This window comes from Tripterygium wilfordii, chromosome 1, assembly GCF_013401445.1.
Source record: "Tripterygium wilfordii isolate XIE 37 chromosome 1, ASM1340144v1, whole genome shotgun sequence".
Lineage (NCBI taxonomy): Eukaryota > Viridiplantae > Streptophyta > Magnoliopsida > Celastrales > Celastraceae > Tripterygium > Tripterygium wilfordii.
The window spans coordinates 8,341,560-8,443,109 of record NC_052232.1 but is presented as its reverse complement, the minus strand read 5'-3'; the positions used below and the strand labels follow the sequence as shown (position 1 = coordinate 8,443,109).

Sequence of the window (101,550 nt, the reverse complement as noted above, 5' to 3'; positions counted from 1 at the left end):
ATTTCTTCGCGAATGTTTGGGGGAGAGTGAGGAGCAATGCGGAGTCAGGGTCAGGCTGGAATGTTCATGCTAGAAACCCTATAAGGTCGTGCTTCGAGCCGATATGCCGATGTCTTGTTGACATGGTAATGACTGTGTTAGGCAGGGTTGTTCGGATTCGATGAGGTCTATCTATGTATGTTAGTGTTTATTTCTTTTTTTTTTCCTGTGTTTTAAGATCAAATGTACATGAGATTGTACGTTTTGTTCTTCGTGGATTAATATGTAAATTGTATGTTCCTTATTAGCGTAATATTGGCTAAGGTTCAAAGTAGGGATGGCAAAACTATGTCAGGTCCGAATGACCAAATATGTCCGACCCAGATTAAACCAAGTTTAGACATAAGTTATATGTCTAAATTCGGGTCCAAACACAAATTTTTTTATCCTGTTTAAACCCGGGTTCAGGTCCAAATACAGAAATACTACTGTTAGATTTACTTATCCAAACCCTAATCTAGATTATATTATTATCCGATTTACTTGTGCGGATTTAAACCAATTCGGGTTTGGTCAATTAAGTACGTCCAAAATCTAATCCGGATTAGGGTCCGGGCATGCAAATATTTCGTAAACTCGTGTTGTTGTTCGACCTAAAACCAATACAGAATCGATTTTTGGCTACCCCTAGACTTCTAAGCATAATTGCAACCAAAAAGGCTTCATTGTTTTTGCTTGATTGATCAGTGCAGTAGTGCAGAGCATGGTGGAGGTGATCAAATGCTGGGCCAGGAAAAGCCCATTAGTTCGGGCCAACCTCTTTTTCCCAACCCACCCCAGCCTCTAATAATTGAACCTATAATCCCGAATCAAATGCAAGGGTAAATGCGTACTTTTGTTCAGGAATACATAGAGGACAGGGATAAACACAGTAGTATCTTTGACTCGAAAAATCATGAAATGAGAGAGCATTTGCGGCGTGGCAGTCTCAATGACACTGTCACCCGACGGCGTTACAGGCGGTTCCTGTCGGAATACTCTATTCCACAACACACACACTCTCTCTCGCTTGGTTCTGATCACCATCTTAACCCAGAAAACAAACGGAAAACTTTCTGGTTTTAGGTTTTATATATATTATTCGCTTTTCAAAGGCTTTTGCCCGTTGAAAATTTCCGTACAATTAGATGTTTTAGGTCATCCCATATCCCATGCGATTCTTAATTTCCAATGAGCATGCGAATCCTTTTCTGTTATGCCATTTTTAGTGGTCCCTCCACCCCCCCCTTTCATTTCTTTTCTGCATGCCTCTCCTCCCTTATACATACATACATACATATATATATATATATATATACATACATATATATATATATATATACATATATATATATATATATATATATATATATGTCACTAGAAAGACTGAGAGAGTCTCATAGAGCTTAAAGCAGTCAGTGTTTGCCGGGGTAAGTCCCCATCTCACTTTTTCTGATTTGATTCCCTTTTGAGACTCGTTTGATTTTCTATTTATACAAAGAAAAACACACATACATACACTCTTAAGTCTTATCTTCTATGTTTCTTTCTTCTTGTCTGTGTTTGTTAGTCTAACCTTTCATTGAAAAATCTGTTTGAAGAGTCGGAAAAAGGATGCAGGTGGCGAAGAAATCGAGGATGATTCCGATAGGTGGAGGAGAGGCATCGGCATCAACGATGATGGACGTCGTCAACCCGTACGAGATAGTGCGGGAGCTAGCATCAACCAACGCTGTGGTGGTTTTCAGCATGAGCGGTTGCTGTATGTGCACCGTGGCTAAGCGGCTCCTCTTTGGGCTTGGAGTGGGACCAGCCATCGTCGAGGTGGACCGTCATGAGTTGGGCGATGATATCCAGGCCGTACTGTTCCAGGTGGCTGCGGATGGACAGCAGCCCACTCCGGCCATTTTTGTGGGAGGGAAGTTTCTGGGGAGTATTGAGACGCTCATGGCTTGCCACATCAACGGCACTCTCGTCCCTCTCCTCAAAGATGCCGGTGCTCTTTGGCTCTGATGATTAGGCTGTCCTTGTTTCCAAATGCTCTTCTGCTTTTTAGGTATAATTATATCTCCAAATCCAAACACTCGCATATATATATATATATAGACTCTTAATTATAGAATATTATGAGTTGTCAGAAATGAAAAGGGGAAAAAAAAACTTTACAATCATCGAGTTATTATCTTCTACTTTCAATTATCTGTTACTTATGAAGATGGATGTTGTAGCAGTGATCACGCGTGTATGTGTTAATTTGTGTTTGTATTGCATGTTTGCATGCATATACGTACACATTAATTATAATCAAGTAGTTTGTTTGGAGGTGTTGTATGAAAACCAAGCAAGAGAGGAGCCATGCAAAAGTTACTGTTGAGTGAGAGATGTACTCGATAATGGTGACCTGTCATGTTCTTTGTAACACACTAAGATAGGGCTCGGAATTGGTCGATTTTACCTCCCAACCAACCCATTTTTTGGTTCACAATTAATCGTCAACCGACCCACAAATTAAGGTGATAATTTCACCTGACCTATGTAGAAATGGATCGATTGATATTTATCAAAATACTTAAAAGTTGATTGGCTGATAATAACCCGAACAACTAACTATTACAAATTTGGACCAAAAATATTACAAACTCAAACTCACACCAAGCTAAATGGTTTTTATTCCTGTTTTAATTCACATAAGATGCATAGTCAAAAAAGATAATAGAGTGACATCAGTATACAGCTTTCCACCACATTTTTGTGAAGAGAAAAAAAAAGTTGTTATGGTGCATGATAAGTATAGGCCCTGACTACTTCCCTAGTACAATAATATTATACATCAAAGAGTAAAAAAAGAGAGAAACAAAAAAGTTAGGGTTTTGAGTAAAAAAACTCTAAACATCTTTCTGAGAGAATATCTTACAAATTTAATCTTTAAACATTTGATATGAGCAAATACACAAATTGGTCATCAAAAGATTGAGCTCGTTCCAACTCAATCACTGATTTTAAAATTTCTCAACTCGATCACTGATTGTTGAATTTCTTGTCACGACAGGTCACTCACTGATCGAAAAAATGACACTTGTGGACGTCGGAGTCTCACAGGAGCGCCGCATGACACTTTTAATAAAGTCCGTGCTGAGACACATAAGTTGTCCAAAATTGAGCGCGTAGCTATAAATGTATTACAATTACAAGGGTGTGATTCACCACTAAACTTTAAAGTATCACTTCATGTGCTTTTATAATTTCTGCTAAATAACTAATCTCCGTATTTTATCGTCTGAGTTTGTACAAAAGATATGGCAGAGAAATGCGATGACAAGGCGTGTTTTCAATTTCTTTTTCTTGCAGTGCTGCTCTGAAACACATAGGTAAGATATGAAAAATTTTGACCATGATTTTCTTATTTCCCCCTTTAACAGAATTACTGTGTCTTGTGATATCTTCATAGAATCAGTGCCTCTCGTCATCTTTGACCACTATTTGACTGGTTTATGCACAGCCGTTGATTTGTGGTGATTACACTACCAGGTCCTGTTGTCCTATATTAGGGAGGCACACACAGAAGGGCCTTCAATGGTACATGCAATGACCATATGGAGTACTATGTGACCAATAAATAGAGGATTATATAACCATCAAGGGTTGACCGAGTCGACTGGAATGAATCCTTTCGGTTGGTTGGGAGATTCGGGTTCAATTCTCTATATTAATACCCGGCTTATAAGATACTTGGTGAGAGATGCACCAAGTATCCGGAGTTTATATGAGCCAAAAATCTATGATTCCTCGTCCTGAAAGAGAATTATATATAACTAACTAATTAACAACTTATGCACATCAATTACAGTTTCAGCAAAAGCAGGATGCAAATACATTAAGAGGGGCTTCGCGCGGCTTCTTCACACGTTTTGAAGGCCTCGTCGTCTCTTTTCTGGAATCATCAGGAGTTTTGGCATCTACAAATGGCTGCAAGAATGTACCAAGTTGTTAGAAGTAAGAAACTGCAAGTAAAAAAAATTATCATTACCAGTGCAGTAACAAACTAACAATGCCATAGTTTTGCTTCGAATTGGTAAACTTTCAAATGACTTTATGTCATGACCACCAATTTCTAATCTCATTTTTTTTTTTTTCAAAAAAGAAAATCCTTAACTAGCTCATTCAAGGACATTCAAAACCAGAGTCGATTGCACACGAATTCTCCAAGATTATTCTTCTTTTAAAGCTCTTTCTTCATCCACCATATTGATCTTCCTTACAGCAGGCCGGAGTTGATGAATTCTAGTGATGGTGTGAAGCTCAGAATTCAGAAACAATCTTATTAAGAAATAAGAACCCAAGACCCTCCTCCTGAAGGTTATCTTAAATGGAACACGGATGGTTCAGCTCAAGGAAACAAAGCTAGCATTGGTGGAGTTTTGCGTGATAGCCATAATTTTGTTTGCATTTTCTCTGGCTCGATTGGCAACCTGGATTCTACCACAGATGAAATCAAGGCAATCAGGATGGCACTCCAAATCTGTGTTGATAGAGGCTCCAATGATATAGGCAGTCTCCTTGTGGAGTCGGATTCTTTAAAATACAAATTTTGGCCTTCACTGATCCCATCCTGCTACAATAAGCCTCACATATCAGGCAGGGATCAGCCAATATGAATCCTTGGTTTTGAAACTACTTTCTGTCAACTGTATGGATTCTTGTTTCACCACTCCATCTTACTCAAGGCTATACTCTCAGCTAATACCCCCTTGTCCATATCCTTACTATCATTACCAGCCTCTTTGGCTACTTAACTTTCCACATAAGTGTATATGGCCATACACTTGGGCAATTTTACTTCATCTTAACTTCACTTAAATCTACCATCTTCATTCTGGTGACACCAATGAAAATAATGTTGAAAATTATGTTCTAAACTATGTCGCATTTATGCCCCGACTGTGATACCGCTAAGAGGCAAGATTCGATAAAAGTTAGCCCACCCCTTATTTGGCGCACCCTATGGATGATAGTATGCGCAACTAAATATTGCATTTGTAATCCTCTGCGGCCCATGATTTTAGGTGTAGCAGACATAAGTTGGATGACAATACGAACACAACTTCAGTATATTGTTAGTTTCTGTCTTCATCTTAAACCTGTCATGAACCAAAATCCTATTTTGTTCCTCACTTTATTCTGTCCTATCATATCAAAGTTACGATCTGCCAAGCAAGGCCTCAAATTTGCCTAGGGGCTAAAAAACCAACTTCATGACAGAAATTTGTCCTAAAGTTACACGAAATTAGTGAAAATATGGGGAGTAATAAACAAATGCACATGCATTTTCCTTCATTCAAACAGCAAATGCCCAAGCAATATGAGTGTGCCAACTAACCTCTTCCCATTTCTTTTGAAGTTCCAAAAGTTCCCGACAATATGAGAGGCACTGTGCATGATAGACAGCAGCTAACTCTTTTAGCAATGCCTTCCTCTTGATGATACCGATCACTTCAGAGCAAAATATGGGAAGCGTGAGACACAGGACAAAGTTATTGTCTCAAATAAAAACTAATCCTCAAATATTCACAGCACGACCTCAACCAAACATCTCATTAACGCATAATATTAGTATAGTATTGAGATGAAAATATTTCGAAATTATTACGGTGTCTTCAACTAGACATTCACATCAGTCCCACAAGCCATATAAATTACTAATAGTTGAAAGTGCAAGGCATTATTACACATTTTGAATACAAAATATGCAAGTTACAGACCTCAAATGCACGTTCATTGGAGAAAACGAGAAAATAGTCTCATAAACAACCACCATTGCCAAGTTCCAGGATCCATTCAAAAAGAAAATGCATCTATTCACCTAAACCTTGAAAAGCAATCATGAATTCTTCTAACACAGACATTGAAAGCAACCATCACCTACGGTACAACAGTTGGGCTAAGCCAGTTTTAACGACGGAATTATACAACCAATCCAGAAAATCTAATCATATAGAATAGAAAGCCCCTCAAATGAAAGCAAACCCACATATCAGTTAGAAGCTCCACATGCTAGAAATTGATGGGTTAAGAACACAAAAGGCATAAAATTTAGTCATACATTCTCAAATTGCTAGACCTAACAAGTAACAAGGAAAGAAATTCTTTCAAAAGAAGAACAAAAGCAACACAATTCAGAGCGTTACTTCGACTGGGATCAAATGGAGGGGCATCGGCTTGTGTTGATGGTTGCTCAGATGGAGGAGCCTCGGCAGGAGGAGGAGAAGAAGAAAAAGAATTAGGTTCCTTCTCTTCTTCGTGTTCCTCCATCTTGGGGATTCTTGCTTTCAGGACTGGAGTCTTTGACTGGACGATCTCCTCAATCCGAGGTTTACTGTTTGTTATACGAACATCGAATCCATATCCATAATTAGCGAAAGAGAATCAAAATGCCATAAAAACATTCCGCATTGTTGATCACTAGAAACGACTGAATCCGAACGACAGGTTTTCTGGGTTGAGACGAAGAAGATTAGCAATGGATCCAGGCCTAGTAAAGAAATCAAGCCCAATTTATCCAGCCCTTTTCTTGGCCCAACTTACTTAAATCAGCCCAACTTAAGTCCGCCGACTATCTAAAGTTTCGATCGTTGAAATTGGAGTTTGATGAACATTCTTTAATGGAGTGCCTTGGCATGGATGTGTAGAAGAGAGGACAAGAATCTGTACAAAGATTATACTTTCCTTATCGGAAGCTATCTCTCTGTAGTTGTCGAAAACCCTAATCATTCCATTCTTTTGTGAGATCGCTCCTTTCTTCGATATCGAGGTAATTATATGCATGAATTATCCCTCGCGCTTCTTGTAATTTCGAATTTTCAATCTTCGATGGCTGCATTTGGGTTTCTTTATGATTTTGGTTGCGAATTCAGTGCTGTAGCTGGTAATTTTTATCATCTTGTCTTTTATTTTGAATTTTACATTGGTGCTTGAGGAAATGTCAGAAAAGATATTGAAAAAATGTGAACGTTAGCATTGTGTGTTTTGCTTCCGTTTGAAGCTATGTAATCTGCTTGGTTTGCAGAGAACTGGTGCTTCAAGAGAAATGTTGTAAATCGTGAATTTACAACAAGAAAGTCTTGAAATTATAATTCGGAGGAATGATAAAATTTGGCAGTTCAATTAACTCACTAGCTTTGGCTTTATGCTTTTGTCGAGATGATAGATTTTGCCCTCTCATTTCTGGGAAAAAAAAAAAGATGAATTTTTACTCAAGAAATATTTCCATAATAAGTTGTATTATATGATTGATTTAATTAGTTAGAGAACCTAGTTTAAGACATGAATCTACGGTCTTGTCCTGGACAAGAAATTCTCAGTCCATTGAATGATGATCGCTTAGAAATCCAGGAACTCAAAACAATTGAATTGTGAAGAAAGCATCTGATAAAATCCTTTTCCTCAGGATTGTGAATTTGAACATTTTGGAGCCGAGAAACCTTGTGGTATTTCTTATTCCAACTTTTGAGTATCATTCTCTGATGAAGCTTGTTGATAAATTACCAAGCTGGGTAATATTTTGATTTGAAAGTTTCTTGAGGTGGAGTTTGGATTTATATTGGCATGTGTAACTCTCTGTTGCTATCTTTGTGTCTTTTTTTCTTTTTTGGAGATAAGTCATATTTTTTCATTATTATTAGCATGAGGAGGTACTCGAACCTTGACCTTGTTCAAGACCTAAAGAGTAGGTCACCACTAGGCCAAGAGCTCTTTTTATCTTTGTGTGTGCTTGGTATATTTCCTTCTCATGTTATTGTCTTTGAACTAAGGAATTGCTTTTAAACACACAAGGAACCTTCCACTGGTATTGCTGAAATTCAGAATTCATGGATGTGGATGGAGGGAGTACCTCTGATGCTACCACAGAAGTGCGATCAATTCCCATTCATTCTGGACGTTCAAAAGGTCAATTTTCATTCTGCAACTTCAATTCCATAGTTAATGGCAAAATTACTGTCACATATATGTGTGGTTTTGTTTTAAATATTGTGAATAAGACACTGAAAATCATACTTATTTCAACTCTTAGACATATTTCAAGAACAAACAGATTACTCATTAAATTAAAGGTTGAGCTACAACAAGGATGTTTTAATTCTCTTGTTTATCCTTCTTATTCAGTGAAAGTGGTTAACGAGTTCAGATAAGCACAGAGTCAGCGAGGCATTAGAATATGATTTTTGGAATGTTCTGGGGAAAATTGATTGATCAGACTGCTCTTAGTTGGAAATCAGTTGAGTAAGTCAAATTAACTGATGAGTGATAAGATAACCATATATGTTCAAAGATTGTGAGGCTTATTAACTACTACGGAAATTCTTTATGAAACTTAGCTAGTATTCTGAATAACTGCCTTATTGAGTGATGTATTACTTAGATATTAACTCGCTTTTCTTTCTGTAGCTTAATGTTATTATACTAGAATTATAGTGCACAGGTCGTATTTTTCATACTGTTTTCTGTATGTGAATTGTGAAAATGTCAAGATTTATCAGATCATTACTACCAGTGTGGTTGGAATTTTTCGAGGTACTGGGGAAGGTGTGTTACCTGATGCATATTTATGGATCATTTTGGCTTTCACAAGTGGGCAGAAGAAGTAGGAAAAGATTCTCATATGTGATATTTAGATGTTCAAGTTGATTGCTCAGAAATTGGAAGCATGCTCTAATTTATTGAGGCTTTTGCAAGCTGGTAGACGAAGTAATAAATGAAATTATCATATCCTAACAAGGAAAAGATCCACAGAACTGATTTTTAGATGTTGAAGTTTATCCCTGGGGGGTAATGCTCACCTGAGTTTTAACCGGTCTTAGTTTCATGGTTTGTCTCTCCCGCATGAACGGTTGAACGGTTTTAACTGGACAATCATTTAAAGTTTGCTGGAAGCAGTATCTTTAGCGAGGAAACATTAGTTGCGAGTGACTATCTTAAGCTTGTTTTGAGAAATATTTGTAGCTTCTCTCTGAAAGTGAGCCTTTTGATGACATAATGTATACAATTCCAGGGCACTTAAGTGAATCCTAGGCATTTAGTTGAAGTACTATGTATGTTACAGTATAAAAAATAAATGTGATTCACATTCGAAGTTGGAAATAACTCGGGTTGTCAATCTATTGTGAGAAGCAATCTCACCTTGTATATTCTTCTCTGAAGACCAATACTAACCCCTCTGACCTAGTTTTTCCCATCTGTAAATATTGTTAACCTTTGTTTTCCCAAATAATATACTATATATGTTACGGGTTTTGCAGCTTATTATCAATTTACACAGCAAAGCCTCCCAGCTTGTAAACCTGTCTTGACACCAAAATGGGTTAGTTCTTGGTTATATTATTTACATAATTACATCTAAGTTATTCTTTAATCTTTTGTTTTCTGTTTATTCTTATAACTAGTGACGTAAGCACCTTCTGTTCTGCAGATTATTTCTACTTTTTTACTATTGGGTGTCATTTGCATTCCTATTGGGCTAGTTACTCTTCAAGCTTCCCGTAATGTAAATCTCTTCTCTAGTTGCTTCAGTGAATGCTCCTGTTGCTCTTTTGTGAAAAGCATTGTGCTGCTTGATGGAGCTTTATTTTATATGTTTCAGCATTGAACATTTGATCTCTGATTTTAGGTTGTTGAAATTGTGGACCGGTATGATACTGAATGTATACCTGAGGCATATAAGAGCAACAGGATGTCATATATCAAAGACAGCTCAATCCTCAAAAACTGTTCTCGTATATTGAAGGTGACGCTTTAATTAATTCTACCTTCAATATCAAAATTCTTACAGCATTTCTGAGCCTGTATAGACTATGTGGTTCACAAAAGCTTTATCTGTATATTTTTCACTCTTGTTCTATATTTTTTTTATTTTGTTTTTTGAGTGCTTACAGTGCTCTTTCGAGTTATTTTACAGTGCTTACAATTCCTGCCTCATTATGCATTGCTTATTCGATTTAATACTTTTACAGCTTTGTTTATGTCGGATAGGAAGAGCAGATTATATATTCAGTCTGTACCATCTTGATTCATTTAAAATTTCTAATTGGGTTCAAGTTTTTGTTATCATCCTTTTGCAAGGCTTCTTCACATGAATTCTTAGAGTTGTTCATATTTTGCGTTCTGAGTCTACATTTGTTAATGTGGGCTCTATTTAGCATTTAGTTTTAAAAAAATTTTAACCTGTTTTTGAGTTGAGCATGCTATAAGTTTCCCATTCAATTAAATACATTTTACATGTTGCAACTTTTTCTTGGCATCATGTTTGGTCCTATTTTTATTGAGTTGAATTTTTAACCTGCTTGCAGGTGCACAAATATATGAAAGCACCAATTTACGTTTATTATCAGCTTGATAACTTCTATCAAAACCATCGAAGGTAATATATTTTTATTAATCTCCTATTTATAGTCTTCTTCTTCTAGTTTTCCTTCCCCTAGGTTAACTTCTGATTTTTAAAAATCGATGTCCTTTTCTTTTTCCGGTATTCATGCGAATACCCTCTTGTATGGTTACCACAGTCCGCATGTGCATTTCATAGTTTTTATTTCTCCTTTTTTTTGGGTGTTGTATGATCTACTGTTAAATATGATTTATGAGATGGTGATGCAAAATTCATGGAAAACTGTGGGTAGTTCCTACAGGTAGGAAACTAAGACAAATCATAGAAATGTTACAAAATGGTAAGTTGGGTATTCTCTCTCCCAAACCAAAGAGGTTATGGGTTCTTACAGTGGGGGAGACGGGATATTATCCTGGTAAGTACGTGAGGGGAGGGTAGGAACGCTCGTAGAGTACCTCAGAGTAGACAATACCTGGATGCAAAAAAATACGCATCCACAAAACTGAAGGCAGATCTTTTTCATTTTCCTAAAGTCAGTAGGTAAGATAAACTTGCAGGATTCAAAAATATATTGCACATTCTGCTTGTTATTGTGCCAATATGAAAATTTGACTGCTGTTTTCCCCTTTGGAATGTCTGTTTGACTCAGTGTCCAGATTTCTTCATTGCATCACTACCCTAAATCCTTTCCAGGTACGTCAAGAGTAGAAGCGATAAGCAGCTTTTGTATGGATTGAAGTACAATGACACAAGTTCATGTGCACCTGAAGAATTAAACAACGGTCTACCAGTTGTCCCTTGTGGGTTGATAGCATGGAGTTTGTTCAATGATACATTTACATTTATTCATGGGAGAAAAGAATTGAAGGTAAACAGGAAGAACATTGCGTGGAAGAGTGACCGTGATCACAAATTTGGGAAGAAAATTTACCCTTTTAATTTCCAGAATGGGACCTTGATTGGCGGGGGAAATCTTGATCCCAACATTCCAGTAAGTATTAACAGAGTATAAATTTGGCCCTGCCATCATTCTAAGCTTGTTCTGTTGTTACCGTATTTCATGAATTCCCAAATATTAGCACAATCTCTGTACACTGTGAGGGTAAAGTTGCGTACTTTTGTCCTTTGTAGTCCCCAAAATAGTGGATGCTTTGTTGAAGATTAAATTATAAATTTATAATGGCTAATGAGAATTTCTGTCCTCGATTTGAACACAAAAACGTAGCTTACAGCTGCTGCAATTTGTGAATTTTTTTAATCTTGGCCAAGTGCAATCCCTTAATTGCTATTTGCAATTGCAATGTTTACTTTCTATATCTTGTTCAGCTCTACTTTGATTTCTACGACATCTTATGATCATCTCGTTTTTCATATTTTTCTTTTGGTTGGTCTATCACATCAACTAGCTTAGCAATCATGAGGATCTTATTGTATGGATGCGTACTGCTGCCCTTCCAAGCTTCCGCAAGTTGTATGGTAGAATTGAAGAGGATTTGGATGTAGACGATGTTTTAGATGTACACCTAATGAACAACTACAACACGTACAGCTTTGGAGGTAAAAAGAAGCTTGTCCTTTCAACATCAAACTGGTTGGGTGGAAAGAATGACTTCCTTGGAGTTGCCTACATCTTTGTTGGTTCTTCTTCTATAATCATGGCCATTATCTTCACGCTGCTTCATGTGAATAATCCAAGGTAATGGCTCAACTATATCCTGCAGGCACATTGAATTCTTGCATTGTTATCTGCTGCAATGTTTAAAATGAATTTGATTGATCTATTATAATTCATATTCATACCTTTTGCATTTGCTAGGGGTCCCCTCAGCCAACTGTGACACAGATATTTTCCAGGACTTTTTGCTAGCGTTTGTAACAATAAGATTCCTTTTCTTTTCTGGCTGAGTATGCACTTTGATTGCCTCATCTTGGCTGCCTTCTCATCTTCTTCCATCCAAGGCAGTCATATTTTCCTTTCCTTCAAACTTTCCACACCCCCCCCCCCCCCACCCCCAAAATAACGTATCCTATAGCTTTGCCATTCAAAACCCTAACCCTCCTGATAAATAAAAAGGAAGAGGGAAAAAGATGCAAAAAAGCCTCTTGCCGCTTGGGGGAAGTGAAGTACTCTCATCATAGTTTAAGTTTCTTCTATACACCAGTATTTGCTTAGAGTGGAGTATGCTTCATTTTTTCACTTACATTTTTTGTTTCTTAATCTTTCAATCAGATTCTGTTCTTGTCATCTCTAGGAAGCCAAGCTAGTGATTTGGCATATATGCGTAACATTTTTTGCAAATTCAGTGCACCATCTATTATCTGAGAATGTATGTGTAAGTCTGCATTTGATTTGGTCAAGGACATCGGTGTCTTCAGCCTCATGTTGTGCATGGCATAAAGTGTACAATTGATATGTTCCGCTTAGGTTGTTCATGAAAAAAATAAGCACGTTATCTTTCAAAGGATGTAACTCAATGTAATGGAGAATTTGATAAAAAGAAAAGGTAAACAATTCCCGTACACAAGGCTTCCATAGCAGGCGGGGTCGGGGACGGACATGATGTATGCAAACCTTACCCTTACATAGTATGTGGAGATAATATTTTCAGTAATTGAACTTGTAACCTCTATGTTGCACCTCTACAACTCTATGACTAGACCACATGTTCACACGAAAATGTAAACAACTCTCATGCACAAGGCTCTCGCAATGGGTAGGGTCAAGAACATACAGGATGTATGCAGATCTACCCTATATAATATGGGGAGTAATTGTTTCCAGGAATATTGAACTTGTGACCTCTAAGTTGCACCATGCAACTCTATCACTGAATGTAATGAGTTTTGCCATCCAAAATTGCTTTTTTCTCTTAGGCATTAACATATGACTCTGCATAATACTGCATTGCTGCTGCTGATAGAGAATGTTATAACAGCTACGTGCTCTCATTCTTAGTTATTGACCATAGCCGCTAAAGACTAGATCATATTTTAACTCTTGCCGTTCGTAGATATTAATAATACATACTGATCTTAGATAGTTATATATCCTAAGATGCACCTTCTCTGTTTGCAGGCCTTATGGGGACACAAGTTATTTGTCGTGGAACATGAAAAGCTTTCCTAGTTGAAAAGGTGATCTTAGTTTGTAAAATTTTCATGTGAAGTGAATTGAAGGTTCTGAAACATCTCATACGCGTTAAGTTGTTAAGTGTCCAGTATAGAGCTTGTTATGAAAGAGAGAAAGAGGTGCAATGTTGTGAGATGATACTGTCTTTTAATGCAGCTCCGCCAGGTAAAGTGTACTTTTGACGATCAAACTATTGAATCAGTAAATTAATTTGTTGTTCTTGTTACTTGTAAGTTAGAAAAACAAGCCATAGAAGCTTGGTATATGGTAAGACCCCCCCATGTAGTGGTTGACTGAGGGTCCTCAAGGAAAAAATGACTAGACTCCACTTGAGCTGGTATTTCTTTGCACTTTCTTTGAAGTCAATTGAAGGCAACCTACAAAGAAACCCATATTTCTGCCCCACTTTTGGTAGTGTGTCCCATATTTGAACTTATCCACAAGAGTTATAAACCCCAATCCCCAGTCCAATGTTATGGATAGACTACTGACCTTTGTGGCATAGAACCGCCTCTATTGCCTCTTACTTAGGCAACTTAGATGTTACATCAATACCTTGGTTCCATTTTGGTAGGCCAGACAAAAATCATTATTTTTTTATGGCAAATACATCATTGTTGAACCATATACCTCTTTACTCTTACGGATGGCAATGTTTTTTGTCTCTGCTATCCCAAATGTTGAGATGCGTGGACACGATTTCACATGGATTATGTGCGTCCATCTCAACATTTGTGATAGTTGGGCAAAAAAAAACTTTCAGAAATTTTATGTAGTATCTATTGAATTAAGCTCCTTTACTATATCAGAAGGTGAAACAGACTTGATCATGAGGTGTAATTTTGCTTTTCTTTTGCTGATATGCTCCTGAGGCCTGGCACAATGGATAGGATAAGAAATTTCAAAGAATAACAGGGAATGGTGGCTGTAGCCATCTAGATCCCAAGAATTTCTGTACTAAATTAAGTCTTTATAAAATCTTCTATCAATTGGACCAATCTAGGCCTTTAATTTGTGAGGGATTGCCAGCTAACTTAACTTCCAAGAATTTTCTTTTCCCTCTCTCCCATATTAAGCAGTCAAACCTATATCTCAAACCAACTATATATACACATCTTTTGTTTCTCTACAACCCATTAAGCCTCTCCCAATTCTCCAATCTTCTTTCATAGATATCTTCCTCTCTCCTAAAAACCCATTTGCAGGAGAGCTATATTATATATAGATATATATACAAAAAATGAAGAGGTCTGCAAGGCTAAGGCAAACACAAAGAGTAGTTTCATCATCAGGTCATCACATGATGAGTTCAATTGCACCAACCCTTCTCATATCTCACCAAAAATCTTCAAGATTTCCCAAGCTGGAGACCATTTTTGAGGAAGGATGTGAAAGCAATAATGAAGTTGTTGTGCCAAAGAGGGTGTTGTATCTTCTGCCTTTGGTCTTGTCTTTGGCATTGTATTTCTTGATATTCAAAGATTTGGCTTGAGACTTGAATATATTGGAATGTCAAGTGCTTTTGTTCATTTCAGAAGATTGGAATGGATCTGCTCAAGAGAACACCAAAATGGGTTGAACCCTTGTGTTTATGGGAGGTGGAATCCATTGTCCATGTCTACATGCAAGAGGAGTTTGATTATGTTTCATTTGAGATACATTGATCTTTGTACATTGTACTACAATCAATATTTCAATGGACTCTTCAAGTAGTCTCTCATTCTCTGCTACTTTCTCTTTTTGAATGTTGCATTTTGTGCAAGTTATAAGTAGCAGATCAACATTAAATTAATTCTTGCTCCTTAACAATCAAGTGTTTGGATTAAAGTAAAGTTTTTGGGTATTGCTCAAAGAAATTCAGAAAGAATTGATATGTAATTGAAGGTTAATTTTTACAAATCTGAAATATAATATTTCATGGGAGATGATACAAGATAATTGTTATAAAGGACAAAACCATGCAAGCCTTTGCCCAAAGAATTGGATCAAAACCTTCTCATCTCTTTCTCATCCTTTCAATTTCTACAAATTATAACAATTAAGTCAATATTTGAGTATTTGTAAAGAACAAATGTAGCAGAAGAGGAAGAATGTTGATTTGGTTTTTTCATAATGGAAATTAAGATTCACAAATGCATACATGTCCAAGAAGTCATGGTTACTTGGTTAGGAAATATGGCAACAAGTTGGGTTGTCACCCGAGCCACTAGTTAGAGTGGTAAAAATGGTGTATCACCCTGGTGATCAGGATTTGAATATCCCTCCCCGTTTAAATTTTTTTAAAAAAAAGAGACAAATTGTTCAACATGAGACATTTGAATTAGTCAAATCTAAAGATTAAAAAAAGAGAGTAAAAGCTCCTAACAATCTTGTTGTCTGAGTCCAACGGCATACAAATTAACACCCAAGACGCATGGCTCACTGAAAAAATGCGACGAACGGCATGAAATACGTTTCCCCTAATGGGCCCATCAGAAAAATGAATAAATGATACATTGTGTTGTGGCCCAATATAAGTTCTGACTCTACAGAACATGACAGCCCAATGGCCAATACCACTAACTAGTCTGGCCCATAAAAATGAGGTTCGCGCTTAATTCACCTACTCGATCTCCCAAACGTGTTACTAACTTTATGGGTAGTGTTAATAGGTGCCCTAATAACACGTGTTAAAAGGATTGACTACAACATATCACAATATACCATGTATATAATGAATACTCTCTCACCGATTTTTTTTTTAACTTAAAATACATGTCTTGTCCAGGTTTAAATACATTTTTTTTTTCATTTCTAACTTGTGCCCTAGATTAGGGCACTCATCCTTATCCAGTGCCCTTGAGGACACTCATTTTGCAAATGCTTGGATATAAGATTAGATAGCAGAGATGATTGAATATAGTTAACTTGAACCAACTCATCACTGTGGACCCTTAATTGCTTTAAGAGATTAGTGCGACTGTTCATGCCTTGGATAAGAGGCTAAAACTTTCCACACACATGCCATGTGGCATTTCCTTATATGTTGAAGCCTTGAAGCATCAACATCATCCTGTTTATATAGGGATGAACACATGCTGACATCATATTTAAATAATCTCTATACATAATATGTACATGCTTGTGAATCAAAGATTAAATTTCTTTTAATCTTGTTTGAGAATGTGTCATATTAATTAATTAACGCATTATTATGGAACAAGCATGCCCTCCACACTAGCAAAAAGTTTCGTCCACTTTGTAACGAAGTGGCATGATTTTATCCTCTCAAATCCATTACTGACCCATAATAATTTGGACCTTGAAAAACCAATTGTTATTAGTTAAGAAGTTTGGGCTATATTATATTCTGCACTAAATTCCGACGTATAAGCGACGGGATCAAACCATATCATTCATGATCAATTGTCTTTTAAGTCCACCCTATCATGGCACTTACTAGGTAATTTGGTAGTCTCTCACCATCAATCAACTCACATATTATAAGAAACAAATATAGTAAACCATATCAATTCCTAATTAGAGGAACAAAATGTAGTTATAATACTTGTTATCAATGTCAACGTTCTTCCTAATTCTAGATTGGCTTGCTAACAAATTAGACCAAATTAATCCAATAGTCCAGAATCAATGGTCAGAACTCTAAGATGAAACCCTAGCTTGGCTTACTTGTTAACCGAACCAAGCTTCTCCTAGCCTTAACTAGAGTAGTTCATAATTAATCAGAATATCATGGAAGCAACATTACGTCCTGCCACATGGACCCTTTCGTTACGGCTAGTCTGAAGAAATTTCCCATTAGTTGAGCATCACTGTTGCTCCAGGCCAAACACCTCATAATACCCTGCTAACCAGGTAACTAGCAAGTCACTACAACAGCATTTGCACCAAACATCTGGCGTGCAAACGGGCTTTTCCTGATTAGGTGGTCTAGGTCACGAAAAGTGCAAAAATGGCAGCTATTGAACAAGACAAGAACCATATCTAGATGGAGATCTTATTTTTCCACAGAAGCTATGACACATACCAGAAGATGGAACCACAAGGAAAGTTATCTACTGTGATGGTCTTGGACCCATCAAGCCTGCATAATTAATACCAAAAGCAAGTGGGCGGCACTAGCTGATAAACATAGTATTTGACTGATTACTACTAATCACTCCATCTAAACCAAACCGTCCCCTTATAAATATCGCTCATAGCTTGTGTTATCCACAACCCAGCAGTCTGTTTTTGAGTTTACAAGCACTTCTCTTCTTTCCTTCTCTTACAATTTCTCAAAAAGTAACAAGAAAAGAGTAATGGCGACTTCACGCATAGCAAAGTTTATTTCAGAGGTTGCTCCACCACAATATGTTAGTGTGATGAGGAGCAGGGCCTCTAAGATGTTAGATACAATCAATGAGGATAGAGTTGTTGGTACTTACGGAAATGATAGCCTGGCTTCGTCTCCTAAATCTCCTTCTTCCCTTTCTCCTTCCTCATCTGCCAGTGCTAGTACTACTACTCTTACTACTGCTGTTGCTGCTGCTTCAGCCAGTGCAAGCCACTCCAGGTATTTCTTCAAAGAGGTTCAAAGTTCCTGCTCCATCTTCGAAAGCTAGAAGCCCTGCCTGTGCGTTGCAAATTTCAATTCAGGAAATTGAGGAGACTCCTCCAGTTTACATATCCAAGATGCATCAGTTCTGTTTTCATTGTACTTTCTCCTCTCTTTTTTCTTCTTTCAAGTTTTTCAGTGTCCGTACAAAGTTTTTGCACGGGAAATTGAGAGATGGAAGGAAAGAGTACGATGTTATGTCAGTCATATGTACTAAACCAATAAAATAAAATATTGCACTTGCATTGCCACAGTTCCTTCTAAAATCTATCTTGTCAATGAAACAGCTGAAATGATAACCATGGAGGTTTGGGTGTTTCTTAACAATACAATGCACAATTCTGAGCAGTCAATAAAAAAGTTAATTTTTCCAGCAGCCAACAAGTTTTTATGCTCTAGATGTTTTCTTCTATAATAAATAACTACACAAAATAACATCTTCCGCATGTAATATTGAATGGTATATAGTAAACCTAGATTTCAAAGGGATAATGACCCATTCTGAAACAGAGAATTCATTCTTCAGAGTGAGTGTCAGTATTTTAATCACCCATGAAAATTCATTCTTGTGACCTTGCTATCAAAGGATAAGATTGGTATATATCTCACAGTTGTGGTTCAGTGGAGCTCTTGTTTGGGTTCTGGTCACCTTGGAGCAATGGTCAAGAAGGAAGGGCATACATTCGGCTTGTTCATATGGTAGGGTCATTAGTTTGTATTTTTGGGTTTTGTCCAGTAATGTTGTTTGCGGTTCATCTCGAACGTGTGCAGACCATCAGTCAATGATGGTGGAGGGGTTAAAGCCTTGTGAGAGGTATGGTTCATTGCCTTTCTGTTTTCAAAGAATTTGATGATCTCACGAATCTGACAAGGATGAGGTGACAATGCTACGGGTTGGCTTTGGTAAGGTTAACTTCCCAAGTTAAAACGTAAACCAGTTAGCTTGCCCAACAGGTTAATCGGACAAGCTGGGAAGAAAGGAAATAAATTCATACTGAGTATAGAGGAAATAAAATTCACCGTTCTGGGCTCATTTATATTTTTAATATTACATATTTTTATATTCATATATACAGTATATAATACTTTATTTAGATTTAAAATATACTATAAGTGAGTTGATACTTGATAGCTAATTTCAGAACAAGCAGTAACTCAAACCCAAGAAAAAATGACTTGAAATTAACAAAGTGGGTATGCTACAGACCTGGACATGTACACTAGCATATTTCCTTAAACTTTATATGCATATCTAATCATCCATTTTGAAGGACAAAAATAGCATACTGTAGTTGTTTGCTCTCTCTCTCTCCCCCTCTTTTTGGATACAACACATTGTAGATGTTATAAAAACTGGAAAACTGACTTTCAAACGCAACTTGGTCAGAGTGCTTACTTGAACAATACCAATTTATCACTTTGACTTGTGTTCTTCCTTCATGGTGGCTGGCCTTCTAGAAATCCGGAATCCAATTTTGCGCTTTCTGGATGTTTCCGATTCAACTGTCTCTTTCAGCTTCTGCAGCGCTGAAGGATTAAAAAGAACAAAACATGGTAAAACAACGTAGGTCAGTGTAGTAGACAAAGAGTTAAATCTAACCTAGTAGTATTGAATTTGAAAGTACAGGCAAGACGTAATCTACCCACATCAAGAGGGTCACAATATGAACTCCCAATTTATGTTTTCACAGTATGAAAGGTCTTCCAACTTCTTATTCCTAGGTTGTAAATGGGCAGAGTCAAGCTGGGATTAGGTGTGCCCAATGTCAGCCCATCAAATTTTTACAGGGCTCCAGTTGAGCTTGGGCTTGGTAGGACCTAGAAAAGTTGAGCTTGGCCTCGTCTCGTTAAAAGCTCGTTTATATATAATAAAAAAATCAAACAATTTATCTAATATTTTGAAACAATCTATATTGCCATAAATAACTAATATTCAAAATAAGTCGAATTTCAACTTTCAAGTACTTATATACATAAAATCTATTTACATTAATATATATTACTTTATATATGTCATTTCTATTAATATTTTATATTAGATAAGTAGGCCTCAAGCCTACAGACGGGCTTAAAAGAGACTCAAGCTTGGCTTGTTTAATAAAAGGGCCCAGCTTGAGCAGAGCCCTTAATGGGCCAGCTCGGTCCATTTACACCCCTTATTCCTGTATTTATCATTATGTCTCAGAAAAAGAACAGATACAGAGATAAGAAAGCTAAATGGGTAATACACATACAAACTCTGTGATATATTTTGTATGTAGCAGAAAAAGAGGAAAGAAGACAGAAATTACAATTCTAATGTAGAAATTAACAACTGATTGGGCTGATCTTTCAAGGGAGTCCAAATGCAAGTAGGTGATTAACAACCAGAATTATATATCACCACCTTCAGAGCACAGTTTGTAAAAAGTGAAAACTCGTTTCCAAATGATAAAGCATTTGTGACATTTCCAAAATCATACTTGATCTAACCCACATATAGCTGTACCGAATTTTTTCTTGCGGCTGTTGAGTTGTGGCCTAGTGGCAGAGTTGCAGGGGTTTAACCTAGAGGTACAGGTTCAATTTCTAAAAACAGTCTCTCCACATATTATGTGGGGGTAAGGTAATGCGTATATCATGTCTGTCTCTAACCCCGCTCACTGCGAGAGCCTTGTGCATGAGATTTTTTTACCTCTTTTATATATAGTTGTACCTCTAAATTAGCTTATCAATTGACAGAGAAACAAGAAATTACCAGATGCATAAACAGTACGAAGCGACTCGATCGAACCGGAAGGAATTGAGTGAAATGTAGAAGAATCATCATGAGCTTTCTGAAGCATTTTATCGAAACGTCTTACCTGAAATAAGTGACGGTAGATAATTTGCAATTTTTCATATAAGTTAATACTAGGTTTAGGATAAGAATGCAGTTTCCATGCTTCAAACTGTATATATGATTCACTTCCTATTTTCATGTCTCTACTGTTTGCAAATGTAAAGGCTCAAACTAGCCAACTTCTCACAATGATTAAGGGATACCAAACCCCAGGTGGGCTGCCGATTGAGCCATACCTGCCCAAACAGAATAATTCAGCAAAATTCTCATCCTCAAAAAAAGACGGCCTTCTAATGTGAAGTAGGTCGACGCCAAATGGCATGTGTACACAGGTTATGCTGCAAGCCAGCTTAGCTGCAGCCCCAAGGGCAATTTTGGACCAATTTTGCCTTATTGACATAAAATAAAATTGGGGAATAAAAAGTAATCAAAATGGCAATATACCTCATTTTTAGATAGCAGTGTGAAGCAGCACCCTGTCTGACCAGCTCTTGCTGTTCGTCCTGCCCGATGAATATATGTTTTGATATATGTAGCCATATCATAATTTATTACATTCCTCACCCCTTCAACATCCATTCCACGAGTCATCGCATCAGAGGAAATGAGCACTTGTATTTCCCCTTCTCGAAATGCCTTCAATGTTTTACTGCAGAAATGATCTCACCTTTGTTATATTCAATTCGACATATCACAATCAAATATCACCTATATCTGTATCAGTGTGATCAAAGGTAAATGGTGCACACGGGCACAAAGGCCTCCTATTGTCCTTGCAAGGCAGGCACATGTGAGCAAAATGAAGCACAAAAATAAATGAAAATTCACAAAATATCTGTACTAAGCAATGTCAACAGGAAACATGAATTAACCAAGGAATTACTTGTTATGATGAACAAGAACAACTGATCCAAAACCCAAGTGTATCAGAATGAAAACAACCTTTCATAGAAGGAGAGAACCAGAGAAGAAATAGAGAAGTAGAGAGGAAGAAAAGAGAAGCAAGTACAATAAAATAGAAGAAACATAGGAGAGAACATTGAGAAGAGGGAAGTTCCTCTGCTTCGATCTTCGTTTAACTTATGTCATCCTTCCTTGTCAGCTATTCGATCTGTCAAGAGACTGGAAAGGAGCTGATGTGAAGCTTTAGATGCAAAACTACCGGGTATTGCCACTGCAAATTAAGCCTATTGGAGAAACTTAAGCCCACTTGCGAGAAATAAACCCAATTTGCAAAAAATTACCCAGTCGCAAAAGGTTTTCACTGGGCCTGATGTGTATCGCACACCTAAGCTGCGCTAGAGTAAGGACACTGTGCCTGAGGGTTGGCAAGGTGATGCACTCTTGCCTCACCTTGCCTTATCACCTGAGGTGCGACTTTGACAACACTGGTCTGGATGCAACATGTTTCTGCAATTTGTACATATATGGTCCCATACATATTCCACCCATAAATGCAACTAAGATAGGAATTACCTTCTTACAGACTGGCGCTGTAGACCTGAATACTCTTTGATGTTGACTTCTAAATCATTGAAAAAATTCAACAAGGTGCAAAGCCGATGAGTTGCTTCCACAGATTTCGTGAAAACAATACACTTTTCTCTTCCTATATTTTGTAGAAGGGCAACTAAATAGAGAGGTTTTAGCTTAGACTGACAAACCTGTGCCAAGACATCCAAATTTAACACTATCAGATAAGCAAAGACATAAGCATGCGTGCGCGCACACACACACACATATAGATTCACAGAGAGAGAGAGAGAGAGAGAGAGAGAGAGAGTGTCTGTCATTTTTGACATTAATCTTAGATACTAACCAAAAAATGAATACTTGACATTCTACATTTAATTTGTTCGACTCACGCTATCTAGTTGAGTGTATAATAGAATTCAGCCACTGTATCAGTGAAAAAATTATTAGATTCCCTGGCTATTTTTACAATCATTGTATGAAATTTCAAATATACTTGAGATTTTTTCTCATACTGAACTTTTCTTAACAGCCAAATTGAAGTTTGCACCAGCCCGTTATAAAGTTCCCAGTGATTTACCCCTATGGTTCTAAAACCTATAATTTCTTCTCCACTCTCCACAGTAAATTCAAGCATGAAAAATGGCCACTATAAAGCATCTAAATTTGAAACGTAATGAATTGAGTTTCATAAAAATAGACTTTCAAATTTTGAAACAGACCAAGAATCATTCAAATGAAGCATTACAAGCCAGCAATCACAGTTAAGGTTGCATACCAGTTTGTAGGATTCTAATTTTTCTGGGAGCTGGTACCGTGTTTTCCCAGTTGTCAAGAATAGAGGGTGATGCAGCTCAAGTTGAGCAAGCTTGCTTGGATCTTGAGTCAACGTGGCAGACAAAACCATCTTCACAAGCCTAGGGTAGGGTTTACCCTTGAAGCCCCTTTCAACACCACTGCAACAAATTTGGAATAACACATTAAGGCAAGGCTACATACACCCTAGAACATGATTCACTCATCTATTAAGACATCACTAGAAAGCAAATAATGGGGGACCATCAATGAAGGATTTCAGACAATATGTTAGGCATAAAAATAGGATTTTTTTTAAATGGAAAAAAGTTCTACTAAAGCACAAAGGAGGTGCAGAAAGAAGAATTACAAGGAGAGTAAACTGAAAGCCTCGGAAGTATTGGTGCAATGATCAGAACACCAGGAATTAGAATCTTATTTTCCGTTAATAAAAATCACCTTACTTGGCAACTTCTTAATGTTCAAAAATTTGTAATTCTCAGTGATTAAGAGTAGGGAATCTTTTTTGGAATGAAAAATTAAACCCAATGTTGAGACCATTGAAATATGCTTGATGAAGAATTTTCCAGCCTTCTCTTATGGTCTCTAGTCTCTCAAAGAGCTTCCCCTTTGCCCTTAATTTTTCTCTATCATCTCAGGTTTTCATTCACAAATCCCAATCTCTCCATCAATCCTATGCCACAGAAAATGTTGAGAAAGCCTGAGTCTTGAACCCTCTAGAATTAAAGGATAAGAAGATTTTACCCACTAAATCAACAATGAAACCTCTAATCCACAAAATCAAGTATGAAAATTGACTATAACTTCCCTCTGTCCAAAAGATAATGGAAATCAACACAAGTCAATTACAACGCAACATCAGTATAAAAACCAGAATGAAGTAGATATAATAATTTTGACCAACTATGGCAACCAACATCCATCCTGTAAGGAGATGAATATTACATGGAAGGATGCATAGAATCAGACAAAGATCAAGCATGTGAATGATATTTAGCAATTACTTATTACACATCATGAAGATCTGAATCACTCTTCTACTGATAAGTTCAGAACTAAAAAGAACAGTGAGATAAAAGATAAAAGCAACTAATATAATCTTGGTGTCATCAAAAGCTTGAAGTAACAGCTCATCAGTATCACAGCAACAAGACGATATCACAAATAGAAATAAACAAACAAATAACTCACCATCTCCTAATGGTTTTTAAGGCACCAAATGTTGTAGGGGAAAAAATATTAGCGCAAGGAAAGAGCCTCTCATCATGGGCATGGGTCAATTGAAGCACATTAGGTAGCCAGGACTGGTATGCTTCTCGGAGCATACGATCAGTTTCATCAACCACCTGAAAATTCATCTTATTGGTTTTTTTTATTCACTACATAAGAAACAACTTTTAAAATAGCTATTTTGGCCATTTACACAATAAATTTTCATCATTGAATAGTTTTGTTTGATCTTACAAATCATAAAACATCAGATATCCACTACGACCAAAGAAACACTAAATTATGCTGTTCTGTCTAATGCCTAGATTCAACAAAAGAATAAAAATGCCCTCCATTAGAATCACTGACTCGTGAGTAGACAAGTCATGAGAAATCATAATTCAAAACATAGACAGTAAACAGACAAAGAAATCAAGAAATGTCCATGCATATTATCAATGTGTAACATGAAACCAGCACTGGGGTTAATTGCATGTTTAATAGAATTCAAGGTTGCAATTCAAAAGGTCTCAAGACAAAAAAGCTAGTTTGAAAGACAAACTACATGTAATATCTACATTTTCAAGGGAATTGTTTAATTAAATAAATAAGATTTACAACGGGTAAAAGCTTTACATACATTGTCTAAGTTCATTGTTAGATGTAGACGCAAGCCTCATCAAAGACTTACTATGATGCATTTGCGGCAGGCCTCATCAAAGACTTAATTTCATGGTTTTTTTAATCAAATTACTTTCATGCATTTGCACCATGCATATTACAAAACCTAATGACAGCAATATATCTTGCTTACCAGATAAGAGAGATGCTCAAGAGTAAATCCTTTAGTGTTATTAATATGGTCCATAAGCCTTCCGGGGGTCGCCACCAATATATCCACAGAACTTTCTAACTTTTGAAAATGATCTTCTGGGTCATAACAAATGCCAGCCTCAAGCTTAGGTCTCTTAATAAGCTCTGCAATTTCATCAGCGATTGAAGATTGACCCACAGCCAAACCAACAGATAAGCCAACTGTGGGTGCAATTGAAGCAAAAACCTCCTTAACCTGGTTTAGAAAAAACAAGGCATCTGTTGGGGTGTGCATACTATTATCTAAATATCAAATCATACAGAACTGATACAGAGATACTTTGAAACAATTGATGTGTGTATATTGAAACTTCTATTAAGAAAGACACTGAGACCACAAACATGAAATGAGTATTGTACTTAAACTCATTCAACTCCTTGCTATTGAATCTTCAGAAGTTATAAAATTAAAATAGGGGTAGGATTGAGCAGGTAAAGAGTACTTAAATCCGTGTATGACCTGACAAATTTAGGAATGCTGTATGCATTAATTAAATAGTAGAATATGCAAATGGAACTGAAATATAATTGCTTGGTACCATTATTTAACTAAAAGCTATAAAAGTTTAAGGATGAAGATAACTAATGCTGTGATCTAATGTGAAGCTGAAGGAGAAAAATCTATCTAACCAAAAAGATTAGGGATAACCAAGTCAAAGAGTATCACCAAAGAAGATCATAACATAGTAATTATGTCTACGTTTAGAAGGCACTGAACCTGCAACGCCAAATCACGGGTAGGCAACACCACCAAAGCACGTAAACATTTAACAGTACGAGTGGACAACGTCTGAACTATTGGCAGTGCATAAGCTAACGTTTTTCCACTTCCAGTAGGTGAATTTATGCAAAGGTCTCTTTCAAACGCTCCTGGCCCTATCGTCTCTTGCCAAACTGCAACTTGAACCGGGAAGAGTGAAGAGAAACCCATATTCTGCAGAGCTAGCTTCAACCTAATGTAAAAGATATCAACAATAGCTAAATCTGACATAAATATTAAAAAACAGGAACATTAAACAACAAAAAACAGAAATGAAAAAAAATTACCAGGAGGTTCTGCTTTAAGACTCGTGAAGGAAACAATATTCTTTTCACGTGAATTTAAAAAAAGAATTGTGACATATTGACTTCAGAGAAGAAAAGCAACAGAACTATTGCAGATACCAAGCCCGCATTTTCTTTCCCCATTATCTCACACCCACAGAACAATCTATTTTGTCTTTTAGGTTTCCCTTCTTTTTTTAAATATGCTTAATCTACCATTAAACTTATAGCATCAATCAATGGTAACAATAACCAAGAGAACTCCACCCAATTCTTGTTTAATTCAACTGGTAAGAAATTCATTTCAATAACTCTGTTTGGATACCTTCGCCCACTTTACCAATGCTACTAACCAATGGTCCCTCCAACACCTTGTTTCACTTTCACCTCAAAATAATTTCTTTCATTTTCTCCCCTGATGAACAGCACTGCTCGACATCCCACTGCCCGTAAATCTACATATCGAAACTTAGCTGAATTTGCATTCCGATTTCATACATAATCCCTCATCCAATTTCCATACCGAACCTGGAATAGTTCCCCCATTGTGTCATTACAACATCCCAAACATTAATACGGCAAAATTTATCAAACAGCCTCAACAAATTCACGTACAACGTAGCAATTTAATCCAAAATAGCATACTGGAAAGCTCCACAAACACGTGCACACACAGAAGAAGACTTAGCATATGTTAGAGAGGGATAATGTCGGAACCTGGGATCAAGGCAAGGGATTAGATGAAGAGGGCGTTCCTCGAATTGCCCCACGTCAATAGGGCTTCTCATCCATGGCAAAACTGGCACGTTCTTCTTCTTCTTCGCTTTCTCCATCTTCTCTCGCCTCTGTATGCTTCAGTGCTTCTATTTCCTAAACCCTAACAAAAAGTCCAAAACCAGGGTTTTGAAAACGGAGTGGGAGAAATAACGTGGGCCGATCTGGAAACTCAAGATAGCTTGGGCTTTCACAATGGGATCAATCTTTTATCCAGTACCGAACTACGGGCTTCTCATACGAGGCCCAGCTCGCACGCTGTAAAATCAGCAGGTTGTGGAGTTATTGGAGGCTCGGCCATAATAAACTCCAATAATTTATAAACGAAAGTGAAAAGGAGTGATCTAACAACATTTCTATTACCATTATGGATGAGAAAATGACACTAGTCAAAAATATTATTGTCAAGTCAGCATGATAAGTGGCCCAAATCTACATACTGACAAGTGGCAAACAACTATGTATCGTAGCTCCTAAGAAGTCGTGTTAAGAATAAAAGTTGAGAGACTCTCAACTCTCCAGGGAATATCTCAAGTTAACGTTCAAAGATGTTCAAACGTCAGGAGATCGGGATCAAGAGATTTGATCATACTATGACACTCCAGGGACGATCATATCAAACGCCTTTATCTCCTCACCACTGATGTTGAGTCAAAGGACGCTCTACACATATTTTCTTATTCATGTATTACAATTTGCAATCACTAAGATTATTATAACTCATTGAGTTTGACACTTACTTGAGTACTGAAGTGTCCCCAGTTCACGAAGGGCCACCCTCTCCATTTGTTATTGTAGGATTCATGGAGGTTCATATTAGTCATCTCAACAACTGACATGCGGATCGTGTAAAAAATTGCATCCACAATCATATATGATATATTGTTATTTTTTTAAACCTAAAATGACACCATATAAGTTTTTCATTTGAGATTCGATATGGACATTGAGGTACACAAAATGCAGGATAATTTCAAATTAAAAGTTATAGAAGTTGTTATGATCAATAATGTTTTCTTGTAACTACTTAAGCTAATCAAGTAAGCTAGAAGTGAATTCTTTATGTCAAGACTTGTTAAAACATCCCACATCATTTGGGTGAACTCAAGTGATGTGGTTATAAATAAAATTTCATTTTCTCTCCATCAATAAGGTTTTTTCTTTTGATATAAGTATCATTGAGTGAGACGATTCATAAAGAACAAAGTTGTGCTCATCGATATATCCACGACTGGGGCTGGGAGGGTTTGACATAACACAACCCACAAGTGTAGAAGAGTGTTAAGACTTGCTAAAATGTCCATCAACAAAAGTGTTAAGTAATAATGTAAATTATTTTTAAAGTAAAATTAGTAAAAAAATTTAAGTCAAAAATAATAAAACGTGGACCCCACCTTATTTTTATATAAAAAAATTTATAAACTTTGTGAGACCACATCACTTTTATGTAAAAAAAAAATTGCGAACCCGCTTCAAATAAGCTCCTATTCAGAGGTTTTTTTTGCCATCAAAACCGGTTGCATAATCCGATGGCTTCATCCACCTATTTAGCGGTTCCACCCCACTAAACACACGGCATGTTATGGAAAAATTTATTTTGATAACCAACTTTTTAATCTAAACAAATCATCACACGACGACCAATGATCTTTTTAGAACTTAATAGAATCCATTACCACCGTCCATCCCTAACTAGTAACTACCGTTAAATTAGATTTGCTATATACTTATGTAGGGCCCATTATGAGTATCCCACATCAAAAATTTTATATATCCCTAATAATTTATTTTATAATCGATCATAATATTATTATATTATCTAATTATATTGAATTTCGTTATTACATTATCTATTTACATTACTTACATCGACTTTCATGACTACTTTGTCTAATTATATGTTGTGATTGATTATAATTCAATTTATTAGAGATACCTACTCTTCTCGATACGAAATTCCCAGCACAACAATTGCCGCACCAGACCAAAAGAAAATGCTTTTATTCTTTTTGGACCCAACCAATGTAACAATGTTTACGCGCCTCGCATCTGTACCGGCTATCAAAACAACGTTACGTACTCCCACACTACCGTTTCTCTCCTCTCCTCGAAAGTCGAAACTTTCACTCATTGAAGAATATGAGAGAAGAAGTCATCAGCTCTGGCGGGACGTTGGATCTCACTCCGGCTGGGAGGTACCGAACCACCCTTCTTTCTCTCACCTATGCTCCTTCATGATTGAGTCTCGATTTAGGGTTTTAATGGTCGCTTATCGTGGATGTGTTGAGACTAGGGTTTTACATTTGTGTTCTGTTCGATCGTTTGAAATTTGGGGCGTTCAGGTTGGGGTTTTGGTTTATGACATTGATGTGCTCGTGTTAGTTTTCCAATTTTATGGCTTCTGAAATTATGTAGGGATAGAACTGGGAGTCAGCTCTGTGTGGTGTAGTACCTCACGTCGTATGCTGGATATTGCTTTCTGTGGTATCGTATGCAAAATTCACTATAGATATTAAAATTGAATTTGACTTTTATTTCTTTGAAGGGCTTACTTGAGCCCATACCTTTGTTGGTGCACTCTGATGAATGGACCAATCTGGATATGTATGTGTTCGCCGCGGCTTGTCTTTTCTAACTTGGGTACACAACCTCTTTGGTTGCAAAAATGATGGAAACGTGTTTTTGGTTCCCTCTTTTCTTTCTTCGATCTTAATTTATTCATAGCTGACTCCAGTTCTTTGTTTAATGGGGACCAATTTGGATCTTGCTAGTTCAGTTCTTCTAGTTTTGGTTGTCAGACATGTTTTGTAAGAGGGTATGGATTTGGAATTTTCATTTTTTTTATTATGAGGACCTGAAACGTACATAAGAGCTTTATTTTAGTCTTATATGTGGTGGTCGTCAGCATCATCATCCGAAACTTCATCCCAAAAGTTTGGGGTAAGCTATATGAGTTTATGAGAAAATTAACGGGAATCAACTAGATGTATTCGAGTTTTGAGTTAATTGTCAATATTCCTTATCCACTAGAATTATTCAATTATATCATCTAAAAATAACATGCGCCAAGGTGTTTCACATTGGATATGTCATTTGAGTTCATGCATCATTGTAACAAGTAAGAACAAAATTAGTGTCCGCCCCTGATTTAAACCTATTGTCATGGGGAAACTCCATTGTAACTCTTCCATTAGTCCTAACACAAGCTACGACTCCTCCATACATATCTTTGATCATAGTAATATCGCTTATCGGGACTCTTTTCACTAAAATCCACCACATTAGTTCCCTATGCACCCTATCATATGTCTTTTCCACTTCTATAATATTGAATGCAAGTCTTTTTTCTTATGTTTATATTTTTCTAGAAGTCCCCTTAATAAAAATATCGCATCCATTATGGATTTTTGTGGCATAAAACAAAATTGGTTTTCTGATATCATAGATATCGATCCTAATTTTCATTCCACAACTATTTCTCAAAGTTTCAATGTGTGGCCCATAAGCTTGATGCCCCTATAAATGTTACTACTTTGGATATCATCCTTTGTTCTTTTATATATGTACTATAGTGTTGTTAGTTTCTACTCTATTCAGCAGGCATCCTACCAATCTTAATAATTTGATTAAATAGCTTAGTTGGCCATACTATACCTACATCTGCTACGCATTTCCACACTTCAATTAGAATTCCATTGGCGTTAGGTCTCATGGTTTTACTCCCTTTCATTCTCCTTAAGGTTTCCTTCACTTCAATCACCTTAATACATCTTACCAAGGATCCCTATTCTTAGGATAGCTATAAAGATGTTTGACATTCCCTCCATGGTCGCCATTAAGCAGCTTATTGAAGTAACTTCTCCACCTCTTGTTAAAAAATTGAAGAGTCTCATCTGTGGTGTGTACTTCTCATTCTATCAAGTCCCAGCCAGCAGGTTGGTTGCCACACTAAATTTTTCACCCTAATCAGGTGAATGAGATTTTGGTGGAGATTTTAGGGGGAGTTTAACAACTTGGTGTAACTTTGGAGCAATTTATATTTGAGGCTAGGATATGGTAATCTGTAACTGTCCAAAATCTTTTCTTATCTTTGCTTTATGTTTCTTTCCGAGTATTAGTTGTTCACACTGATGTCAAGTTGAACTGCTTGCATTGTGCCATTGACAATCAATTCGCAAGCACTAGTAGTGATTGTAGTTGACAATTGAAAAATATATTCAATTAAATCTTGCGAAGTAGGAGAGCTGATCCTTGTCGAATGGGTGTAAAAACTTTAGATTTGAATGGGTGAATGCAATTGCATTTGTAAGGTTTTATGTTGTGTACGTCCTTGAAAATTATCATCATGAATTCATGATGTAAGCTTTTGTCTCAAACTGTTTGGAGTCGGCTACATGAAATCATTAGATAACTACATGAATCCATAAGAGAAATTTGTTTTCTAATGTATTCACTTGTTAAGTTTTGGCCAAGATTTACATTGTCTGTGGACCTACCACAACCGTCCTCCTTTATGGCTTTATTTGAGCTTGAGGCCGGACAGAATATGCACATACTTGAAAACATAATAGAAGCTTTGTGTTAAGCAAATAAGTACATTGCTTAGGAACTTTGGTTAATTGATATACTCTATGGAAATGTCTGAATTCTCATAGAAATATTTTTATTCAACTTCAAGAAAAAAAATTTGGATATTAATGCTTTGAGCATTTCATTTCAAAAAGAAAAGAAAAGAAGAGAAGAAGTAATCTTTTGCATGTGTTGTATATAAACAGTTCTGCTGGGGCATCCTCACCTGCTGTCCCAACAAATATTGGCAGTTTAGATTGGTCTGGTCATGGACATACCTCTAAGGCGGCTTCTCTCTCTTGTGTTGGTTCTCAACCACCTTGGACTTCCTTGAGCACAAGTGTTGGTGGTGCTGCACTTGGATCATCTGGACCTTCGTGTAGGCCCTGGGAAAGAGGGGATCTGTTGAGGCGTTTGTCTACCTTCAAGCCTTTGAATTGGTTTGGAAAGCCAAAGGTACGAAATTTTATTTGCTTTCCATGGACCATATGTTGGAAATTTATATATTGTGATTGCTGGCCTGGAAAAATGTACAATTCTTGTTGTGTAAGATTCTCTTTCCTTGTGGAAATTGTAAATATTACGGTTTCAAATCAAATGATTTTACTCGTTGATCATAATGTATTGCAAATCAAACTATTTACGTGACCATACATGTTTGTGGTGTTTTTTGTACATTTGTTCACGTCTAGATGCTGAAGCCCTTAGCCAGCCTCTTCTGCGCTGTCTGAATCTGGCACTCGTTGTTTCTTTTGCTACATTGTCATAAGCAAGGAGATTTTTTGACTTGCCAATTTTAGGTCCCTAAACCCCCTCTTCTCTAAACAGTGATGAATTGTCTATTATAAGGGGATTAAAGTAAATAAAAAGATGCAGATTAAGCAATATGCTGTTTTGGTGATGCAAAATCTCTTATTCTTTTTCATACTGTGATGCTCGCTAACATATGAATTAGTAGGAATATGCTCCAGCAAGGAATTGGTATATAACTGGTATTTAAGCAAACAATTCCAGTTCCAACTAGATTGAAACGTTATCATGTTATCATAATGTTTTTACTTTTCACTTATACTAACACAAAAGGCTCGAGTAAGTTGAAGTCCTGTAACTGCTTTTTTTTGTTTCAGGTTGCTAGTTCATATGCTTGTGCTCAGAGAGGTTGGGTGAATGTGGATGCTGATAAAATTGCTTGTGAATCATGTGGTGCACACTTGAGTTTTGTTCTGTTGCCATCCTGGACCCTTGCTGAAGGTTAGAAGTTTTAACCAGAGTCCATTAATCAGACCGCTCTCTCTGAGGGCTCATTGAATTTTGTACTGTTGATGTCATTATTGTCATATCTAGCAATGAAGTAATTTTGATTAAGGGAAGTGATGAAAGACCTGTAAACTAAAGCTGGGAGGATGTGCACCCTGAGAAAAAGAAATACGCAGGTGCAAGAGAATGTAATCTAAAGGAAACTATTTGTGTGCGTATGTGAAGACGAGCAACTTCAGATTGTGTCTCTTTTACATGTCTATTTCTTTTACATGTAGGAAAGAGGTTAACATCTTAAGTTTTCTATTGGGATAGGTAAGAAATATAGAATTATTAATTCTAAAATTTTCAATTCTCAAATATTCGTAGTTATTTAAATTAAGAAAAAAGCTAATTCAGTTAAGTTAATTGGCAGAAGTAATTGAGCACTAGCATATTAAACTTTTGTTGAATAATTCTATCTTTGGTTTCGATAATAACAGGAATAGGATGTTTAGGAGATTACTATGTATTGAATATGACAATTATTAATTTTCATCTTAGAACCAGGCCTTTACATACAAACTTTGTTATATTTTGGATACGTTATTACTTATTAACTTATTGAATATTAGTTTGAAAGGGGGGAGAGGGGTTTCAACTTTCAACTGTGTGTATCTGGTCTAACCAGTTCTTTAATGTTATGGCAGAGTTGTTGGCTAAAATATGAAGTGATTTAATTTCTTTGGGAGCCATTTCAGTGTGTTGCTCCTCGTCAAATACTTCTTGATTGTCTTATCTCTTGAAAATCTGTTTATTGTTTAACTGTACCATTTGCTAACACTAGATATCATATGTTTAGAGTTCATTGCATTGCATCTTTGAGTTACAGAGCACAATCAAGCTTTCAATTGCCTAGATTGATGTAACAAACATCGGTTACATTGAAGGCACTTAGGCCCATCTTCTGGATGCCAATACTGATTCTACCTCTTGTCGTTCTATGCACATTATGACTATTTGTGATATTTCGAGGATCAGAAGATTCTGGGAGCTGACCAGTTTTTACATTTTAGTCAACTGCGGTTAAGCCATTGATTTCCTCATGATATCATGATCATGGTATTCAATGGTATTAGAGAAAATAGGAAGTGTCAAAATAATAGTTCCTTTGCTCCATATTGGCGATAATTTCAGATTAATGAAACAATACCATGATTAGTTGAGTTACTCCCCCCGAATGTCAATGATTTTAACAAGTAGATCAATCAAGAGCCAGGCCAGTAGAGCTACTTAGTTCCCTTTTCACCCTTTTCAACAGACCCTTCTGGTTTTGTTATAAATCATTGCTAATTTGCCCCAAATTTGTTGCTTGTCTTGATGATATGCTCATAATTTTACTGTGAAGGTTCAACATTTTTTTGCCTTCTCTTACTACTTTTGTTTCTTGATTATCTCCTTGGTTAAAGTTGAAAATGCCAGTGAAGCCTTTGCCAAGCAGCTGGATGAAGGGCACAAAGTCACCTGCCCTTGGAGAGGAAATAGTTGTCCTGAAAGCTTGGTGCAATTCCCACCAACACCTCAATCTGCACTGATTGGGGGATATAAGGACAGATGTGATGGACTTCTACAGTTTCAGTGTCTTCCTATTATAGCTGCATCTGCGATTGAGCAGATGCGAGTCTTCCGGGACTCTCAGATGGAGCACTTTCTGTCTCAGATTGGAGAAGTTGATTTTAAAACCGACGGCATATCAGAAGTAGAGACTTCGCGAGATGGTCCATTCTATATTTATTTATGTGTAAGATATATTTATTTGCTTGTTCTATCTGTTAGTTGCGTTACTGGTTCATCATTCTGCATAGGTGCTTTTTGATCATGGATTTTCCGTTTATACCTTCATTTTGGCAGGCCCAGAAGCTTATAAGTCTGTGTGGATGGGAACCAAGATGGCTTCGAAATGTTCAAGATTGTGAAGAGCATTCTGCTCAGTCGGCTAGAAATGGATGTTCTGTTGGCCCCACCCTGGGCCGGGTCTGTATTCCACAGGATCCTGGATCAAGCAAGTATGCACTTTCTGCTTCAGCCAAAAAAGACACTGGAAAGAATAAAATACTAGCTGTGGAGTCTAGATATGAACAAAGATCGCCTCTTTTAGATTGTAGTTTGTGCGGGGCTACTGTGCGAATATTTGATTTCTTAAGTGTTCCTCGTCCTGCTCCTTTTGCTCCTAGCAACATTGATATTCCTGAGACAAGCAAAAAAATGGGATTGACACGTGGAGCAAGTGCAGCCAGTGGAATTAGTGGTTGGGTTGCTGCTGATAATACAGAGAAAGGACAGACTGAAGACCGTGATGAAGTTGCAACAACAGACGAGGGCAGATTGTTGCAGTACTCAGTCATTGATTTAAATCTTACAATGGCTGGGGCTCTACCTTTTATTCAGGTTGACAGGACCGCAACACACATGAATGCTAATGATGCAGACATGGGAAGGGATCTAATTATTGGCCAGCCTGCCGGCAGTGAGGTTGGTGATCGTGCAACTTCGTATGAGTCTCGGGGCCCCAGCTCCCGTAAACGAAGCCTTGAAATTGGTGGCAGCTCAGATGATAGGCTACACTTGAGGATTCAACAGGCTGATAGTTTTGAAGGAACTGTAATTGATCGTGATGGAGAGGAAGTTACATATGGCATACAGTATCCAGCTGGGCCATCAAAACGTGCTCGTGAATCTTATACAAGAGACTCTTCTGGCGCGGGTCCTAGCCATTCAGTAGGTATTGAAACTTATACCGATGGAAACAAAGCTGGTTCAAGCCGACAAGGAAATGACCATCTGATACGAGTCCCGTCAGCAAGAGATTCTACACGGGCATCTTCTGTTATTGCAATGGATACATTCTATCACGTTGAAAATGATGACTCTATGGATAGTGTCGAGAATTATCCTGGGGATGTTGCTGATGTTCAATTTCCTTCCTCCAGTACATATGGGAATCTGGACGTGTATGAGACATCAGAATTGAATAACAGTAACCAAGCTCAGCAGAGCATAGGTTTTCGACCACCTGTTGAATTAGTCCCTGGGGAGATGGGTGTTAGTAGTACAAACGACGGTGAAGAAGTTTTCAATGCAGAAACTGTGACGGCTCAAGCTAGAGAAGGAATTAGTTTTGGAATCAGTGGAGGAAGTGTTGGAATGTGTGCTAGCCATGAAGCTGAAATTCATGGGCCTGATGCTTCTGTGCATAGAGCGCATAGTGTTGTTGGCGATCTGGAACCCAGAGTGGATGATGCTGAAAATCAGGGTCAGACTGGTGAATCTGCTCCAGATCCTGGGTTAATGGATGAAATTGTTCCTGATGAAACGAACGGAGAAGATCCCCAGGGTGACAGCCAGGAAATGTTGTCTCGTTCCATAAGAAGGGCTGATAGCGGCTCAAAAATTGATGGTTTTACCAAGGCAGAGTCTACTGCTAGTGGTGAAAAGATAAGTCAAAGCTTCAAGTTAGGCCTTGATAACAGTGCTCATCCTTCTCTGTCTTGCAATGCTATGATTGACTCTGGTTATGAAACGAGCAACAAAGAGGTTACAAAGACTGGAAAATCATCGTCCACCAATAACTGTGGATACCTATCATCAGAACATGCAGTTGCAAATGGGATAGGTAGTCTATTTTTACCTATTTGGCTGCTCTAATGTTATGATTGTTGGACTATTAATTCAATGACAGAACTTTCACCTTCTAATAAGCTTAAGCTTCAGAAAAGAAAATGGTGAGAGATTCACTTTCTTTTTAGCTTAAGCTTCAGAAAAAAAATAATGTTTATGTGGACTATTAGAGCCTTCAAGACATAGTTTACAGCTGATTGTAACTTTAGCCATTCTAATTTTCATTTTTTTTAATGTTTCCCCATAACAGGGACAAGATTCTCCCTTTCAGTAATTCATTTAATTTTAGTATGCATGCATATCAACTGTGCATCAGACAGTGTTCTCTGAATTTCAATATATATGTAATAATAGTCTTATTTTAGTATGTGGTGAACCAGTGCATGTAGTGGTGGCCTGCATGAACTAATTGTACATTAAGTTATGTGTTTATGCAGGACATTACCCCATTTTTTTGCTAAAATCTCTCTCCTGATGAGTGAAGAAACCTACATGCTCTCTTGACCCATATCCTTTCTTCTCCCAATTGGCGTAAAAAGATAACGGAAAACATTGTCCATGTGGTTTTCAATCATTAGCACGTAATATTCTTAGCATTATAAATGAGTGTTATCTATATATTCTACTTCTGAGAAATTTTTTTCACACTATCAACTTTATTTGATGAAACAGGGCCACCAAAAGGGGAAAGCAATTATGAAGAACCTGTAGAATTTGATCCAATTGTCCATCATAACCAGTTCTGCCCCTGGGTGAATGGAAATGTTGCTGCTGCTGGCTGCAGCAACTCTGTTCCCAGCACTAGCACTGATGCTGTTGCACTTTGTGGATGGCAACTGACCTTGGATGCACTGGACGCCTTGAGATCCCTAGGGCATATCCCAGTTATGACAGTACCGTCTGAGTCAGCTGCATCTTTGTACAAGGTAGGTTGTCCCTCTTAACCAGATATCTTCTAGCAATGTCCTGTATAGTAACTTTGGCTTTTCCTTGTCTTGCCTTTTAAGCGGCTCTTTCTTTGACTAGTTCTTTTACGTCTGCCTATCATTGTCAACAAATGAATATTGTTTGTTAAATCATTTTAGCATTTTGTATGCATGTCTTGATTCATTATTAAGTCTAGAAATGACAACTTGATGGGAGTCACTGAATTTGTACATAACTTGTGCTCCTTATCAGGTATTTGGCTACTAATCTCGTGATTGAGTTCTCATGACAATCTGAATTATTCTGATGGTTGTCTTTGTTAATCCTTGAACAATATCTTTGTAGTTGTTCAGGGTACTCATCGAAGCTTTTTGCGATAGACCTATGTTAATTAATATCGTATGATTTTAGAGGTCATTGCTTTGTTGTGGTAATATCCAACCTGCTATTGGCTCTTTTTAATAAAATTCTTGCCTTATACAATATATATATTCTCCCATAAAGACAACTTTTTAACCATTGATTTAAGTGAAATGACATGTAAGGCCCACTGTTCTGGGTCCCACATGTTCCATGTCAATGGTCAAAAAGTTGTCATTATTTTATGTCCTTACTGTATGTCCTTATGGGAGAATTTCTGATATATTTACATATTTACCGAACAAGCCTTGTCGTGACAGTTTCATCCTCTCATGTGGCCAGTTTCTTTTATTTTGGATTTCCTTTGATATGTCTAGACTCTAGATTAATGCTTTGCATGTACTAATGCTGAAACAAAAAAGTGCTATCCTGCTCACCCAGCTTTTGAATGATGGATTATATGTTTAAAAAGTTATTATTATCCATCATTTTTTTTTGTTTCAATCATCCAAAGTTATGATGTCCCCTTCTTTTCTTCGTTTTATGTAGATCGGCATGAGTTTCTTTTTACAGGATGATCACCTTAGGCCCTTTTAATTTCCGCAGTTTATCTTTATGTGCATGAATTTCCTTTTGCAGGATGACCACGGGCCTCCTGGTCAGAAACACAGTTGATGATGCTCCTTGAGCAAAATCGAAGGACATCATTAATATTCAAGCTCAATAGAAAGTACATGCAATAATTGGCAAAATGACTTTATTAACTTCGCAAAGTGAGTATATGCATTTTTTAAAGAAATTCTTCTGCCATAGGTAAATGGAAAACGCATGCTGCTTTTTAAAAGGTTAATACTGTCGCTCTTCTGAAAGTCAACACATGAATCTCATCATGCGAACTTGACTTCTCGATGCAAGTGCATTTAACTCTTATTACAATCACGTTGATTTACTAAGGAATGTGCTGGTTCTTAAGTTAGGGTTTGCAACCCTAGGTGATTGGCAGCCACCCCAACCCCCATGACATGAGGTCAAGGGTTCACACCTCCTGCCTCCCCCAATAACTTGCCCACAAAAAGAAAAGGTGCCGTTTCCTAAGTTAGGGTTCACAGCTTACTAGGTTTAGTGGATTTCCCAATCATTTTTATGGCATATTTAGGTAGTTTTAGGGCCCTTATTCTGATGGGTACGGGATCCACTACAGGTAGTTTGTGTGCCACTTCTGTCTCACTTAGATACATGTGTCGAATGTTTTTCCTTCGAAATATTTAAAATATTCCCTGCTTAACGTGATATGAAACCCTTTTCACTATGGTTGTTCTAGTGCATACTGCATACGAAGGCAGAGGTTTATGAAGATTCTACGTCCAAACAATAAGATGGGCAACATTTTTTAGGAATTTAGTTGCAGTAATAGAATCTTGTAGATACCTATGCTGTCAGGAATTTGGGATGTGGTTTAGGGAGTTCTTTGCTACTTTTTTTTTTTTTTTTGTCTTTTTTAATTTCTTATTGGTTTTTCTAGTGGCTCTGAGTTTTTCATATCTATCCTGACATATTTCCTACACAAAGTTGTGCCACCGGCCCTAATTATTGCGTCATTGGTCCAACCAAGTGAATCACGGCCTTTGAATTCTTCTTCTTTATCTTTGAAGGATTTTTTATATTGCTTTTCAACATACACGAGTTCACTTCCATTTGGTTAGCCAACTGGTTATCTTGATAAAAGCAAGCTGATGATGTGTATTGTTTAAATTTTGGTCTCCATAAGCAATTGCAGGACCCCATTAGTCATGTCCAGTCATTGTCTTGACTACTTTGATTGGGAGTCCAAGTATGAAAAGTGGTGCCTGTGTTCCAAATGTTTGTACTTGCAAGCAAATTATAATTGGGGTTTACGTCAACATTGTGCAGGATCGGAAGGAAATCATTCTTTGAAGCACATTGCAAGATGGTTCTGCATTGTCATGAGAACTGCTCTTGGTGGAAGTTGTGGCTCACTTTTCACCTTTAAAACTTCTATACGCCTTTTTAACTACTTATTGTCAAGGTAAATTATGTCATTAGTGGAATTTAGACATGTTACCCCTTCAGCACTAACATACTTGATTTTGAATGTTTTTCTAGTGACTTCTTGTTTAGAGTCCAAGGACGAATAATTTTATCCTTGATGCAGCTTTAGGTCCCCGCGGGAATGAGAACCATAATTATAGGACTGGTTAACTTATAGTATTTCATATTCATTGCAAGATTCCGAGCTTTTGGTTTAGTAATTTGTACGTTTTCCAAGAGAAACATTGGTGGAAATTAGGTATTTCTTTGTGTTTTTTTTTGTACATATTCATTTTAGTTGCTGGTATGCATGGCAAAAAACGCACTGGGAGTCCTATGCCTCTCGATTGAGTCATTGACCAGAACTTCATTTTAGGATCGACTTTGGGCATGATATTTTATCTCCAGCTGGTTTTGTGTTTTGATCTTGTTTACAAGTTCGGAGATCAGTGTCATATTTTTGTCCTAAACAAAAATCAAATTTTAATTCATCACAAGAGAGATGAAATGTTTTGTGTTTATAACGATATAGAATTTTCATAAACAAAAATCAAAGTAGAGACAAAATGTTTCGGATTTATAACGATATGGAAGTTTCATATTTTTTCATTTGATTTGACAAAAAATATGTCATGGACTCATATATGCAATCTAAACATGTTAAGAAATTTTGTTAGTGGCTTTATACTTCATAGCCACCACAGCTGGACCCAGCAACTCGTATGGATCCAGTTGATATAAATAACGGAGCCTACACAGTGGAGCAGATATTGGCTCAGCAAAAAATCCACGATATCCATCTGAGACCAATATCTTTCAAGCGAAATTCCACGTGTCATCATCTTTTTGGAATAAACATACCGATGAACTCTCATCTCTTCCTCCCCCAGACAGCCACAACTGACACAGACCACCATAATAGCCATGAGAGTGGCAGCTGCAGCATTCCAATCCTCTCTCTGTATCTCTTACCAGAAACCAACCCCAACCCACCAACCAACCATTCCCTTGACAGCCAAACCCAATAGCGGCAGCAGCAGCCTCCATCACCACCCACTCTACACAGCAACCCAAACAAACCTCTCTTCACAGGTCAAAGAGAAGGTCGTTTGCCTTGAAATCATGGGTATTGACTCAGGCAAAGCACTCTCACAAAACCCATCTCTTCATTCCGCCTCACTCTACTCAATTCAATCCATAATCTTCTTCCTCCAATCCAAAGGAATCCTACAAAAGGACATGCCTAGAATTGTGGGTATGTGCCCCCAAATCTTAACCTCCAACATCAGAACCGACCTTCTCCCAGTTTTCATTTTCCTCTCACAGGACCTAAAAGTCCCTGACCATGACTTCAGGAGGGTTATCAAGAAGTGCCCAAGATTGCTAATTTCAAGTGTCAATGACCAGCTCAGACCATGCCTTTTTTGGCTTCGAAGACTTGGGTTTTGGGATTTGAGAGCATTGGCTTATCATGACCCTGTGCTACTGGTTTCCAGTGTGGAGAATACATTGATTCCAAAGCTTGTTTATCTGAAAAGTATTGGGTTTTCAAGAGATGATGTTTTGGATATGGTGTTGAGGTGTCCAGGTCTGTTTACTTTCAGTGTTGAGAACAATTTGAAGCCCAAATTTGAGTACTTTGTTGAGGACATGAAAGGAGATCTGGAGGAGCTCATGGAGTTTCCACAGTATTTTTCTTTCAGTTTGGAGAAGAGGATTAAGCCTAGGCACATGGAGGTTGTGCAGAGTGGACTTAGGGTTCCTCTGCCATTGATGCTTAAAAGCACTGATGAAGAGTTTATGGATCTGATAAGATAAGGGGGGATGGGTAATTGTGGTGGGTGTTTTGCACCTATGAACACAATGGGCAGAGTTCCTTTTTTTCCTCTGTTGTACTTATCATTCTCATGGTGTATAGTTTGAGTAAATCTATCTTTAATTTTGTTTTTGGTACTTTCAATTAGATTGAATTTGTGTTGTGCCAAAATCAACTTACAGACGAAGCACACAATCGATTGACTAAACCAAATCAAATATTCAAGTAAATAAGAGATATTGAATCAAAGCAAAGCAGTAATAACACGAGAAGATTTACGTAATTCGACAATAACATATGTTCATGGACAACAGATATCCAAATCCATTATGTTGGAGAAGATTACTAAATCAAATATCCCAAGAAAATCAAAGATATAGAATCAAAACAAAGCAGTAAAAACATGAGAAGATTTATTTAATTCGACAATAGCCATGTTCACGGTCAGCATATATCCAAATCCATTATGTTGGAGAATATTACAAGAAGTAAATGATGAACAAAATCCATCTTATAGACTCTCTCAAGTTCTCATTATTTTCTCATTTTCTCTCTCTAGGTGGTGCTCTCTTTGTTATAATAAGAAAAATCCTTCGAAATTCTTATTTATGACAATCCTAATTCGCGTTAAATCCCGATCATGCTTTGGCGCGGAATTTTTTGCTCGAGTTGTGTGATTCAGACTCAAGATTAAATCTCCACCTTAACGGAGCAAGAGATGATCAAACCACTAATACTGGAAAACTATACTAGGGCATTTGATTGGTATTTTGAGAGGGGAATGAGTGCAAGATTCATATATTTCCTTGTTTGATTGATTTTTGAAGGGTGGAATCACAAACTCATTCCACCCTCTATTCTTCCTTGTGGAGGATGACCAAGCTCACCAAAATGGTGAGAATGACTATTAATGAGTTTTGAAATAATGTTATTTTCTAATAAAGAAGGATAATATGAAAATTATACTATCAATATTCTCACACTTATGCTCACTCTTTATTTTATACCAACCATGACCATGCTCACCTCATACTCATCTCACACCTATCTCCTCATCTCATAGACTCATACTCACCTCACACAATTATGAACCAAATGCCCCATATATATATGTAAGTATTAATCCATACGGAAATGTTGTAAATTCACACTTTCATACACATCAACAATATTGTCTGTTTTGGGTTGTCCGGTTCCCGTGGATACATCGGACCCGCACAACTTTGTTTCTCCTTAGGTCCAAACAAGTGAGCTAAGCCCAACTCACGTGAATCTAGAAAAGGCCTTGTTAGTGTTAAGGGTGGGCTTGATCCTTATAAACAAGGAGTTATTCCCACATCTTACCTATGTGAGACTTAACAGAAAGAGATAAATCAAATCTAACGGTTGCATAAATGATGAGACTCGAGATATTCTGAATTCGATTCTTATAGTGAGCAATATATTTGTGGTAACGTGCTAAATTTTGACCCAAGTTACCCTGTTGTCAAATGGAAAACTCATGTACGAACAGGTCTAACGGTGTAAGTTTAGACTCATATCGAATGTCCAAATGCAAGTTTGTATGATGTCGTTCTTCATTATAAAAAAGAGTATTGATAATGTGTGCCCAAGGGTACTTATTAAGGATTTACCACGGAAAATCATAGTATCTCATGTGAGATGAACACTCTCTCACATAATTTTTTAAACTTAAAAAATATATTTTTAAGAGTCCAATACACTTTTTCATTCTTATCTAATGCTTAAGAGCACGCATGATCATTTTCCTATAAAAAAAAAGTTGCATTCATGATGAACAAATTCTTAAAGCACGCATCATCATTTTTTTTATAAAAAAAATTGCATTAATGATGAACAAATTCAAAATATGTTAATAATTTTCATTATATATACTCCATCCGTTTCATTTTGGTTGTGCTTCTTTCTATTTTGGGTCGTCCCAAACTAGTGTCACTTTTCTTCATTAATTAATAAATTTATTGTTGTATTATAAAATTACCCTTGTTAGTTGTTACTTTAATTACACTTGTTTTAAAGAAAAAAATATCATTATAAATAATAACAAATTTGGAGTAAGTTGTTATTTTGTATAGTTGAATTGCATTAAATTATATCTCTTAAGAAATTGGATTTTCAAAGGATAACAGACAAATTGAGTATATTTTTTTTAGTAGTAGTAGATAACAGTAAAACTACGTTAAATAATGCAAAGTTAAATAAAAAATTTAAAAGCGGTTTATGCCTAAAAAAAGGACAATTAAGAGGTTTTTTTTTATTTTTTATATAGTTTTGAATTGTTTGACTACTCCTAGCGAACACTGTATTCAGAGCATCCACAGTGATGGACACTCCATACTCCTTATTTGTTTGTGCAACTAGCCAACTATTAAAGTGTAACATTTGGCTTGGTACACAATGAAACATACTTGAAAATTGAAATCACCCTACATCTTCTCTCTTCCCATCTCTTTCTCTCCATCCTGCTCTTAGATGACCTCAAATAATTGGTTATATGGGTCCCATAATTTATATTATTCATCAATGAAGTGGTGCTTCAAAGATGGAGCAGGATAAATTTTAAGAATATTTTTAAGTGTCATTTTCGGTTTGCTTGTGCTTGTTATTTTTTCAGTGACCATTTATGCCGTTCTTGTTATTTTTTCTGGTGATTAGTAGGTCTTCAATTACAGAGAAGCTTATTCCTGGAATTTGCCTGCCTTGCATGGCATTAGACATCGAATTCATCATCAGAGCAGCCCCCTAGTTGAGGTCAGGTTTACATATCGTTTTATGTTCCGTGCTTCTGTAAATGTGACTATGATTCGCATGAATCAGTTTTTGAGTGTGGCGATAAGGTTTCGTAAACAGTACAATTTATTGAGAATCCATGACTCGTTCTATTAGAATCCATACTTTCCATGCACCTTGTGAGGGAAATATGAACTTGAGATTATGTTGCTCGGACCTGGATATGGGTATAGGGTGCTATTATGCATTGCTGATTTTCCCATTGTTTTGGAGTGGTTTGGAGTATCTGCAGCATACTTATCAGTAATCAAAATCTTGGGGGTGGACTATTTGGGGCAAGGTGAACAAATTGAGCTATTATCTTGTGTGGTGCTTTTTGCATCTTATTGGCATTTTTCCCGACAAGTTTCAGTGACGGAAAAGCTTTTCTTTGGAGAATAGTTACACTCTCATTTCATATAACTTCAATATTTTTAAATGTCCAGCATATATGTTGAGGTAGTTGATTATTGTTTTCAGGAGCAACTTGACCCATTTTCTCTTGTTGCCGATGAATTATCGCTTCTCGCTAACAGGTTACGGTCGATGGTAATTGCTGAGGTATCTATTATTCATTTTATTATATTTTGGCTGAGTTGTGGGATATATGTGACTGTGCTTGAGGGAGTAGTAAATATGCTTTTACTGTCTTGACAAAATGGTCAAACATGATGTGGATTGATCACAGTTGGATTATAATTTTGTTTTTGGTACTTTCAATTAGATTGAATTTGTGTTGTGCCAAAATCAACTTACAGACGAAGCACACAATCGATTGACTAAACCAAATCAAATATTCAAGTAAATAAGAGATATTGAATCAAAGCAAAGTAGTAATAACACAAGAGAAGATTTACGTAATTCGACAATAGCAAAGTAGTAATAACACGAGAAGATTTACGTAATTCGACAATAGCAAAGTAGTAATAACACAAGAGAAGATTTACGCAATTCGACAATAGCATATGTTCACGGGCAGCAGATATCAAAATCCACTATATTGGAGAAGATTACTAAATCAAATATCCCAAACAAATCAAAGATATAAAATCAAAACAAAGCAATAAGAACACAAGAAGATTTACGTAATTCGACAATAATATATGTTCGTGGACAGCAAATATCCAAATCCACTATGTTGGAGAAGATTACTAAATCAAATATCCAAGCAAATCAGAGATATAGAATCAAAACAAAGCAGTAAGAACACGAGAAGATTTACTTAATTCGACAATAGCCCATGTTCACAGGCAGCATATATCCAAATAGTAGAACAAGTAAATGATGAACAAAATCCATCTTATAGGCTTTCTCTCAAGTTCTCATTATTTTCTCATTTTCTCTCTCTAGGTGGTGCTCTCTTTGTTATAATAAGAAAAATCCTTGGAAATTCTTATTTATAACAATCCTAATTTGCGTTAAATCCCGATCACGCTTTAGTGCGGAATTTTCCGCTCGAGTTGTGTGCTTCAGATTCAAGTTTAAATCTCCACCTTAATACTCCCACCGCTTGTTTAACGCATTTGAGAAGATTGAACAAGAAACAGAAAGCATTTGCTGTGTTGTTTAACTAATCGTCATTCTTTAACGGAGCAAGAGATGATCAAACCACTAATACCGGAAAACTATACCAGGGCATTTGGTTAGTGTTTTGAGAGGGGAATGACTTGTTTGATTGATTTTTGAAGGGTGGAATCACAAACTCATTCCACCCTCTATTCTACCTTGTGGAGGATAACCAAGCTCACCAAAATGGTGAGAATGACTATTAATGAGTTTTCAAATAATGTTATTTTCTAATAAAAAAGGATAATATGAAAATTATACTATCAATATTCTCACACTTATGCTCACTCTTTATTTTATACCAACCATGACCATGCTCACCTCATACTCATCTCACACCTATCTCCTCATCTCATACTCACCTCACACACAATTATGAACCAAATGCCCCATATATATATTTAAGTATTAATACATACGCAAATATTGACGATAGTTGTCACTCTACGCCATGGTACTTAGATAATTAACTTCACTCCATCTTGACCAAATTGCTCCGATACCATGTTGTAAATTCACACTTCCATACACACCAACAATATTGTCTGTTTTGGGTTGTCCGGTTCCCGTGGATACATCAGACACGCACAACTTTGTTTCTCCTTAGGCCCAAACAAGTGGGTTAAGCCCAACTCATGTGAATCTAGAAAAAGGCCTTGTTAGTGTTAAGGGTGGGCTTGATCCTTATAAACAAGGAGTTGTTTCCACATCTTACCTATGTGAGACTTAACAGAAAGAGATAAATCAAATCTAACGGTTGCATAAATGATGAGACTCGAGATATTCTGAATTCGATTCTTATAGTGGGCAATATATTTGTGGCAACGTGTTAAATTTTGACCCATATCGAATGTCCAAATGCAAGTTTGTATGATGTCGTTCTTCATTATAAAAAAGAGTATTGATAATGTGTGCCCAAGGGTACTTATTAAGGATTTACCACGGAAAATCATAGTATCTCATGTGAGATGAACCCTCTCTCACATAATTTTTTAAACTTAAAAAAATATATTTTTAAGAGTCCAATACACTTTTTCATTCTTATCTAATGCTTAAGAGCACGCATGATCATTTTCCTATAAAAAAAAGTTGCATTCATGATGAACAAATTCTTAAAGCACGCATCATCATTTTTTTTATAAAAAAAATTGCATTAATGATGAACAAATTCAAAATATGTTAATAATTTTCATTATATATACTCCATCCGTTTCATTTTGGTTGTGCTTCTTTCTATTTTGGGTCGTCCCAAACTAGTGTCACTTTTCTTCATTAATTAATAAATTTATTGTTGTATTATAAAATTACCCTTGTTAGTTGTTACTTTAATTACACTTGTTTTAAAGAAAAAAATATCATTATAAATAATAACAAATTTGGAGTAAGTTGTTATTTTGTATAGTTGAATTGCATTAAATTATATCTCTTAAGAAATTGGATTTTCAAAGGATAACAGACAAATTGAGTATATTTTTTTTTAGTAGTAGTAGATAACAGTAAAACTACGTTAAATAATGCAAAGTTAAATAAAAAATTTAAAAGCGGTTTATGCCTAAAAAAAGGACAATTAAGAGGTTTTTTTTATTTTTTATATAGTTTTGAATTGTTTGACTACTCCTAGCGAACACTGTATTCAGAGCATCCACAGTGATGGACACTCCATACTCCTTATTTGTTTGTGCAACTAGCCAACTATTAAAGTGTAACATTTGGCTTGGTACACAATGAAACATACTTGAAAATTGAAATCACCCTACATCTTCTCTCTTCCCATCTCTTTCTCTCCATCCTGCTCTTAGATGACCTCAAATAATTGGTTATATGGGTCCCATAATTTATATTATTCATCAATGAAGTGGTGCTTCAAAGATGGAGCAGGATAAATTTTAAGAATATTTTTAAGTGTCATTTTCGGTTCATTATGTGGATGCACATGTGAATGTAGTGCTTAATTTACCAACAAAACCACATTTCAACTGCTTGAAATACCTCCCATTCCATTGTGTATGCTCTCAGTCAGTATTCACAAAACTCTCACAGAAGCGTCCTCTGAAGCTCTCTGTGGCCCTCGAGGTCCAGGAAGATGTTAATATCTCGGGGATTTTCAAGGATTTCGAGAAACGGCAGCTTCGTTCGATGCGTTTGGTCTCTTTCTCATCGGCAGGACCCTCTGCACCAATTATTACCTTCCAATGACTCTCATTCAGCCGCCGACTACTCTCGAAAGGTGATTCTACTACTTCGCAACAAGAGAAAGAAGAAGTTGAAATTTCGATTACTAGGAATCTGTGTGTCGTCTAGCTATTCCTGAACCTTTGGAAACTGTTCGTCCTTACCTAATTTGCTAGTTAATTTATTAGGCTTTCATACTAAGGTGTCAGGAAGTAGGATAGTTGATCGGGTGGTTTTGATTAAGTTTGATTTAGAAGCCTGTGTTGGTGTTTGGTGCTCTAGCATCTTTAGCTAGACACCCGTTCGGAACTTGATCACATCTAAGGTTAACGTAACGAAGGTGATTGATTTTATAGCTGGGCGCTCGAATTAGTTTTCAAGTATTGGGCTAAAATTGGGAGAGATTAGAGGCACGTTTTCTGTTTGCTGGACAGCTGGAGTGGTAGACTAAATAGTTTTTTGGGATTTCTGTTTGCTTGTGCTTGTTATTTTTTCAGTAACCGTTTATGCCGTTCTTGTTATTTTTTCTGGTGATTAGTAGGTCTTCAATTACAGAGAAGCTTATTCCTGGAATTTGCCTGCCTTGCATGGCATTAGACATCGAATTCATCATCAGAGCAGCCCCTTAGTTGAGGTCAGGTTTACATATCGTTTAATGTTCTGTGCTTCTGTAAATGTGACTATGATTTGCATGAATCAGTTTTTGAGTGTGGCGATAAGGTTTCGTAAACAGTACAATTTATTGAGAATCCATGACTCGTTCTATTGGAATCCATACTTTCCATGCACCTTGTGAGGGAAATATGAACTTGAGATTATGTTGCTCGGACCTGGATATGGGTATAGGGTGCTATTATGCATTGCTGATTTTCCCATTGTTTTGGAGTGGTTTGGAGTATCTGCAGCATACTTATCAGTAATCAAAATCTTGCGGGTGGACTATTTGGGGCAAGGTGAACAAATTGAGCTATTATCTTGTGTGGTGCTTTTTGCATCTTATTGGCATTTTTCCTGACAAGTTTCAGTGACGGAAAAGTTTTTCTTTGGAGAATAGTTACACTCTCATTTCATATAACTTCAAGATTTTTAAATGTCCACCATATTTCTTTATATGTTGAGGTAGTTGATTATTGTTTTCAGGAGCAACTTGACCCATTTTCTCTTGTTGCCGATGAATTATCGCTTCTCGCTAACAGGTTACGGTTGATGGTAATTGCTGAGGTATCTATTATTCATTTTATTATGTTTTGGCTGAGTTGTGGGATATATGTGACTGTGTGCTTGAGGGAATAGTAAATATGCTTTTACTGTCTTGACAAAAAGGTCAAACATGATGTGGATTGATCACAGTTGGATTATAATTTCTTTCAGGTCCCTACGCTTGCCTCAGCTGCTGAGTACTTCTTCAGGCTGGGGGTGGAAGGAAAGCAGTTTCGTCCAATGGTAGTGACAATGACTGATATATTATTTGTTTTATTTACTCTTTCCTGGAAGCCATTTATTTATGTAGTATGATCATTAAAAATTTTTCTTCGACTAGTGACTACACAGCAAAGTGTGCTCCTTGATGTGAAAGGATAATGTTCTAATATTGCTTATGCTGGCACTCATTTAAATGCATCGTGTTCACAAAATTTAGTTCTTCGCAGTGCTAAGCATTGTGACTGGTTCCTATTATGGGTACATAAGGGTTAAATCATAAATGGCTAGTGCCTTGAGTCAATGCTTGGGTTTGACTGTTTTGAGTGATCGGAGGCTTGTTGCCTTGAGTCCAAGTATTTGAATTATTTGCTGCGCATTCCTCCCTGTCTTGAACCTACTGACTTAATGCTACCCTTATGTCTTTCTAATTTTAAATTTGACATTGGTGAAATATATGTGTTGTGAAGAGTTTAGGACCTTAGCGTACCTAAAGTTATGCATAATTTTCAGTTTGAAATTGTGTATACCATTTATGTTAGTTCCATTCGAATCCATGAAGTCTTTAAAAATTTGGCAACTCACTGCATATCATGGGAGGTGAAAATTCACCATCACAGATATTATTTTTGAAATTAGGTACTATATGTCACATTGTCAGGGAAACCACTTAATTTTGTGCACAGGTTTTACTGTTGATGGCAACAGCTTTGAATGTACCCATACCTGGACCTCCATTTAATGGGGTAGGTAATTCTTTGACAACAGAATTACGTACAAGACAGCAATGTATAGCTGAGATCACTGAAATGATTCATGTAAGTATTCTCACATATTTGTGATTTTTTATTTTGTTTTTCTGCTGCGACTGAATTATTGTTTGATTTAATGCCTTAGACACGTTTTTCTTTCTGTTTTTGTTTCCTCTTCTTGACTAGAATCTACATTGATGCAACTTTCTCTTTGTCATAGGTTGCAAGCCTCCTTCACGATGATGTGTTGGACGATGCAGATACAAGGCGTGGTATTTCTTCATTGAATTGTCTCATGGGTAATAAGGTATTATTCTCCTTGAAGAGAAACTCCTAAATTATTTTCCAATTGATTTATTGGCCTCTCCACTAAATCCATCTTCTGTCATCCTCAAACTCTTGAATAATGGAGACAAAATCATACTATTTGACTCAAACTCTACATTTATTACAATTCTATCTCATAAATCTCAGTTGATCCATGGTAAAGTTCTGACACATCGTACTTGAACTCTACTCTCTCTTTCTTTTTAGATGATTAGGTTTGATAGTTTGAAGTTCTTGGGATGGTTTGACAATATGCTGATTAAGTAGATTAATTGATGGAGAAATGAAAAAGAAGGGTGCCAATATGGAGCATCATCAATAGGTCAAGATGGAGACATGATGATAAAGATATCATGAGAATAGTACACGGATATTTCTCTATTGAACCTCTTGCAGCATTAAAGTTCAACATAGTAGTTCTAGTATTAGATATTGATGGAAAATTGCCTTCTTGTTTGGAGAACAGATGGGCATTATCTGTGATAAGAAGAGCAGATATGTTAAGTGGTCATTTTTTATTTTATTAGAAGCTACTTGAAGCTACAGAAGTAGAGCAAGTTGCTTGGAAGGTTGAGCAGCAATTTTGTTTACATAGTAGTTAAGATATTGAGTGTTTTTTATTGGTGCAGATGTGCTTGTTTTTATACATGATTTGGTATTGCATCAGCAAAACAATCATATTGTTTGGTACTTTGGTAAGATTGTATGAGCTGGTATTGCGTAGGCAAACCAGTCTTGTATTAGAAGTTAGTTTTAATGATGTAATAGGATGAGCAGTTAAGTTAGAATAGAAGTCTCTAGCAGAGTTCTTAGGCGGTTAGCGTTGTCTACTATATAAGGACCTAGCTGGTCCTGTTTTGTACTAGCTGGAAATTCTACGTTTATAAAGCAGCAGTTTTAGCATATTTTCTCCACCAATTATAAGGTCTTAAAACAAGACACCTGATTCTAACTCATAAGAAAGTATCCTAAGATTCTTGTTGATTTTTCTTCCTCCATTTGTTATGCAGTTATCAGTATTAGCAGGGGATTTTCTTCTTTCCCGAGCTTGTGTGACACTTGCTTCTTTGAAAAACACAGAGGTACATTTCAATATGAAAAATTCAGGCATAGATAAATTCTACATACTTTTGACCATTAATTCTTGATTGAGCAATAATATGACACTATTACATGGTGGCTGTGCTTTCTCTAATGTTTTAGAGTTTTAAATTTTCCATGTGGTGATTGAAGAATTGTTTAATTTTAGTCTGAAGCTGAATTGGCCAATTTTCTTGTCGCAATAGAAAATTATGTACTTTTGAAATTGCATTCACAGTTAGTTTGTTTTCTCTGCCTGATCACATGGTAGCTTATAAGTCTACTTTAATGTCATGCCCCAAAACCGGGCTTTGATAGGGAGGGGGAGAGATGGTCTACTTCTTTTAAGCCCTTGAAGTTCCTTGTAACAGTATCTTGATATCTGATGGTTTATATAATCTCTCTTGGTATCGTCATTTATTGATTAAACTTATCCATGGCCACATAACTTATTTCCTGTACCTTCTTGAGTGTCTGTAGGTTGTAACATTATTAGCAACAGCTGTAGAACATCTCGTGGCGGGGGAAACTATGCAAATGACAACAACATCTGAGCAACGTTATAGGTGTGCTGCTATAATGTGTTTGTATGTATGGATAATTTGTTTGTTTCTTGCAGTGTATGCAATGAGAGTATGTAGTTAAGTTACATAGCGTACTTTGGTTTTCATTGAAAGAGCAGTAGTGGCATACTGGCATTCCTAGTACCCACTAACTGCCTTGTTTCTTGCATCTTTTGCCCCTTGGCCCTTGATTTTAGTGAATGATAGTACAAGCACATGTGATTGTACAGTAGTTCATATTCTGATGTTTCGATTCACAGCACTACTTATCTTTTCTGTAGTTAATAATCCGAAAATCATTGTTTATAATTGCAGCATTGATTATTATATGCAAAAGACATACTACAAGACTGCATCACTGATTTCAAATAGCTGCAAGGCGATTGCCCTTCTTGCTGGGCACACAGCAGAAGTTGCAACGACGGCTTTCGAGTATGGAAAAAATCTGGTTTGTAACATTTACTTGATAATTATATTGTAATATATAATAAGCATCAAAATTCTACCCCATTTTATGTTTACAGTCCAGTCGGAAAATCCAGGAGAGGATGGGGAGTGCAGAATGGAGCTGTGTTATAACCAAGCATGTAATAAGAAATTAAGGGGTCAAGGATACTGGAAAAATAACAAGGATACTAGAAATTGAGCTGTGTCATAAAAGGGTGATTGTGAAAATAAGTTGCTCAAAATATCAGTATTGCTTGATTTCTTCCTCTTTTTGGGGAATGCTATTCTGTCCTGCTTAACCTACATTTTTTCATGTCTAAATAGTCTATAGTGGATGACTAGATGGGTTTTGCTCCATGTGTGGTGTATCAAGAATAGCTGGATCTTTCTATCTCATATACTACAATTATTTTCTTATTTTAAAAAAAGCTACAAAACAAGGTTCTTAAGCAATTATATGGCAGATTAAATGAGGTCTTATAGACCTTGTTTTAAAGTATAATGAGCTTAAGTGAATTTCCTCTGTCCCGGGGAGTTTTGAAGTGTTAAAATCTGTTTGCTTTCTGTAAAGTTGTAAATACTTGTGTTTTTAAATGCAATTTTTTTGGAATGCATACGCTTGTTTTGTTTCACCATCTTTCTTATTTTCTTTTCCTTCCCCACCTCTCTCGTTTCCAGGGATTGGCATTTCAGTTGATAGATGATGTACTTGATTTCACGGGCACATCAACTTCTCTCGGAAAAGGTTCTTTGTCTGACATTCGCCATGTAATACATCCATCCTTATTGCATCATCTTTCTTTTAGAAATATTAGTTTAGGACAAATTTTAATGGTATCATTTGCTCAAATCTATTGCTTTGAGCATATGGTAATGTAGAACCACAGACCCTGCCAAAATATTTTTACTTTTCTCTGTCAAAACTCAAAACTACTCTTAACCTGGCCAAGACTATGGGAGTTTTATTTATATTCATGTTCTTTTACTTTTAACTTTTATACAGCCTGTATTGGGCCACAGAGATTTCACTGTAGAAGAAATCTTTCTGTCGTTTTTTTTGCTGTTCTGTTGGGATAAGAAGTCTCTGCTTTGTACTTTTATAAGAAAGTTTCATATTTTATGGTTTTTACTTGATAGCCCAAGGTTAGCATTTTAAACTCCTGTTTTCTGTCTTAGCCAACCAGAGGAGGGTACAATGCACAGATATATTTGCTGCCTGCATCTCTATTCCACACCTTGACCAATACTTATCTCTGAATGTTCCTCAATGAGGATGTTTGGTAACAGAGACACCTTCCTTCGTTCCTGTAACTATTTTATAGAACATGGCCGAACTCACTTTCATAACCTACTTGACCTGTCCATATAACGATGAGCACAAATCAGTTGTTTGTGATAACCATGCGCATAGTATACTTTTTGCTGCCTTGTTTTCTTAGGGTATCATAACGGCTCCGATACTGTTTGCCATGGAAGAGTTTCCTCAATTGAGTGCAGTCGTGGACCACGGCTTTGACAACCCCGAGAATGTTAATATTGTAAGTTTACATATTAAAGTTAGTGCGTGTATGTTTTCCATTGCCTACAAAGTCATCCTAGTCGATTCCTGCAGATAACTTGTTTATCCTTCTGGAATTTTGCTTTTACAAGTATGGTAGTGATGTTTACCCTTATTGAAAAACCATCTTCTGCTTGTTTTTCAGCCACTTCTTTCCTAACCATTCCATTCTTTTTTCCAAAATAATCATACGTTCATCGATTGCGCCATTTTTTTTGATGGAAAGATTGATCCGGTTTGTCCCTATTTGTTTAAAACCTCCTTTTTTTTTGGTATAAGGCTGACTCATGTAGTCAACATTACTGCCATCTAATTTGTTTCTCCTTTAAGTTTATTGACGACGTATTCAAGGTGTTTTAATGTGGTATGCCAATGTGGCTGGTATGTCTTTCGTGTCCTCATATGTCATATTGGATTTTCATGTGCAGGTAATTAAGTTAGGTTTTCCACATGTGACCATTCTTTCTTTTTTTCTTTTTTAAGTTTTGAAATATCAGTCAGATTTTGATCTAGTGACTTTCACCTTTGCCCCTGTTTTTCCATATGAGTTTATCTATATCTGTAACATACAGGCTTTGGAGTATCTAGGGAAGAGTCGGGGAATCCAAATGTCAAGGGAGCTGGCAATGAAGCATGCTAACCTTGCTGCTGAAGCAATTGAATCTCTACCAGTAACCGATGATGAGGATGTCAGAAAATCGAGGCGCGCGCTTGTTGATCTCACAGAAAGAGTAATTATGAGGAACAAATAGCAGAGGCATAAACTCGCATCAACACATCTTTACCAGCTTAAAATAGTTTTTTCGATCATTATTCCTGCAAGGTGCGGGTCAAGTTCCCTCAGTCTTTCATTAATTTTTGTTACACTAGTCGTATTCTTTTTTTGACCTTACCATGTTTTTACTCTAATAAATCTATAAATTTGGATTTGGATTATCGGCTTGCCCCTTGAAGAAGATATAGAGGAATCTGGATATTATCTTTGTGTCTATAATCGAGCAATTAGAATTAAGAGGGCACAGTGATGTGGGGATCTGGATCCCAAACACTTATGGCATGATGAAATGGGTGAGTGTGTGGTTAGGACAGAGGAGTGCCAAAATCAGCAGCCTTGAATTTTGTTCCTTCTTCCCGACCTCACATTCACTTACTGCCCCATATAATAATTGGAGGGCATCTCTTTCGTAGCGGTTATTTAATGCTTTGTTATAAAGAAAACTAGTTACATTAACTTTTTTGGAAAATTGTGTTAACAATGCTGGCTAATTTATGCAGGATCTTGAGATGATATATGGTATGAGACCATTCTTGCGTGGAATGTACTGTAGTCTGATTGTCTAGAGTGAAGGAGATGTAAGCATATCCTGTAAAATTACCCAGCTCTGCATTTCCAGTGACTGCATATGTACATTTCCTTCTGCCTCAACAAACACCTCTAGATTTCCTTTTTGAGTACCCAGATTGCTGTTTGCTAGACAAAATTGAACTCCAGAGAAGCCCCAAGCCTCTGCTAGTAGTTGAAGAAGACATCTTGAGAGATGAATGTAGCCCATGCGTCCTAAACCACATTGCATCAATCAGAATAACTTATTAATACTGAAATTTGAAGATGCTATTTAGTTTTGTTTTTGTTAATCTACGCTTGAGCAATCCGTGAGACGGCGAGGGGGTAAGAACTCAAATATTACCTGAAGGATAGAGAAGGCCTTCTCTGCAACATATTTTTGCTGGAGTGTTGCTCCTCTCTGTTGCAGTTTGTCTGGGTGAAGACACAGCCTTGCTCTTTGATAGGCCTTCTTCACATTTGAGCTTTCTGTAAGGCTTGTTAAAGTGATCGGATACCATCCGCTGCTCGGCCATAGAATCTGCTACCATTCCAAACCAAATATAAGACCATTCATTAGCATTCCATCATTAATGTTTTAGACAACATACATTAGTTCTATTAGATTTCTTACATGATGTAGTGTTGAAAGTAGCGACTGTATATTGATTTCCTTGCCAGCTGACCACAACCTTACATCTTCATTAAGTAAATCCATTTCCATCTGTAGTTGCTGTAAATGTATACAAAAGTTCAAAATAATTAACCCTAAAAATAGGGGAAAGGGAAACAGAAAAACATAGGTGAAGTATAGTAATCAATCAATCTAGCATCTACTTGTCTTTTTATGTATAATTGCTTCTTAGTAAGTATAGTAAAGCTAACAATCACTTGATAACTAAAAGTTATTCTGAAAATTTTCCATCACACTTCTGATAATTGAGATTGCTTTAGGGGACATGATGTAAATTGCTGGAATGTACGGCTGTCCTACATGATTTGGCTATATACTAAAGCTTCCTACATTTGCATAGCAACACATCTATGTTTCAAACAGAGATTTGAAACATGTGAACTCAAATGAGGATCTTCTTACATCTTTTTCTGATTGTTCTTTTTCTTCGTCGGTTGTCCATTTCTTTTGTTCTTCCTGCATAAATTCCAACAGAAATAGTAAACCTACTGCCTAAATTGAAATTGAATCTGCAAGTCACCATAAACAGCTTTCAGGAAATAGTAAATTACCATTGAAGAGTGCAACATTTCATGTCCATTCATTTCTTGGTCTAAAAATTCATTTCTTGGTCCATTCATTTCTGCAGTATTTTAAGAAATATCATTTCTGATAATCTATGATTAGGAGTAATTTGTCATCAAATCATATGGGAGTTACTGCATTACCTCCTAGTTCAGTTGATTGATCTTTTTCTTCTTGTCTTTCAGTACTTTGTCTTTGAAATCTTTCCTTGGCCCAGGCAATCGCTTCGTCGACAGATACTGCCTCTCCCGTCGTCTCTTTATGGTCAGAATTAATCTCTATCACATAAGAACTCATAACTTCATCTTCCTCTTGATCCATTTCCTGCTCTGGCATTGTACTATTATTGTAACACACTCCTGTAGCCTCTGTTTCTTGACAGAGTGAAGAGACGGGTGATGCAGGGGAGTTGAGTTCTACATCATCCCCAGATACTTTGAAGCTTCCATACGAATTGGGTTCGATACTAATGGTTTCGGGTGAAGAGTTCCTTCGCGAAAACCCATAATAGGAACTCTTAAAGTTGTTGGATTCACTCTCCATGTACTGGTTTTCCATGGGTGAAGGAGGGTTGCATTGAAAAACTGGAGTTGCTTGTTTGTTTGGTTTCTCCTCTGACATCTTTGTTGCTGCGTTCCATCCACCGGGGACATTTATAGGCCTGAGCCACACAGAAAAAAAGACATCAACCAAGTTCCACAATCAGTAAATTGACTAAATTCAGTAACAATTCAACTGCAAAGAAAATAATACATGAGTTCGACAAAGAAACTGAAGTGTATTTTCACAGGGTAATGAAATTCCTTGCAAATGTAAGAGGTCACAAGTTCAACTCTCACGTCTGTCTCAGGCCCCCAGTAGGTTCAACATTATTTTATTGCATGGTCTTTCTACACACGGGTTTTGATCTATATGTGTTGTCAGCATGGAAGATGTTGGGTTGGCGACCCGAGTTTAGATTGATCTAACTATCCGGTGGGTATGTTGGATTGGGAGTTCTCGGTTACCAAAAAGATAATGAAAGATAGGATATAATTTGGTTCAGTTAGACCAATTGGATTCTTCAATTTGTATAGAAAAGCTACGGATTCTACAAGATTTCTTTAAGCAATCTAATTTAGATCACATAAAACACAAAATTTTAAAAATAAAAAAGGCATTTTCTAGAAACAGAAAATGAAAAACAGAAACAGAAAATGAAAATACAGAAATTAAACCAGACGAACTCTTTAATTTCTGGTATTTGTTTTAAGAAGTTTTTTCATAGAATATAATGAAAACTTCCATTTTCCCTAATTTCTAAAATTTTGATTTTCCTGATATAAAATTATAAATAAAGCCGAAGTAAAATAAACAAAATAAAAGGGGCATGAAGGTCAAAGCAGCAGAAAAGAAAATTTGAAACAGTTAATTCGTTTGAACAGTCGGATCTGAATCCAACACTGTACCTGAGCTTTGAAGCAAAAGAATTCAATGCCACGTCATCTCCAAGTACAGGCCGGAGAGGGCTCAGCTCTTCCGAGCTCAACACCGATGACGAGTTCGACTTTGACTTCGCCTTCGAGTCCGACCGGGACCGCTCCCTGGACCTCATCTGGTCATCGTCCCACCGGAAAACGTCTCCATAGAATCCCTCGTTCCTCGACGGGATTCTGAACGCCGGCAAGCTCCGTCCGCTTTTGCTACTCTTCGAATCCGACTCCGGAGGCCGAAAAACATCCTCGTAGAACGATTTCCCGGAAGACGAAGATGTTGATTTGGCGCAAAAATCTCCGGAGAACTTGCGGGTCAGCACGGTCCGGGGAGGCCCTCCGAACACGTCGGAGAAGTCGTCTGCATCGAGAACTGTTTCGGTGACAGACCGCCTTGAAGCTTCCTCCGTTGAGCGCCTACGAGGAAGGTCCGGCATTCCCATTCTCATTCGCCACGACTCGTCCATGAAACTCAATTTCGCCCAAAGCTACGTCGTACAGGGGAAAATTCACACTCGCTTGCTTGCTAAACACACTTCTGTATATGTGTCTGGCTCGTCATATATAAAGAGAAAAAAAAGAAAAGGACCTTTTATGAAAAAAAAATTGGTTGGTTTATATTAAAAAAATTAATAATGATATATTTTTTTAAAACGGGAGAGTCTGATCATCAGGATAATACACACCATTCTTATCAGTCTAACTAGACTCGGGTGTATAATTAATGATGATAATTGAATGTGATTACGATGATTAATAAAAAAGAATGATGAAATAGTGAGGTGGCATGCAGCATGCTTACCAGTAAATTATTTTGTTGAGTTCCCCACTCATCCACTCCTAGTGTCACCGTCTAGCTATTTTTTATGATGGCATGACTTTCTTCATTATTGTCTATATATATATATATATATATATATATATATATATATATATATATATATAACTAAAGTGATGAATAATTGAATCGTTCGGTTATTTTTAAAAAAGTTTACATATTTTTTTAAAAAACCGATCGATTGGTTAATTATATTCATGTCAAAAAATCCAACTGTAACAAACCCTTTTCACCCCTACATTATTATTGTATAACTTTCTTCATTTCTAAAATGTTTATTGGATTTGTGGGGTTGGGATTAGGGTTTGATAGGCTAAGTCAGGTTTGCTTTGGGCATGATGATAATAAGCAATATTGTTACGGCAGTCAACAACTCCTCAGTTAAGGAACCCAAAGTTCGAGCCCTCTTTTACAATGAAATGACCTAATTGTTAGTATTATTGAATAAAAAGAAAGGGAATAAACATGATGAGTTCTCCAATTATTGTGGATATTTGTGAAAACACAAGTGGAAAAAAAGGAAGTATTAGCTGTAATGGATGCTGATAAAGGTGAGCAAGAGGCCAGGTTGGGAAAGGAAGCTTGATACCTCAAATGGGGACAATCGATCCAAGCCCTAACTTGATTGTCACCAAAACTTTTCTATGCCACCACCCCCACACAAACGTACTCTTCTTTTTTTTTAAATATCGTTTGGAAATATGTTTTTCATTGGAATCGACTTTGAACATATATATGTCAACTCAATCGATTACCAACCGACTTATCTCTCGTTCAAAATCATCATCATCATTATTCCTCCTCGAATTAAGCAAAGAAAAAACAATCACAAATTATGCCGGGTAAAAGAAAAGGGATTGAAAATGCTGCCAAGTAAAAGAAAAAGGATAGAAAATTATGCCAAAAGATCCCTTTAATGATTATTGATTCCATAATTATAATAATCAAAAACATTAAGGAAAAGATAAGTGCTTTTAGTCTTGAACCAACCAAAATGTTGGATTGCTGCTGCCTCATTTAGGTCCAAAATAAACATAATTAAGCATCTCTACTGCTCATTGTAGTCCGGAAAGGGAGCACATATATATGCTTATTAAAACTAACCATATGCCCTAATCATTTAATATTCTCATACTTAACTATTTCATACTCTAATCCCATGTGTATTCCAGTAGTTGTTATGATGACAAGGGCTCCTACAATATCTTCTACTAGCGTTCTCGACGAGTTCATAATAAGTGACCCCATTTTTTTCATCGGGTCCGAATAGAGATTAAAGACCCGTCAATTTGTAGGAGCCCTTGAATGACTCTATGTACGGCGTGACTTGTTCTTAATAATTATGCGAGGCACCTTTTGTGTACAAAATCATAATACTCAATAGGTCGAGACATGAATCATTTGTAAGGTTAAGCCGGATCATTATAAATTATGGTATCCGAGTAAGAACCTCATAATTTTTTAGCTAACTAGCTATGCAATCTAGTGCACGCCAAGGTCAATATACAAGAATAGGTACTCATCTAAACCTAAAATCTTAGGTCTCTACGTTATTCTCTAATAACATAGTATTGGGACTCTAATCATATGTGTATTCAAGTCACATTTAAGCCTTGAATGCGACGCTAACGCGAACAGTTCCTCGTAAGGTTGAGTCGGATCATTACAAGTTAACAACTTGGAAGAGATTTTTTAACAACAAATCCCATATATAATCCGCCATTAATAAGTCATTTAAGCTTTGTAAATCACCAAGGGATCGATCGGACAACCAAGAACTAGCAATACTAAACCCACACATTTTGATAGTTATTGTTGATTAGCAAATAGAGATAATGTTGGGATAGAAATTGTCCCCAAACGGTCATTTTCATGATTCCATCAGTGACTTGGGTGACAACATTAGTTCTTCGTACCCAACGCTAGTGATACATCAAATGTCAAGAAAATATGGTCTTCCCAACCTATCAAGTGGTTAGGTTATTTGTCAGAGATGACTATTGATCAACTCTCCTTGACTTCCTGCATATAGGAGAAAAACGTAAGTTATAAGGACCCGAGTTTGTTCTTAAGTAATCACTCCGACGCTCAAGTAAGTTGGGGATTTTTTAGTTGGGAGTGTTTGAAACTCTCTCACTACTCTAGCAATCAAGAGTGTAGGGTTCAAGATGATTTACCTTGTGCTAGAGGCCCCAATTTATATGAGTTGTAAGGTTCCAATTTTGGTAAAATTAGATATCTTCCTTCATGATTTTTAGGCAGATTTTGAGTTGGGTGAATCTCATCATGATTAATTTCCTAATTGGAGTCTATCTCCTTTAGGACTCTCAATATCCCTTAGTGTTATGTCACCCAAGATTTTTGAAGTAATATTGCTCAGTTTAGTACCAAGATGTTTTCTGGGCTCATTCACATTGCTCGGGTGTCGTTTGTTTGGTGGTTCGGGATGAGCATGTCCGGTACCACAGTCAGTGTGTCAACTCGACCTCTTTGTGCCACTTGTCCTAACCTCACGCTACGTGTCATCAGAAACCGTCAGATGATGTACTCAACATAGGGCCCATTCTGTTTTTTAATTTCAAAAAAAGATCCAATGACTGCGTTGGAAACTGTCTGTAGCTTTCACTGCAGGGACCCCTGGGGCTTCGATAAACTTGAAAGAGACTTGTTAACAACAAATCCCATATATAATCCGACATTTATAAGTCATTTAATCTTTGTACATCACTAGTGGATCGATCGGACTACCAAGAACTAGCAATACTAAACCCTCAATTTTGATAATTTTCGCTGACTAGCAAGTAGAGATAATGTTGGGATAGACATTGTCCCCAAACGCGCATTCCATGACTCCATCAGCGACTTAACTTAGGTGATAACATTAGTTCTTCGTACCGAACGCTAGTGATACATCAAATGCATGTCAAGAAAATATAGTTTCGTCTTGCTGACGTATTAGGTGGTCGGGTTAGCTATCAAAGGTGATTGTTCAACTGCATGTCCTTGACTTGTTGCATAGGAGAAAACGTGAGCTATAGGGGCCCCGAGTTTGCTCTTAGGGGATTACTCGAACGGTCAAGTTAGTTCGAGATGTTTTTAATACAGAGTGCTCAAAAATCTCTCAAGTCTAGCAATCAAGAGTGTAGGCCGGGTTCAAAATGGTTTAGCTTGCGCTGAAAGTCCCATTTTATATGAGTTGGAGAGTTCTAATTTTGATATATAGAAGTAGATATATTCCTTCTTGATTCTTAGACGGATTTTGGGTAGGGTAAATCTCATCTTGATTAATTCCATAATTGGAGTCTATCACCTTTAGGAATCTCGATTCCCCTTAGTGTTAGGTCACCCGCAATTTTCGAGCTAATGTTGCTCACTTTAGTACCGAGATGTCTTTTGGACTCATGCACACAACTCGGGTGCCGTTTGTTCGGCAGTTCGGGATGAGCATGTCCAATACCTCAATTAGTGTGTCAACTCGGCCTCTTCATGCCACTTTGTCCTAACCTGGTGCTACGTGTCATCATTTGACAGAAATGTTCAATTTATTATAGTCCTAAACTCATATTGATATGATTGATTGAAAGATCTTGCTTCCTCTCAGTATCGGACAGCTATACAAAACACCAAACGAGCTACAATACAATGACCAGGTGTTCGATGAAATTAAGATATTAAGATATATGCAACTACCAGTTATCATAGGACTATTCTTCGCTTTCTTATTGAAAATGATTGATGAATGAACGATTATTTAAAATTGAGTACTCCGCAATAAGCCAAAGACAATCTGACAAAAATAAAATCGCGTTTGGAGGGATTTAGACATGTTAAATTATTGCACTACCATATGCACTGCATCCCAACATTCTGACTGTCACTTTGCTTCAAAAGTTGTGTATGGCGATTGATGAATAGAGAGAGATATTTGTCGATCTTTTATTGGAATTGTGTCAGAGTTTTAATTGGGACATATATATATATATGCTTTGGATATGTGTGTTGTTTTCATGAATTTCATCAGTGAGTTTAGTTGTCGATTTTCACTAGGAGTAATACTCTTGTGATTTTATCGGATGTCTTTGGAGGGACAATTAGAATGTAATGTTCCAACTAAAACAAATCTATCATAAAGGGCTTGTCTGGTTCATAGATTTGTTAATCATCATATAAGCACCATAAATACATATTATGTAAACATCTTGTAAGTTGGAATAAACACTTTTCGAGAGCTTTTGAGTATGTTTGGATTGAGGGATTTGGAGGAAATGTGTAATTTTTTTTAAGATTTTGTTTTACTATAAATACTAGTGTTTCATGAGTGTTTTTTTTTTTTTTTTTTTTTTTTTTTTAGAGAAACAAAGAGTTGTGTGCAGTGAGCATTGAGAGAGAATAAAGAATTTTATTGTCGGGTCTTGCCTGAGTTTCTTGATGAGAGAAAATTCTCAATGTGATTGCGTAAATTTCCTGCATGGTGAAATTTTCTCTTGATTGTCTTTTGACAACACCCGTGTTTTTTTTCTCTTGTTTTAGAGTTTTTCACTTATATTCTTTTATTGAAATTATTGCATTTTTCTATTCAATTTTCTTCATTATCATGTGATATTTCTATTACAGAGGACTGGGGGCAAATTTCCCTAGCAGTCTGCCCTCTAATGTCAACTCATGTACAGGAAGCCAAAGACAATCTGACAAAAAGAAAAATGCTTTTGAAGGGATTTAGACATGTTAAATTATTGCAATACTATATGCACTGCATCCCAACATTTGTGGACTCTCACAATTGTTTCAAACTTTGTGCAGGATGATTGATGAATAGTGATATGTATAGCTTCTTTTGTTGGACATATCTTGTAATCTGATTTTGTAAGAACTAAGAAGATGTACCGGGAACCAAATCTCCTATAGGCAATGGCTGAGCAGGTTACCGAGCTTTACCTCCCTAAATACAACACCTTAACCTCATAAGCGCAACACTGGCCTCTGTCGACACTCAAACAAAAATGGATAAAAAATATTTTTGACAGAAGTTTCATCTCTCAAAAATATTTTTCAGAGAGAACTTCTATGATGATAGAAAAGTCATCCATAAGGTGAGAGATATATATAGAGGCAGCGCAACCCATAGGAAGAATCGAGTTAGAAACTACAATCTAACTCGATTCTACTTATGGTGTGGAGAGTCTCTACACCATAAAAGTTTGGGGCCCTTGAACTCAAATATATAGTCCAACACTCCCCGTCTAGCAAACATATTGCTATCTTTCCAATGTGGGAATTTTGCAAACACACATCACAAACATCTCTTTTGGGTCTTTTGAGCCATTCACACATACACACAATGGTTGGCTCAACGTTTCTCATGGTATTTGATCCAATTTAATGAGCCAAATCCAACAACCCGTGCACCACACCCTTGGAAGTACTAAAAGAAAATTCACACTTCGAAGAAATTGATAATTTTCCAAGATTTGTTAGAAACAAAGCATGAGAACTAAAAATGGACAACCTTATGAAGATTCATTCAATCAAGGATTGTGGACCATGTCATGATAATCAAACTCAAATGGACAAATCTAATAAACCAAAGCACATGTGGCCAGGGTTAAGATTGATTGCAGGTTCCTACGCTGATAACTATTCTTGTCACAGTTCGAGTAGGAATCGTCTTCTTCTTCGTTGTCGTCATCATTGTCATTGACGCTTTGTCCCAGACAATAAAATGACCTAATGGGCTTAAAGGTATAAATTAATCAGCAAATATTGAAGAAAGAAGACGTACTGACCATAACTGCACATTTTTTGTCAGTGGATTCGCTGCTCCGATGCATATAAGTAAGAATGTTCCATATGGTGTCTTTCAGTCGAGCTTAGCCATCTGAAAAGATAGCACTTCCATCTACTTTGCCGAGGACCCACTTCACCAAGGAGAAAATGAGAGTGTCACAAGCCATAATATAACTGGAATGCTCAACTGCACAATAATTTGCAGAAATATGGCAATGGAGGTAAACATGATAAAAGTTGCCAAATGCACCCACAAAACCTGCTCCTGCAACTATCAGCAATACCTTCACATTTTCACAAAGCATATTTACATTGATACTCCAACTGTCACCGAACAGTAAAAATTAAGACGACCATACCCTGTAAATAGATGTTCGATAAATCTATAAGGATGTATATTTTGAGCTAAAATATTAATCCCTTTAATTGTGACATTGGCTGAAATCAACTAGAAAGAGGTTTTCATAAACAAACCACTGGCCCAAGTACAGTCTATAATTTGACATTTAGGTCATTTAAGCTTTTAACGTCATGGATCAACCGTGCAAGGTTTTACACATAAGAGGATTGCTACCACCCACTTGTCCAAGACAACTAATTTTGGAAAAAAAAATTCACTAACAAAGCTAGACAACTTGGAGACAGGAAGAAACATCACAAACCATGATCATATAACAGTCGAGAAAGAATTTGATAGCTATCGTCACATAGCAAATAGAGATAATCATCAACTTGCATATTCTGAATTTTGATCTTAGTCGCGCTAAACAGGTGAAACTTTGTACTATTAAAGTGGGACTAGTACGGAAGGACTACGTGTGGATAGTCAGAAACAATTAGGAAAGCCAAAGTTGATAGCTGTTGTCCCATAGCAGATAGAGATATTCATCAACTTGCATATTCTGCATTTTAATCTTACGCGCACTAAACATGTGAAACTCTGTACTATTAAAGTGGGACTAGTACGGAGGGAGTAGTACAGAGGGAGTAGGTGTGGATATTTTGGAAACAATTAGGCCAGCCAAAGTTGCTAGCTGCCGTCATATAGCAAATAGAGATATTCATCAACTTGCATATTCTGTATTTTAATCTTATGCGCACTAAACATGTGAAAATTTGTACTATAAATTGGGACCAGTATGGAGGGACTAGTGCAGATAGCCCTAAACAATTAGGCCAACCAAATAGCAAATAGAGATATTCATCCACTTGCATATTCTGCAGTTTGATCTTAGATGCACTAAACATGTGACTAGTGCGGATAGTCCAAAACAATTAGGACAGCCAAAATTGATGAATAATATTCACATACAGATGCATAATGAAACCCTACTGATACATCAAATTTCACAAGAATTATATTAATTAATTAGTAAAAGCCATTTTACATATGGGTAGTCAGTCCCATATAACAGTATGATTAAAATGAGAAAGATTAAAAATTCTTGCTCCCATGTATTGCCATGTGACAACTGAAAGGCTAAACAGACATCAATTTGGAGAAAGATGACAATGGAGGCAAACCTGATAAAAGTTGTTACATGCAGCCCTCTAAACCTCAAAATCTGCAAGTGGGGAAGATTGTCCTTGAGTGAAATACGCACCCACCTGCCCAACTCCCGCCACTATCTGCAACTCCTTTACATATTCACAACGTAGAATGACATTCATTCTCCAACTGCAAAACAGATTCAAGTCATCTTTGCAGTGAGATAGTGTTAACCACTGAACCCATAACTCACACTCAACACACACTTCCACAAAAATTACTTGCATATTCACTCAAGGAAACTTATTATCAAGTTCAACAACAGAGCAGCTTGCATTTTGAAAATGGAAGCAGCCGTTAAGAGTTTGGAAAATATTGTCACTAGTTAGCATATTTGTAATCTTCACTCTTTCAGAATAATGCATTTCAAGTTTAGCTATTCAATAAATTTTCAATGTCACTGAAAAATATCAATTCAAAAGACAAACTTCAGGAAGGAAAGAGAGACAATATCCATAAAATGCCAGTTTGCTACATCTATAAAGAAATAGCATTCCCAATTTGCTTAATATCACTTCTACAGTGTTCACGCATCTATTTTCCAGTAGAACATACATTCTCAATTGTGATTCAGCACATAAATTGACTTATCCACATGATATATAGTTACATTAGAATAGTTTCTAAATGCAATTCCAAAACAAGTGGCTTTCAACTATCCGATTAATGCCAAAAGAATAGAAGAATCACGATGTAACTGGTTTTAGCCGAATAATGTCTTGATTGCACCCACATAAAGAAGTCGGTTAGACAGAAAAAAAAATTCAAAATTTGGTCACGGACCAATATCTCAACCACAACTAATCCACCGGCGATAACGCCTGCTCCAATCGATGTGAGAATGACATAAGGCCCCTTACATATAAGGTTCCAACATCTAAGAATGCTTTCAAGGAGCATGGTGTTTGACAAGAACTGACAAATAGAGTTGCTTTCAAGGACAAGTCGCTTCACTTGCAACTTGCAAGCAAATTGAGTTCAGTATCCAAAATGCCAGAACCAGAGGTATTAACTTGAATATCACGTAGCTGATTCCACCTTGATTCTAATCTGGATGCATTAAAAACAACTGATGGATTTGTAATAAATTTTAAAAAAAGAATTATTTCCATCCTACAGGGTTAAATACTCAGAGCTTATAAAACTAAGCCACCCATGCATCCTCTAAGCCAAATGAGAGCAGCGTAAGGCATCTTGGCCATCAGATTAATGGATATACCAAGATTCATAAACTGTTAGCCAACTGATCAACTTTTCACATAGTTGCAGTTGAAGGCATTTTCAGAATTCCAACCACTGGGACATAATTTATGAAACAATAGCGGACTAGGTGCCTGACTATACTTGATCTATTTGAGCTCCAAACTAAAGTATCCGTTAGTAACTTCTTTCGGCGCATATTTCATGAGTAAGGGGAGTTGAGACTGTAACATATTGTTTCAAGGAAGGCTCCATTTTATCCTCAAATCCCACTGCAGCTTTCTGATTATATCTATTACTATTAGCATGAAAGAGTAACAACAAAGTTCTAATGTTTACATTTTAAGCTTTTAGTCATGGAAATATCTTGTGTGAAGGCAACTCCATAAGAACATCAGAAACAGTGAAAAGTAAAAGATAAGAGAACTGACAACATAACAGCAAGTGCAAGATTGATCATATGAATTCACTTTAGAGAAAATAACGCTTGTCAAGTTTATCGACTGCAAAAATATATTAAGTTTTATTGCCCTCTTTAGACCACTACTCTCCAGCCACATAAAGAAATGAAAAATCAAGAGCACACATCAAGAAACAGTAAAGAGAAACGTCAAAAGGAAAGTAAAATTTTACTTCGGAGAGTTAATTACAAAAGTACGCACCTATTGATAAAATACGACAAGAAACAAACTTGAGCAAAAGGAATATCAGAAGATTCTTCTAGCGCAGAAAGGAAGCTCGCGTAAATAGATTCAGAGATATAACAAAAGAAAGTAGGAAACATCTTACCAGTTCCCACTTTAAAGCCCTGGGGATCATATGGAAACTATCTGAATTTGAGCTATAATGACCTTCCGCTTCACGACTGCTCTGGGTGCTGAGGTAAAACACAACCACGCTCAACAAGCCGTAACATAAGGTTATCTGCTTCCTCTTTTTTTCCTTCTAACATCAGTCGTTTGCTCACCTTCTCACATAACTTTATATTAGGAATAAGATTCCGGTTAAACATACGACAAGCTACTTTATATGCTGATAGAGGAATCCCTTTGCTCAAATAACTTTCCATAAGCACATAGCATGTATTAGCATCAATTCTTGAAGCTGTTCTCAAAACTTTACCCAAGAGTTTATCTGCTTCCTCCAGATTTCCAAAACTACATAGCTTCTCGATAACTTGATTATACACTGTTCTACATTTTTGCCTTGAAAGCATTCTCTCTAATAGTTTAACCAACTCTTCCACTCTACCCCATTGACAATAACAGTGAATTACTGTTCTGTAAGTAACCTGTGTCGGAACCAAACCCTTTTGAAGCATCTTCATTGTAAGTTCAGTGGCCTCTTCTATCCTACCTTTCTTGCCCAAAGCATTAATTACAGCCGTGTAAGTGACAGCATCAGGGTGCTTGTTACTTAGAAACATATCATCAAGCAATGACATAGCAGCCTCCAAGTCATCCTTTTGACAAAATCCATTGATAACGGTGGTAAAGTTCACCGCATTGACAGCACAACCCTTGTTCAGACAATCCTCCATGAATCTTTTACTCTCATCCACTCTTCCATCTCGGCAAAGTGACTGAATAAGTAAATTAATGTCAACTGGCGTTGGAAAAAATCCCTTTCTAACCATTTCCCTGACCACGTCACAGGCCTCAGACAATTTTCCTTCCCTACGCAACCCATGCATCAGAACACAATAAGTGATGGCATTTGGAGTCCACCATTCTTCCTCGCTCATATTCATAATCTCTCTTGCCTCCAATGAGTTCCCGTTCCGACAAAGCCCATTTAACAAGGCTGTATGTGTCACAGTGTTTGGCTTGCAGCCATGCTTGTACATGTGCTGCAGCATCTTTTTAGCTTGGTCAAGCTTTCCAACCCGACAAAGCCCATTAACAATGGAAGTGTAAGTTACTACATCAGGGATGCAGCCCTTGGAGAACATTTCATTGACAATTTCTTTTGCTTGGTCCATCCTTCCCTCCTTACAGAATGAGTGAACAATAGCACTATATCCAACTTTATCAACTCGAAATCCCTTATCTTCTGCTTCTCTTAAGAATTCAAGAGCCTCATCTGCATGACCATGCTTTGAAAGCATGTGAATGAGAGTATGATAAGTAACCTGGTCTGGAAACAAATTACTATCTTTTACCATTTTCTCCAACAAGCTCCTTACATCATTAGTCCTTTTTTCCTTGCAAAGAAATCCCATCACTGTGTAGTAACTAACTTTATCAGGGGAGCATCCTTTAGATGGCATTTCAGCAATCAGCTCCACTGCATCTTCTATTCGATGCACATCACAATATCCTTTGATCAAACAATTGTAGGTGACAACATCGGGTTTAACTCCAACAAGTTGCATTCGTTCAAAAAATTTCAATGCCTTGTCCAACCTATTTCCCTTCACCAAAACATATATTGCAGTGTTACATATTAACAGATCAGGTTCAATACCAGCTTTCTGCATCATTGACAAGACCCGCATTGCATTCCTCAATTCCCCTGCTCGACTATAGGACACCATCACATAGCTAAAAGCTTCAGGTTGACGCTCAATTCCCCTTCGAGCCATGAGCCGTAAAACCCGCCTAGCACCTTGACACAATTTAGTCTTACTAAGAATCTCAAGCATCGCATAATAGACAATTGGGTTGTGCAGGTACCGCCACTGCCGATCAGCCCAATAAAAGAATTTCAAAGCCACCCGTTCATCAGCCTGAGAGTGCAAAACAGCACAAACTTGCCGTGGCTTGAGGCTTCTTAGCGAGCGCCTTAAAAGCCATTCATGCTTGGGGTTCCATGCTGACCTCACTTCAATCAACCTACAAATTTCTCTCACCAAAGGGTGTCTGAATTCGTCTTCTTGCAACTCAACTCTTCTGATTTCTTTTTTATGTTCACCGTTTTGATTATAAGAATTCAAAACTGAACAATCATCATCGTCTTTATCATCATCACCATCCTCTCCTTCATCAAGTTCACTGGATTCGTCAAACCCCTCAGAACTATCAAAACTAGGACTTTGATCCTCCAGACACTCACCTTTATCATTAGCAAAGGAACCAAAAGCGCCACAATCACTGAATTTAGTTTGTCCAACTTTACCAAACCCATTATCATCGTAATCAAATTCAACATTTCCCACACAATGGGTACTACAATTAGTGCTTAAATGAGAATCAAAGTTAATATTTACCGATGATGAGGAGAAATATGCGTTAATCGTAAAACGAGTCACGGAATGTGCAGAAAAAAGTCTTATTGGTACACGAGCAACTACATCAGACTGAATAAAAGTACTGAAGAGAAAGGAATGGAGAAACCCAAAAGGTTTAGTCAGGGTTTTCCGAACCGTCGAGTAGCAATTCGAAATAAACAACATTGCAACTCAAGGCAAGAGATTCAAATAAGAGAATAGTAAGCTCCTACAGTAACATGAGGAAAATTACACCTACTTTGGAGTCTCTTGCTATCACCGCGCCTACTCCGGGATGGACTGTAGCGGGTTCGGGGTCGAAATTACTACTTCTTTGTCGCCTTTGTATCGGAGGAGGCTTTCTTGCGGTGGCATCAACGAATGGAGGGAGCTCAGCGGAGCAAATTGCCTTTCGAGCTCCCGAAAAATTTAGAGGATAACAAATCCAGGGCGGGCTTGATCCAATATGAAAGACGGGTTAGGTGGGCAGCACCGGGACCAATTCTAATAATATAAACCCAACCCAAAACTAAGGACCTTTTTGACAAAGGTGATCGGGTTGGCCGGTTGGGAGAAGTTGTGTTGGGCCGGGCCCATCAGGGGGTCATGCGTGTCAAAGTCTTCAGTCTCCACTTTCCAGTAAAATATAATCCCAATTCCCAAACTTCTAACATCAAAAATGTATACGAAACTGATACATAGTCCATCAGCACCAGTTTGGCGGTTCATGAAAGCCAAACAGGTTTATTCCACTTTTTTATCCCATAATTCGTTGTCCAAAATTTATTATTTTAATATAGATTCCAGTGTTTTTTAAAACACGATCTATAATTCATTGTTTTAGTTATGAATCCATTGTTTTTGAAATTCCATTGAACAATGAAATTAAGATCCACACGATAAAACTCATCGATAATGGATCTTGTTAGAAAGAGTTTTATACGTTGATTCCGAATATGTAATTTTTTAGAAAAATCTAACATGTATTTTGAGAGTTAAAACGTTTAAAATTTTATTTAAGAGACTTGCGCTTCCATATGTTATCACTATAGGGGCTACTTAACACTACTGAAATCTATATATAATGGTTTAGAGTTTATACCCCACATCATAGTAGACAATTATTTTTTTACTAAAAAATAAAATATATGTGATTTGTATGTTAATTTATCTGGACTCTATGAACATATATATGATAATAATGACCTGATTTATGACATGGGAACTCGCAGCTATTACCTTTTAGATGTGTACGGAGTAAATTTATTGGCCTTATCCGCGCAAAAACTCACAAAGCCGTATTGTAAAATATATTGAAAATGTTAATTTTAATTGTAGTATTTGTTATTTTAAAATTTTATATTTTATTGTCATTTCTCGTTCACTCACTAGCTAAATTCAAAACCGTGTGTCTTAGTCCACAATCTCAAGCTAACCCGAGAAACAACTCAACGGACTTTTTTAGTTTTCTGTATTTAGTGTGATAAATAGATAATTAAAATTAATTATTATGTGGACTTAAAAATATGTACGACTATACGTCAACAATGTTGAGGCTGTGACGTCAATAGTGAGCCTTTTAGATCCTACCGGAACAATGAAACGGGCAACCCTTTGTGGTCGGAGACAATCCATCGCTCGAGTCATTCTTCAGAGAGATAAATCAAAGTAATAAAAGTAATGAATTCTTAATGCATACATCGTCTCAGGTGAATAATGCTTTTTATAGGTGCGGTGGGGTGTGTCAGTTGAGACTTTCTTATCTCAGATTCCCCGTTTGAAATTTGAATAATGATTCATCTTAATCTTCACTTAGTTTAAACTTGAATGCTTTGAATTCAAATACACAAGTATTTACATGAGGGAATTCTCTGTGAAGTATTCATTTCTTGAGTTGAGTCTAGATACCACTTCCTCAATACTTTATGCAAAGTTGTTAAGATTACGAAACTATTGAGATTCTCACATTACCATTTATCATTTCATTGGATTGACTTCCTAGTTCGACTTTCTTTCGATTGTCTCTGGAAAGTCATCCCATCTGCCTTCGTATGCTGAATAGGCATATGTCATTTTTTATTCATCCACATATTATTAGAAAAAGATTAATTTATTGTAAATTTTGGGAAAAGTGATAATATTGCGAAATCTTCATGCACAAAAGTGTGTTTTGTCTTTTTTTAATCTAAAAAAAAGCACTCCTTTTGGGCTCCCAATGGAATATTCTCGACAATGTGGTCGTTCACGTGGTCCACCACCCGCGATTAGGATTTAGGCATCAACCGCCAAAACCGTCGTCCTTCGCGGGGCGTGATATCTCAGCGGAATTCAATTCCCTCCCTTCCGCCTCCACATTTAATACGCCTCTTTTTCTCCTCTACCGAATCGCAATCAAACAAAGAAGAATGGAGGCTCAGAATCCCCTCCAAAACGGCTGCGTCTCCGATTGCACTCCGTCAATGCCCGATCATCACCGGAGCGATGGATCTGCTCTCATCTTCCTTGGGACGGGATGTTCGAGCGCTCTCCCCAACGCAATGTGCCTTCTCCAGCCCTCCGATCCTCCCTGTGCCGTCTGCCATCAGGCGCTCTCTGTTCCACCCGAGCTCAACCCTAACTATAGGTCTACTTTCGTGTCTCAACCTTTTAGAGATTTGTGATCTTATGTTTCAATGTGATCTGGTATTTCTGGATTTATTTTTGGGCGTATAGATATAAGTTCTGGTTCGATTAGTTTTTTTTCATTCCGTCCTGGCTATGAAAATTCCGAATATCAAATAATTGAAGCAGTAAAGTTGGATTCTGTTTCTTGAATTTTAACAATGCCTTTGATTGTACATCATGATGGTCTTATCTGAGTGAAAACTTGTTTGTTGAGTAATTGATGTTGCTACGGCTTTGGATGTATTTGTTTATTTTATCTGCTATTAAAGATGCTTCACCTACTTTAAACTGATGGTACTTGGGCATAGCTGGAAGTTGATTTGTATTTGTATGTTAACTTAATGTAATCTTGGGGCTTCAAGGGATTTGTTGTTTTGTTGATTACCAAAATTGACATAAAAGGAATTAGCATAACAAAAAAATCTGAGATGCTGTGCAATGGCCTTAAATTTATGAGTTTGGATACTTTTGAATCGTGAATATACAGGTGCAACACATCTCTTCTAATTGATTATTGTCAAAGTGATGGTAAACACAGCTATTTATTGATTGATGTTGGGAAGACGTTTAGGGAACAAGTGCTTCGGTGGTTTACTTTCCATAAGATCCCTCAAGTGGACTCTGTGAGTTTTCTTGGCAGCTACTTTTCTCAATTTATAATCATGTTTATTATTGTTTAGATCTTATGGTTTTTTGGCATCTTAATCCTTGCCTTATCTATCCTTCTAAGACATGAGATAAATCTTGCACATGTCGCTGTCTCTGGATAGTTTGAAAAACGATGATCAGGGAGAGGCAAGAGTTCTTCCCTCGTACAACTATAAAACAGTGTATGAATGACATAGCCTGCAATGCGGCATATGAAGCCACTTATTGCCATTTAGTGTCGACATCAGGAGGTTATGTGATTATCTTGATTTTACATTGTTAATAGTCTCATAAATTTCGATAATCCAAGTGAACACATAAACAAGAGAAGGTCAATAAGAGAACACGAGTATCATAATTTGTCAAGCATATGCCACTGATGATGTAGATAGTTGCAAGAGGATCCATGTAGCCTGTTTTTGATAGCTGGGATTGAACCAGATCTCAGAATTGAGATAGTAGTATAGTACACTTAAAAAGTTTACTAGATTGTGTGTGTGCAAGTGTGCACCAGCCCATGTGTGTATTTTGTGTGTGTGCGTGTGTAAGCAAAGAACTTGCAAACATTGGTTGTCATATAGCAACCATAAATGACTACCTTGACCAGATAGGTGGATCAAAGTAACAGCCCTAACAAGAAAGCTTGAAATATTCAGCTAAAATCCTTGGAGTCAAATAGCATTTTCTCCTACAGGAGAGGGTTGGATGTGAGGTAGTTGGATGAGTTCACTTGGTTCATTCACTGCATGATCTTTTACAAATAACAAATTGAGCTCCCAATTTCCAGATATCTGGCCAATTGTTATTCATAGAGAGAATGCTGTGGCTCACAACAGTGTCTGACTTAGCTGTCAGAAGAATTAAAAAGTGCTGGAGTCGTTTTGGCAGTGCTGTAGTTTTTTTGGGCATTCTCAAGTCTTTTTGAATTTTGAATATAAGTTCAGGGGATGATTATGAAAACTTGCAAAAAGCAAGCTTCATGTATTTATATATTCTTCTGAAACTTTATAGCTTAAGGCACTAGCAATTCCATTGATCTTTAATGTAGTTCTGAATTTATGATGCATGCTTCTCCTTAAAGAATAAAATAAGCTGCATATATTTATATACGCTTCTGAAACTCTTATAATTTAAAGCACTAGTATTTTAATTGATCTTTAATGTAGCTCTGAATTTGTGATGCATGCCTCTGCTTAGAACTAGTCTTATGTCTCTGTTTTTGATACCTGAACCGCACATTTTTTTAGGGTTTCAGAACTAATGTTTACATGGCCTGCAGATTCTTTTGACCCACGAACATGCTGATGCAGTTCTTGGTCTGGATGATATACGAGCCGTGCAACCATTTAGTCCTATAAATGATATTGATCCAACTCCTATTTACCTTTCTCAGCATGCAATGAATAGGTACTACCTAAAGTACTCCAGTTCAGCTTGGTCTTTTGTTTTCCGAGAAATTAGTGAATTGTTGCAAATAAATTTTTATTATCATGATATGCAGATATTGAAAAAAAAATTCTGATGCTAATGGAGTTTATTCGTGGCACCTGAAATTATAATCTTAGGGTTGACAGTTTAATTGATAATAGAAGATTGCAAGTACAAGTTGATGGTTGTTTTAATGCTTTTTGTTAGTTCAATTATTTTGCTTGTGTTTCTGTGTTCAATGTTATCTTTTTATGCATGCATGCAATTGGCACACACAAACACCACAGACATGATAATACCTTCATCGTCACATACTCTCCACAGACACCAAAGTGGGCTTTTTGTGTAGAATTGAAAATAAACATGAAAGTGAACGCAGAACAATAATCTAATAACCGAACTTAGACAAACGGCCTTTTCTTTTTAAAAATCAATGCATGATCGTGTGAATTCAAATCCATGATTTGTCTCTGATATCAAATAAATCAACAAATGTTATCAGAAATATTAACTGTTAGTTAATAAACCAAAGAAATTTTTAGGTAATAGAATGGGTTTGGGAGGAGGGGAGATACATTTGCATAAAATCCTTATTGAAAGTGCTCACTCCCTTTTCTTTTTCTTTTTCTTTTTTTGTTGATGTTTATCTAATCAATTGGGACTCCATTTCCTTGCTGCAGCATTTCAACAAAATTTCCATACTTGGTTCGGAAAAAACTAAAGGAAGGCCAAGAAGTTAGACGGGTTGCACAGCTTGACTGGAAGATAATTGAAGAACACTGTGATAAACCGTTTGTTGCCTCAGGCCTACACTTTGTTCCATTACCAGTTACTTTCTCTAAAAATCTCTCTAAATTTTTTTTTGTTCCTTCTGTCAATGTTTCTTATGCTTGTTTAACTCAATCCAGGTTATGCATGGCGAAGACTATATCTGTTTGGGTTTTCTTTTTGGTGAAAAAAGCAGAGTAGCTTATATATCTGATGTTTCGCGCATTCCTTCTACTACAGAATATGGTGAGTCTTAATTGGGTTGATCTTGCTTGTAAGTTTATGTTAGCAGATATGTTTTCCTAGACCAATTACATGTCTCATCTGCTTGCAAGTGCACATGTCCATATGACAGCAAATTCTAATCTTTTTTTCATCTGTTAAGTATTTTTCAACCTCAGAGAATGTTCAACTTTGCAGTGTTATCTAAGACCGGAGCTGGACAGCTGGATCTTCTTATCCTGGACACATTATACAAGAATGGATCTCATAATACTCACTTTTGCTTCCCACAGACTCTAGAAGCTGTGAAGAAGCTATGTCCAAAGCAAGCTCTGTTAATTGGGATGACTCATGAGTTTGATCACCACAAGGACAATGATTTTCTAACTGAATGGTCTAAAAGGTGTTAAATCCAACTTCCTTTTATCTAAATGATCGCTGTGTTACTGTTTCATGAAAACCACACTTCGCATGATTCAGCTGTTGATCTGAAGTTTCTCTCTTATTGTTAACCTCTCAATCTTCTTACTACCCTAAAATTTGATGTTGTTTCTATTGTTTTCTTAGGGAAGGAATTCCAGTGCAGCTTGCACGTGATGGTTTGAGAATCAGCATAGACTTGTGATAAGGTGCGTTGCCATCCTCGAGACTTGCTTGTTATCCTGAGATAGCATAGAAGCTCCAATTTAGGCATATTTTGACGTATCTCTCTCTCTTATCAATTCGAAAGTATCACACCTGAAGCCCACATAACCAGACCAGGACTATTTTTGAAGCCACAATAGTACGGCTTTGACCTCTCACAGAACATGTTAAACTTGAGTTTATGAGTGTGTGATTGTAGCGTGACTAGCGGTGGACAGTGGCATAATTAACTGCTGTCTGGTTCTTCTATCTTTTGTATGCATGCTAATGATTATTAAGATTGCAGATAAGAAATGCAAGAGCCTATAAATGTATTATTTTGTGATATCTATATGCATGTAACAGGCGAACATATCAGTTATCACAGGTTCAAACCCCCAAAAACAACATTTCTGGATATTATATGGGGGAGGTTACGTAGATTTTGCATGTCTCCATCCATGTCCACTGCAAGAGCAGTACGAGAATTGTTTACCTTTCTTTTGAATCTGAATCTATGTGCAGGTAATTAGATTTGTGCATGTCACATAATTGGGTCCTCAAAGTAAAAGAGGTGCATAAAAACCTAATTGGATATCCACAAACCATATTGAATGTGCAATTTATGATTACAGATAGATAAGAAAAGCAACCGCTTTTCAAAATCTAAATTATGAATGGATTGTGTAGATTTTGCTTTTGGTCTGTTTCAATTAGTCCACACATGATGCCAATTAACTTTCTCAATCATGTGTCCCACATTACTTGATATATGCCATAGAATTAGCATGAATTGCCCCCTCTTTGAATCTACAAACCAACCAATATCTTTCCTGATGCTTTAGGGAGTTGGGGATGATTAATTGAGACATTTCAAGTAGTGCTTCATAAAACTTTATGCCCATTCAAGAGTTTGGTAGCCATCATTGACCATGTATGAAACTAATTCAATTACATGGACTATTGTTTGAACAAGTGAAGGGGGGAAACAACAAGTGAAGAAAAAAGTTTCAAAAAAATTGGAAGGGAATTGATAGGCAAAGGGACCCATGAACAAGATGAAGAAATCCTAAATATTACATAATAGTCAAACCTCATTTCTTTGAATATTTGAGTCCCAACTACCTAATTTCCTTGCAACACTTGGGGCGGTTGCATAAAGTTTGAACTCTCTAAAATGATTAGAGGAAAAATAAAAAAGGAAATTAAAGACCACTTCCTCCCTTAATTTGTCAAAATGTGGTAACCAACGAGAGGTGATTGGGTTGACAATCAACTAGGTTAGGCATATGTGCGCCCAACATTCGATTCTAACAAGAAATATATTTCTTAGCGGCATTTCAAAAAAAATTTGTCAAAATGTGGTCATCATAGGCTTTGATGATCAACCCAAAAGCTTGTTATAATATATTCATCAAACACATTTATTCTAATTAACGATCTTAATAAGAAAGTTGTGTAGTGTGTTTTCCTTTTTAAATTTTTTTTTTTTTTTTTTTGCCATGGAAAATCAACATCAACACAGACAAGAAAAGGGTGGTTGATGACTTGCTCTTCTTAACCTTTTTCTTTTCCGACATTGAGACGTGCTTGTTTACCATGGCTTCTGGATTATTTTTATATTTTTATAAAATTAATCGATGTTAATGAAAAAAAATATTCAAAAGAATTTTATCAGAATCACTGGTATAAAAAAATAACACTTAACATTCCGTAGTTTTGTTCATCCAATTACTAACTGCAGAACACCTCAACTCACCACAATTCATTTGGTGACACACCAAATACTTTTTGTCATCGAAAGTCAATTCACCTCATGACAAGAGGTGAAAACGCAATACATAGTCAAATGGAACCAAAATGTGGCGCGCACAAGTTTTTTCACCAAGTTAACTATATGCCTTTTGGGTTTGCGTGAATCCTCAAGCACTTGTATTGGTTCACCATGTGAAAGTACCGAATAAGTTGTAATATGATGAAGTGACAAATACCAACCAGAGTTTTTGAACTAAAATCAGCTAATTCAAACCCTAACCAAGTATTAGGGTGGGAAAAAATCGGTTTTGGGTTTGTTTCAAGTCGGACAATAGCACATATTTACGAAATATTCACATATTTGGATTCTAACCCGGATTGTCTTTCGGACGTACTTAATTTACCAAACCAAGATTGATTTAAATCTGGACAAGTAAATCGGACAATAACCTAATCCAAGTTAGGGTCTGAACAAGTAAATCGGACAGATTTTTGTGTTTAAATCCGGATCCAGTTTTAAACCGGACAAAAATTTTATATTTGGACCCAAATTACAAACATATAACTTATGTTCAAACTTGATTTAATCTAGGATGAATAAATTCGGTCACGTCTCAATCGAGCAGAATGTAGTGACAAAGGGAAGACTGCACGTGAGCATGGGCTTATAATGCCCATTGTCCACATTCCAGAGTCCCCATCTTTGTTTAATCAATCATCAATACACACACGGTTGAACTGATTAAAGAAGATGTTTTTGGACCCCCAAAATCAATTCTTTTTAGAAAGTTTATGATAAGCAAAACATGTTTATTGGTGACCCTTTTAGCTTTAATCTCCTAGGATTTTGAGTTGAATATTATTTTTATCGATAGATAAGGTTTATTATTGATTTGATACTGTAAAGAGGGTAGTAAAAGCATTTTGAGGGTTATGTGCATGTATATGGAATCCTAGGTCATTTGCTATTAGAAAATACTTGTTATATATTATTGTTTTATGTGGGAAAGAAAAGAGGGGAGGGGAGGAGATTATAAGATTCTGGAGCTATGTACGGCTAGTCCCCCATCAGAGTCTGACAATAAGGAGTAGTTAAATACATTCATGATTCTTTCAGTCACTCACTTGATAAGAATCAACAAGACCCCCTCGATTACTGTGTTTATGTAATTGAGTATCTTTGACTCGTGACCTCACCCCCCCTCCCTCCTTTCTCACAGAAAATTTGATCATTGCATATATGAATATGAGAATATTGTGATGGATAATAATAATTTACACACAACGCAAGGCATGGCAAGATATGCGGGAGAATTTTCAACCTTAAACAAACGACAACATGTGGATTCTCTGTGAGACTATTTGATGGATAAAACTGTTGAAAATAAGACATTTTATGGCAATAACATCTTCTCCTTTTGGGTGACTGATTGATCGATCGATCGATCGAAGACAGTTGTTCAAACCCATCAGTTTTATTACTCTCTGTGTCTCTCAGCTTTGATTTCCCTCCTCACCATCAGTCTTATTACTATATATTAAATAATAATCAGCGGTCAGAGGTGTTAATTAACATGGCCGACCCAAGTCTCGATGGGACCGTTGCTTTCTAACAGGGGGTTAACCCTCCAGATTTGTTTCGAAGTGGGTCATCATCCACTGTGGTCCTCTCGAGTTTCTGTCGCCTACGAAGCTTCTCTGAAGTCTGAAGTCTGAACCCAGAAAGCCACAGAGACTCTGAGAGAGAAGAGAGAGAGGTAGAGAGGCTTCAACCTTCCTCTGCTGTTGGTGCTGCATTTTGGCTGCTCTTAGAGAGAGAGAGTAAAGACTGGTGAGAGAAACAGAAAGGGATCTAATGGATTACGAGAGGATACACAAACCACAGGTATGGTTTCCCTCAGTTGAAGATTGACGGAAATTTCAAAGGACACCCATTTCTTAGTTTTTGTTGGTTTTGAAGGTTTCATGGTTTTTTTCTCTCATTATTTTAAGTTTTTCTGGTTAATGGAGTTTTGGGTTTTTTTTGGGCTTCATGTTAGTGATTCTTCTGAGTGATTATGGCCTTTTTCTTACTTGGATCATTGTGAGTGAAAACTTGATCCTTATGCAGTTATGACATCTGGTTTTATTACAATCTTACATTAGCTGTTTTAGAAATCTGGGTTCTCATGTTTGGGTTGTTTAACTTGCTATTGGGGTCTTGTTTTTCTTTTCTGCAAAGTTCGAGTATCTGTGATTTAAGATTTAACTTTTAATTCTCATGATTGCAGATGCATTTGGGTTGGCCAATATGGTTTTTTTTTTTACTGTTTATTTGCCTTAGAAAATTTACTAAGATATTTGATTTTGGATTGAATAACTTGAAATGGTGTGGATTGTGTTGAATTTACTTTGTCAACAGATATAAGAAAGATTGTGGATCAAAGCCTGATATAGCTTCTTTTTTTTTCCCCTTAAACTGTTTTTGGGGGAAAATTGCAGACTGGTATGATATCTCCAAGTAAGCTGAGGATGAAGTTTATGGGGCCAAACCATCATAGGAAAAAAGATGGATCAAACTGTAACTCAAGGACCTCGCCTACAAAGCTTGAGGATGCTGAGTTTGTCAGAAACAGCTTGTTAGCTTCCAACAGTGGAGATTTTTATGAGGAAGGCCAGTAACTTAATTTTATCTTGATTTTGATGATAAAACCATACGCTGGTGTTGTTCTCCATCGAGAATCTAGACTTGATTTAATTCAACTAGTACATTTTTAGTTGTCCTTTGAGCCTAATGTAAGTAGTTTTATGCACTAAGCATAGCATTTTAATCAAAGACTCTGTATTGAATTAGACATATGTCTTGCAGTTGCAGCTACTAGCTTAGAAGTTTCCTCCGTGCAAGAATCCAGGTCGGTGGTGTCGGAAACCAGCCCAGATGATCCAATTTCTTGCCAGCCAAAGGAGACATTGCGAAGAGAAAATGTCAGTGCTGGTCATGTTAAGATGCAGCAATACTCAAAGGGTGATACAGCTAGCTCGAGTGCAGTTCATCCAATGAGAATACTAGAAGATGAAAGTGTTGATTATGACAGCAATGCTAGTTCATCCAGCTTTGAATTTGATAAAGGGGAAAAATCATCGCACAATCAGCTTTCAAGATCATTCTCTAGACCAGTGCCGTCTAAATGGAATGATGCTGAAAAATGGATCATAAACAGGCATATTGTACAACCTAATTATCCTAAGAGGAATGCTCCATACAACCAAACAAATCGGCTACCAATATCAAATATGGTCAGAGTTGCTCCAGAGGTGGCACACTGTGATCATAAGTCATCAAATAACAGGGGAGCGGAGACTAAGCGAGTAGATTTTTGCCAACCTACGACACAAATGGCATTGGAGAAGTTCTCTTTTGTTCCTCCTGGAAGTCATCCCATTTCGGGTCAAGCATCTGGGGTAAGTGCATGTGGTGATTTGCGTCCTCTGAGTAAGGACTTGAAGGAAGTGGGTCACATGGAGTTATCTTGTACAAGGAGCTCCGCAGAAGATGCAACGGGTAAACTTTTTAATCCCCTGTGCTGTTTACATAAAATGTTGTGGCTTAGTAGATTTTCTGTTGCATATCTAATGTAGGAATACATGACCTCTAATTCGGACCATATGAAGAATATATTGTCTTAAACTTTGTCTTGTCTGTATTTGAATGAAAATCTTTTAGCAGTTAGTTAATTACAGTTTATGGTTGTATCGTGCTTAACAGCATATGTTTCTACTCTTATCATTTCAGCATTTTGCATTTTAAAATTCTCTCTTGTGGATAAATTTTCTTAAGTTCAATGTGATGTGCTTTAAATAATCTATGGTTGTGTTGATCAATTTTCTTAAATTCATACAACTTAAGCCACGCAATCTTGGAGCTGGGACTGCATCTAGATTGCTATCTTTTAGTAATGGAATCCTGTAATGGTTTTATTTTTGTAGAAATGCAAAATGATGGTGTGAAGTTTGTTATATGGAAAATGAAATAGAGGCAAAACAATTTGCGTAACTGATTTAGTTTCCTAGAAGTTCTTGGACTTATATACCAGTCTTGTCGAGGTCCAGTATCCTTGTGCACAAGCTGTTCCGGATGTGCAATCTGAGGGCCAACTTGTAGAGAGTGAAAGTATGAGGTTGTCCATGACTCCATGTTACTGAAATACAAAAAAGCTCTGTTTACCCTATATTTCTTCGTTGGGGTGGGAGAATGTGGAAGGAGAGGCTTTCCGCACATGACATTAGCTATGAGGGAATTTATGTCCCATGATAGTTTCTTGAAAAAATTCTGCTTTTGTCAGAATATGTGACTAAGTAATGTCTTTTTATTTCCCACATCTAATTTAATGTTTTACGATTTAATGAATTTGCAATGCAGTTGTTCCTCCCATAAGGGCAGTTTGCATGAGAGACATGGGTACAGAGATGACCCCTGTTCCCAGTCAAGAGCCTTCGAGAACTGCTACACCTGTTGGCGCAACCACTCCACTTCGTAGCCCAATGTCTTCTATCCCATCTACTCCTCGAAGAGGGGCACCAGCACCCACTCCAACCACTGATGAGGAAACACCGCATCCAATTGAACCCAGCAAAACAGAATTGTCAGAGCAAGAACTGAAGATGAAGACAAGGCGAGAGATTGTAGCCCTTGGCGTCCAGCTTGGTAAGATGAATATTGCTAATTGGGCTAGTAAAAATGAGCTGGAGAAGAATGCGTCCTCTGTTGGGGCCGCTGATAGGGAAGAGCTTGAGCGGGTTGAATTTGAAAAACGTGCAGCTGCGTGGGAGGAAGCTGAAAAATCTAGACACGTGGCGAGGTATTCCTCTACTTGTCTCATTGCATTGTACCCTATCATATAGTCTGTGTTTGATTCTGCCAAGTTGACAAAGGATGTTTGGTTTTCTCAGATTTAAGCGTGAAGAAATCAAAATCCAAGCGTGGGAAAGCCAGCAGAACGCAAAGCTGGAAGCAGAGATGCGGAGGATAGAGGTAATAGTTTGATCATCATTTGTCATCATCCATTAAGCATTTGGCTTTGGCAATCGAACTTCCAAACTATGTGGAATGAGTGGGATGCTGGGATGATGTTTGCGGTTAATTAGTTGTGCACTGGAAAATCCATTCATAACCTTGCATCTAAGCCAAACAAATGTGCATGATTAACAGTACTTTCCCTTGAACTGCAGTTCTGATAAGATCCTCCCGTCGTAGAAATTTTGCTGGTTGTACCGTAAAATTATTGAACTTGATGCAGGCAAAGGTAGAGCAGATGAGAGCCCAAGCTAAAGCAAAAATGGTGAAGAAGATTGCAATGGCAAGACAAAGATCGGAAGAAAAACGAGCTGCAGCAGAAGCCAGGAAAAACCAAGAGGCAGAAAGAAGTGCAGCACAAGCCGAGTATATCCGCCAAACAGGCAGGATGCCATCATCAACCCCTTATATGTGCTGTGGTTGGTTATCCTGAGAACTCTAAGCCTTAGAATGAAATGAAAAAAGAAAGAACTCATAAACTCATCGATCCAAGTGTCATTGCATGGACTTTGTTTGGCATATAATTGTTGGAGTGATTAACCTGTAATCATCAATGGCGTCCTATCAGGTCACTAGAGCGACCCTTTTCTTGCTTCATCTCCTAAAAGACCAATATTTACGTCCTCCGCTAGCATATACACACACAGATAGATACACAGGAATTCTCATATGCGCATCACTTTTGGAGCTCTATCACAGGAATTCTCATATGCGCATTACTTTTGGAGGATGGAGTGAAATGATAAGTGGAGTTCACTGCTTTGAATCTCACATAAGGGTGTAATGTAATAGTCTAAAATAAGGGTCTATGTTTACACTATTGATTGGAAACATGTGGAACCCAAAGCAATGAACCTCACTTGTCATCTTATTATCCACACCATTAAAATGTAACCCTTATTTTACACCCTTACATTAGAGTCTTATGTGATAAATCCTATATATATATATATATATATATATGAAAGCCCATTCGTATAAGTATTTGTATTTAACGGGCTCTTTGTTATCAAAAGGCCCATTCGAATCCTGAAGTACCTGAACAAGCTGGTATAGTCACTAGTGTTGGTACGGGAATTGGACGATGCTTAATGGTCCAGCCTGGTTAAATGTATTGGCCCTACTACTTCGATTGGACACATGGGCCGTGGGTTTGTGAAACGGGCTAGATCACTATCTAAATTTATGGGCCTTGTGGCAATTCGATTATGAGGGAGAGGCGCCGACCTCAGCCCTGCCAAATATTAAGAAAGGCCCATTGAATGAAAAAGAAGAATTTTTGTATTTAACGATCCCATTAGTATCCTGGAGGCCCATTAACAAGGTGGGCTAGTTTACTTATACGAGAATTGGGCATGGCCCAAAAGGCTTCTTAGGCCACCCAGCTCCAGGCGCCAGCAAAGACGGTTGAGTGTAGGGGTGTCCATCGGGTGTGTAGACCCGGAACAACCCGGAGACCCGGCCCGACCCGGTTCTTATCGGACTGGCCCGATGTGATTTTTATCGGGCCGGGTTGAGCCCGGCCCGAATATCAGTTAACAAGGTCGGGTCCCGGGTCTGATAGTTATGTGTTATCGGGTTATCGGGTCACCCGATAACCCGATAACTTATTTAGTTAATTATTACATAATATATATAAAAAAATTACTAATGAAGTCTTAATACTTAATAAATTAATATAATACCATTAAGTCATTAACAGAAGTGAGAAGCTTGACCCATATCAAAAGTAGCTTAAGCTCTTCCGCCTCATCGTCTCTCCACTCCAATATCCATCAACCACCACCTCTACGACTACAAGCACACTCACCGGCCACCGCATCCATTGCATTCTCTGATACTTTGTTGCTTCTAATGATGGAGTTCTGATGTCATTGTCATCTATTATCCTGATTTCAAGAGAAGAATCGCTGGGTCTTAAGGTATTTTTAGGTTTTCTCACACTTTTGGGACTGACTCTCCCTTACTCTGTTACTATCTTCATCACTTGGTCTCTGTCAAACTCGCTCTCTATTACAATTATGCCAGCGCCTGGAACCAGATCGGAGAACATCAATTGTGAGCACTGGGCATCTCGATTTCGCTGGGGAGGGATTGGATTTTGACCTATCGCATAGCAGACGGCTGATTTGCCAACTCTGGTATGATGATTTCCCTTATTCTTAATTGAATTGTTAATTTTCTAATATTGATTCCATGATTTGCTTTATTGCTTTGTGTTGCGAAATTACTTTGCTTTATTGCTTTATTGCTTTGTGTCTACTAGCTCCCTGTGGACTGATCTTTGATGAAACAAGAAGGTTAGGAATGTTGATGGATTGTTCTTTTAATCATGTATGTTGATCTTCTTGCTTCTTTAGGGAGGATATCAAATACTTTATTGATCATTGAGAATGATGTCCCTGACTGTATAATAACTCTGTTTATACGGCTGAAAGTTATGAATTCTTCAATGAATAATACCAGGTGGTTTCTCTAAAAAAACAACACAAGATTACTTTAATCCACCCTAATGTTATCCCATCTAAGTCCATTTCAATCCACCCTAATGTTGTTCATATCAATGTCACATTGTGTGCAAGAGATTTTGTCCACCCTAATGTTGCCTACTATGCATACTGCATTATAAACTTATATTGCAAACTGTGCATTATTGGTTTACTGCCTACTATGAATCTTAATAATGCAGATGACAAGAACTAAAAGGAGAAATCCTCCTCTACCACCAACAGTACCTACACTTATGGGTCCACCTCCACCACCAGTACCTCCAGCTCCTACACCTACTCAAACTGAAGAGATCAGAAGCTTGGGATCATTTCAAGAGAGTGGTAGTAGAAGGGAAAGATACAGAAGCTATATGCAATCATTGTGGGGCTAAATACATGGCTGATGGCAATAAACATGGCACGAAGAATTTGAAAGCCCATATCAAAAGGTGCAAAGTTTTGCAGGCCAATAAAGGTCCCATGGACAACTACACAATATCTTATGATGGAGATAGGGATAAGGATGGTACAAGCCTAATCAATGAAATGAGGCTTCACAAATTTGCTACCAGTGCAATCCGTGACAGTCTAATTGAGTGGATAATTTGTGATGAACTCCCATTCAGCATTGTTAGAAGCCCTAAATTCAAACAATTCTGCAAAACTATGGAGCCTCAATTTAATGTACCATCACGGCAAACAGTTGCTAGACATGTTTTCAAATTGTACAATGCTCAGAAGCTGAAGTTGAAAGAGTCTTTAAGTGGTTCCATAGGCCGAGTTAGTCTCACAACTGATATGTGGACCTCTTCCAACAATACAAGCTATATGTGTATAACGGCGCATTTTATTGACAAAAGTTGGATATTGCACAAGAGGATTATCAGTTTTAGTATGGTTGAGGACCATAGAGGAGAGGGCATTGGTAAACAATTAGAGAGTGTTACTAAAGAGTGGGGGATAGAAAAAATTATGTGCATCACGGTTGATAATGCTGCTGCAAATGATGGTACAGTAGATTGGATGAAGAAATATGGGTCTAAACATGTGTTGGGTGGCAATTATCTCCATGTTAGGTGCTTTGCTCATATCTTGAATCTAATTGTGAAGCACGGCCTACAAAAGTGTGTTGAATCAATTGAAAAAATTAGGAATACGGTGAAGTATGTGAGATCGTCTCCTAAGAGACAATCCAAGTTCTTGGCTTGTGCGAAACAAGTTGGTGTTGTTATTACTAAATCTGTGTGTCTTGATGTGGCGACACGATGGAACTCCACTTATTTGATGTTGGAAGTTGCTCTAGAGTATGAGCTGGTATTTGATCGCCTATACCATGAAGATTTAGGTTACCGTGACTCTTTTCTCACTACAAATGTTCTTGGTACACCTGGTTTCAATGATTGGGAGAATGCTAGGAAGCTTATCCCTTTTTTGAAGCCTTTTTATGATGCAACTATAGCATTATCTGGTAGTACTTATGTCACAATCAATAACTACTTCTTTCGGTTTCAAGCTATCCGAGATCATTTGAAAAAAGCTCGGACGAGCAATTACAAAGTAGTTTCTGAAGTGTCAGTTGATATGATGAGCAAATATGACCAATATTTTGGAAATACTTCAAAGGTCAATATGCTAGTTTATGTTGCTCTAGTTCTTGATCCAAGGAGTAAGTTGGATGTTTTCAAAAGAGGTTTAGAGTTATCCTTTGATAGAACAACTAGTACCGAAATATTCGAGGGGACAAAAAAGTTGATGGAGGACTTATATGAGCAATACCGTTCAGCTTTAGAAACTCCACAATCACAATCACATGTTGCACATTCATCTCAGAGAAGTAATTCAGATTCGGCCTCATCATCATCAACCTCTAAGCCTAAGGTCACCAATATGTGGGATATTGTTTGTGATCGAGCTGAATATGCCACTTCTATATCTAGATCGGAGTTAGATAAGTATTTGGCAGATGATCGCGAGAATCCAACGGATGAGTTTGATTTATTAAACTTTTGGAAAGTGATGGAGGGCAGATTTCCAATTCTTGCATCCATTGCTAGGGATATATTTTCTATCCCCGCTTCAACTGTTGCTTCAGAATCTGCATTTAGTATCGGTGGTCGTGTGATAACAGATCGTCGTAATTCCTTGCTGCCAAGAACCGTTGAAGCACTCTTATGCACACAAAGTTGGTTGAAAAATGTGATTTCAATTGAGGTTGATGAGATGATTCTTGATGATGATGCTGCTGAAGAAGTGGAGAGGGTTGTTGAAGAAGGTAATTAGATTTTCTTACTTAATGCAATGGTGGATTATAACAAGCATTAAACTTTTATTATTTTAGAAACTATTTTATCTATTGGTGTTTGAGCTTTTATTCTTTTAAAGTATTTGCAGAATTTCATTCAAGTTGCACTTATTTGTCTCATTAGGTTGTTTTGAATATTGAAGTAAGTGAACAATTTTTTCTCAGAATTGGATTGTGGATCTTATCCATGTGGACCTCCTAGTGCCATGACTATGCTAGACTCCTCAAGTGCAAGTGTATGTAATGTTGGGGAAGGTTGAAGACTTGAAGACAAGATTGTATGCCATGACTATGCTAGACTCCTCAAGTGCTACTGTATGTTATATGGACTTAGTGCCATGACTTTTGTTTACAGGTCTTTAAAAAAAGCATGTTATATTGTTGCTCCTCAAGTGCTACTGTATGAGTGTATGTTATATGGACTTAGTGCCATGAATTATGTTTACAGGTTTTGGAAGACTGTATGTTTTTGTTATATTGTTATGTTTCATTTGATGCCATTTTTTTAACCTCTTTTTAAGGTTTTTTGTTAAATTGTGAATCAATTTATCAATATGTAATTCTGTATTCAAGAATTTTGAAACAGGTATTCAGGGCTTCAGGTGGGCTTAGGGCCTGTTTAGGGTTACCGGGTCACCCGAAACCCGGACCGGTAACCCGGTAACCCGAAACCCGATAACCCGGTTACTTCTTAATAGGGTTATCGGGCGGGTCATTTATCTGTCAAAAATCATCGGGTCGGGTCCAACCCGGACCGATAACCCGGAACCCGGCCCGATGGACACCCCTAGTTGAGTGTGTTGATCTTACCACTTTTCTTGGGCCTGTGGGTTTATGATGCATACCAGATCATTCTCTAAACTGTTGGGCCTCAATGCAATTGGATTGGGGCCCAAAATCACACTTTCGATCAACTATTTTCCATATTTTTTCCTATCCCATCCTTCCATTTGGAATTGCGGATGTCTGACCAAGAACTTTGGTCTTCGGATAAATTGGGCTTTTTGGGCTTTGGACTTCAGATAAATTGGGTTGAACTCTGGATAGACTCGCAATACCCACAAGCCTAAACACATTAAAATAGTGTCTGTTTACGGTCTTGAACTCTAGATAGAGTCGCAATGCCCACAAACCTAAACACATTAAAATATTGCTTGTTTACGGTCGAAACTCTGACAAATTTGTTCCTTCATTACCAACATCCTCACTTAGGTCCAGAAAATCGGTCTTAATGTGTGTGGTTATGAGTTCTCCTTATCTATTACGACTATCTCTTAATTTTTCCAATGTGGGAACTTATCAATGAAATAAACTTGTATAATACTAATGTTATTATTGGAGGGCAATAATTTCAGAAGACCAAGATACAATTGTAGATTCCAAGTACATGTCCTCTCAAATTTGAGGATCTTTTTATGGGTGGTGGTTGAATAGGGAAACCCCACCATTTTAATAGTTGATAGTGTCCTTACCTTGTCACCATTCCATAATCCATACCCTCTCAAAGGTAAAAGTACTCCCAACTGTACTCACCAAGTCACAAGACCCACAACCATGCACCCAGAAAAAAGCACTAGCTTTGGAACTTTATTCAGTGGCTAGCTTGTTTGTCCAGTCTCAACTGAACAACAACTCTCTTGGTCCCTCAAATCAACACATGTAAAAGTACAAAGAACCATCAATCTTCACAATGTTGAAAGCATCACATGTTCCACATGTTCGTCCTGCCGACAACAAGGGTCCCACCCACTAATAAGGGCATCCACGAGTTTAGATACATATAGGATATTCAAAAGACAAGCTTATATAGTTGTACTCTCGGTTATCAAAAAAAAGAAGAAATCTACCCACTTAAAGAAAGCCTTTATTGATACTTGAAAATAAAAGGAACACACACACACACCATTTCAATGAGTAAGAATCTGTCTCTCTGCTTGTTCAGATGTCCATCCTAAACAGCAGTTTTAACAGACCCAAACAGAAACTCAACATAAAGAAGTATATGTAATTATGCATATGAAATAGTAGATATACATAATAAGGGTGCACAAATTAGTCTGAAAACAAAACATAAACGATTAATTTCTGATACAGCCCATCACAAACATTAATAGAGTGTTCACGTACATTCAAACTCAGCTCGTTTACAAAACAAAGCCTTGTTGTTCATGTATCTACTAATCTAAGAGAATAATCAAGATGTTTTCCATACCTTGTTCCATTAAAAAACCATCAAATGGGATCTGATCTCCCAAATGTGCCATGTTCAAACATCATGTTCAGTCCCCATAGCTTTCAGTTCATCATAAATTTGACAGAACAGGAAGAGAAACAAGCAACTATATCTAAAGAAACCTGGAATCCTAACAAAATACGGATGATACATGTGTTTCAGTATCGTAGATTTGGAAAAGAGATACCATCTAATTACAGTAGTAAGAGTGTATATTATGATAAGTAGCAACGGAGTAGCCCTTTTTACCTATAAAGAAGTTTTGAAGAGCCAACAATATTACAAAGCGAGCATATGATTGCTAAACTGCTCAAGTTGTTCAGTATTCTATAGACCCCACAGAGGTTATACCAGAGTTCAGATTTCTAGAATCTTGATGGCTCATATAGTTATCGCAGATGCCATTAGAAAGCCGTTGGATTGGGGCAGATTTCAGAAGCTCCAAGCCATGCTTGCCCATTTGCTGCACTTCTTGTGGCGAAAGTATCTTGATACACCACACACTGTTTACGAACTCCCTGTACCATAAACAGGATGAGAGTGAGCAAATGACTTGAGTCCAGAGGAAATATCAAGAGCACATATGGATGGACTACACAGTAGTTTTTTGCATTCATATTCATATGAAGACAAGTATTCGAAGCAAATGACGGATAGAAGAGAATCATGTATTCAAACAAACACTAACCAAAGAACACAATACATAAGAAGAGCAAGCTTAGGAACTAACGACAATGGCTAGTGGTTTCTTAAAATGTAGAACTTCCAAAAGGGGTGCACAGAGGAAAGGGAATATGACAGTGGTATCATCCCGGGTTTACTATACAAAGGCGAGTCTAATATTGCCCAACATTATAGAGGTTTAGGGTTCTTAATAAAGAAGTATCCGAAACACATGCCTCAAAAAAAAAGAATTTTTTTAATTTTCTTCAACCATCATCTTCGACCAAAGTAACCTTGCTTCCAGGAATTTATATATATGAAAATCATTAAGTTAACCAATCATTCAAGAATAAACAGTAAAAGATTAGCACTCACGGCCAGGGGTCGTCGCCAAGTAGAAGAACATCATTCTCCCGGTCAACGAATACAAGCTGCCAGCCTGATCTCAGGGGGTCCTCCAACTGGCCTTCAAGGCCAAACATACGTGCAAGCTCACTGCGTAGCTCATGGTAGCTGCTAAATTTGGTGATATCCAGTGACCTTCCAAAGGACCCCGACTTGTAGACCTAAATAAAAATATAGCCATGTCAGTGAAGAAATTGCATACATCAAAATGACAAGAAGAAACTCCTAGAGTCAATTCAACATAAATTAGAATGCCAACAAGCAAAAACACACATTGACGAAGGTATTACTTTGTGAATTCTCTTGACCAACATTTTTCAACATAAACTAGGATGTCAACAAAGAAAAACTCACCTTGACAAAGGTATTACTTTGTGAATTCTCTTGACCAACATTTTCTGAGGACTCCAGCACACCTGATTCAACAATGCAACCTGAAGGAGTCATTGCCGCATTGAGAGAAAAATCAGGCCCTGCATTACTCATATAATTGGAAGCAAAGGGTATAGTTCCGGAGTCATTATTGCTGCCAGCTCCACGAAGGCTTGCCATTCCATTCTGCATAAACAGAGATGAAGGCTCAATATTGACACCAAATAAAAGATGGCTCTGCGTATCGGTGCTCCCATCTTGGTCTATCAAACACTCCCTGCCAGGAAAAGGAGGCAGTGTAACAGAGTTCTGAGAGACATTTGTCTGGGGTGGCCCCAACTCTTCCACCTGGGGCATATTACATGAAGGAGCTCCAGAAGAAATAGTAGGTTCAATCGCAGCTCTCTTTGATGGCCAGGTACCAGAAGCTATCAGTGGGTTTGTTCTAGGCATGTTGAGCATGTGAGATGATACATCCTGTGGAAACGAACCCAATAGACTTTGCAGCGGAGAAACATTAGTCATAAGGTTCCCTGTTGAACCAGAGAAACTCTGCTGTTGAGAAAGTGAAGAGACAACTTGCAATGCTGGTGACTGAGATTGAGAAGCAAACTGAGAAATTGCAGAGACAGTATTTGAAATCTGTGGATTGTCAGCCAGTTGCTGGGGTAGTGGCAGAGGCAGTGGCTCTTGCTGCTGCTGTCGATTATTCAGTTCATGCTGATGCTGCGCTTGTTGATGAAGGATTTGTGACCGAATTTGAACCTCAGACTGAGAGAGAGGCTGCTGATTTTCCGGAACACGTTGAAGGAAGACCTGTTGAGGCTGAGACTGCTGCACTTGGGGCTGAATTAAAGCGGCATTCCTCCCAGCAAGATTATGCGGCATCTGGTATTGCAGAAGGGATGCAGGTGTCAGTTTCGCAGGATCTACGGACCTTATCTCTTGAAGTGCTGCTGCAGCCATAGCCTGGTACATGTCAGGTTGCAGACCAAGAATGGAAGCATCAAGCCTAGGCTGCATCCATGGTGACATTCCGATTCCCTGTAAGTTCATAGATTGGATTCCACCACGATCTCCATCTCCTCTGACCCACATAAGGGGAGAATTCATTCCTAGATCATCATCCCTGATGCCTAACAAAGAAAAGTAAGCAAATTCAGAGCGAATGTAGCAAGGTGAAAGATTATCCTTAATGCAATACACTGGCAGAGTAGTGATATATTACTCTACACTTGGTCCCACATTCAGATGATAGAAGACAGTTACTCTACACTTAGTCCCACATTCAGATGATAGAAGACAAAGGTATGCACAGAATCAAAACAGCTAGAAGTATCAGCACTGAAACATACCACTAAATGAGGGCAGTCCTGGTGGCCATGGTCGTTTAAACCTGACAGAAAATGGAGATGGATACATCGGGAAGGTTGTTAAAGGTTCAATCTCCCACAGTGAAACTCTTGGCTGCCTTTCCCCTGCCGTGGACTCATCCCAGCCAACCTTCATTTGTTAGTAAAAAATCCATCAAAAGTTGAAGCAATGTCACTATGGCAGACCACACAGACACATCCCAAAACACCAAGCAACATAATTTTGTGGAAGTTAATATTGACAGAACAAGACTACACGGGGCAATAGTTCCAAAAATACAGAATTTAATCAAGTTGTTCTTGACAAACCTTGACTGAGCGCCAGTGTGAGCTTGGCCAGCGAGTAGGTTCTAAGTCTCCTATACCAGTTATGGTGCCCATGTAGCTGAAAATACACACTTGTCAGATGAGTATGACGTGCAGATTATCAAAAATCTATATGAACCGAAGGAAACAATAGATATATGTTTGAGGCATCGAGATAATCTAACGGTCATCAGATGGGACATGTAATGTAACAGCAGAACATCACGATGAAACACCCACAAGATAGTCACGCCATTTTCTTACAATTTATTTGTGTCTATGCCAGTTACCAGGGGCTCTTTTCCCCTCGCCACTACATTAGAGCATTCCTGAGAGATCAAACTTCCTCTCTATACACCTCATAATGATGAATTCCAAATTTTCTGTAAATTGTTCTGGCAGAAAATTTATTTTCCAAGTTCTAACAAAATCTTCAGCAGCAAGAAATATGTACAGTGGCCAAAGCCAGCAGTAAAATTATGGCCCACACCATACCTAACCGCAAGCTTTGTCATTCAAAAACATGCATATAAATGCTTAAGAAATTATGTGAATCAGAAAGTGCTAATGCCACAGTAGTCTCAGCAATTATAGTCGGTGACAAGTAAAATGAAATGGTAGCGAACCCACCGACGAACACTTGATTCTTCTGTTTCAAAAAGCATCCTAAAGCGCATGCCAACAGAGACACGGGTATGATAGACCGCTTTAACATACTTGACCAACGGTATGACAAATTCCGATGGGCTAGCCCTGAATAAGAAATGATGTGAGTCGAAAAAAAAAGACGATTTATATTTCTAATATTTGCCCAGATGAACGAAATCATACCTTGGGTTATAAAATATGGTGAAGCGGCTATTTGTTGTAGCTGCATGAGCTGCAGCAGCAAGAAGCCCCAAGTGCATGCTATCGCTTGATAAAACTGACGACGGCATAACAGTTTGTGGACGATTAGCACGTCGAATACCAAGAAGTAGCTGATTCTTTTCATTCCTAACAAAAGAAATAAGTATCAGACTTTCCGTGAATATATTTGTGAAGAAACATACTTAGAGCCATATTCAAATATGCCAGAGAACCAAAATGTTCAAATGGAAAAGGAAATAAGAAGCTGCCCTATGAGGGTACCACTACCAGGTACATAAAGTAGACGAGTCAAGAAAGGACATTACTCTTGAGGCACATCAAAGTGTTATTTCCTCAAAGCTTATAATAAAGTTTGCAGCCAAAACAAACACGATCAACATTACAATATTCACCAAAAATCCGTTGGCATATCTTTCCCAAAGTATCTAGGATTCAAGTCTCATAATATGGGATGGTTGGTACTACAAAGTTTTGTAGACCACAGGAATTCAATTGCTAAAAAAGATTAAAAACAGAAAGTAAGATGTTTTATACTGATCAAAGCCACACACAGGGAGGTACGAAGGACCAGTGGATACCTACCAGATAAAGAGCACCGAATCACCAGCAATAAGTCTTTTAGCACTAACAAACACACTCCAACCTGTTGTGAGAAGGTGCCTTTTGGGTTGGCCTACATAAAGAACAAAAGATAAATAACTAATGGTTGCTGTAATCAACTGCAAAACTCCTTAAAATATTTGTAAGATAATAACATGGATGTCACTCCACGGAAAGTTTATATGATTCCACAATTAATAGAATCGAAGCGGCAAAGGATTAGTCTTAGTTTGATTTTCCTGGTGAAAAAAAAAAAGCAATATAGAAAACTAGTGAAACAATAACAGATCTAAGTAGTTCATAATTTCTTATAGTAAATGACAAGAGAGACTACATATTCTGCACATGGTAGCCTGATAGTTATAGAAACATATACAAAAGCCGTTAAAATTAATCCCATATTATCCTACACTGAATCACTTAAAACTCCATTCTGCAAACAACCATATCCAAGAATAACAGTCAATTGAATGCATGTCAATGAGGTCATCAAGGATGGGGCTAAGTTTGATGATGAGGATTATTTTTCTTCTATCACATCAAAAGAGAACCAATTGTTTCGCAGTTAACCAATTGTTTCGCAGTTGTAGTTCATATCAGCAAAGATCATGAAGGTTGAAGTCCAAAATTCCCAATGCATATCCAGAATGAGCTTTCATATCTAGAACTATTTCCTTGAAAAACTCACCACGAAAGATGTGCCGGAATTTCCACTCATTATCATGAAGATCCCTGGCAATCAACTCTTGAGCAGGAGGCTGCATAGAGAAATCCTGTACGTCCAGAATTATGACGTTAGAGATTTTCTGCAAAACACTGAACAGAACTAATAGTCGAATTCCCAAACCACAGTGTACACTAACCAAAGGAGGAAAAACTTTTTCAGCTGCCCGCCGAGGGACAGAGAATCCTCCATGAGTACTGGTATCACTGGCGGTCAATGTTTTACAAAAATAATTTGTTGGCTGTTTGCTGGGGATACCCAACTCTGCTGGAAGGTAGGCTTCCTTCTGCTCTTGCTGCAGGAGGTCAGTTTGAGAATCTTTAACAATCTACCACACAAGGTTAAAAGAGGCAGATATCAAATGTGAGTTGAGAATATGTGGCATACCGGACTCAGTGGTTGCAATGTCATCTGTGCATATACTTCATCTGTTTCAACATCTGCCTGAAATTGGTATTTTTTTTTTGACCTCTTAAATAAGATCTCAAGGAAATAAAAAAGTTGAAAACCAGCACTCAAAAATACAAAAATGACTAGAAGCACCCTTACATGCATTGTAACATCATGAAGCTGGCATATAAGTTGTGGAGGTAAGCTTGGATAGTTAGGGATGTGAGCATTCACTTCCATGTTGGTCGTGGCAGCAACCTAAACAGAGTAATAATATGTGCTTAAGAAAGGGAATGAAGGTTGCAAACAAGCGTATCTTAACATAAAGCATAAGTGTATTTCACTCCAACAATGGAAGATCTTTAAGAACAAAACAAGAAAACCACCAGAGTTATATGTCAAGCTCCAAAAACAATCGACGAGCAACATTCTTGACATACAACAATTCTTAGTTATTCAAATGTAAAACTCAGATCGATACGCTACAAACAAATACAATTTATTGCCAAAAAAGTAATAAAATCTTATTAAGCTCTGATGTGTTCACACAAATGCCCATCTAGGTGATGCTGATAATTGAAAAGTAGAAGCAGTTATCACATCTTACTTAGTCAACTGTGTACTCATATCACAATAAAAATTTAAAAAAAATGAACTGACCTGCTCACTGTGACCTTGTGGGAAGTAAACAACACGGCTACCAAGAGCTGGAAGAGAAACAAGAGGGCCAGCACAAGCGTGCCATAGTTCAGAGTTCAAAACCCTCTTCTCCCCTGCAAAATTTCATTGCGGAACAAAGTGAAGATTTGTCATATTTTAGGTTTCAAACATCATTAGGATCACCAATTATGGACTGTAAAATCAAGAGTAAAAATTACATAATTTCAGGTTTCTAGGATTTTTGTAAGTTTAGGATCTTTAATCAAAAAAGCAAACCAATAAGGAAAATTTTATTTTGCTCAACATTCAATAACTAAGGAGAGGTCATTAAATCCTATATCTCACAGAGGGACCCAGACTGAAACACAAAGCAGAAATTAACATTAGCGTACCTTCTTCGGGTTGAGGATTAAAACCAGCTGATGACAGCCTCATTTTGAAGAGATTAATACAGAATTACTCTCAAATCCCAAGTGGAAGCTTTTCAAGCAGGCACCATAATACACCGAACAAACCCCTTAACAACCCCCATCTTTGCTGCTTCTACTCCCCAGAACACCATGACTCCACCACTCCCTTCCCTTCGACAACCAAACCCAATTGAGAAATTCTATCATATACCCATCAAAGGGAACAAAGAAAGGAAACCCCCCGTAGCATGTGATATATACTTCACGGAGATTCAGGTACAAACAACAAAGATAAATGTGAAACCCAGGACAAATCCTCAACCGAAGCCAGTTTTGCTGCAAAACACGATTGACTTTGACCTCATGAGCTCCCACTTATCATGACCCCCCACCCAAGCAGCACCTGTAGTATACAATCAGAAATCTTTGTTCCACAAAATCCTCACCAAGTGGACCTCCACATTTTAGCTCTACAGACCCAAATCACTTGTCAAGTTGTAATTGGGGTTTCACAGTCAACAATTAAGTATCAAAAGGAGAAACCCAATAACGCACTCAAGCCAAAATCGGGTAGAAGAGTAGTAGATCTCAGCTTGGAAGTACCAGAGACTGCCTGACAACCAAACAGAGAAGTAGATCTCCAAGCTAGGAACCCAACACCACCACGAAACACTGCAAACGTTCGAGTACTTAGATATGGAGACTCGCGTATTATGTAGTTTGAAAAGCAACTTGAAGCTACATGGCCATGGAACCAATGACTGTTTCAAGAGATTTTAAACCTCTGACACAGAGAATCATTGCATGTTTATACACATAAAATGAAGTGGGTATTTATGGGTTTGGGCTATTGTTTTCCCCCTCTGTCTCTCTCAGTCTCTCTATTCGCTCAATGAAAGAAATGAACACACAACCGCCATTATTTTTGGCTGCCTTTTTTTATATCAATAGTGAAAAAGTGAAGCACCAGAGGAAAGAGAGAGTCTGTCTTTTGCATAAGAGAGAGAGAGTGTGTGTGTGTCAGATTTTTATTGCAAGAGAGGGAGAGAGTTTTCATTTCTTCCTTTTCCTTCACTTTCTTTTAAAATTTGTGACTTTTGGTGTTCATTTCAGACACTGTTGTAAGTGAGAAATTGACACAAGTATCCTCCATTGCTGAAAAAGATAGATGAAAAAGCCCAAATTTTCTTGCAAAATTTACAAAACCATTGATGAAAGGAATGATTAGATGGCACTGTACAAGAAGGGGGTTCAGTCTTGCCACTCATGCATCCTGATATGTGGACCAACTCCAATTGCTTTCCATCAACACCCACTTGAAAACCAACAACTCCTTGAGTTTATGTTGCTAGGGATTGTTATATTGTTATCTTATCTTTAATACTACGATTTTAATTTGGATATCTAGGGGTAAAGCATTATTTCATTGCGGTCCGAGGAACGGTATCAAATCGAGGCTTTGAATACTAGATATGACCTCTAAATAATAGGGGTTAAGGTCGGCCAATGACCATGGAGATAGTTCTTTCCTCTTTATAGGTCGTAGGTTCAATTTCTATCGAATTCATGTATGATATTATCATGTACTTGATTGACATGTATAATTTGTAACAATAATGTATTATGTACCGATCGACTTCAAGAGGTATTATCCAAACATAAACAATTTGAAGTATTGTAATTTTAGAGTTATGTCTTCAGTTACTAAACCAAACAAACCCTAAATATCTAAGAGTATAAATGAAGGCACTACATTTTCTTATCAGGGTGGCAAAAAGTTGATTCTGAGTCGGACAACTACCTATCCCATTGTCCGGCCCCTGACCCGGATTAGATTTCGGGTGTACTTAATTGACCAAACCTCAATTGATTTAAATCAAGACAAGTGAACCGAACAATAACTTAATCCGGATTAGGGTCCTAACAGGTAAATCAAACAAGATTTCTGTGTTTGGATCCGGACCCGATTTTAAACCGGACAAAATTTTTGTATTTTGACTCAAATTTCAAACATATAACTTATGTCAAACTTTTATTTAATCCCGATCGGACAAATTTGAGCTTTGTCACCCTTTTATTTTCCACATCTAGACAATGAAGTGGCTTCGATGCTTCCACGGAAAAGAGAGATATTATTGACATTATTATTGTGGAGTAAGATATTCATCCCATTGGCCATTGAAGACTGGTTGAGTGGGACTAGCCCTTACATTATATTATGATATTGACTTCCAAACTTTTATTATTGACTTGACAAAGATAAATAAATAAAAACAGTAAAAAAAAGAAAGAAAGAAAGAATATACCAGAGAGATCGGGAATTTGTGGCTGAAAATACTTTATATAATTAAATGATGATGATAGGGTCGATTATTGATGGATCTAGCATTCCAAATTTTTCTATAGTTAGGTCCACCAATCTTATTGTGTGTGCACAGCACAGTTTTTGAGATGCCATTCTTAGACTACTAATCGAGGGAATTAATTGGGTGATAGTTTAGTGGTGAATCTCTTTAAAATCAAACCGTATGTACTCGAAATGTTGAAAAATTTATGTACGCATGGGTCTGAAGCCCCGAGTTTGAGCCTATATCGGATCTCAAAAAAATAATTTTTATGATATTGTTATCGGTTAAACAAAATACTAGTAGAGGATCCATGTCATTCAAACTTAAGAGTTGATTTGAAATCTTTATTTGGCATCAAATCTATAATTTTTTTTATTTAGTTTTATTTCATGGGTTGTGAATATACTCTTGTCTATAATTAAGGGCATGGATTATAGCTTAATTAGGAGCCATAATTTGTTTAGGACTAGCAAATTAGAGCTAGCTTTTGAGATTTAATTCAAAGCAGGGTCCTTATTGTTGTACATCTCCATCCTTGAATGGACTATATATATCCAATAATTCAAATGAGTTGATAAAAAAATTTTGATGAACATGCCCACTTAATTTTCATATCGAAACCAACAAATCTATTTCAATCCGAGGACAGTCCATCCACAAGCTAAACTATGCATAAAAAACAATCAAGAAAATTATTGGCATTTCCAAAAAAATACTATTCCCCAAAAAAAGACGACAATGCATCACAGAATATCGACATATTTATGTACAGTCCATCGAAAAGATAGGCACGAAACATAGAAAGAGAAGTGCATCGAATTATATACTTATAGTGACAAAACCAAAATATATAAGTTCCATAAATCAATGTTCATCTTTGTTCCATTGTCCATCATATATTTTACCAAAAATACAGGATAAATGAAAACTTAAAAAAAAATAATCATTTGCATATGTTCTCCCAACTACACATTGCACGTCAAGCTTGTCCTCGTTTCTAGAATTATCTTTTTCATTAATTCTATCAACGTCTTTATCAACATAGTTATTAAGATCAAAATCATCAAAAGAAAAATCACTAAGATCCAAATTTCTCAAATCATATGGATGTGATCCATTACCATTATCCTTAACAATATCTTAAACAATTTCATTGTCTTCCCTTCCGTAA

The 101,550-nt window shown here is 37.2% G+C and overlaps 11 protein-coding genes across 24 annotated transcripts; 6 read left to right on the top strand and 5 right to left on the bottom strand.

Annotated features, from left to right (window-relative positions):
- Positions 1 to 3,706: 3,706 nt before the first annotated feature.
- Positions 3,707 to 6,512, bottom strand: LOC120000776. Of its 2 annotated transcripts, none has more exons than XM_038848899.1 (3): positions 6,204 to 6,511; positions 5,396 to 5,508; positions 3,707 to 3,984 (listed from the first exon to the last, which is right to left on the bottom strand). In XM_038848899.1, exons 1-3 carry the CDS (start codon positions 6,325 to 6,327, stop codon positions 3,868 to 3,870), a joined length of 354 nt encoding a protein of 117 aa, XP_038704827.1. In that variant the 5' UTR covers positions 6,328 to 6,511; the 3' UTR covers positions 3,707 to 3,867. The 2 variants fall into 2 exon arrangements, with proteins under 2 accessions (XP_038704827.1, XP_038704836.1); XM_038848908.1 differs by having other exon boundaries at positions 3,885 to 4,019; positions 6,204 to 6,512.
- Positions 6,513 to 6,671: 159 nt separating this feature from the next.
- Positions 6,672 to 13,749, top strand: LOC120000758 (putative ALA-interacting subunit 2). 3 transcript variants are annotated; one of them, XM_038848877.1, is made up of 9 exons: positions 6,675 to 6,826; positions 7,849 to 7,962; positions 9,312 to 9,373; positions 9,482 to 9,556; positions 9,680 to 9,796; positions 10,359 to 10,429; positions 11,087 to 11,384; positions 11,800 to 12,089; positions 13,470 to 13,749. In XM_038848877.1, exons 2-9 carry the CDS (start codon positions 7,884 to 7,886, stop codon positions 13,522 to 13,524), a joined length of 1,047 nt encoding a protein of 348 aa, XP_038704805.1. In that variant the 5' UTR covers positions 6,675 to 6,826; positions 7,849 to 7,883; the 3' UTR covers positions 13,525 to 13,749. The 3 variants fall into 3 exon arrangements, with proteins under 3 accessions (XP_038704815.1, XP_038704805.1, XP_038704810.1); XM_038848882.1 differs by having other exon boundaries at positions 6,687 to 6,826; positions 7,827 to 7,962; XM_038848887.1 differs by lacking the exon at positions 13,470 to 13,749 and having other exon boundaries at positions 6,672 to 6,826; positions 11,805 to 11,947.
- A 3,905-nt stretch (positions 13,750 to 17,654) lies between these two features.
- LOC120003677 (DEAD-box ATP-dependent RNA helicase 1) lies at positions 17,655 to 27,247 on the bottom strand. Of its 3 annotated transcripts, none has more exons than XM_038852709.1 (10): positions 27,074 to 27,247; positions 26,031 to 26,265; positions 25,254 to 25,508; positions 24,422 to 24,576; positions 23,193 to 23,370; positions 22,418 to 22,605; positions 21,386 to 21,590; positions 20,858 to 20,963; positions 19,517 to 19,647; positions 17,655 to 18,243 (listed from the first exon to the last, which is right to left on the bottom strand). In XM_038852709.1, the coding sequence occupies exons 1-9, from the start codon at positions 27,187 to 27,189 to the stop codon at positions 19,535 to 19,537; spliced, it is 1,551 nt and encodes a 516-aa protein (XP_038708637.1). In that variant the 5' UTR covers positions 27,190 to 27,247; the 3' UTR covers positions 17,655 to 18,243; positions 19,517 to 19,534. The 3 variants fall into 3 exon arrangements, with proteins under 3 accessions (XP_038708637.1, XP_038708628.1, XP_038708643.1); XM_038852700.1 differs by having other exon boundaries at positions 17,655 to 18,262; positions 27,074 to 27,246; XM_038852715.1 differs by having other exon boundaries at positions 17,655 to 18,136; positions 27,074 to 27,246.
- A 1,905-nt stretch (positions 27,248 to 29,152) lies between these two features.
- LOC119997345 lies at positions 29,153 to 40,170 on the top strand. The gene is made up of 8 exons (XM_038844290.1): positions 29,153 to 29,325; positions 31,906 to 32,155; positions 32,827 to 32,950; positions 34,405 to 34,736; positions 34,847 to 36,608; positions 37,286 to 37,539; positions 38,540 to 38,673; positions 39,812 to 40,170. Exons 1-7 carry the CDS (start codon positions 29,270 to 29,272, stop codon positions 38,573 to 38,575), a joined length of 2,814 nt encoding a protein of 937 aa, XP_038700218.1. The 5' UTR covers positions 29,153 to 29,269; the 3' UTR covers positions 38,576 to 38,673; positions 39,812 to 40,170.
- A 642-nt stretch (positions 40,171 to 40,812) lies between these two features.
- On the top strand, positions 40,813 to 41,897 carry LOC120001569 (transcription termination factor MTEF1, chloroplastic). The gene has a single exon (XM_038849951.1). The coding sequence runs from the start codon at positions 40,874 to 40,876 to the stop codon at positions 41,765 to 41,767; it is 894 nt and encodes a 297-aa protein (XP_038705879.1). The 5' UTR covers positions 40,813 to 40,873; the 3' UTR covers positions 41,768 to 41,897.
- Positions 41,898 to 44,450: 2,553 nt separating this feature from the next.
- On the top strand, positions 44,451 to 56,058 carry LOC119998985 (solanesyl diphosphate synthase 3, chloroplastic/mitochondrial-like). 6 transcript variants are annotated; one of them, XR_005468325.1, is made up of 13 exons: positions 47,991 to 48,348; positions 48,835 to 48,927; positions 49,434 to 49,514; positions 49,665 to 49,736; positions 50,399 to 50,530; positions 50,685 to 50,771; positions 51,802 to 51,873; positions 52,352 to 52,437; positions 52,750 to 52,882; positions 53,560 to 53,649; positions 54,321 to 54,419; positions 55,012 to 55,262; positions 55,715 to 56,058. XR_005468325.1 is itself a non-coding variant. In XM_038846501.1 (12 exons), exons 1-11 carry the CDS (start codon positions 48,205 to 48,207, stop codon positions 54,395 to 54,397), a joined length of 1,044 nt encoding a protein of 347 aa, XP_038702429.1. In that variant the 5' UTR covers positions 47,974 to 48,204; the 3' UTR covers positions 54,398 to 54,419; positions 55,012 to 55,150. The 6 variants fall into 6 exon arrangements, 5 of the variants coding, with proteins under 5 accessions (XP_038702420.1, XP_038702429.1, XP_038702412.1 ...); XM_038846501.1 differs by lacking the exon at positions 55,715 to 56,058 and having other exon boundaries at positions 47,974 to 48,348; positions 53,560 to 53,626; positions 55,012 to 55,150; XM_038846484.1 differs by lacking the exon at positions 55,715 to 56,058 and having other exon boundaries at positions 47,974 to 48,348; positions 54,293 to 54,419; positions 55,012 to 55,150.
- On the bottom strand, positions 55,625 to 59,047 carry LOC119998971. 2 transcript variants are annotated; one of them, XM_038846456.1, is made up of 7 exons: positions 58,470 to 59,047; positions 57,165 to 57,682; positions 57,009 to 57,079; positions 56,860 to 56,913; positions 56,398 to 56,496; positions 56,128 to 56,307; positions 55,625 to 55,997 (listed from the first exon to the last, which is right to left on the bottom strand). In XM_038846456.1, exons 1-7 carry the CDS (start codon positions 58,958 to 58,960, stop codon positions 55,950 to 55,952), a joined length of 1,461 nt encoding a protein of 486 aa, XP_038702384.1. In that variant the 5' UTR covers positions 58,961 to 59,047; the 3' UTR covers positions 55,625 to 55,949. The 2 variants fall into 2 exon arrangements, with proteins under 2 accessions (XP_038702384.1, XP_038702392.1); XM_038846464.1 differs by having other exon boundaries at positions 56,128 to 56,304; positions 58,470 to 59,045.
- Positions 59,048 to 64,673: 5,626 nt separating this feature from the next.
- Positions 64,674 to 71,529, bottom strand: LOC119996092 (pentatricopeptide repeat-containing protein At1g09900). 2 transcript variants are annotated; one of them, XM_038842642.1, is made up of 3 exons: positions 68,654 to 71,529; positions 66,640 to 66,793; positions 64,674 to 65,246 (listed from the first exon to the last, which is right to left on the bottom strand). In XM_038842642.1, the coding sequence occupies exon 1, from the start codon at positions 71,256 to 71,258 to the stop codon at positions 68,724 to 68,726; it is 2,535 nt and encodes an 844-aa protein (XP_038698570.1). In that variant the 5' UTR covers positions 71,259 to 71,529; the 3' UTR covers positions 64,674 to 65,246; positions 66,640 to 66,793; positions 68,654 to 68,723. The 2 variants fall into 2 exon arrangements, 1 of the variants encoding a protein (XP_038698570.1); XR_005467803.1 differs by having other exon boundaries at positions 64,755 to 65,246; positions 71,332 to 71,520.
- Positions 71,530 to 73,322: 1,793 nt separating this feature from the next.
- On the top strand, positions 73,323 to 77,778 carry LOC119983782 (putative hydrolase C777.06c). Its single transcript, XM_038827542.1, has 8 exons — positions 73,323 to 73,695; positions 74,224 to 74,359; positions 75,664 to 75,791; positions 76,493 to 76,640; positions 76,721 to 76,826; positions 77,001 to 77,205; positions 77,370 to 77,431; positions 77,533 to 77,778. The coding sequence occupies exons 1-7, from the start codon at positions 73,478 to 73,480 to the stop codon at positions 77,425 to 77,427; spliced, it is 999 nt and encodes a 332-aa protein (XP_038683470.1). The 5' UTR covers positions 73,323 to 73,477; the 3' UTR covers positions 77,428 to 77,431; positions 77,533 to 77,778.
- A 2,751-nt stretch (positions 77,779 to 80,529) lies between these two features.
- LOC119984219 lies at positions 80,530 to 84,803 on the top strand. Its single transcript, XM_038828100.1, has 6 exons — positions 80,530 to 81,066; positions 81,663 to 81,834; positions 82,030 to 82,722; positions 83,581 to 84,019; positions 84,111 to 84,192; positions 84,458 to 84,803. The coding sequence occupies exons 1-6, from the start codon at positions 81,037 to 81,039 to the stop codon at positions 84,665 to 84,667; spliced, it is 1,626 nt and encodes a 541-aa protein (XP_038684028.1). The 5' UTR covers positions 80,530 to 81,036; the 3' UTR covers positions 84,668 to 84,803.
- Positions 84,804 to 91,083: 6,280 nt separating this feature from the next.
- LOC119984041 (auxin response factor 6-like) lies at positions 91,084 to 99,067 on the bottom strand. Of its 2 annotated transcripts, XR_005464835.1 has the most exons (15): positions 98,014 to 99,067; positions 97,622 to 97,734; positions 97,121 to 97,219; positions 96,959 to 97,015; positions 96,711 to 96,866; positions 96,536 to 96,620; positions 95,830 to 95,920; positions 95,209 to 95,373; positions 95,008 to 95,130; positions 94,381 to 94,456; positions 94,054 to 94,201; positions 92,681 to 93,834; positions 92,297 to 92,487; positions 91,508 to 91,776; positions 91,084 to 91,388 (listed from the first exon to the last, which is right to left on the bottom strand). XR_005464835.1 is itself a non-coding variant. In XM_038827831.1 (14 exons), the coding sequence occupies exons 1-14, from the start codon at positions 98,054 to 98,056 to the stop codon at positions 91,578 to 91,580; spliced, it is 2,700 nt and encodes an 899-aa protein (XP_038683759.1). In that variant the 5' UTR covers positions 98,057 to 99,066; the 3' UTR covers positions 91,131 to 91,577. The 2 variants fall into 2 exon arrangements, 1 of the variants encoding a protein (XP_038683759.1); XM_038827831.1 differs by having other exon boundaries at positions 91,131 to 91,776; positions 98,014 to 99,066.
- Positions 99,068 to 101,550: the final 2,483 nt, after the last annotated feature.

What these genes read in the sequence shown, in the direction of transcription:
- LOC119997345 (XM_038844290.1), top strand. Translation starts at nt 29,270, where the DNA reads ATGAGAGAAGAAGTCATCAGCTCTGGCGGGACGTTGGATCTCACTCCG. An exon ending in GATCTCACTCCGGCTGGGAG is followed by an intron (nt 29,326 to 31,905) that starts GTACCGAACCAC and finishes GTATATAAACAG; the next exon opens with TTCTGCTGGGGCATCCTCAC. An exon ending in CATTCTATATTTATTTATGT is followed by an intron (nt 34,737 to 34,846) that starts GTAAGATATATT and finishes TCATTTTGGCAG; the next exon opens with GCCCAGAAGCTTATAAGTCT.
- LOC119998971 (XM_038846456.1), bottom strand. Translation starts at nt 58,960, where the DNA reads ATGGACGAGTCGTGGCGAATGAGAATGGGAATGCCGGACCTTCCTCGT. An exon ending in AAATGTTGCACTCTTCAATG is followed by an intron (nt 56,914 to 57,008) that starts GTAATTTACTAT and finishes GAATTTATGCAG; the next exon opens with GAAGAACAAAAGAAATGGAC. An exon ending in AGGCCTTCTCTATCCTTCAG is followed by an intron (nt 55,998 to 56,127) that starts GTAATATTTGAG and finishes AATGTGGTTTAG; the next exon opens with GACGCATGGGCTACATTCAT.
- LOC119984219 (XM_038828100.1), top strand. Translation starts at nt 81,037, where the DNA reads ATGGATTACGAGAGGATACACAAACCACAG. An exon ending in AGAGGATACACAAACCACAG is followed by an intron (nt 81,067 to 81,662) that starts GTATGGTTTCCC and finishes GGAAAATTGCAG; the next exon opens with ACTGGTATGATATCTCCAAG. An exon ending in CAGAGATGCGGAGGATAGAG is followed by an intron (nt 84,193 to 84,457) that starts GTAATAGTTTGA and finishes AACTTGATGCAG; the next exon opens with GCAAAGGTAGAGCAGATGAG.
- LOC120003677 (XM_038852709.1), bottom strand. Translation starts at nt 27,189, where the DNA reads ATGGAGAAAGCGAAGAAGAAGAAGAACGTGCCAGTTTTGCCATGGATG. An exon ending in CAGCGCCAGTCTGTAAGAAG is followed by an intron (nt 21,591 to 22,417) that starts GTAATTCCTATC and finishes TCATTTCTGCAG; the next exon opens with TAAAACATTGAAGGCATTTC. An exon ending in CACTGCTATCTAAAAATGAG is followed by an intron (nt 20,964 to 21,385) that starts GTATATTGCCAT and finishes CACTTATTTCAG; the next exon opens with GTAAGACGTTTCGATAAAAT.
- LOC120001569 (XM_038849951.1), top strand. Translation starts at nt 40,874, where the DNA reads ATGAGAGTGGCAGCTGCAGCATTCCAATCCTCTCTCTGTATCTCTTAC.
- LOC120000758 (XM_038848877.1), top strand. Translation starts at nt 7,884, where the DNA reads ATGGATGTGGATGGAGGGAGTACCTCTGATGCTACCACAGAAGTGCGA. An exon ending in CTGTCTTGACACCAAAATGG is followed by an intron (nt 9,374 to 9,481) that starts GTTAGTTCTTGG and finishes TCTGTTCTGCAG; the next exon opens with ATTATTTCTACTTTTTTACT. An exon ending in CTCTTCAAGCTTCCCGTAAT is followed by an intron (nt 9,557 to 9,679) that starts GTAAATCTCTTC and finishes CTCTGATTTTAG; the next exon opens with GTTGTTGAAATTGTGGACCG.
- LOC120000776 (XM_038848899.1), bottom strand. Translation starts at nt 6,327, where the DNA reads ATGGAGGAACACGAAGAAGAGAAGGAACCTAATTCTTTTTCTTCTTCT. An exon ending in TCCATTTGATCCCAGTCGAA is followed by an intron (nt 5,509 to 6,203) that starts GTAACGCTCTGA and finishes TTTGCTCTGAAG; the next exon opens with TGATCGGTATCATCAAGAGG. An exon ending in TTCAAAAGAAATGGGAAGAG is followed by an intron (nt 3,985 to 5,395) that starts GTTAGTTGGCAC and finishes ACATTCTTGCAG; the next exon opens with CCATTTGTAGATGCCAAAAC.
- LOC119983782 (XM_038827542.1), top strand. Translation starts at nt 73,478, where the DNA reads ATGGAGGCTCAGAATCCCCTCCAAAACGGCTGCGTCTCCGATTGCACT. An exon ending in AGATCCCTCAAGTGGACTCT is followed by an intron (nt 74,360 to 75,663) that starts GTGAGTTTTCTT and finishes CATGGCCTGCAG; the next exon opens with ATTCTTTTGACCCACGAACA. An exon ending in TCTCAGCATGCAATGAATAG is followed by an intron (nt 75,792 to 76,492) that starts GTACTACCTAAA and finishes TCCTTGCTGCAG; the next exon opens with CATTTCAACAAAATTTCCAT.
- LOC119998985 (XM_038846475.1), top strand. Translation starts at nt 48,205, where the DNA reads ATGTTAATATCTCGGGGATTTTCAAGGATTTCGAGAAACGGCAGCTTC. An exon ending in ACATCTGAGCAACGTTATAG is followed by an intron (nt 52,438 to 52,749) that starts GTGTGCTGCTAT and finishes TTATAATTGCAG; the next exon opens with CATTGATTATTATATGCAAA. An exon ending in ACCCCGAGAATGTTAATATT is followed by an intron (nt 54,420 to 55,011) that starts GTAAGTTTACAT and finishes TGTAACATACAG; the next exon opens with GCTTTGGAGTATCTAGGGAA.
- LOC119984041 (XM_038827831.1), bottom strand. Translation starts at nt 98,056, where the DNA reads ATGAGGCTGTCATCAGCTGGTTTTAATCCTCAACCCGAAGAAG. An exon ending in TTCATGATGTTACAATGCAT is followed by an intron (nt 97,016 to 97,120) that starts GTAAGGGTGCTT and finishes TACCAATTTCAG; the next exon opens with GCAGATGTTGAAACAGATGA. An exon ending in GAAGAATCAAGTGTTCGTCG is followed by an intron (nt 94,457 to 95,007) that starts GTGGGTTCGCTA and finishes GTGTATTTTCAG; the next exon opens with CTACATGGGCACCATAACTG.
- LOC119996092 (XM_038842642.1), bottom strand. Translation starts at nt 71,258, where the DNA reads ATGTTGTTTATTTCGAATTGCTACTCGACGGTTCGGAAAACCCTGACT.